Genomic DNA, 122,339 nt, shown 5'->3' on the forward strand with positions numbered 1-122,339 from the left:
CCGCATCTGCAGGTTCGGCCCATCCCAGCTCCCACTGACCGCGGTTCACTGCTCCAGGCCAATGGGGGCTGCGGGAAGCAGCTCGGGCTGAGGAATGTGCTGGCCACCCTTCCCGCAGCCCCCACTGGCCTGGAGCGGCGAACCGCAGCCAGTGGGAGCTGTGATGGGCTGAACCGGTGGATGCAGGAGGTAAACAAACCAGTCCGGTGCACCAGAGACTTTCCCTGAACAAGCGGTGGACCAGAGTTGAGAACCACTGCTTTAAATCAAGCTACAGAGTCAGTGCCTTTCAAGTAGAGAGTCCTAAAAATGCACCTCACCTTATTCTGCCAGCTCCTACAGAACATGTTATACTGGGGGAGGGGGGAGGAGTGGTAACAGTAACCACCACAATAAGGAAGTTACATTCCACTCATGGAGAAGGAGCAACAGTGATACTGTGCTTCAGGTTAGGGAAGAGTTACTCTCTCGCACCTATGCCCCTGCGCGGCTGCAGCTTGGCCAGTGGCCATGTCTCAACCCACACTGCAGATGGCTGAAGAAGAAGATATATGAAAGGAGATGGTCTTGGCAAATCATGGTTTTCCAACATTTCACAGACTTACTCTACCTAGCCCACAGATCTCTCTCTCTCTCGTTTAGGAAGGCTAATTTCATCCCACTCCAGATAATTCCTGCCTTGGCTAACGGACATCTACACAGCTGAGGGAGATGACAATATTTCCAGCACTTGCTCAGACAGTGTGCCTCCTTCGTAACCACGGCCTGTTATAAGTGGAATGAATGATGTCCAGATGCTCACCTTCTTGGTCTATAACGAATGCTTTCTAGCCCCTCTTCCAGTGTCGCAGGAGACACAGTAACTGTATTGCTTCAGACTGATGAAAATCAAGTTGCAGACATTTTGAAGGCATAAAATCAGAAGGCCCTGGGGAGGATGCTATTTCTAACTGTTGTCTTAGAGCACACGCTAGCGTAGCTGCACCCGAAATGAGCTCTTCTCCTAGAGCACCCAGACTAGAAATTGCCCTACAATTTTACTTCTCCTACACCAAGGTCTGAAAGAGTGCAGCAGTTTCTGCTTAGTCCAGCATCTAGTGTGGCAAGCAACCATGACACCGGCTTGCAATTTTCCAACACTAATGGTTAATTTTTCATGCATGTGATTATGAGCCCTGGCAAAGCTCACAGCCCATAACAAACAAGGCTTCTCACTCACATTGCCAGCAGCAGAACTCTGTGCTGAATCTGCACCAGTCTGCTATCTGCCAAAGAAATGTCAGGGCACATCCCTAGAAGATGGTATTATGGTCTTAACTCAATCTTGCTATTCATCTGTTCTACATTTTCCAAGAAAACATTACAGCTACATGATGGTACTGACGCTTGACTAGAGCAATGTAATATTATTGACCAGATACTGCTACAAACAGAACATTAATCCTGCAATGTGGGGGAGGGGGAAGAGGGTTTCAAGGAAAAGACCCAGAGCCTTTCATTTCTAGCTCCTGCTGTACATCCAACCCATGTACATAGTGACCGAAGGTAGCTACCACTCATCAGCCTATTTGAAATGAGTTAATGGTCTCAGTCCAGCTCCTTGTGTCAAGGAATCCACATGGTGCATCTCCACAACAATTAACATCCCTCTTTGCACAAGCAGTCTGGAAGCTCAGGGTTAAATCGGCATGGAGACTACACTACTCTCCCACGCCCAGAGTGGAACTCTCAAAGGTCAGGCCCAACTACCCCAGCGAATTACAAACAGAATGATAAAACAAGCCAGGTTTCAAGAGACCTAGTGTCCTAATTATGGAAAACAAATTGTGCTCATCTGCAATTCTTAGTTTTATTGAGGGAATTCTGTTAGGAAAGGCTGCCTTACTAAAATTCCCCCTCAGATTCTGCAGACTCCTGCAAATTGGCAGTGAAGTAAGGTCATGCAGTACTTGGTAGCTTATCATAAACTACAGGATACACAGGTGTCTCCCTTTGTTGAGCTTTGTCTTTTATGGTAGCGAGCAAGCTGCATACAAGAGACAACCAAAAAAATTCTGAAAAATATGGGATATGAATTTATAAAGAAACTTTAACAGAAAGGAAATGAAGCATCTTAAATATTCCACTGGAAGTAAGTCACTCTTCTACCCCAAGATGTTGTGTAAATTAAGAATTTTTAGTGATAATCTGAATAAATTTTAAACATTCAAAAGTGTTTTTTTTAAAATTATTCAAATCAAATGTAGCAGAAGTCATGTTGCAGTTCCAGCTCATAATACCAAATCAACTTCCATTTATTATATTTTTCCTTTCAGCTCAAAACCTTTGCACGGTAAAAGAGCTGAATTCATTAAGCAAACCATACAAAAATGGCATGCATGAATCATTTGCATTAAACAATTAAATTAAAAAGGAACACATCTTGTAATGATATTGCCTTTGACTATACCCTCATCTGACCTCATTATTTTTATCCTGAACAATTCTTGCACAACTGTTTCTGAATACCAACAATATTGGAGGATGGAGATGGACAAGTTTTAGTCTTTTCATTTAAGAGATGAACCATGGACATGGAGTTGTTCAAACTCGCTAACTGCTGGTTTTAAAATATGGCCGTCTTGAAATTCTGCTCCAAATTGGTCAACAACACAGTTGGCCAAAAGTTGATGCTCCATTTTGTCCTAATACTTTTTCTACTATCTTTTCAAAGAAGAATAGTTAAGGAGGCACAACTCACTCCCCAAGGTATACAAAGCATGGCTAGCCTAGCCACTCCTCTGTCCTCGTGACCTTTTCAAATGATGGGCCAGGGAAGCTCTGCTGAATTCCTGTTGATTTAGTCACTTCATTTCCCCTCTTCACCAGCCAGTGAAAGACACTCAACCCCACCGCCCCACTCTTGCTCAAGGAGTTCAGCTATTTAAAGTATTTTTCTCACTCCTCTATTTTCAAAACTGCTTTTTGCCTCTAACAACAAACTTTGCTGAGAGAAGTAGATCAGAATGTCACAGTGCAGACTTGTGATCTTAAACCTCAAGGGCAATAGTATAAACCAGAGCACTGGGAGCAAGGCATTTAACTTTTCCTTAGTGCAGTACTCTGCTTAAGGTTTTTTTGTTTGTTTGGACACACAAACAGTTATATTAAAAAAGTCATTCTTTTCTGAAAAGATTTAATGGGAAAATACCCTTTAATTCTGATTAGGAGTTCACTAATGGAATGCCCATACCTATTTGTTCCAAAGCCCGCCTTCAGTGGTGCAATGTTTCATGTGTTATGCTGACAATAGGAAGTTATTAGCAAAGTAATATCTAATAGGTTCTTTTGTGAGGTTGCCTAACTATTGGGTTTGATTAGTAATAACATTCTGCAACAAAAGATCACTTACAATACTGTATCATTTAATGTTCTAAACTCTATTGGCCAAACACCATTTCCACTTATTCAGCTGAATGCAACTAGGCATCTGGTATACCCCTGATTTAGATCTTGACAGAAAGTAAGCTAATCTTTCACAGCAGTAAGAGTTTCTACCCTGAACATAAGCAGTTCTCTGCTTGGACCTTCTAAAAAGGAAGATTGCAGAGATGTTACGGAGGTACACCACAGCTCAGTAACACATCCAATGGGCTTCAAAAATAGGGTGATGTGTACAATAGGATGAAAATATGTATGGCATATTTCCCCTGGGTACCAGTCAACTTACCCAGAAAGTCAGTAGCAAGAGTTCATAAACTGTACTGTACATAAGCTATTTGCAGGCAAAGATCTATAAAAAGTTCCTGTAGCTCCATAGATTGTCCTGGTTTGAGTCCCGCACCGGAATCACCCAGAGTTCTCACATGTATTGAGACAAGGACATACGCGTTTAACAGGATTCTGGAGCAAACATATTTTTAAACTTGCTGGGTCCCACAGGAGCCAGCTAGCTTTTTGCATTTACCACGTGCAACTTCATCCAGCTAGACCATTCAGAAACTCTGTCCTCTGCATCATGGTCCTCTTGAGCTGGCTCCCGTTGAGGTATCCTACAGAAATAATATCCTACTACAGAAATGGTAGCCCAAGTTCTCCTCTCATAATGGGAACAGAAGGCCTAATTCTGTCCTCAAGCACATCACTGTAAATTTGGAGTAAATCTATTAAGTGACTGGAGTTATTCCAGGTTTACATAGGTAGAACTGTAATCAGTCACTCAAGATAGGACCAGATTCTGAAGGATGCACTCAAAGAACATATACCTCATTGAGGAGAATTAAGGTATTACATACATTAAGCAGCAGAGGAAATCTAGGTTTTTGTTTAGCAAAGGAAGTATTAGTCCAGAGCTTCATAAAAATTTGAAAAAAATCTTTATCCAATTATTCAAGACATACATTATAAAATGTAGCCAAAAGTGACAGCGTCTATTCACATCTGTAAAATGTGCTATTTTTTTTTCCACGCAAACAAACAGAAGATAAAGAAAGTACAAAGGAATCCAATTTGTAAAAGCTATAATCAGTTTGACTTTCCAATACAAAATTGATATAAAAATTGGCAGATTCTGAGGCCTGGAAAGAATCCTTATGCAAGTGAATAAACCCATGCTTTACCCAAGCTCTCAAAGAATAAGGGCAAGATCATAGCTTATCCTGCACAAGGAAGTAGGGGGATGCAAGCTGCCTCTTACTCCCTTGCACTGGAGTTCTGTACCAACACTTCCTGTGGGCCTGGGAAAGCAGGCAATACATTCCTCCCCACACCTGCAGATGGGCAGAAAGTGAAGGAGTGGCCAATCTTGACTTTACCTCACCAACATACTAGAACAGCAAGGCGTATGTGCGGCACCTGTATAGACTCACTGCAGCTTAATCCCTCCCCAGAGGAGACTGTCACTTCAATTCACAGTCCCCCAATCTCCCTCCCAGGCTGCTCCAGCACCCTACCCTTTTCTATGGGCTAGACTGCAAAATGACAATCTAGCCCTAAATACACAAGAGGCTGTGGCCTGAACTGTAGTTCTCAGGCTTTGGTACAGCAAGTTACTTTGATTTTCCTGACCCTTGTGTTGTCACAGTTACCATGTGTCTTGTCCCTTGGATGCTGCAAGATGGAGCAATTAAGAGTTGGCTGGTGAAAGGAAAAGAAGAGAGTTTCAGGTGCTGTCACAGTGAGGTGACAGGTAAGTCCTTGAAATCAGGATCTCTACATAAAAAGGACTGTTTTGCTGTGACATTTAGCACTGGGACATCTTACCTGAGTAGCCACAGGAACAAAAATGCAGGTCAGGAAATAATTTTTGACGGGTTCAGCTATTTAGCATAGAATTCTCATGTAACAAATACACTCTCCCCAGTGAAAGAGAGCTGATGAAGGATGGAAACAACTAAAACAACATACATGAGACATGACCAGTCACTTGTGAATTTAAATACACACGCCTTGATATCTCAAATAATACTGAATTTCTAACCAGCAATCTAGGAAGCATGGACTAACTACTTGAAAAAAATAATTTATGTATCAAATCCCAAATTTGAGGTTGAGTCACCAGTTTTTACCTCTGCAGATTAGTCACCTTCATAAGAGGTTTGTTGGAACCACCACATAGACACACACGCAGAGATCATCAGTAGCTTTGTGAATCTAAATTGGTGACCTGTTAGGCTCCTATCTGGCTTGTTTGAACTGGAATCTCATAAGAAAGGAGGTTTGTTGGAAAGAAGATGGATACTTGGAGGCACAAGTATATAAACCACTAATGCAAACTCTGGAAATCTGAACAGTGAAGAGCCAGCTCGATTCATTTTGCATTCTCCCATTTTTTTTTTTAATATTTAGTAAGAATATAATAAAAGAACTGGACCATACTTACATACACTGTTTGGCAAATCTTGGCATAAATCTTATATTCTCGTTGCTGAATAACTGACTTTAGCGACAGAACTGACTGTGTTAAGTGGCTAAAAGGACATCATCTTTTAAGGCCATAAAATTCTAAAAAGCATTTTAAAAGGCAAAAAAAACAACAGTAGAGGGGACACTGTTCCTGAGCTCCTGTGATGTATATACAAAAGTCTACCACGCCAGGTGAATTATGGGTTTTTTAATCATTAACGATTGCACCCAATACACATTGGACAAGATAATTTACATTTGCAAAGAACAGAGCTTACTATAGAGTTGTCGGTCCCATTTTACCAGTTCCAGAAAAAAAGCCTGCTGCCATATTTAGCAGGCTTCAAATCTCCTTCAATGGGCGGACTTGGCTCTGGTCTTGGTCTGGAATGATAGACATTCTCAGGGATAGGTCGGTCTGTCTGCACTTTTGTGACCTGGAAGGAAAAGTAGTACACTGGAATTTTTCTTGCAGTATTTAATAGACAAAACTACACTAAGCCAATAGCTTGGAGGAGAAACAATACATGTGGCTTTAATGCGTCATGCAGCAGAAAAAGAAACCATCCATTAGTAGAATTAATCAAATGCTTACTAATTCAGCACATATTGCTTGAAGACTCTGCAAGTATTTAGTAGGACACCTTATAGTTAAGTGAGCCAAATGATTCACAGTGATAGACTGCCACAGATACATAGGGTACATTAAGGAAAGGACTCGGACACATTTCTATAATCTAGATTAGGATAAGAAAAGCAGGAAGGAGTGAAATCAAAGCGTGGTCAGGGAAGAGTAAGATAAAGCAAAAACAGTACAATAATATGGTCACTTAGGAGAACAACACATGTGTCAAGGGTTACACAATTTTTTATTTTTTTTTAAACTCAATAGCTTAAGCACTTTCTTGAAGGAAAGCTTCTAATTTAAAGTCTAGCTCCCATTTACACCCAATACAACCCCCTTGACTTCAGTGGAGCTACATGCGTACGAGAGAAGAATTTTGTCTTGTCAACAGTAGGCCAAAACCTCAGCACCTTTGAAAGCTGTTACTTTGCAGATAAAGTCAAAGTATACACAAGTATGCACAAGAAGTTCCTGTTTTAGCTGTTTGAGGTTAAGCACCTGAACTGTCTCAAAAATCAAGCATAGAAAAAAAACCTAACAGATGCTCAATGCTGCCTAAACTTGTATTTTTACTTGTATAAGAAGGCAATTCTTAAAGGATTATCCACATAACAAAATTTGTATCAAATTTTTAGTGGAAGTGTCCATTTCAATCCCAGCACATCCTTTCCTGCAGTCCAAGGTCAAATATACAAAAGAACCAGCATAAGCAAATCAATGGAACAGTAGTGCATACATTAGAGAGAACCATCACTAGCCAGATATTTTTCCCCCGCACTTAGCATCTATGGTAGCAGGCATTTATTTTGTGCCATCCTTTTTTCTTTTAACATATTAAAAATTTAATTAATTGAAAATTTACTGAGTTCCACTGTAAGCATTTTTGTTTTTAAAAAAAACTTACAAGCACTCAAGTATTATTAGTAACAGATCAAGAAAAGAACCTCTCACCAAAGTAAGCACACACTGTAGGAAAAAGAGTTCATAATAAAAGATTCCCCACCCCAGAGTGTGCTTAAAAGGCCTCTACAATTCTGCCACAGGCTTCAACAGAAGGTTGAGAGTTCATCAATAACTTGCCACTTCCATTGCAGTAAAGTGGTAATTTAAAAGTAGTATAAGAGGGGAACGCTAATAAAACAGACAGAAGAATCTGGCCATCCAATTAAGGAAGAGCTGAAAGAGTGTCATGCAGTACACTGGAACATTTTTTCCATTATATTGAACTGACAAATGGAACACTGGTACATGAGAAAGGAAAGCTGAATTCAAGACAATATGAAAGCTACATAGGGATCTAGAACCGGAATTGTCCTCCTGGGTCGTCTAGTCCAGTCCCTTGCTACACCTATTAAACCAGAAATAAATCCACTGTTACAGTGGAGAAGTTATGAACTCTGCGCTATATTTATTGCGACACAACTTTCACACAGAATATCCTAAAATGCTTTACAGAACTAAACGTAACAGCTGATTAAAAATAGTAGATAGAAAGAGATGAGGCATACGCAACAGAAAGATGTTTTTCAGACTAGATCTGAAATGAGATGGAGAAATACAGGGGGGTTATCCCAGATCACAAGCATTGCAGAGGAGGTTCTTGTATCAAAAGTGCTGAGACTGTGTTCACCTGGAAATCTAGTCTGTTTAAAAACAGTTAAAAGTAGTTTAAAATATTATGCATGAAGAGTGGGAAGATGTGAAGCGAAGTGGAACAAGTACATAGAATACTTTCAAAATGTAGCAGCACAATTCTGAACTAGTTTCTCAAATAAATGAGAAGCAGTAGATACACTTCAAGATTACAGTAAAGGGGACCATATAGGACCTGGGTGGATAAGGTGATGAATCTGTGGGTCTCTGTAAACATCAGAACACCAGCAGCACTCTGCACACGCTGGGTAACAGGGACTTTAGGAGGTCAGAGAGAAGGGAGCTGAAATAACCAGTAAAAAAGGAGATGAAGACATGGAACAGGATTTCCTAATTACCTTAGACAGCTCTCCCAGATCAGGTCTCACCCAGCCCAAGTTCTCCAGCACACAATTATCAAATGCCAGCTGCTGTTTTCGGCAACGACGAAGCTCTTGAAGGTTGGTATAATCAATACAAGTCCAGTACTCAGTAAAAGGTTCTGCACAGTGTGCCTTAATCTTCCTATAAAACAAAGGAAACGACAAGGTGTTATTTTGGAAAAGACAAGGTAGCTTATAAGAGCTACATTTGCAAAGCTGGCACTCTCCCATTCACTCCAGCCCAAAATGCATGAACCAATTTCCATTTGGTTGCCATTCAGTAGTTATTTGCAAAGTTTAATTTCCAGATGGTATTCATAAAATTGTTAAAGCCTGGTAATTTTGAAAGAAAGAAAGATAAGCAATAAATAAAAAAATTATGACACATATGCATGGCATTTCACAGAATACTACTACGCCCTGTCAAGAAGAGCTTACAGTCTAAGCATATGAATTTATAATTCCACACTGATCTCAATACAGGTCTGTATTACCCTTTAAATAACTACAATACAATGATTAATATCAGGTTTCAGAGTAACAGCCGTGTTAGTCTGTATTCGCAAAAAGAAAAGGAGTACTTGTGGCACCTTAGTCATTAATATGACTGTTAAGCTCAGTCAGCTTTCAGACAACATTCTTACATCTCACTTAGTGCATGCTTATTTTAATAATATAATGTGAATGCTCTGTTTATGATACTTAACTGCTTCCAACTAGTTAGATTTTTTTTTTTTTTTTTTGAGCTTAGTAAGACACATCCGCTTAAGGTCTATTATTAAGGCTGCGGGTCTGTCATGGAGGTCACAGATTCCGTGACCGTCCATGACCTCCGTAACTTTTGCCATGGCTGGTGCTGGCTCAGGGGCTGCCCGAGCTCGGCAACCCCTGGGCCAGCAGCAGCAGTTTGGGTGGGTGGGAAGGGGCTTGGAGCAGGGGGTTGGGGAATGCCTGGGGACACTTACCTAGGGATGGGGAGCTCCCCGGATGGCTCCCACTGGCATGGCCCCCCTGCAGCTCATAGGCGGCAGATGGGGCTCTGCGTTGCACACGGCCCACGCCTGCAGGCCCCATCCACGCAGCTCCCATTGGCTTCAGTTACCAGCCAACGGAAGCTGTGGCAGCCGGCACTTGTGGCGGGAGCAGCAGAGCCCCTGCCTCTGCCACCTAGGAGCTGCAGGGACACTGAGCAGGATAGGAAGCCCCTGCCAGCCCACGTCCCCTCCAGTACCTGTGGGGGTCCCGGGCCACATCCCCCAGCACCCACGGACTACCCCCCTACCCCCCAGAATACCCGTGGCCCCCTGCCCAAATTTTAGTCAGGGCAGGTATTTTTAATAAAAGTCATGGACAGGTCACAATTCTGTGAATTTTTGTTTACAACCTGTGACCTATTCATGGTTTTTACTAAAAATACCCGTGACTAAAACATAGCCTTATCTATTATTAATATTTGTAGTGCAATAGCACCCGGGGGCCTCAATCAGGATCGAGCCTCACCTTGCTGGGTGCTATACAAACACATACAAAGAGGTGCTCTGCCTCTAAGACTATGATCCTCCAAACATTTCTACGCATATGATTTCAGTCATGTGAGGAAAGTTTTGTATTTATTTAAATGTTTGCATCATTGTGCCCCAAGATGACAAAGGATGGGGAAAGCAACTCACAAAACAAGTCTGACATTTTTAAAAGTATAGTCACAAGTTACTGAAGCCCAGATACTCCTGATCACCATCTTCAGACTTTCAAACAAAGCCAACTTGCCTTGAGGCTGAGCGCAAGCAAGAGAAGTCAATATAACAGAAAGAGTGTGGGTCACTGTTTTATGAACAACTGAAAACTATTGAATACTCTGCCTTCCAACTAGCAGAGGAAGTAGTCTCCACCACTGACACGCTCCACTGAGGAAGCACTGCCTCCAACCCTCAGGAGTTCAAGTCTAGGGAACAGCAACAGCACCTCAACAAAAGTTTAAGAATACCATGATCATCTTAGCTATAACTAAAGAAAGTTGTTATTGTAGTGCTTGTGTAAATGGTAGCACACAGGTAGAAGCTATGCCAGCTGACACTTCAGGACAGATTCTCTCCTCCTACGTAAATACCTTAAGCAGACAGGTAGCAACATACAGCACATGCTCACTTCATTACCATACTCTTTTGAAGCACTAATTAAAAATAAAAAGTGTGTGTATTGTGTCAAAGTGCTGAAGCATGAAATATATATTTAATTTTAATACTTTCATCTTGGTTTCGATAGGGACCATGTATGCTACAGGCTACACTCAAGTAAAAATCTCATTGACTTCAATGTGAGTTTTGCCTAAATAAGATCTGCAGCATCCAGCCCTAAAACTGAATTTGAAAAGCCACCTGAGACTCTTACCTGAAAAACTCCAGTGCACACTGATTGACTTGCTTTCCTTCCTTTAAGCATTTCCGGGGGTCCTTCTCCTCCCAGCGGCACAGCATGAACTCCTTGTTGGGCTTGTCACACTGCGAGCCATAGTGATGGGCTGCAGCTTTCAGCACGGAGGAGCTGACGCTTACCTGAGGCATTGGGGGAGGAACGCAAGAACAGCCACACTGGGTCAGACCAAAGGTCCATCCAGCCCAGCATCCTGTCTACCGACAGTGGCCAATGCCAGGTGCCCCAGAGGGAGTGAACCTAACAGGTAACGATCTAGTGATCTCTCTCCTACCATCCATCTCCACCCTCTGACAAGCAGAGGCGAGGGACACCATTCCTTACCCGTCCTGGCTAATAGCTATTAATGAAACTAACCTCCATGAATTTGTCCAGTTCCCTTCACAACCTCCTCAGGCCAGGAGTTCCACAGGTTGACTGTGCGCTGAGTGAAGAAGAACTTCCTTTTGTTTGTTTTAAGCCCTACTACCCATTAATTTCATTGGGTGGCCCCTCGTTCTTATATTACGGGAACAAGTAAATAACTTTTCCTTATTCACTTTCTCCAAGCCACCACTCGTGATTTTACAGACCTCTGTCATATCCCCCCCCCCCCCTTAGTCTCCTCTTTTCCAAGCTGAAAAGTCCCGGCCTCTTTAACCTCTCCTCCTAGGGGACCCGTCCCAAACCCCTCATCATTTTCGTTGCCCTTCTCTGACCCTTTCCCAATGCCCGTGTCTCTTTTCTGAGGCGAGGGGAGCACGTCGGTACGCGGCACTCAAGAGGCGGGCGTGCCGTGGCTGTAGCGAGGGGCAGCGAGACGGAGAGGAAGACGGAGGCTGCCCCTTGCCCCGTGTCAGGCCCAGGGTCGGGCCCCTCACGACGCACCCGGCCGCTGGGACTCGGGCCCAGATTTACGCGGCCGCGGAAGGGTTTCGGGTCCCCTGCGCGCTCGGCGTCCGCTCTAGGGCAAGTTCCGCCGCCGGGAACCCCCACAGCCTGGGCCCGTCCGGTGCTCGAGCCCCGGGGCGGGGGCGGCCAAGGGGTCCCCGGAGCGGGCACAGCTCTCACCTCCGGCACCTCGAGCTCCTCCAGCGAGGGCACCTCCAGCGAGCCCGGCATGGCGCCAGCCCGCGGCCCGGTCTCCTTGAGCTCCCCTTCGGCGCCCGCCCGCTACGGACGGCAGGCCCCACGCCACTGCGCGTGCGCCACCAGGTCTCACGGAACTCGTGCGCATGCGCCACCGGCGAGCGAGCGAGAAGCGGGTCAGCGGCGCGTCGACTACGCAGGGGGCGGGGCTTGTTCTCTGTCCCCGCCTGCTCCTGCTCCTCATGCCCCGCCTTCCGGCTTGTTACCATGGTGACAGTTTGCTGCCCAGCCCAGCCCAGGGCAGGACGCATCCCGGGCGGGCCCCATGGAGGTCACGGGCAGCACCTACCTCGGAGACTATGTGCATGGCAGGTGGGGGCTGGGGCTGAGGGGGGAGGGGCAGCCTTGGGGAACGGGGGGACAGGGCTGGGCCATCACCCCACAGTGCTGGGCCATTGCACTTGTGTGAAACGCAGGGTATGAAAATTCCCCAGCGTGAACAATCTTAGGCAGTGGAAATCTCTGGGTGTGAAAACCCCCAAGTGGGAAAGCTCCGAGATGCACTATCCTTGCACGCCCACTTGCTTGTGCCCACAGAATTGCAGGCGTGGAAGTACAAGACTGCGTTAGGACCTCTTTGGAAATTGGGACCTTTTAATGCGAGAGAGGCACAGCCCAGGATGGGGAGTGAAGCGTAGCTGCGGTCTCATCCTGCTCCTGAAACAGCTTCCAGTGGCCTTGGGCAAGTCACTTAGGGCCAGATTTCTAACGGTGTTTTGGCACCTAGAGGTGCACATAGGCCTAGTGGGATCTTCAAAAGTGCCCCATCGTCTGTCTCCCAACTCCCCTTGAGATCAATGGCAGTTAGGCATCTAGGTGTTTTTGAAGATCCCACTGGGCACCCGTGTGCATCTGTGGGAGCCTAAATATCTTTGAAAATCTGGGCCTTAACTTCTCTGCATCACTGTCTGTAAAATGGGGCTAAAGTTACCATGCTGAGGGATGTGAGGATAAACCGGCTTCATGTTATTCATCACTCAACCACACTGCCTCGCTGGAGACACTGGAGAGTGGGAGGAAGAGTCTAGGACATGTCCTATTACTAATTGTAAGTAGCGTACAAATGCTACAGGAAATGATGTTGGTGATTCAGTAGGTTGCACGCGTCCTTCCAAGGCCACAGCCTGCTGATAGAGGGTGCTTTGCTGCTGTCGTCGTCATCACCACATTTTGGATCAGATGTAAACCCGACATCTTATGGTTATTAAAGATCCCATGGCAGATGTTTTGTTTTTTTCAAAATTAGGGGTGTTTGCCCTATTGTCCTGGCCAAATTCTTAAAGGCTGATTCAGTTTTGTCTCCCTAGCATTCCACTTGTAGTTCCTGTTGCAAAAAGTGTTTTCACATCCTATCCTAAACTTTTGGGTGATGTTGCTATGGACTGTTAAGCCCCAGAAATGGCTGTGGTTAAATGGTGGGTACATTGATCCCTGTTTGTAAATCCAGTTTGAAATATATTTGGGGGGGGTTGTTGGATGAAAGCTGCCTTGTAAATAACAGCCATTATTATCCACCCTTTCTAAGGGTGCTTAAAGATGGTCATCAATTTTCTACAGTTCATAGCTTCTGATTTATATTAATTACTATCAATCTCCCCTTCCTTCAATTTGTTGATTTTTAAATTTATTTGTATAGCTCCCTTCACTTCCCCTCTAAACCAGGTCAATTTTTTAACCAGTAAGGCCTTCTTCGTCAGTTGTTTTGCCTTTTTGGACATCTGGTTAAGTGTTCTTAAACAATTCCTGATTATCATTCACAGGATTGAAGGGAAAGGCCGCTATACTCTCCCAACTGAAACCAAATATAATGGCAAAATGAAAGATGGAATGTTTCATGGCAAAGGAACCTTGTATTTTCCTAATAGAAGCAAATATGAAGGAATCTGGGACTGCGGAATATCGAAAGAGGTATTATATCACTAGTCCTTTAGATGTGATCCTGAAGGCTTAGAAACATAGGAATAGAACACGAGGAGGTTGGAAGTTCACCTATGCCAACCCCTGTGGCAGTCATAGGAAACTGATTGGGTGGGGGTATGCCCATCTTATCTAAAGTCTGATCTCTGCTCTGTACTCAAAAGCAAGTTAAAACGCCTTTGCTCCCAAAGGTTACTGCAAATATGCTTTAGGGGAAATTCTCCCTGGTTCAAAGACTGTACATTCAGAAATGTTTGTATCATGAAAGAAGTGGAAGCTATCAAACCAGCACCTTTCCCATTTTTCACTCTCAATTTTGGCTTCCCCTATTGCATGTACAATAGCTATTTCCCACTGAACAGGGAAATGATTTGGTTATGGAATGTGGTTCTCATGGATCTGCAGGCATCATTTTCATCTGCACTTAAATGTGGAACAAAACTACATATTATTTATTCTCAGATAACATGCATCCTTGATAATGGATATAAAAAATTGTTATTCTTCACTCCATTCATCACACTTATTAGTTCGGTACTTGAATTTGTTTTGCAGGGGAAATACACTTTTGCAGATGGTCTTGAATTCAAAGATAAAAAATGGCATTATTGTGATGGCTACGACAGAAGATTTTATACAGAAATCTGTTCCGGTCTAAAACCAGCAGGTACTGAGTTGCATTTGTGTCCGGAAGGATTTAAACCAACAACTATGTTTATTAAGAGAGACTAATTCACCTACATGAGTAACTTGGAGCAGGAACATTCTGGTTTATTTCAGAACTCCATCCACTTGACACTGACAAATGTGGTGAATAGTCTCTTCTTGAGTGATCATGTCATGAGGGCAGGACATTGTAACCTAGCAATTTCTGACATCTGATTAAGCCTTTTATGGGTTTCACATTCACTGCATTCTAGACATATTTTTATTACAGAAAGCTGGAACATAAAACAAAAGAAAATATATTATCTTGCACTCATAATTTTGCATAATGTTCTAAAGCACCTGAAAGAATAACAGAAATCCACAAACAGCATGGTACATGAGATGTGTGGCTTGAAAATGACAAATTTTCAGTGGATACGAAAACATATACTTACTTTATGTCCAGCCTATAAAATGTGTCTGTTAGACACATTTACTAGTTCATCTGTGACTAAAAGGTGAAAAAATTATGTGATAATCACTGAATAATATATTGGCATAGTGAACAATGACATGTCTCTTTAAGCCATGGCTAGGCTTTCTTGGACTCATTTTGGAGTTTTCAGTGCATGTTCATAGTATCAGTCTTATGGGCTAAATCACAGGACTGTCAGTAAGGGTAACCAAGATCTCTTCCTTTCTGTGCCAAACATTTTCTCGGTGGGCCACTCTGTGCTTCAGTTTCTCCATCTGCAAAATGGTCATAATAATTACCTGCCATAGGAGTGATGGAAATCTTAATTTAGTAAAATTTATTAAATGCTTTGAAATCTTGTGATGGAAAGTGTTACAGAGATGTAAAATAATATATATTTATTATCATTATTTATTTTGATAAAAGAGTACAATTGTAAAAAAAATGGGATTTTTTGTTTTTCTAATAAATTATACTGTGTCTTTTCAGGTATCTCTCAGCTTACAAACTTAGATCCTCCCAGAACGATTCCAACAGGCTGTTATGACTGTGGTGATGGATTCTATAATCCTAATACCAGAGTTGTCATTGATTACAAACTCAGGTTTTTGAGGAATGCAGGTATGTGTTTTTTTCATCTTGAAGTTCAGTGTAAGTTGACTTTGTTTCACATACATTCAATCGTGTATGATTATAGCTGACATTTAAAAACCTGTATTCAAGTTCTGCAGCTACTAAGCTAAAATATTTCAAACAACATGGATTGTTTGTATTAATTAGTTAATTCCAAGGAAAGTTGCATAAACCATCCTGCACATGGTTTACAAAATTCTAAGTGATGTTTTCACAGGCACATATGAATAAATGCATTTGATTCATATTTAATAGCTTTTAAACCCAGGAAGACTCATTCTCCATTATGATACCCAGCAAGACAGTGTTTTCAAGATATATATCTATCTTTTCAATGGGCTCAGTCCAGCAAGGTGTCAAGCTCTTTGCCCTGATCAGTTAAGTATATGTTTAACTTCAAGCACAGGGATAGTCCCTTTGATTGCAGTGAGACTGCTCACTTGCTTCAAATTAGGGACATATTTAAGTGCCTTGCTGGATTGTGTCAGTGCTCACACTTGCAAAATCATGTCCTGAGTGCGATTACAAATCTGGATATAGTGTTGGGGGAGGAGAGCAGGGAAGAGGAGAGACAAAAAGAACTGTAGGTATCATCTGCTACAAAATATGTCCTATAGTATTTAGCCTGTTTCATAAACCCTCAATACATACTGATTTAGATTATTACAAATGGCACTGATCCAAAATACTAGAGTGGGCCTACTGATGAGTAAGATAAGTAAAATGCTTTCCAAAAACACAGGAACCTGCACAGATTAGTACATGCGGGAACGCCTAGGAATTCAATTTATTGTTTTTTAAATGTATGCTTTGAACTCATTGTCCTTAGCTACATTTATTTCTGTAGCCTACAGATTGTATCAATCGATATTCACTAACATCACATCATAGAATGCAGTCTAACAAGATAATTGTAAGTAGAATATGCAGTACATTATTCTGATCTCTTTTATATTAACATTCCTTTGAGAATCCAATACTAGCGTAAAGTTAAATTTGTCAACATGGGTGTGAAGGAGGAATGTATCATGTAGGCCATACCCTTCCTCTAAGAACACGAACACAATTGAAAGATCCAGCACTTGTTCGACATCAGAGGAATGTTGACTTCCCCCAGAGAAATAATTCAGGGCACAAGGCCACTGCAGTTAAAAAAAAAACAGCTGTAGGAAGAAGAAACTGAGGAAAGAGGTTGGAATGACAGGGAACAGATCCAGAACTATTCCTTTATAGGTTGGTCAGGAAAAAGCAGGAAAACCTCCAGGCTTCTGTCCAAGTCTTGAAAGCATCAAAAGCAGATGGTAGGAAGCATTCAGGAAGCTCTTACAACAGCTTGACAGGTTTAGCTAAATGACACCATCTTCCTCAGGTCTGGGAGTGGGATTTGAGGATACTCCAGCCTTTCACCCTTGTTTGTTGCGAAGCTGCTTGCTTCATTGCTGGTGGAGCTAGCAGGGAAAGGAGGCACTCTGCCTTTGGCACTGACACTCCTGCCAAACAATCAATGAATCAAAACATCTTTCTAGCAAGAAACAGAGAAGGCTCCATTTGAATTTGTTGCAGGTTGCTTTTCTTTAATGCAATGTGTGTACACAGAGTATCATAGAGATTCCTGCCTCAGTTAGCAGGACTTCAGTTTCACAAATATCGAGGGCCTGACACTCATTTACATTAAGGCCCCTCACTGCCAAGTGGTGCAACGGAGTCCTAGTGTAATTGAGAGCAGGTCCCGTGTGCTTAATGAAAGCAATAGTTTCATTTCTCCTAGTGTTACTAGTCACAAGGATTTCAATTTTTTTAAAAAGATTTGAAATTATTTCTCAGTTTATAAACCTTCCTTGGTGATATACTGAAATTTCTGTAGTCTGTTCATGTGCTTTTTGGATCTTTTCTTTTTACCCCCCAATATCATCTAATACACAAAATTGCAGACATGAAAACACATGCAGAAATACCTATTTGTGAGAAGAAATGGTGTTCACATTTTTCAATCAGTCATTTTGGAGTTAGACCCCTCCTACTGCCCTAAAGGAGTATAGCCTTTGAGAACTCTTACTCATGACCCCATTTTTATTGACTGGCCAATACAAAGACCTGAAGATGAATATCTAGAGTTTTGCATCTTTCAATGAAAAGCATAAAATATGAGATTTTAGATTTGCTGTCAAATGGCGAGCAAATTCCAGGGTTAAAGGAGAGCTATGGCATTCTGGGAGTGTAGACACTAGATGCCATAGTTTTCAAAGAGAAATTACAGTTAGAAGTAGAAGTCATTCCCTGCTGAGGAGGTGGAGTGAAAGGGGATAACTGAGCGTTACTAGCAGTTCTGCCCCACTGATAACAAAACAAAGATGTTTGTGATGTAATATGCTTTCCTTCTGCTTCCGTCCTCCTGATGCTAACTTAACTGGTGCAACCCCTGCTCCTGCTTCTCCTAGTCTGAGATGGATTCTGCTTTGCTGCCTGTTCTCCTTGCCCATCCTCTGGGACTTAGATGGTGCATAAGCCTTGGGGTTGACCCTCTGCATGTGGAATTGTATCTGATGTACCTTTGTCTCTTTATAGAACATTAGAGAGGAGGGCAGAGAGGAGGCAGAGACAAATCCTTCTCTCACTTACACCAGTGTAAATCCAGGGTAGGTTCATTGAAACCAGTAGGTTAACTATGGATTCACACATGTGTAACTAAGAGCAGAATTTGGCCAAGAGACTCAAGACAGGTTGAGAGGAAAGGTTTTTTTAATGCTGGAGTCACAAAGCAGCTAATAAGCAAGTTATGATTTTGACAAGCCTAGCATCTTGTGACTTAAAAGAAAAGTCCCAGAGTGCTCAAATGCGGAGTTTCTGAGTAAATTATTACTATTAGAAGTCAGGAGTATTATTTTATTCTGTAGTTTAAACTGCTGTATTTTTAGAACATCAAGAGTTTATTTACATGTCACTAATATGACTATAGTGAAGGTTGAGATGACACTTTAATTCTAAACCTCAATAATTACATGCTTGCAGCTTCCTCCTAACATTACCCTTGGGACTGAAACTTCTCATGCTTGGTCTGAACGAACCTGGAAGTGAATCATCTTGAAAAATTTGAAGAAATTCCATTTATCCCTTCTGGATCATCCAAGGACAAAATCCATTCAATAATTGTGTAGATGTGTGTGGCTATCCTTCCCTGTCAGTATCTGAGGGAGGCCCCGCCCCCACATAGTTGGGCCTCTGTTCAGGCAAGGGTTACTGGAGAATTAGCAATCTCTGAGATGCTGGCCCTCTAAACAGGGCCAGACAGCAAGCCATCTGGGGCTCAGGCTCTCAGGTAAGGCAGGACCACAAACAGTCTTGGGGCTCAGGCCCTCAGGCAGGGGAGCACCAGTCTTGGGGGCTCAGGCCCTTGGGCAGAGTGGAGCACCAAATAGTCTGACATCCTAGCTCTGGCAGACAGCAGACAAACGCAGGCCTCTTGGCCTAAGGTAGGGAGGCTGTCACTCCAGGGGTGGGGTTGGCAGCAGGAGGTAGGGGGACCTGGGCCCACCCTACTCCACCTGGTGCCAGCCTAGGGCCCTAACAGTGGCAGATGGTTCCATCACTGAATCAGCGGGGATCCAGTCAAAACATGCTGACCTGGATTCAGACAACAACACAACTGGACTAAAGTCTGGTGTCTCTAGGCTATTTCCTACACTCCCGTCATTGTGTACCTGTTGCTCAGGGTTGTCCTCCATCTCCCCGGGGTATACAGCTAATGGCAGTCCCAAACAGCTCCTCGGTGTTCCTGTCAGCAGGTGGCTCTGGCAGAACCTCCAGGTCCTCGGCGCAGTGGAGGTCTCCATCAGGCTTATGTCCCAGCGACGGGCGGGAGACATCTGTGTCCTCCAGCGGCTCTCGCCCAACTGAGCTGCCTTTTATACTTCCTGTCCTGCCCCTCTGCTTCTGGCAGGGCAGGCATGGGTCTCGTGGCTCCACCCACCCAGGGGTAGGCGGGGGTTCTTCCCCATCAGTCTCTGAGGAATGCCGTGCACCCTTCCTGTCTTCAGGAGCTTTGTCTTACAATTTAGATGTGGTGTGTATAGAGTACTCAGTGAGGAATGTGGGCTTTGCTTTGTCTGAAGAAATGTAGTTGAGAAATAAAGCCATAACTATTTGAAAATCATGCGTTACTCATGCACAGTGTATTACTTTCCATACCGCTCTTAGCAAGTACCAAATGTGAGCAGGTTGTGTGCTCATTCTCGCAGCCAGGGACTCTAGATGACATCAGAATTGGTAGAGGGGCGAGGACTTGACAATCTTGCAGACCTAGGGAACTTTCTAGGTATGAGGCAGCAAGTTAAACTTAAAAACATTACTTGCTGAACATCATTCTCCTCTGCGCTCCTCTGATGTTGTCCATTCTATTGATGTAGGCAGTGGGTGAATGCTCTGATTCCAGGCTAGCCCCTAGTCATTGCCTGAGAATCTGAGAACTTTTTTGGCAGATGCCCTTTGCAAAGGTACAGGAAAAGAAAAGCCCTTCACCACAAAATATCTACATAAAGAGAATAATATTTTCATTCTTCGACTGAACTTAGCTTCCTAGTGATTTGAATGTCTACTTATAAGACAAATTATTTAGTAATTTATATATTTGTTTGTTGAAAATCTTAAAAGCTCTTCAAATAATTGTTCTATGGATACTTGTTAAGCTAAAGAAATCAGTTTTGATCGGCAATAAAAGTTCATGCTATTTCAAGTGCAATGCTACAGCTATTTGCTGTTGTATATTTAATCATTTTGAATTATATGTCATGTAAAAGATTTTAGCTCTGGGGCAATTGCCAGATGGCTGATTCTGCGTTTCACTACAACAAAAGAAATAATGTTTTTGTAAAGCTCTGAAAAATTGTTGGTAATCAGTATGTTCTTCAAGGACTGGGATCCAGACCTGTTTAGGAAAAAAAAAAAAAAGCTTTTGCAGAAATTAATTTGAAGTGCTTAGTCTTTACCTCTGGGCTCTGAACAAAACAAATTGTGTCTATTTTTGTGGATTTTTTTTTATCAATTTGACAAATCCAGTGAATTTTAAATTTTACATATTTTTGTGACAAATGCTGTTTGTTTGCAATTCATTGATCTCTCTGCTTGGGGCTGGCAAGCTTACTTCTCCTGAAAAACAAGCAAAGACAGGTGAAGAAAAAGTTGTGCTCAGGTCTGTACATACATATAGATACAAGCCTGTAACCCTTGCTCACACAAGTAGTCCTTATGAGCCTGAGTAGCCTATTGCTTTTTTTCCCAAACAGCTAAAACAGTTGTCCTCGTCATCTCCTGCCTTGCCTGCTGCTCACTCCTCTTTCTGAACTATCTGATATTACAGTCTAATCCCACCAAAATGCCATAGCAAAAAGTATCTTACTTGTCGGCCATCTGACCAAGTCGCTCCCCTTGCTTCCCTTGACCTCAAGGTGTTGCTCGATTTTACTCCAAACTGTGCCTTGGATCTTGTCTCCTATTATGTTCCCTGTTGTCCCCTTTCCCCACCCTTCTTCTATTCCCACCATTTATCTTCTTCTGTGCTGCCCCATATTCATGCTACTCCCCAATGTCCCACTCCCCCATCTTCCAAAACCCCCACTTCTGTGAAGCCCCCAGATAGAAAATATGGAAAATATTAGATCAACAAGAGGGACAGAATATTTGTTATTATAAACCCCTTCCTCTGGGTCTCCTAGTTCATCTTATCTTCCTGTGACTGTCTTCTAAACTGTAAGCTTTTGGGGGCAGGGCTTGTCTTAAAGTCTGTCTTGTGCAGTGCCTAGCTGATAGACAGCATTTAACAAATAATACAGATCAATTGACTTTCAATGGGATTCCTTACAGGAGTAAGGATTGAGGAATACCACAATCCCATCTTCTACAATACTAGCAAGAAACTTACCAAGTAACATCTTTATTTAACTCACTTATTTACCTTAGGAACAAACTGCTCTTTGGGTGGTGAGAAGGAACCCAAACATAAGAGAGCGGGGAGAAGATTGCTGGGATTGATACTGGGGACTGCTGTGGGGCCAAGTCAGGGGGGCTGAATGGGAAGACTGAGGGTGGGGAGGAATTCATTGTGTTTAATTTAAAGAGAAAATACCCTAATCTCATAGAATGAAGTGCTGTGTGACTGTCATCACCCTGATCACTTTGATTGTACCCTTTTCCCCACCCTTCACTGGCTGTTGTCTTTTTAGATTGTATTTTCTGTCGTACAGGGACTGTGTCTTCCCCGTGAAAGCATCTAGCACATTTTGGACATGACTGCAAAATACATACTTATGTCTTCCTCACAGCTAAAGGCTGTGCAAGCTACAGCTATAATTGAGAACTCTATGCTATGTAACCTAGAGAGCATTTTTAAAAATTGAATCTGGCTTCTAAGTTTTACTAGTCAATTTACCCCATTCAAAAAAGCAGTTTATTAACCAGTATGATTAGCCCTCTCTGCTGCAGCTAGCATGGCTAACATGGTGTTAATATTAATACATGCATCACATTACTAAATCACTGCAATCATGTAAACAACTGTAGCCTTTGCTGATATATTGTTCATTGTGGTTTCCTGAGCCTAATATAATTATCGCTTTGAAACCTGTGAAGGTTTAAATTCCAAATAGCAGCATGCCAAGAACAACAACTTTGTTTGTGTGTTAGCCATCCCATTGCGAATCCACTTAGAAAGTTTTGACCCAAACAGTATAGGGGTTTGTGTTCAGCTATACAGTACGTGTGAAAACAAGTTTTGTAGGAGATGGAAAGTTCATTTTGAGGCCATTTTGGATTTACGCAATTAAATGGAAATGGAACGGTGAGAGTTTGCTTGTGGAAGTAAAGGTTAATTGGATACATATTTTCCATTTTCTTGCCAGCACTGATGTTGTTGAAGTTAGGTGTGGTAAGGAAGGGGGTGCTGGAGATTTTGGGGAGAGGCAGTAGATGTGATGGCTGTGATGCTATCACAGATGGCTATAATTGTGGAATGGAAGAACATGATAAACTGCACCATGGATGATGGGAGGAGTCAGGTATGTGAGACAATGAACAGCTGTCGTTATTTACGAAGCACTGAGAATATGCTTGGCACTGACATAGATTAGAAGAAGACATAGTTTCTGTTCCAAGGAGCAGACAATGCAAAGGCCCTCTTTTGCAACCTTTGCTCAAGGCAAAGTAGCTCTTACTTATGCTAGTAGTCACATTAGCTTCAGTGAGACAGCTCTTGTGGGTAAGGATTGCAGGATCAGGCCCTAACACAGATGCAGACAATCACATTCTAACATACGGGATGTTTAAGGGGACAGTGCATGGTTTTCTCCTTGTGAGAGTCACCAAGTATTAATGCCGTGGGAGATTATAGAAAGATGCAAATACGGTTTAGCAGAGTGGTGGAGGCCTGTTGTTGGCTTGTAGCAGATTGGAAGGTAGAGTATCACAGTTTGGATGGAAACAAAAAGGCACAGAAATCATTCAAAAGAATCAGATGATGTATTCTAATGGCTCACCTAGCAAGTCCTCAGTTTGCCTCAAGACTTCAACTATATTTGTGCAAATTATTAGATTTCACTAACTTTAGAGTAAGTTATTAAGCAAACTTGGCCTCCTTGGATGTTATCAATGTTTTCATACAAAGCAATGTCCTTTATTTTCAAAATTTGAACATGAAAGTAGCCCATTTTAGCAGAATATATTTCATGAATGTATATTCTACTGATGCTGCTGAAGAAAATGGAGAAAGAATAAACTTTTAAAGATAAATGAGCTGAAATAAAATTCAACACACAATGTGAAGAACTACACACTACCTAATTCTGTCCAGGATGATAATGTACAGTTGATTAAAGAGTTTGTATTTTTTTTTTTTAAGAAAAATTACTTCTGAAGGTGAAGATGTGCTCAGACAATCATATTAACATATTCAGACAATCGCAATTTGTAAAAACGTAATTACAACAAGCTATCTGGTAGCATTAATCAAATGTCAAGGTTTAATTCCATTTTAAATATTGATGAAATGTGATTCTCCAGTCTAACCCTGGTGTTGCAGGGTTATGGAAGCCGCCAGCGACAGAAAAAGGGGAACGTGTAGTTAACAAGCAGCTGCCACAAAGAAGGATCGGCATCTGTGATTTAAATTGTTAGCTGCACAGTCAGGTAGAGTGTAAAAAGGGTAGTCAAGAGGCTGTTAAGTCCATTGCTGCCAATTATTAACAATCAGGGAGGAGCTTTAAGACTTGTTCAGTACAATAAACCCAGTTTGTCTTGTTTCAGGGGTTACTACTGAAGAGGTTGCAGCTGCACTGATTCAAATAGCCCTAAAACTACAGTAATTATCAACCAGTCTTCTTTAGCGTGGCAAAAGTACGTTTAACCATAGCTTAACTCTTTATGTTCTAATATTTCTCTGCCTCTTTACACATAGCTAATCCCTGGACCCCTTTGGATCTATATTTTTGTGGTTCCTCTAGCTATCCTGAATAGGATCCTTCATTTCCCTTACCTCAGTCTAAGGAATATTTCTGAGGTGCCACTAGTTGGATAACAGTCCTGGAGGTTCCAGATATTTTGGTCAAGGTCCTTCATTGTGGATATGGCGTCCCTGTTTCTTTTTGTGGCTCCCAGTGCATTTTACCTACCTTCCAGGGCTGCAGCCCCATCGAAGACAATGATTAGAAGTCAGTGGGACTGTGAGCGTGAGTGGAGGTTTGCAGACAGCGCCCTGCTCAGCTCACTTCCACTTTCTTTTCCACTTGAGTGAGTTCTCAGCTCCGTATGCCGTTTTCAGCCAGCTTCTCTTTTTAGTGCAGCTCAGCTGTGAATAAAATGTTAGGAGGCATAAGAAAGGGGATGGAAAATAATACTGAAAATATGCCAGCCTGTGACACACCCTCACCCTAAATAAAATGTTACGTTCTGGTCACCCACTTTCGGAAAAGAAAGAGGAGGTGTCCGCGGATGAGTGCTGAATGGGGTTAGAAATATAGAAAGGATACCATGGTTTTGTTTGGAGAGGAGACAAAGAAGAGAGGGACATGATAGAGGTATACAAAATAATGACGTATAGGTAAAGTAGATCAGTTGCGCCTATATATCCCTTTCCCGTAATGCAAAGCATGGAGACATGCAATGAAAATGAAAGGCCGCCAACTTAAACTATCCAAAGAAATGCTTTTCTATACCATGCCTACTTAACTGCGTGAACTTATTGCCACAAGATGTTATTGCAGTCAAAATCTTAGGAGGATTCTAGGTATAAGTCAATTGCTAAATGAGAGTGGGTAGGAAGATGCTTTCCTTGTGTACATATTATTGCAAATTCTTCACTATGAGGTTTCTTGCGTCTGCCTTGAAGCAGCTGATACAGGCCACTGTCAGAGACTAAAACCTGGATTTGTAGCTCTTTGGGGCATAGACCATCTTTTTGTTCTTTGTTTGTACAGCACCTTGAACAAAGGGGGTCCTGGGCCATGACTTGGGTTCCTAGACACCACAGTAATACAGATAATAATAAATGGATCACAGGTCAGATCCAGTGGGGTAATTGCTATATTCCTCTAAATGAAGCAGAGGGTGCCCTAAGGTAGGACAATGTGCTGTAGTCCCTTCACCAGACAAGCTCTTCTTTCTATTCAAAGTGTAAATTGGTAATAACTGACTCCATTGGGACATCTCCTTACAATTCAGTCTTTGTGAAAATTGTACGTAGTCTTTATCAATGCTTATTTGCTGATACTTACTGTGCACAGAATCAGATGGCTGCATGAGCTGAGCTATGGTGGTGCTGGGCCTGGATGAGAGACTAAAATCCTTAGAAGAAAAGACTTATGTGCATGTTGTCTATTGAAAAATAAGTTTCCTTCTGCATCAAGCTGGATGGACCAGGCTCCTGTTGAAAACTCATTAACTGAAGTCAAAAACGTTTTGGGCCTTTCATATTGGTCAGCTGAGCAGCAGAATTACATGACCAATGCAGATTCGTTACCAGGAAGGCAGTTTGCTCACTTCATGCAACTCTCCTAAACAATATGATCTTTATCAAAGGAAGCAATGGATACAGGTGGTGTTTAGCAAGTGGAGTTTTTGATTGATTTCCTCATTTTGACAGAAACAGACAATTTCATTTCTTGCAGTTATTACAAGTCCAGAGTAACAACTCTTACATTGAGGAGGTTCATAATCATATAGACACTAACAGTCTGCACACTATCTAGCTCATCTAGGTACTTCATGGCCTCCTCTCCATAATATTGGAGCATCTGGAGTGCAGAAATAGAACCTGACATGCAAAATAATCACAGCTTGCACATGATTTATTGATTACTCCCTGTCTTGGGCTCTGGAAGCCTCCCCCCTTGCAGGGTCTCACAGTTTTGAGTCCAGCATGAGCCCAAACATCTACACTGCAGTTTTATAGCCCCACGGTCCGAGCCCTGCCAACCCGAGTCAGCTGACCTGAGCTAGCCGGCGGTGTTTTATTGCAGTGTAGACATACCCATAGGGGCCAACTTTGCAGTCCTACCACAGATTTCAGTGGGATGTGTCCGCCTAAGGACTTCAGTGTCAGACCTTAAACAAATTCAGTGTTTTTTCTCTTCTTTTTAGTCATCCTTTTTAAAAAGTTATTCCGGTGGTGCTTATTTTCTCCTGGCTTATTTCCTTCAAGACAGAAAGAAAGAACACTATAATTGGGTGTTTTATTAATGATGTACTCATGCCAAGGAATAGAGCAAAAGATGCATCATATACTTGCTGAGGTGGACAGAGAAAGCAATGTATCCACTTGGGGTATGTTATGAAAATATCACTGTATCATGCGTTACAGTAGTTAAAGCACATCTACAGACTAAACTAATGAGAGAGATCATGAGCAATACAGCAGTCTTTTCCACAGCCCCCTTCATAGCAGAGTAAGCTTTTACAAAACATCATCCCTGAGTGTGGAATTGTGAGAGAGGTGACAAGCTCAAATAACTGCTGTGTGTATAAATTAGTAACTGTGTGCAGAAGAGTAACACACAGTAGTGTGCTCTTGGGGAAAACCTCCTCTGATTCACAAGCATTGCTGACTGCTGTTTGTAGAGGGTTTTGTGACAAGTGCCACCGTTTAGACTTGGGACAAAAGCTTGGGCATATGCTTTGGTTAAGTCTACATTCACTGGTGCTGTAGCAGGGCTCAGCATGAGCAGCACCCCCAGGCCATGAGTGCCTGCACTTGTTCCACTTGACCATGAATGAAAAAAGATGCTAAGATGGCAGGGAAAATAGGAAAGGGAAACAGAAAAAGGAAAAGACGAGCAGATAGGGTTTGATCTAAAGCCCACTGAAGGCAATGGGACTTAAGAACAAACTTAAGTTTTTAATAAAGGGGCACCTCTTTGCCATATACCCTTTGTTTGCTTCTCTCCTTGTTAGACCAGCACAGCTGCATTTATATGACTTTTTAAACTTAAAGGTTGCTATATAAACATAATAAAGGCCCAACGCATAAGCAGAAGTCTCCCTTCAGAAGTTGATTCCTCACTAGCATTGTGTTTCTTTTTTTAAAAATATCTGACAAGGTCAGTATGTTCTCTTTCAGGTAAGCATTGCTGATTACATTGCTACAAAATCCTTGACATTTGGAACTAGGTTGGTTAGAAGCACAAATTGCAAACATTGATCGGAATTTGTAAAGATGACAGTAAACAGAAGTAGCTCTGCTACAGTATGTTTCATTTGAATAAGAAAATAGATACTGGTACTCTTTAAAACGATATAATTAATATTTTTATCTGATCACCAACAAAAGTAAAAGCCTATCAAACAGGTTTTTCAGACAGGCTGTTTTTAGTCCCTTCAACTGACAGACCCTAACTACTTATGTTTATCAAGTTATACTTTTCTGTAATTATTCAAAATATTTCTATTCACACTTTGCTGGATAGGTGTTTTCTCCAAATTGCCTTTTGGGTTTTCACTTTTCACCTTGTCTCTCTCTGAGAGATAACAACATGACAGACATTGAATAATTTTGGGAGATGCAGAAGATTGTCTAAAGTACTTCCATCAGCTTGTTGCTATCTGTTGTAATGTGGCATTTTTGTATAATAATGTTGGAAGAAGAGCTGTAAAAAAAAAAAAATTCAAACAAACCGGGGCTTTGACTCTGGACTTTTCACCAACTGCAATTTTCATAAACTGACACCAACATTGATAAAGTTTTAGATCCTCATTATTGGTACTGGTATCACACTGTAAATGAGCATGAGACCAGAAATTATACTATATACAAGGAAGTGTTACAATTTTTTGCATGAGTTCCAAACAGTTAATTTGATCAGATAGCCTAATGATCAGATCTATTACCATAAAACCGGTGTTGCTTCCTTCTGTTATATATGTTTGAATCTTGGCAAATGCCAACAAAACTGTACCCAGGATCTGTTGGCTAAGCAAGAAGTATTTTAAAAATACATTTATTCCTCAAAGAAAATTGCCTGTCTGATCTGGACTCCTCTATGCAAAGAGCAGGTCTGAATCTGTAAGATTTGACAATTTCTTTTTCTCCCTTTCAGATGATGATGAACATGAATGGATCATTCGCACCTGCCGGAAAGGCTGGGATGAAATAACTGGATATAAACCTAAACACTGAACACAGCTTTAGCTTCTACCCTGATTTTGGAAAACATAATTTGATTCATCCTTAAGTCTGAATGTCTTTGTGGATTTAGATCAGTCCCTACCATTATGTGAATGTAGTTTTGTAGCCTTTGTTAGCATAATAAAATTGGAAGGATCATTTAATTAACTACGTTCACATGAAGCCATGGAAATAAGCTTGCTATACTTATCCTAATATTCCTGAGAGGTGTGCAGTGTAGTAGGATCAATATATACACATTATTAAGCCTCAACATACAAAACAATGTACTAAAGAGACTGCCTCAAATTCAGTGCTGAAGGCATTCAGCTCTAGCTTAGCATTATTTCCCCAAGGCCCAGTTAGCTGTCCTGGTGTATTTCTTTACCCTTCTTTTGCTCACTACTTTGATATTGACTGATCATTGTAATAACATACACCAGTTATTCTTTAACAACTGGTTTTCTAACTAGGAAATTATATCCATTTACCAGGAACATTTGTTGAACTCTCCTTTAACAAAATAATAAAAGAGAAAAACTGGGTGGGTTGCTGTTTGATTAGTAAGCCAGAAAATAATTTTAAAAATCAAATGGAATTACATCATTTTCTTGATGTAAGTGCCAGCACTTCTACTTGCATGAACTTTATTTATTACACAAATCAGACATTTACAAAGCACAACATTAAAAGTATGTAACAAAACAGACATTGGTTTTACAAAAAAGTGCTTACAATTTAGTTTTTGTTTTTTCAATAAATACTAGTCTTGACTGTCCACTCATTCAAAAGGATTTTTTTAACCATTGTAGCCAAGACATGTAATCGCAACATGCTACAACAAAATGATCTGCTTTTGAAATAAAATTATGAGAAGTGTGTATAGTTGGCCTCATATTACAAGGTCTGAATAGATCAGTGACAGCAGTAGTGCAGGATTTAGCCCCCACCCGAGTATTACGTTGTGCAAGCATCATTAGCTAGGGCACTGGGGTTAATCAACATGAGCCAAAAATCAACAACATGTTTTGGGAATTAAATTTTAACACACTCCATTTTCAGTCCCTCCTCCCATCAGATTTATTTATCGTATTAAATTCTAGTGGAAAGTTCATCTTTTACTGGCTAACCTCATTGGGTGGGTCTATAACATTTTTTGTAAATAGCCATTGGAATATTGTAATACACAGAGTCTGCAGCACTGCACCGTAACCCATTTGGCAATTACTGAATAACCTAAGTAAATGAGAAGGATTAAAAAAAAAAAATCTATAGACAGGAGATGAATGCGAATGACCTGAGATAAGGTTTTGTTCAATGGCAACAGTCAATGTGAAATGCATTGTGAAACAAAGTATTGAATAAATTAGAGTATTTCTTACATTCTTGGTACAGATGAGTATTTTCCATACACAATAGTTAGCTCTAAAACTGCACAAGCTGAATTGCTTCCAGTTCTTCCAAACAATTTGGGCTTAAAACGTCAGAGTCTGATTTCTGCAAAGCTGCTGTGGCTACTTACTGAAGAGATCTTCCTTGAGCATGAGTTGTACAGTGCAATACTCTCTACACAGCTAGTGGTGACTCCACTTACACAATATATATTTGGTCAGAAATGTCTACACATTAGCCCTGTGCTTTGCATTCTGATCCTGTCAGTGGTAACAGTTAAAAGAACTTTGATGTACAGTACATATTACAAGTCAAATTTGATCAGTAACTAAGTAGTTGTTTAGCAGACATATTCCGCAGTCTCCCGCTCGTAATGCTGCTGAGACAGAAGAGAAATGCACCAAACCTTTGTCTCCCTCAATAAAACCGTGTTGTGGAAATCTCAGTTACCATGGCATGTGGGGTCAAGTTACAGTCTGGAGTCTCACCTTCACCATCTTAAACTGAACATCTACCCATTACTGTATTACACTGGTTCCATAACAAAACATTCATTAGCATGAGCAAGCAGAGATGGGGGAGAAAGTGGCCCTTCCAAGCAGCATGTCACCATCAATGCCATTTCATGTGGATACAGACCAATTCACTGCAGCCTCGCTGTGACACATACCAACAATCTGAACGCTCAGCTGTTGCCGTTCTCTCGCTCGTTGTTAATACAAAAACAAAAATCTGGCTGATTGTTGACTGGTAGAAATTTGCATCTGTTTTCATTCACCTCCTCAAAGGGGCAATAATACTGAGTTCTGGAACACATTAACCAATCAGATCACAGATGCAGCTGGGTAGACACCAGTCTCATGATGGTTGAATTCAATGGAAACTATTATTAATCTTTCAGGAGGTGAATAATAGTATTTTATGGACTTCTAACTTCATCTGCCCTTTCAAATGTTAAAGTGTGGATACAACGTCTAGCTGTTGGGTACAGTTGGCCTAGCTGAATTATCATAACAATAAATATCTGCAATGAGACATATTGACTTGTAATTTCAGCAAATCTCAAGATGTGTTTTTGCTCAGTTACTTCTCCGATCAATAGATCTTGATATTCACCTCAACAGAAGTCCATATCTGCTCATTATGTAATTTACTTTACAAAGTTACTTTGGTGAACACCACCTCGCAATGAGCTAGACCCACATGCCAGAAAGCTTTGTTACAGTGAGATAACAGGGTACAACTAGGAAAGGTGCTGCAGTGCTGGAAATACTCATTGCCTAATGGTAGCGTGATGGCTGCCATCTTGACTGAAACTGGAAATTGAACCAGGGACCTCCAGAGCTAAAAGCAGGAGTCTCTGCAGCTTGAGCTATAAAGCCAGGTTGTATAGCTAGTGGACTCAGCCTCTGTGGATCAGGCACAGAGAGGGACAGGTCTCACACACTGATGGGTCACATTAGGACCTCACATTCTTGGAAAAGCTGCCTTCAAATCTCACCAGCAAGTTTGGCTGGAGCACTCACAGGAGAGAGATTTTGTTAGGGACCAACTACTAATTTCAAATATTGTTTACCTTTTATTATTACTATCTAGGAAGGATCTTTGCAGTGTTTCTTTCCTGGCTCGGGACCGGGTTGTTGAGCCCTTACTCAGTGGTTGCAATGCGACTGCTCGTGAGAGTAAGCACTCACCAGAATGGGGTGAGTGCTCTACAGCCTGGCCCTTTCTGAGCTGTCATTTTGAATTGTGGCCTAGTCAGAGCATTGTGCTCTCACCTCAATGAGCACTAGCCAGGAGTAGCCGTGAAACACCGGAAATGGGGTACAACAAAGACCGAGGTATTCATGAAAAAGAAGCTGCCAGATCTAGCAGCATGGCCCGTTTTAAAAAAAAAAACAACACGCTGTTCTTGCCTGCTGCATGAGCTCAGCCATCACTTGTTCCTACTGGCCCCCTGTGTGCAGTTTAAATTAGTTAGTGTCACTCTCACTATATTGAAAATGTAAAGCAAAAGATGTAAAGTGATCTCTTAGAAGTTACAGGCTTAATTCACGCACCACTGGGACAAGGGGGCAGGAACTGAACCTCTGGGGCCAGCAGAGGCTGATGAGCGCTGGGGGCTGATTCACGGGAATCCCGCCATCAGGAATTCCACCAAGTAGGGACAGCTTTAACTAGCTGCTGGGCCACCAGAGGAGTCCAGCTAGCAGAGGCTGCGTAAGGGATATGCTGAGTCCTACCCACTCTCCTGCAGGACAGTGCCCGTTTTTGTTTGGATGTAGGCTAGCTACAACATCTGTGGAGTACTGGTGTACAGAGCCCTTGTGACCATTCTCACTGGCTAAACTTTTGCTGCTAGGGTTCTTCTGCTGGGGTCTGTGTCAGAGTGAATTTAGCCCTGTGTATTTAAGACACAACTTTCATCTGGAATTTTAGTAGTGAAATGTATTGTTTCCTAACCCCAGTGAGCACAGTGGCCAGCAGTCTGGTGCAGATACACTCCTGGGATCACTCATTCAGGAGTGAGAAATGGCTCCAAGGAAAAGGCTGCCAGGAAACAAAAGATGTGGCTGATGGTCCTTGGGATGGATGTGTCTCTAATGCACTGAGAGCAGGAATGACAGTCAGGAACCTCTGAGCACTAATCATGGCCATGATACCCACTCCCTTTGTGAGCCTGGGGAAGTCATCAACCTCTGTCCCAGTTTTTCCACCTGTAAATTGGGGAGAAAGAGATTTACTTACCTACCTCGCAGGGAGAGTTAATGGATTAGTGGTTCTAAATCTCTTTGAAGATGAAGGGCCATATTTCTGGCTGGCATAATTCTATTAACTTCAGTAGAGTTGCAACCAGTGGTGAATTTGGCTCAAATGAGTGCTAAGTGGCTGAGCTAATGGGCCTGATCCAGATCTCATTTACAGTAATGTACATCAGGCGTAACCTAATGGAACCAACAGTGTTACACTGGGGCGAGTCAGAATCAGGCCCAAGTACTTTGCTCCCTCCTTTCTTTGTATTGTTAGGTAATAATCAATACCACCTCGGGCTCAGCATGTAATGATCTTTTCCTGTTCCAGGACGCTGGAAGCAACAGTGAAAGTGCAGTAGGGTCACTAACTTGGGCTGTGCATGGCAGTGCCTTTGGGGCTCATTGTCATTCTGCAGGTCCACAAGAAACAAGCAAAAACCATGACTGTTGGCAGTGCTGCTGGGAGGCAAGAACATTGGCTGTCAGATGCTGTCGGTGCGAACAGAATGCTGAATTGAGTTTCTCCTGCATGACTGATCAGAACTGCCTTCGATTGAACACCGTGTTTCAGCGGCTGAGGGTCAGCGGTGGTGGGAACGCTATGGACAGATGAGGAAGAGTTCGCGCCGTCAATATTGAAATAGGATGACCTAGCGGGAAAAACGTTAATGGAGAGTTAGCTACTTTCAAAGACAAGCCAACGCCTCAAGAGAAACATGTCTTCAGGGAGCAGTTGCAGGCATGTTTCCCAGCTGGAAACCAGAGGCTCATGCAATCAAGGATTTTCCCCCCATCAACCAACCTTTTTTAAAAACTAAAAACATGGTTTGAACTTAAGCTTTAGTGACCCTTTCTACAGAATAAAGCCACTTCCTGAAAGAAGAGTTGTCTTGTGTAGATCAGTAGTTAGGAACAGGAGATTATGGGAATATGTTAATAGCAGCCTTCATTTAAAATGAGCTTTACACCAAGGGCAGATCTTTAGCTTTTCAATCATAGTACACCTTATGCAAACTTCATGTCAGCAGTTATTTTGTTTGCTCTATGGTAGCCTCTCATACAGCCAGTCACTGAGGTGTTTTGTTTTATCATCTGATGAAGTGAGCTGTAGCTCACGAAAGCTCATGCTCAAATAAATTGGTTAGTCTCTAAGGTGCCACAAGTACTCCTTTTCTTTTTGCGAATACAGACTAACACGGCTGTTCCTCTGAAACCTGTTTTATTTTTGAAGAATAAGATCAAGACTTTAACCAATTTGTTTTTAGTCTATCTACTCACAATAACAGAGCAGCCTGGCCCAACAGTACAATCTGAGTGAGCGCACACATGCTTCTCTTCACTGCAAATGGAAACAGGGCCCTAGGTTTATTTGTGTAGGGTCCTCCCTCATTTCTAATTATCAGTTGAATCCTATTACAAATCACATGTTTGGAAAAAGACACCACTTTAAAGTGACACGGTGGGGGAGGTGACACGGTGGGGGAGGTAATAGCTTTTATTGAACCAACTAAAAAAATATTACCTCACCCACCTGGTCTTTCTAATATCCTGGGACCAACGGGGCTACATCACTTCAGAGTGACTGTTTTAAAACGGTGAGTAGCATTTGGGACAGCCCTGTACCCTCAGCATCTGATCCTGAGACATTTCTTAAGCAAGTAGTTTAAGTGGCAAGTCGTTTAATTGAAACCAGTTGCATGACCTGTACGAGTAGGGTTTGCGTGTGTAAGGCCATCAGAACTGTTTATCAAAGAGTTTGATAATCCAGGGCTGCCAAACAAAATACTGAATGCTTAGAAAGGACAGAGCTCAATGTCTTCAGAAATGGGTGCTGAAAGCTGAAACCAATGGGAGCTGAACACCTCAGGCTTTTGAAAATCAACCCACCATTGAATTGCCTAAATAAAGCTTAGGAGCCTAATTTTAGACGCATTTTTGAAAGTCTTGGCACGAGGTAAAATGTTTATTTGAACAGTAAGCCACACACCGGACATGGTCAGTGTTCAGTTGAACCACACTGGTTCATATCCACTAGTTTTCTGTTATTGTTTCGAGACACAGTAGCCTAGTATTTAGGGTTGGAGGGGTTTTTTTTAGTGATGCCAGAGAGTCTCCAGGAGCATTTCTCTTTCATGTTAACTCATGGAAAACTGAAAGGTCGTGGATGGCAAAGGCCTTCTCTACTCAGAGTTAATGTGAATGCCCATTCACCACAAACCACATGGAAAGCTGGGTAATGAAGCATGAGAAAATGCTCATTACTACACGGAAAGGGAAGAGACCAAACAAATGGGTGATGGTGGATCAGGCAGGACGAATCAAAATACTTCAATAAGTCTAAGTGCAACAGCCCAACACATCACAAGAACACCAGGGGCTGAAAGACATACAGACAAAGGACATTTTGTCAGTGGTTGGTGAGTAAATCAAGGGTCACCAGCCATGGGGACAGTAGGGATGAGCTGATAGCAGCTGGGGAGATATTTGGATGAAGGAGGGATGTTGGTGGCACCAGGAAATAGCTTTCATCTGACAACAGGCAGCACGAGGCTGTGGCAATTATATTATACACAACTTTACTACAATTAATGCTTGGACTCCACGCCTGGAACAGGGACTACATTTACCTTCTCACCCCTATTAGATAGTGGTCCTTCCATGTCTGCTTTGAGGTGCACTGGTGGAGCAGTGTAGGGAAGTCTACAGTGCACTTGCCCACACTGTACCTGACCTGTGAATGAGAAGAGGGCTTCAGCCTCTGTGACCTTCAATCAATTATTCTTTGTGCCAGAACTAAATTAGTTGCCATTATGCTATAAATAACACACACACACCCTCTAGGCTAGGCAGCCAGGATACTGAGCAAGACATTGATCCGGACTGAGTAGTAGGAGGAAAGTCCAGGAAGAGTAACTTGGACATCCTTGCTTTGTTTCCAGCATACTGATGCTTAACAAAAATTAGCTTCTATCAAGGTGCATATGGATCAAAAGAGAGGGGAGAAAACCTTCAGATTTTCTTAAAAGCAAAATGATCCAGGGTAGTCATTGTACCCACGTTAGCAGCCCATTAACGAAGTGGGTGTTCTGGGACCCACCATTCACAAATGATTAATCAGCACTTAGAAGGATAGGAAGAAAACTTCTGATCCCATTCATGGGAACAAGACCACTCCATCTCCAAATTAAGTAATAACTACAGGGTCATTAGCCATCGTCCGCAATTTACAAGGAAAATGGAAGGAGGAATAATGACCAACAACGTGAAGCCAATACAATGACCTCAGCTGAGGATGACTGATCCTATTGAAAGACCATAACTAGGACTTCTCCTTTATCCATTCCCTTCTCCACCTCTCTGATTCTCTCCACCACAGCTGGCATTAAGCTCTTTGGTCTGCTCAGCTGAATAGACCCTTCAGAAAGCTCCAAAGGTCAGAGAGTTTTTCCAGGGGCCTTTTCTCTATAGGGAATCAGGCGCTCCCCTGACCATGGTCCACAATTAATAAGACGTCAGACCCTGCAAAGAAGAGTATCTGCACCATTTGTGCACTGTACGTTCACAAGGAAGTTCTTGATGGCGGATATCTATGCAATGGCACCATTAACTTCTTTGAACAGACCTTCTCTTGCTACAAAGCCCTTACTTTCCCCAGTAGCAGGGTTGCCAACTTTCTACTTGACCAAAACCGAACCCTTGCCCCACCCCTCCTCCGAGGCCCCACCCCCACTCACTCCATTCCCCCTCACTCACTCACTTTTCACTGGGCTGGCCCAAGGGGTTGGGGAGGTGGTGAGGTCTCTAACTGGGGGCCAGAAATGGGGAGTTCAGGGTGCAAGAGGGGGCTCCGGGCTGAGGCAGGGGGTTGGGATGCAGGACAGGGTGAGGGCTCCGGCTGGGGGTGCGGGCTCTGGTGTGGAGCCAGAGATGAGGGGCTTGGGGTGCAGGAGGGTGCTCCACGCTGTGGCTGAGGGGTTTGGAGTGCGGGAGGAAGCTCCAGGCTGGGGTGTGTGGGGGAGTGCAGGCTCAAGCTGGGGATGCAGGCTCTGGGGTGTGAGGCTGGGGATGAGGGGTTTGGGGTGCAGGAGGGAGCACCGGGTTGGGGGCAGGACTCAGGGTTGGGACACAGGCTTACCTTGGGCGGCTCCCAGTCAGTGGCGCAGCAGGGCTAAGCCAGGTCCGGCTCCTAGGGGGATGTGGAGGTGTGGGGGGGGTGGCAGGAGGCTCCGCGTGCTGCTCTCACCTGCAGGCACCGCCCCCAGCTCCCATTGGCCATGGTTCCCGGCCAATGGGAGTGCAGAGCCGGTGCTCGGGGCAGGGGCAGCACGTGGAGCCCTGTGGACCCTGCCCCCCGCCTAGGAGCCAGACCTGCTGGCCACTTCCGGGGCGCAGCCCGGGGCTGGACATGTAGGGACTAGCCTGTCTTAGATCCGCAGGACCGCCAACCAGACTTGCAACAGCCTGATCAGAGGTGCTGACTGGCGCCACTAGGGTCCCTTTTCAACTGGGCGTTCTGGTCAAAAACTGGACACCTGGCAAGCCTACCCAGCGGGCCCATCTCCCTTTCTGCCCCCGCCACGTACACTACACCACGTGGTGTGGTTGACACTTACTCTCTATGTATCCGTGCAGGGTTACCATCCTGGCCCTCTCAGGGCTGCTAAAGGGAGAGTAGTGGATGTCATCAGAAAGCGACGAAGGGATCCGGGACTGGGGGGCTCCAGAAGGTGGCACCGTGTGCTGAGGTGTGTGCTTTTTATGGCGCGCTCTGCAGTTTTGAAACCAAACCTGCAACGCCAACAGAAACCAAACCATTTGGGTCAAGCGAGATCTGCACTGAGATTTGATCGATCACAGAGACCACAACAGACCTGGGGCTTCCTTAGAATTCTGTGCATGGGGAAATCTTCCCACCACCACGCTGTGCTGACCTCGCCGCCTTTATTTTATATGTTAGAGCAGAAGTTTCAACGCCGTGAAGCATGAGCGTCAGGGCTCCTTGGCTGCATTTTTACTATTAATTTGCCTTGGCTCATGAAATGACACAATCCAGCTTTAATGCAATGATGAACCTGTTGGGCTTGATGCTGGAATCACTGGATGAAATTTCATGGCCTGTGTTATACAGGAGGTCAGACTAGAGGACCATAAAAGGTCTCCTCCGGCCTTAAAATCTACCCATTTTTAATGGAGAGCTACCAACTGTTATCTTGGTCTTTCGGTGCTCAGAACCAAGCTCAGTGGAAGCACTTGGTAGCAATATTGTAACATCTTAGGAAGTTCCCCTACCATGTTCCTGACCAGGACTTTGGAACAATCAAATAAAAAGACATTCCCCTTTGCCAAGGGTCCACCCCGGGTTTCACACGGAGTCCAGTGCATGCTGAGACAGGACGTTGTGTGTGTCTCTTCACTGCAGAGTGAACGTGGGCGATTGGCACGAACATCTGAGCTCCCAGGTTAGCCTAGCCCTGCCTGAGTTTAGCGGCCTCCCTGGCGCTGCACTCACCTGTGTGTGTCCCTAGAACTTCTGGGGGCGCATCCCAGAGTCCTTTGTGCTGCAGCAAGCTGAGCCACTCTATGAATCCTCCCCAGTGAGTCGGGGGGAAACCTGTCTTCTTGTCTTTCTGGGCACACAGGGAGAATTGTGGGAAGGCTTTGGAGGACTATCATACTTAAGTGCTTCACTGCAAAGCGAGTGAGTTACCATTGTGACTGAAAGCCTCACTCAGACTCAAGGTTTGTACTCAGACTCAAGGTTTGTGTGTGTATGCGGGGCGGGGGGGTGGGGGGGGAGGAAGAGGCATTGGGGCAATGCCTGGGTTAACTCTGCAGTGGAGACAGACTCATACTGTACAGCCAGGCAGTACAGACCGGTCCAATGAAACCAATAGGTGTGTATCTCATTGCTTGGATTAAAACAACACCCAGTAACCTCTGGCTGTAGTTAGGATGCTGAATCCTGCTTTTTCTGCTACAGTAAGATACACGTGAATGGCCATTTTTTAAAAAGTGCTAAAGTATTAATTTTATTTCTTCCTTTTTAATTTTTTTCAGAGGTAGGTCAGAGTACAAATGTTCCATGACTCTGAGAAACCCTCTCTCTTTGGTGGAGAATGTGGATATTGGATCACAGAGAAGGAAACATAAGTGTTTCACACAGGATTATGCTTGACAAATTGTTTCCTGATGAAAGGTCCTTTTTTAGAAAAAAAAATCTGCACATGCAATTGCCCAATGTATAGTCCACTTGGTCAATAGAAACTTATTATTGGTCTTGGGGTTATTAAAGAGCCCTGTAACTGAGGTTTGAGCTAGATTTCATCCTACTAGATATTTAAATTTGCCTTTGGCCAGGCAAACATGGATGAAAGTCGCAGGTTTGTTTTAGACTTTCAGGTTTTTCTTACATGCAAAAATACGTCAGTAAAACATTAAAGCTGAGAATATAAATGCACAAGAGGGACAGGATGTTCAAGGTGAGATTCCTACAGGAACCGTACTTACTGCTTGCATAGGCAATGCTACTACTTAGCTGTTATATAGAGCTTTTCATCCGTAGATCTCAAAGTGCTTTATAAAGGACGTCAATGCCATCATCCCCATTTTACAGATGGGGAAACTGAGGCACATAGCAGTGAAGTGACTTGCTCAAGGTCACCCACCAGGCCAGTATCACAGCCAGGAACAGAATCCAGCTCCTGTGCTCTGCCCACTGGGCAGCATTTCTATCTTACTCTCTATCATTATTACCTTCACTGCCTTGCTGCACAATATATACAGTGCACCCTCACTGTGATGGCTTTTGCAATTTCCTTACATATTTTCCTCATGGCTGTTGAAGTCCCTCCCACGTTCATTTGAAAACCTCACCCTTAATGTTTTCCAATGTTTCACCTGGGCTGCTCCTTGCTATCATTCTATTCAATGAAATGCACTGAACAGCTAAAGTTTCTTCGTATTGAGGAGTGTTTGTTCTTGGTTGTCTGGACTGATTTTCAATGACAAGGTAAAGTGGTTGGTGCCAGTATTAAAAGCAGCTCCCCCCCCCTTTAATATATTTGCACTGGCTTGGAGCTAGACTTCTTTGATTATACAAATTTGAAAAGAAAAAAGAAGAGAAGGGAAAGGGGAGGAAAGAGTGGGAAAAGGGAGAGGGCGGGGGGGGGGAGAGAAGAACAGTGCTGGTACAATTAACGGACTCTGCAATCAAACACATGCACCTTGGAGCCAGCACTTGCTAGATCCAGCTAATCCAGCGTGGCAGTTCCTAGCAGTGACTCAGCGATGGTCACTCCTACCATGCGTAAGACGACTGTGGAGATTTAGGCTAGTGATTCCCATGAATCTCAATGTGGCAAAATCCCCAGTACAGCATGGCACTAAGTAACACTGCAAAGCATCAGAAGAGCAGAGCTTCTCCCCCGACCCTTACCTGAATGACTCTCCTACTAAGTCCTGTCATATCTGCCAATTTCTGAAGGGTCTGTGCATCTGGGTTGTTATCCTGAGCAAACTGGGCCTGCATGACCTAGGGCAGATGGACACAGGGAGAACAGTCACCTGGACTCATCCAGCAACGTAACCCTACTCCAGGCAGAACCCCACGCCAAGGCCACTTTACCTGCAGCTGCTCCGCGGTGAAGGATGTCCGCGCTCTCTTTGCTGGTTTGGGTTGGCTGTCTTGCTCAGACGGGACCGCTCCTTCTAGTGTGATCCCATTGCCTGCAGGGAGAGAGGACAGTTCTGAGCACACATCTCTATGGTTTGTGGCTCAGTCTGTTTGCACATGCGGTTGCTGTATATGGTGGAATGCCAGTTAGAGCCCACTTACAGGAACCCAGAACCAGTCGTCTAAGAGAAGGGGATTTTCTCATACAGCCGGAGCAGAATTAACCCCCTCCCCATATGACTGTCTGGGGAGGTCACTGAAAACAGGAGCTTGCCCAGTAAGGGAGAGTTCTGGGTTGACGGGATTTGGGCTACTAGTTATTTTAGGTCATGCAAAGTGATTCAACTCCCCGGGACCTGACGCAGTGCCCCATTATTCAAGTCAGCTCCCATTGCAGAGCATAGGAGCTTGGCCCGACTGCAGGATCAGGCCCTGACCTCGATGCACAGCCCAAGCTGGGGAATTCAGGAGGAGCGTGGGAAAGAGAAAGAATCAGGGCTGGAGCAGTCACTGCACCTCTAGATCTGCCCCAAGCAACACAAACCCTGTTGCCCAGCCTCGCGCCGGAAGCCCCCGCAGAGCTGGGTTCCCTGGCATACCAGGGCTGTGCACTTCCTGCCTGCTCCCACGTCCCCCACCCTGGGTTTTGGCTCCCCTGCAAGGCCTCACAAGGGGACAGGATTCCCCCACCCCCGGGTGTTTAACATGTGCAGAAATCATGCGCTTGCAAAGCTGAGTCCTGCGTTAGCTACTGATCGTGGCTGGCAATTAGCACAAGCACCAGCTGCAATCTACAGCCAGGGGGAGACATTTCCCTTCCAGCAGGTGCCGAGTGTTTCCTTTTGAGGAATATGAAGTTCTGTGGTTCAAACAGGTCTCGAAGCAGCATCCTGCCAGGGACGTTAGCAAGGCAGGTCCTCTCCTCCTTGATTAACATCTCTCTGAAACGTGGCCCCTATTGCCAAGCACCTCACAAGATTTATCCTCCCAACAACCTGCCAGGGCTGTTATCCCCACCGTACAGAGGGGGATGGAGGGCACAGAGACACGAAGTTACTTGCCCAAGGTCACACGCAATCTGTGGAGGAGCAGGGAACTGAACCTCAGTCCCCTAATGTAAGAGCGGACATTCTGAGTCAGACCAATGGTCCATCTAGACCAGGATCCTGTCTTCCCACAGTGGCCAATGCCAGGTGCCCCAGAGGAAATGAACAGAACAGGGCAATAATCCCCTGTTATCCGGTCCCAGCATCTGGCAGTCAGAGTCTTAAGGACACCCAGAGCATGGGGTTGTGTCCCTGTCCATCTAGGCTAATAGCCATTGATAGATCTATCCTCCATGAACTTACCTAGTTCCTTTTTGAACCCGGTTATATTTTTGGCCTTCAAAACAACCCCTGGCAATGAGTTCCACAGGTTGTGCATCATGTGAAGAAATACTTCCTTATGTTTGTTTGAAACCTGCTGCCTATTAATTTTATCAGGTGACCACCTGGTTCTTGTGTTAAGTGCAGAGGTAAATAACACTTCCTTGTTCACTTTCTCCATACTACCCATGATTTTATATACCTCTGTCATGTCCCGTCACGTAGTCAGCCTGCAACATTAATGTTGGCACTAAATAGTTTGAATAACCCCTGCACCAGCTTTGTATGGGCTGGCAAGTTCCCAACAGAGCGACACCACTTAGCACTGATGATCTCAACTTGGCACCAGCAGGTGTCTTTGCACCGTCTCCTCCAGCCCCAGGAACAGTTCTGATTTATTTAAGGCTAGTGCCTAAGAACCCCAATCAGGATCTGTTGTGCTAGGCGCTGTACAAACAATATAAAAAGCAGTCCCTGCCCTAAAGAGATCCCAGTCTGATTAAGACGCAGCACAAGTAGGTGTATCAGGTAACTGGGAGGAAGGGGGCACAGTAACAAGGACAAGCATTTAGATACCATACCAGCCGGTATCGGTAGGCACAGCAGAAGCAGGTCTCTACATTCCGAAGCTCTTGACTCTGAGCACCGAATCCAGGCCACATGGAAGTCATTCGGGATTAGCCTGGCCCTGGATGTTTTGCTTCCTTGCGGTACCTATAGCTCCTGTGCCAGCCTGGCCCAGGTGCTGGCACTAACTATGGGTGGCTCAAAGTCAGAACCAAGCCCCAGACGCTTGCCCAGTGGTGACCCTGCAGTGCCGTACTGGAGAAGTGCTGCCCGGCTACAGCTGCTGTCCTTCAGCTGAGACACTCCAGCAAGGGCCATGCCGCTCCTCTTTGCTGACTGTCCAGCGGGAGGATAAAGGTCTCATGGCACTTTCAGAAGGATAAACCCTGAATCCTGGGCAACATCCCCTCCGTCAGTGAGCAGGTTCTAGTGCTCCTGGCTGTTGCTTCAGGTATAATCATTACCCCACTGCAATCCACGGGCAGCATCTACTGTAACTTTTCAGTTTGCAAAGTCCTTTGGAATCTCTTTGGTAGTTCTGCTCTGCTGATTAAGGTGGGACCCACCACAACAAGAAGGCTCAGTGGGGAGAAAAAAAATTGGGGTCGGAAAAGTCCTCTTTGTTAGCTCTCCTGGAAACCTGAACATTGTAATGAGTTAAGCAAGTGCGGAGAAACACTTGGGGCGTGTCTCGTGAAGGAGATGTGGCTTTACTGACAGATAGCCAAGTCCCCAGCTACACAGCAGAGGAGTCCCTGTTTGGGGGTCTCAGGGTGAAATTCCCCAGCAAAAAACTTACACACCACTCAAGTCCCACTGAAGTGTAAAGTGGGGTGGGAGTGGAGGACATTCACGCTGCCAGCACGCAGGAATCGCACCATCCATTGCCCCTGCCCTGCACTAGCTCTCTGACTAAAACTAGTCGTTTCCATGGCTAAAAGACTATTTCTGCCATGTAAGTAGTTTGTGGGTGGGTCTTTCCAGCTACTTCTGCGCCCCAAATCCTCCTCCCATGCGAAGAATGTAAACCCCTCAGTTCTAAAGTCTGGATCTAGGACTCCTACAGTGAGCAGTGAATAAGACCTGTGGTGTTGGTCATCTGGGTTCCCTGCCCTCCCCGGCCATTGTGGGGTGCTTTTCTGTGGGGTATTTCCCAGGACATATGCAGCTAAACCACTGCAATGAGGAAAACAGGAGAGGAAAAGGATATTGTGCGTTTGATTCATGCACGTTCAGCCAGAATCAGTTTGCGTCTGAAATACAGAACCAGGCCGTGCCTTGCCAGGGCCCACCCGGACACAAAGAGCTTTAGGGAGTGGGCCTAGGGCATGAGGTCACGTCAGGCCCCTAGGGAATATTAGAACCTTCATCTTCCACAAAGTCCTGGAAACGGCACCCACTATAAGACCTGCTTCTACGAAGTGATTCCTGAGTGCAGTGCTCCCTCCAGGGTCCTCAGGCACACTAGGGCTGGCCGTGCTCAGACTGGGTGGGTGCCTGAAGCGAGGTTCAGCAGCTCCCCCTTCCCTGCACCAGGAGTGGTTTGCTTTGTAGGCTGCACCAGGCTGTGATTGTCTTGGCCCACACTGAAGGGCTTTCTCAGCCAGTTTGACTTGTTCCTATAGGATGATGAATGGGATTCAGGCTTCAGCAACATCTGTTTATTTTTCTTATACATAAAACCTCATGTGCAGAAGAAATTGCTTTGTAATTACTGGAGTGGGGGAAATGTGTGGCCCTCTGCAATTCTCCAGACGTTGCTCCTCTCCACACCTTTCCCATCCTCTCCTCAGGGTTTCCTTGTTTGGTTCCAGTGCAGGAAACACTGGCTTTAAGCTGCAGAATCATGCGGCATAGCCGCTCCGCCCAGCTGCCACTGGGCTTCCTCCTGCTGCTTGCCCTGCATGGCTGGTGTGATCTCCCTTTGGGAGCAACCACCCTGTGCCTCACCGGCAGGAGAGAGACAGCATCTCAATTGGTGTAAACTGGGGAAGCTCCAACCACTCCAACAGAGTAATGGCCATTTACACTAGCCAGAGAGCCAACCCATTCATACCGGCTGTGGATCACAACATTCAATATCCCCATGGCATCTTCCCCTGCAGTCCCCTTCCCACCAAGAGCTAATCCTAACAGACACAGCAACACACCCGCATTGTTAAGAGCAGCACCGTACCCCAGGCATCGGTCTGCCATGTGGACTGACGTCCCGCAAACAAGCATCCCAGAGTCAGGACCCTCCCAGGCGGATTTGACATTTTGTTTTCATCTCGTTGCTTAAACCTTGTAAACACACTCTGATTGTTTTCATGTCATTCTGGGTAATCGTTTCCACATGCAGCCGAGGATGGTGCACCACATTCACATCTCTCAACAGCGCATCCGCCCGAGTTAAACACACACCGGCCTCCCCAGCAAACAAAAATAAGAACAGTACTTAGCACTTCGGCAGTGCTTTCATCTGCAGAGAGCTCTGATGTTAATTAGAGGGTAATAAATGGCAGGGGAAGGCACTGGGGACAAGACTAGCTCTCCCATGTGCAATTCTCTTATTTAAACTTCTCTTCCCTCCTCCCCCTTTCTCCTCAGCCTCTTCTGTGCTCCAAGAGTTTGGTGGAAAGATATGAGAGTCCATGATCTAGGCAAGAAACAAGCACCCTGTGAGCTCTCCTGATCACTCCTAGTCCAGTCTAGTAACGATCCTTGCACACAGCTCTCCCACACAGTCTCTTTGTTAGCATTAGCCCTTTGGTCTCCTGCCTAACTGCAGCCCACAGAATAGCCTTAGTTTCTGCAGCACTAGGGAGGCCCCAAGGTTCTGCCCAGGCCAGGAGAAATTGTCACCCTAGGAGAAAATTAAGCTTCATTGAAAACCACTGTAGCACAATGCAGTTTGAATCACGTAATTGAGCTAAATGAATCTGCTTTGATAAGCAGGCAAGAACTCCAACACCATCCCTCAGAAAAACAGGCCAGCTGCATGAGGCCACGTGTGGAAACAGGAGCAAGGGTAGGCCATGATTCCCGACTCACCCACCTGCACTGTACCATGGGAAGCGTTCCTCCCAAAAGGGTCTATTAAACCTTTACCTTTGCAGAAAGACCCAAGTGCGTCTCTTTCCGTCTCAGTACAGAGATAGCAGCCAGGGCTGGAGGAGACCTACCAGACTGAGCCACACAGAACTCGACAGATAAGATACATGGGGCCAGATCCTCTGCGGAGTCAGTCCCACTGAAGTCAAGGGGCTGCGCCATTTACACAGCTGGGGTCTGGCCATTGCTCGCCAGAAGGCGAAACAGAAGTGCTCTCAAGGCGTCTCAGTTCAGAGTCAGACACTCTGCAAGCACCGGCCACAGGCCTGCTGCTGTGCCCTGTGAGACTGACCAACCTGCTTTCACAGCCTGCTTTTATCACAACCTGTCTGTGTCCAGTGGCACCCTGGAAGGGTGCAAGCAGGGTTTCGAAAACCTTCATGTGACTCCCTGCACCCGACAGCACCTCCTCTGAGCCATTCGTATGGGAATAATGTTCTGTCAGCCTCATGACAGGGGTTTAGCTTCAAATGAGCATTTAGATCACAAAGCAATTCCTGCACCCTGCTGATTCCTGGGACCGTTCCTTCTCCCCTTTCAGAAGGCCACCTTCACAGGTGGTAGGTCTTCTCCAGTAACAATTTCACTGGCAGCACAATGACTCTGCAGGCATCTACACCTCACTCCACTCAAGCAATCAAATAACAAAAGCAAACATTCAGCAGGCACCAGGCCACGCCGCAGTTTGCAGGGACAGACACTCGGCTCTCATGCTGGGGCAAGAGGAGAGGACAGTCCCAGATTCAGCATCAGGAGAGGCAGTTGCTGGGATTGGCCAGGGCTCCCTGCGGGCACTAGGGCCCTGGTAGAGATGCTGCCACTGACCCCTGCCGTCTTCGTCTTGACTAATGATAAATCCCCTGTAATGGCATAAGCACTCGTTCACCTCCACCCATTCTATTGGCCAGGGACACTGTGATGCTCACGTTATGGGCCTCACATCTAGCTAGCTTTCCCAGAGCATTTCCACCGGCCTTTCTGCATCCAGACCATTGCGTTACACATGGCTTCTGGCTGTGAGAATACTACTGGCTTATTTGTGATAACTGCAATGTGCAGCACCACCTGAAGACAATGCTGTGGGCAATTCTCCCCAGCCACCCGAGAGGGACGGTGTTCTTTGTCTCACTGTATAAATGCTAACTATTATATGCCCGTATTTTCTCACATAGCTGCGTTATCGCCTAACCCTCAATATGCCACATAGATACAGAATGTCTGAGACTGGTTTTTTGCACACGTAATCGTACATGTCTGTCAGCTGGGCACTAACAAAGCACAGCTCGGCCCCTCCCACTCCGAAATGCCCGGCCAAGGAACAGTGCATCATCTCTTACTGAGTTGAGAAGCTGAGGAAAAAAGCAGGACAGTGCTAGGCTATCTCTGGCGTTGTGAGCTTGCGTCCTCTCCAAAGCGTTCTAGAGCCTTCACCAAAAACTTTGGCGCGAAAGCAGTTTAGATGGCTCAATCAACACCAGGTTTACTGGCAATAACCTGTGAAATTGCTACAGGTTCAGGGACACAGACGGTGTCCCTGACCTGACACTCGGCTCACGCCCATGACACAGTCACAATGAAGCTTAAAACCCAGGATATGCCACCTCAGCAGCTCGCCCCATGGCACAGTTACAATGCAGCGTCTCACAAGACTTGCTGACTTCAAGGGACCCAAATCCTAAAGCTGAATGTCATCAGACTCCAAACATCCCAAGTCACCCACCGACCAGCTGTGCGTAATGCACGAGACCTAGGGACAGTGCTCAAACAATCCAACTTTTCAACCCTTGGGCCTTTCATTTGACTCCCCACATGGCCAGCTCCTCCACATCATCCATGCCGAACTTCGCCATTCCCACGAGAGCCTCTTCCACCCCAGCCCCCGGCATCTCACAGTCCAGCTGCCTTGTTCATTTCCAGCAGCCAGTTCTTACTGTATTTTATTGGTATAAAATATAAACACCAGCACTCTCCAGCCCTGAGTGCAGTCCAGCCCCGCACTGCCCTGTGTTCGATTAGCTCAGCCAGTTGGGTTCTTTCTGTGTCCATTTGAATGTTGCCACTCAGGAAGAGGGAGCTGGAATTAGTTCAAGGGGAAGGGAGCTGCTCCGTTTTGCATTTGACCTCTGCTGCTCCCTGAGAGGTGTGGGACTTGATTGAGAAACCAGATCCTTGCTGTCTCGCTCTCCAATTGTGCTTACAGTAAGGGGAAGGTCAGCGCGCAGTCCAGCACAACTGGGAAGTGGCAGGATCCGTGGGAGGGCAGGGCCAGTGGAAAATGAGGGGAATGTTTGGTCTGACTGCCAGGTTTCCCATCTTCTAGATTTATGACTCACCGACTCAAAATCCCTACTGCTTCCTGCCCCGCGTGCTACAACGGGAGACCAGCAAACCCAAGCAACAACGCATCCAATCAAAGCCAAGAGTGGGGCCTCCATTTCCTTGAGAGAGAACTCTCGGCGCCCAGGCCCTCCCGTGCGTTTGGGGGCAGCAGAGCTGAGAGAATGACAGCACCACCCCGCCCCCCTGCCTAGTGCTACCACGAAATCTTTGCCAGATTAGGCCCCTCAAGGCTCTTCCAGGACCTCAGTCACCACTTTGGATCCTGCTGGGCTCCTGGTAGCCTAGGGAAACGTCTGCCTCGGGCCTCCTATTGGAAGGCCAGGGAGGAGGAGAACAAAGGGCTTGTTTTGCTCCCGGGTGGCACCTAGACATGTCACCTACACACAGATAGAGCCCCAGGGCAGTTGGGAAAAGCGGCAGCAGTGGGAGGCTCCAAGGCAGGAGAAGAGGCAGCAGAGAGCATGGGGCGGCTGTTCGCAAGGGGCGGCCACTTCTCACCCAGAGCAGCAGCAGCTGCATGGAGCTCAGCGCTGCCGGGGGTACAGAGACTAGCAAGGCTAGTGGGAAACAAATAGGTTAAATTGGCCATGCTACCCCAGTGGGAGGTTTAACCCTGTGGAGACTGTGGGCACGTCTCTGCAGAATCTGGAAAACACCAGGGCTCTAAAGCAAAGGCTCAAACTCTGCCCTGGGGCACACACAGGCCCCCGTCCATTCCGGACGCATCTGAGGGTGGAATTTTGCCCACAGAGAACTTGCCCACCAGGGATGATGAGGTTGGTGTTTGCTGCCATCTGGACTGCCCAGCTTTCTAGGTAAGCCTCATCCAGCCAGGGTTGCTGGAACAATTTGTATAGTGGGGGTGCTGAGAGCCAATGAACCAAACTGCAAAGCCTGTATATGAGGGAAACCACTTCAAGCCAGGGGGTCCAGCAGCACCCCCCGCTCCCAGGGGGTCCAGCAGTGGGCTGTTTGAACTGGCCCTAGCATCAATGCACACAGAGATGGGCTAGCACCATGGCTTAGTTACCTAGTAAAGGAACAGGAGGGGAAGGCGGGGAAAATCCGCTTATTCGGCCATTCTACTAACATGGAGGGTGACATTCTCAGGAGAGAGCAGTGCCAGCGGGTATCCCGGAGGGTCTGCATACCATTTTCAGCTGCTCGCTTGAGGTTCTCTATCATTGTGTCATAGTGAATCCGGCACAGCACTTTCTCTTCCACCAGGCCAAACTCCTCGCCAGTAGACAGCTGCCTTTTACAGGAGAAGCAGGCAAAGCAGGCAAGATGGTAGGCATTGCCGCGGGCTCTCCTTACCCAGTCGCTGGCATAGATCTGCCTGCCGCAGCGGGCACACTTTGTACCAAATCGACTGGAAAAAAAAAACAAACACAGAGAGAAAGGGTGAGAACTAAGACAGGCTGCCGCACCGTGATTGTCATTCATCTGTATGACGCCCCACCAGCATCAGTGGGGCACGCCACACAGACACAGGCTCAGAGACAGTCCTTCCCTCAGAGAGCTCGTGCTCTAAACAAACCAGAGGAAGGGTGGGAGCGGAAAGCGATGCCCAGAGAGGCCAGCTGACTTGCACACAGGAGGTTAGCGGCATGGCTCTTGACTCCTGGTCAGTGTCTTACTGCCTCCCTGGATTGTTGCGAAGGGATGGCTCTAAATACAGGCCAGCTGCACACGGACTGGAGTGAACACCACTTACCTAGCTGTGTGCAGCGTTATTGTCACCGTGACAGTCCCAGGACAAGGTGGGGAGAGGTGCAATACCTTTTATTGGGCCAACTTCTGTGGGGGAGAGAGACAAGCCTGAGAGCTTACCCAGGCCAGACCTGAAGAAGAACTCTGTGTAGCTCGAAGGCTTGTCTCTCTCCCCTACAGAAGTTGGTCCAATGAAAGATATTCCCTCCCCCACATTGTCTCACCGCTGACATAGGCCTTATCACTCAGCACTGTGCCACAGGCGTGCCCAGACGCCACGGGCAACAGGGTCAGAGAAATCCTTGAGCTAATAACCGTTCATGCTGCATTAAGCCAACCAACCAAAGCAAAGGTCCAGGAGATAGATTTGTTTTGGGGTCCCACAGCCATTAGTAGAGATGAGAGAACCCCACGTGTATTCATCTGTTAAGAATTCACGAGAAATCTCAGCCCCCTCCCCAGGAGAAGAGGTCCACCACGGACACTGGCCATCTCAGCTGAGAGGCCAGGGATGAGCCACGGAGAATGAATTCTCCTCCCCGGTCAGGGTTAGGTGCACTGCCAGTGAGGGGCAGCATTTATGGTACTACCTGGGCCACCCCTGTTCTGGGGGCGAGTCCTTTATCCCCCAGGTGCCAAGCCAGCACCTTTCAGCACATTCACTGCAAAGAACCCGAGAAGGAGCCCAGAAGCTAGAGAAGGTGGAATGTTGGAGGCTTTGAGAGCCCTGTCCCGGGGGATCGAGTAGGGCAAATGCATCTGGCATTCAGAATAGGCTGTACCACCTACTGGGAGCAGGGGATTCCCAAAGCATTCGGTGTTGGCCCAACTCTGCTCTCATTTAAATAAATGGGAATGAAGCAGAGTGTTTTGGAAAATATCTTCCCCCCACCACCACCACGGTGAAATGCTGACCCCATGGAAGTCACAGGGGGTTGCCCACGGCTCCAGTCGGGCCCGGATGTCACCCATCCTGCACACTATCACACAGGCTCCGGTGAGAGTCAGTCTCAGGAAACACTTCAAATTATTAGATCCAAACAGTTTAGTGAGATTTAGAAAGTTCCAGCCCTGAGAAAGCCAAGCAAAAGGGCCAGGCAAGGTAGTGACCTCAATAGGTTTCTTGGGGTCAGAGACTCAGAGGCAGAATCATAGGACTGGAAAGGACCTCAAGAGGTCATCTAGTCCAGTCCCCTGCATTCATGGCAGGAATAAGTATTATCTAGACCATCCCTGACAAGCATTTGTCTAACCTGCTCTTTAAAATCTCCAACAATGGAGATTCCACAACCTCCGTAGGCAATTTATTCCAGTGCTTAACCACCCTGACAGTTAGGAAGTTTTTCCTAATGTCCAACCTAAACCCCCCTTGCTGCAATTTAAGCCCATTGCTTCTTGTCCTATCCTCAGAGGTTAAGAAGAACAATTTTTCTCAGAAGAGAAATAGCATTAAAGGTCTGATCGAAAGCCCACTGAAATCAACTGAAAGATCCACCTCTGGTTTTGGATCAGGCATTTGGATAAGAGTTGAAAGTCCGTCTGTGGCAATTGCCTAACAGATGATAAATTCATAAACAAGCAGTTGAGGTAACGTGGTTAAATGAATCATCTTTCAAGTCTGTGGGCTTTTTATTTTGGTCTTTGTCAATGTGACATTAGGATGGGAAATGTGTAAAGCTGGTCAAAAAAATAGTTGACAACTTTTTTCCTTCTAAATAAGCCGGTTTTATTGAAACTGAAATGTTTCAAAAAAATTTATCCGTTTGGGCTAAAGTTTCCTTGGGAAGGTTTCCCAGGCCCAAGATGGAATTCCTGTGGTGGGGAGGGGGAGAAAGAGAGCCCAGATTAGTCATATTGCCTAGTGGTCGTGACACTCATCTGGGGTGTGGGAGACTTAACCCTGGGTCTCCCACATCCCAGTTGAGTGCTCCAACTACTGGCTTTTCTGGAGTCTGTCTCTCTTGAAAAATTTCAGAAGGTCTGAACTGAAACAACAACATTTTGAAATCTCAAAAATTGTAGCTACATGGAATTATTATATTCCAGCCAGCCCTAGATATTTATTAGAGCCGTTTTCCCCATTCCAGTGAACGGAACCATTTTTTTTCAAATATTATATACATCATTTGCTTTTTTTTAATTTATAAATAAAAGTCTTTTCACTGATAGAGGAAGAAAGTCGGTTGATTAACGTATGCCAAAAATGTCATTTCATGTGATGTCCTTGAAAAGGCAACAAAAGTTCCCCAAGTGCCCTGTGTTCTGGGCTGTACGTCTAGGACTATTCTTCGGTTTATGCAGAACCCAGAACGTCCATTGACATCCATAATGCCTGAGGGGTGCAAGTCTCTGTTGCTTGCAAAGGGTTCTATAGTTTACAAGAAAGAATCAATGTGAAATCCTTAATATACAAATGTCCCATTCAACTCCCCAGAGAACAGGAGACTGTTGGGGGACCATTAAATCCAGCTCGGTGAAGTCCAGTTTGCATTTTCCTTCTGATTTTTTTCTTTTAAATGCATGTTTATAGTTCTTTAACAAAGTGCAAAAACCAAAAACAAAAAAACAAAAAAAACAAAAAAACCCAGCAGCAGTGAAATGATGGAACAGACTATTCTTTGTGACAACAGAGTTAATGTCAGTCCTGAAATTATTCTCATATCAGATAATGTTTCCTTCATATACAGTCTAGAGATATTATTGGGGTGAGTTTTGTTGCCTTTGCCTAAAGCATCAGCAGGAGACAAAGGATACAAGACTAGATGGGCCATCTAAATCCCTGCATTATAACCCCAGTGGAGATCTGGCATCAAATGAACTGCTTGTGTGTTCTGCTATTGCGGTTCCCATTTTTCAATATTTAAATGTGGCAGGTTAGCCATGCCCGAGCCGAGCCAAGCGCTTTTGCTACCAGTCTACCAGCTACAAAGGGCCAAGAAGGTGCAGAATACATTGCTTTGTGTGTATGTCAATTCTCAGTCTCATACATCTGCATAGCTCAAACTTCTTTTCAGTTTTGTTCAACAATCTGAAAACATCTGCTCAGTGTGTAGCGGCAGTCAAAAAAGCAAACTGAATGTTAGGAACAATTAGGAAAGGGACAGATAATAAACCAGAAAATATCCACATGAGGAGAGATTAAAACAACTGGGACCGTTCAGCTTAGAAAAGAGACGACTCGGGGGGAATACGATAGCAGCCTCTAAAATCATGACTGGGATGGGGAAAGTGAACAGGGAAGTGTTATTTACCCCTTCACATAATACAAGAACCAGGGGTCACCCGATGAAATTCACAGGCAGCAGGTTTCAAACAAACATAAGGAAGTATTTCTTCACACACATTTCTTCACAGATAAATTCCTGGAGGACAGGTCCATCAATGGCTAATAGCAAGGTGGTCAGGGATCCAACCTCATGTTTTGGGTGTCCCTAAACTTTTGACTGCCAGAGGCTGGGTCTGGACAACAGGGGATGGATCATTCAAAATTGCCCTGTTCTGTTCATTCTCTCTGAAGCATCTGGCACTGCCCAAAGTTGGAAGACGGGCTACTGGGCTAGATGGACCATTGGTCTGAACCAGTCTGGCCGCTCTTCTGGTCTTAATCTGGGATCTGTTTTATTATTGGATCAATTTTTATTCCCAAAGATTTTTGGGAAACAAAAAACCATAAGACACTTGCAAACCCTTCATGTTTCCAGACTCATCTCATGGCTCAGAGCAATTTCAACCATTTCAGCCGTATGATATAAACCGATTGTTAATTTAACTACAACCCTCACAGAGCTACCCCAGACTCACCACCCATCACCTGCACATTGCAAATCCAACCCTGCCCAAACAACCTTTCACACTCTGTGCTGGCTAACGCATTATTTCCAAGTATTCTAATGGCCCACAAGCTCATCGCACTCCCTGGAGCGACTCCACCCACTGTGGTGGAGTTCGTTCCAATTTACACCGGCGTTAGTAAAAGCAGACGCAGGTTCTCAGTGCATGAATACCTGCAGAGCTAGGGTAGAGACACTGGGCTAGTTAGATGGGACAAGACTAGCATCTATTCAAATTACTAATTACGAAACTATATGGGAGGAATAGAAATGTCTAAATTTCCGAGTCTGACCATAGCTGACCAGAAAAAAAAACAAGTAGGCTGCCAAGAGAGGACACTTTACGCTGAAGTTGCACAGAGATCTAGCTCATGTACTTCAGCTGGGAACATTGGCTGGCAAGAAGTCAGTTTACAGTTTATATAAAAGCACAAACAAAAGAACTGTGTTAATTTTTTTCTATTCAGAACTACAGATCATTCCTGCAACTTGGATTACTTGGAACAATGTGCTACGTAAACAAGCTTACACACTAAACTGTCGAGAAATAAGGGGAAGGGTCAAGCTTAAGCCAATTAATAACACTCTGTAATGCCAAAAGTCTTAGCCCATCTAATCACACTTCTCCTCCAGAGCGCACAAAGCACTTCATAAAGCCAGGAGAGTTTCATTATCCCATTTCACACATGGGAAACTGAGACAAGGGGTGCTAAAGGAACTTGCTCCAGGCCAGTGACAGAGCCTGAATTCCCTATGCACTGGGAGGCATTACCATTTGAAATTCAGGCAACTATCCAATCAGTTACCTCCCCTGCTCTGCCCAGCTGCTGAAGCTTAAAGACCACCTGGTGTAATGGTGCAACTCCGGGAAACTGCAGCTCAGAGAAGAAAACCAAAGGCTCAACCCTGCACCCACTAAACTCAAGGAGAGTTTGCCACCGATTTCAGTAGCAACAGGATCGGGCCCCTTGGACTTTTCCACAGATCTGCTGGCTTTTTCTGACCCCCAGCTGAAATTTAGGAGAGGTTTGATTGTGACATTCCTTGCTCACCAGAGCCCTGCTTCTCCCCATCCCACCTTAATACTAACTTGACAAAAGCAGACTTGATACTGGGTACAAATATGGGGTACAGAAATGTCTGGCTGTTATTTACCGACGAGGCTCATGCAATCTTTCAATGATTTAATGCAGTCTGTAGGCCCAATCCTGTTGCCACCAAGACTGACGGTGTAGCATATCAGAATAGGGTAGTATCCCTTTGTATAGTTTGAGAGCCCTCAGTGGTGCTCACTGTGTTCTAGGTTTGTTTAGAAGCCTGCCAGAGCTCCCATGTGTATTCGCAGCCAGGCTTCACATGCTGTGTACAGCTAGTAGCCATGATTATTTGGAGCCCACAGAGCCCATGCATTCATTCCCTCATGTTGTTTGTCATGTAAAGTGACAACAGATGGCAAAACTCTCAGGCACTTCCGTGGTGAGGGAACAGGGTTTAGAAGTTTAAATGAACTTTCCATACTGGACTCCAGCGCTCTGCCAGGCACTCAGCTATTGGGGAGTGACGGGGACTGCTCAACAGATTGACAGACCCTCACACCTTCAAAGGGCTGGCTAGTTACAGTCCCTTCTTCCCATGCACTTACGTCAAGGAGGGCCAAATCCATACACCAGCATACCCCTCTGCAAAGGCCATGCAGCTACATTTCTAAACCAAATCAGAGCCTTTAAAAAAAAAAAAGTCCCCCCCTCCCCCCCAAAATACTGAGAGGGGGAAGTTTACAGTGCATCAAAGCACCTGTAAAAATCCCTAACCTTGGAGAAGCTGCATTCCGGAACAATAGGAAAAACTGTTTGGGCTTTTTTTGTCTGCTATTAGAAATCCAGCACCCTTGGGATCTGAATGGTTCTGGAAATTAGTAATGGAATAGGAGGCCTTTCCCCTCCAGGTCACCCGTCATGGCTGTGGTCAGAAGTAACCAGAAATGACTGGCGTTCAGTCGCCTACGTGGAATGAGTTGGCGGTTTCAGTCTAGCTCCCAACAAATGAGCCCACATCACCCAGCACATTCCCGTGGGGCAGCCCCAGCAGGAAGGGGCAGAATGGAGAGGGCCATGGAGGCTGTACTCCCCTCCTCCGCCTTGAGCGGGGTTGCCTGAGAACAGGGCTGTTGCATGATGGCAGGAGAGGAAACTCGCTCTGTCACTCTCTGTGCTGAACCTGGTCTCTGGATACCGGGCTGTGAGTCTGACACCAGCACTAAGTCGTGTGTGTAAAAAACCCCTTGCTGGGGCCGAGGCCAAATCACCAACTCTCACGCGGCGTGGACGTTGCCAGCCAGCCAAACAGGCTGCTACGGGAAATGCCATAGCAAATGCGCTGCGGCAGCCCCAAGGACAAGGTGCTTTCTGATCTTCTTTACCAGATCCTTGCTGTAAACAGTGGAATGAAAATAAAATAGAACAAAATCCTCTGGGCATTGTCCTGTTACCGCCTGGGCTCTGGGAGAGCCAGAAAAGGGGACTTGGCTGTAATCGCTGCTCCAGGAACGTCCCGTACAGCATGTGCCGTAAGGCGGAGAATGCCAAGCATTATATAACCACGGCTGCATGGGATTCGTGCCAGCCCCTTGGAGAGGAGATGGGCAGCCATGGACATGCTAGAAGAGGAGGTGAAAGATACAAAGCCGGAGGCTTTCCCAGGCAAAAGCTCATATCCTCCTGATTACAGTCTCAGTCCTGTGTCTCCTCACCCCCTGCCATGTAGCAGCACTGGCTCGGATGGTCTCTTATTGTGTGTAAGAGCTGCTGGGTTGGGTCCAGCAGCACGTGGTTTGTGGCTGGCTGACCACCACAGCTAACAGGAGCTAGACAGCAGTGATGTTCGCAAAGCTCATCTTGGGCTTTGCAAAGGTGGATGTAACATCTGGCAATAGGAAAGTGCAAACTCCATGTAGAGCCTCCTTTTCCCAGCCGGCTCTCCGCACTCTATTACACAACCCTGCCACGGCGCTTTAAGATGTCTGGGCCAGTTTCTCCCAACACCGTCTTGTTTACTAATTCTCACAGCCCCCTGGGAGGCCGGCAAGATTGTTACCCCATTGTGCAGACAGGGAAAGGAGATTAAAGAGAGCTGCCCAGGCCTCAGTGTGCAGAGCCATCAGTAGAACACGGCATTCCTGGCTGCCGTGATCCATTCTGGGACCTTTCCCTCACCCTGCTGCTGTCTGCTGAAGGTGCCTCAGTCCTGGCCTCCAGAAGCTCTGGTGCAACCCAGCCATTTGCCTCAGACAGGGCATTTCTAGACCAACCTACAGTTTAAGACCAGTCCTCCCTGACTGGCAAAGCACCTGAATCCTGCATCTCGTTCGGGGACCCTCACATGCCCTAGAGACTCTGAACTGTGCCAAACATTGTGATGGCAACAGCGACTGTAGGGATTAGGCTGAGACCACCTCATGCATTTTACACGTGACCGAAGTCCGAAGATTGCTAGCCGTGGCTCCGCTGCGGGGTGTGGGGCCAACCTCCCAGGGCTTGCTCCGCAGCACAAACAATATGCAGCAGGCTCCATCTGAACCGCCTTCTTAGTCCAACTTCTACCCCAAATCACAGAAGAAAACCTCATTTTTCTTGGCTGCAGGGGCCTGCTTCTATTCTCTGAGCGATTCCACCTCAAGGCCCGAGTCACAGGGATGGGAGCCCTTAACTCCTGGCCGGGAAGAACAAATGGTTACCAGTTATACCCGCACATTGCCCTTCCCTGGAGGGGCTCCCAGCTCTTCGCAGCCATTCATTCAACACTCCGGAGAGGCAGGAAGGAGAGTTAGCCCCCCTTGCTAGAGAAGATGCCCCCAGGTCTGCCTAGGAGCTGGAACCAGCGCTCCTGACTCCATGTTCCCCCTCTCCTGACAGCCATTTTGCTTTCTCAGCTTGGAATGGCCCTCAGAGACCCGCATCAGATGCTCATGGACGAGCTCCTGACCCCTCTGTTCCTGCTGGCTGTCGCATGGCACCATGCTCCTTGGGAAGGCAGGCTGCCAGCTGCAGCGGGGACCGTCCAGCACAGCTGGGTGTGTATAAAATCATGGCCAATGGACTCAGGCCCATGCAGAGGCATCATGCCCTCAGAACAGAGCATTCTGCTCAATGCTGTAACGTCCAGTTTTGATCCTGAAGAATTAGCCCCCGGGTCACTACATGCAATCAATTGACAAGACACAGGAAAAGGGAACAATTTTGCAGGGAAATGCCGATGAGGCAGCCGGTGCATTGCTCACAGGGAGGAAATGGGCTGTCTTGCCACGTGTCCTCACCTAAGTGAGGCAAGCGGAGGCTGGGGGTGACCAGAACACGTCATCTTAACGTGATCTCTGTTTACTGTAACAGGGACGTCCCAAGCAGAAGAGAAGCTCTTGTCCCCTCTCTCGCTAGGTATTTACAGGCCACACTCAACAACGTAGCAGCATCTCTCCAAGTGTTTACACTGCACCTATCACCATTAGCTGAGGGCCTGCTTAGCTCCCTGCTTTTGGGCAAAGGGATGCAATTCTCTGCAGGGCTGAGAATTATCAGCTGGCATTTCTGCAGGTGCCTGTTTGCCATTATTCCAACAGCTGGGCTGGCCACACAAAGGGCAGGCCAGGTTCAAATCAATGTGTGCCGTTGAAATGATACATTCAGCCTGTGGGGAGGGGGAGGCACATCCTTCCACCCTAGCAGAAGGGAGCTGCATCCAGCCGGGAGCCAGAGACTGAACATGGCTAAACCAACAAACAAGGCTGGTTTCTGTCTCCCTCCACTTCGCTCCTATGGGAATTTCTTCTAGTCTGATAAAGACAAACGTGTGCTACATTCGGAAATGCATTCCCCAGTCCCTTGCTCATCTATCATGGCTTTAAAAAAAAATGCTTCCCCTGGAGCAAATGAGGAAAATATGAAATGCAAAGACCTGTGTTTAAAGGAGACAGCTGTAGATACAGCAACGTGCAATGTGGTGATCCCCCTGTCCTGAGCTCACACACCCAGGTACAGAGGTGGCTGCAGACCAACGTGCAATCTGACATGTCATCTCTGCGGGGAGCCGCCCCGGAGCAGGGCTGCCCCCAGCCAGCTAAGCCATTTTAAAGGGTGGCAACCACCGGGGTGCAAAATGGGGTTTAAACATGGGATTTTAAATGTGCTGGCTGAGCCGTTTTAACACCACCACGTATTTTCCTAGTCTAGAAAAACCCAGAATAGATCATTTGCCCTCCTTTGCCGGGTACCATACAGTCAGGAAAAATCAAAACTATTGAAATTAAATGTTTTTAAAAGGCTAATAATAAAGTTATTTTGCTTAGTGAAAGACTCAGACTCCCCAGAGTTACTGGTAAAAATGTAACAAAGAGATTTGTCTGTTAATGAGGCGTTGGGCTGCTATGTTCCCAGCAAGTCACCCCAAACCTGGTTCTTTGCTAAGAATGTATTTATTATCTAATTCAAATCAATTATATATTTGCGGATGTTTCGGCTTCTGGGGACACTAGTGCTCTTTGCTTTGAAGAAGTGGCTGCCAGTGGACGCACACACCATTTGCCAAAACACACGAATAGTGAAGAAACACAGAATTAAACTGCTAACCCCCTGGGAATCACTATTTGTGTGTGAAAACCTCACCAACAGAAAACTCCTGTTTAATAAGGTAATTCTCGCCTCTGGTAAAAGATCGCAGATTATTATTTATCTGGGCGTTTAAAATAACCGCGGAGCCGCCTATCCAAAACCCTAGGCAACCTCACACACATTCACAAGACAATTTACATCTCAGCAGCGTTAAAACGATTAATTCAGCAGGTGCTCAGCCGCCTACAGAAACCCTTTTCCGCCCCTTCCTGGCGTACGAAGCCCGGCCCCAGCCCTCTCCAGCACCCTGACGAACAGACCGGGAGAGCTCCCCACTCGGATCCTTCCCTTTCGTTTGCACCGCCGGTTCCGGGCCGTCTGTGCAATGAAACCGGATCGGATTTGCTCACTTTCGTTTTTGGGGCCTTTTCATTTTCTGGTTCCCGGGCCTGTGGCTGGTGGGGGTCGTAACGGTACCGTGAACTGGCTACGTAAAAAGGAGAGAACTTTGCCTTCCTTACAAACCCAACCCAACCCCTTCCACTAGCCTTGCGCCTTGTAGAGCCAGCAAACCCGGTCGCTGGAGCCCGCTGAAATCGTGCGACTGGCGATCCGCGGAGTGTTTTCAATCGAGAACCATTTTATTGTGAAAAAATTATTTTCTGCCAAAATATTCTGGTTCTTGTAAAAACAAAACAAACAAACAATTGGGTTTTTTTGTTTTTGTTTTGTTTTCTGTTTTGTTTTCAACAGCTGGAAACCGAACTTGTTCATTAAAAAAAATTCAAAGCTTTTGGTTTTAAAAATTAAAAAACGTTTCCGTTTTCGGTCGCCAACCAACAGAGGTTTCAAAAAAAATCCAACCTTGGGCCAAAGCTTTTTTAAAAATGAAACGGACACGTTTAAATCAAACCCCACCTTCGGAAAGCACCTTCAATGCCCTCCGCCCGCTGAGCGCCTCGGTTGTTAACCAGAAAGCTGGACGACACGCTTGGCCTGAACCAGGGTCCTCTTGATTTTCTTCTTCTAACTCAAGGAAGAGGAGGTGGGAGCTGTAAGGAACCCTAATGACCCCTGAAGTGACGCCTGCTCGGCTACTGGGCACCTGCTTGTGAACAAGCGTGTGATCACCAAAGTGCACCAGCTCGCACGCCCGTGCCTAAGCCCTGCTGAATGCCCTGCGCGGAACACCGCAGAGCCCCCCAGAAACTCGGATCCTCAAGTCTCGGAGCCACCTTCTCGCACCTGAAACAAGCCGCGGGACGCCAGGAATCGGATCTCCACCGTTGTCCAGTTCCACTTCGCTTTACTGTCACTTTAATCCCGCAGAGCCCGTATTGCCATTGACTTCCCATTGGGATTGAGAGCAATGTCCATGAGTCACAGGGCTGAGAGAAATCACCGAGCGGAGTTACCACCTCCGGGGAGGGGGAGGCCGGCTCTCCCAGCGCGGTGTGAACGGGCGCAGCAATCTGGCGCTGTAGACAACGATGCTGCTCCGAACTAAACTCCTCATTCCCCTCAAATCCCTGGGAGAGCGCGGGGGGGGGGGGGGTAACACACCAGCTACAGCTGCACTTGCAGGAGGCATGTCCGACCAGGGGCAAACTAAAAACGCGTCTCTTGTCAAGTCATTGGCACTGGGTTTTGCAATAGGAATCTCTGGCACAATCGAAGTCCGGTGCGTGGCCGGCCAGACACACTCCGTTGCTCCTGGGAGGGACCGGGAAACGGGCTGTCTGTTAAAGGTGTTTCCCAGCACCCGATGTGACCTGCCTTAGCCCGGCTAGCCCCTGGCCAGGGGCGCTGCCCGCTCTCGGGTTGTGTCTAGACCAGCAACACCGACACCAGCCCCGCAGGCTCTAACGCTGAATTCCAGCGGGGGGGGGGGGGGGGGAGCCGCTTCTCCCCCAGGGAAGGGACCCAGAGGTGCGGCTGGCTCGATGGGGTGCCCCATCTCGGCCCAGCCCGGACAAGACCCCACTGATCTCACGGACACGAGAAACCAGCCAGGCTGGCAGCTGCCCCGGGCACCCTGGCTGGAGCCCTGGCCCGCGGGATGTTTGTCTTCCAATGGAGCCAAGATTGCCCTGTCTGCTGGGCCAGGCTGGCATAGGGGCTGCGCTTCGCGGCCTGGCAGCGGGTCGGAGCCGGGATCAGAGCAGCCGGGCGGGCCGAGAAGGGCAGGTCCCAGCGGCAAGGCTGGGCAGTGTCCGGGGCGCTGTCGGCGGAGCTCAGGTGCGTTGGGATGGACGCTGCGTCCGGCGCTGCACGGCCAGGGCTGGGTGCGGAGCGGCCGGGAGAGATTCGCAGCTTGGTGCCCTGCGGGGGGTGGGGGAGGAATTGCTTTGGGGGGGGGGGGTGATTCGACCTGGCTCTAATTGCTGCCACGTTTGCAGCTGGCCCGGGGATGTGCGGGGAGCAGCCGGGAAGCGCAGGCACCTGCTGAGCAGTATTTTAAAACGCAGTGACTGCGCGAAACTCCGGCCCGGCCGGCTTCGCGCTCCAGCTCGGCTCCCTGTCCACACGGCAAAGAATCCGGCGCAGGGAACCCAGCGCGGAGCAGCGGCCCTACAGACACCCCCGGCTCTATGCACACCTTCCGCCCTCCCTGTGTATAGACACACACGGACGGGGGGGGGGGGGCGGGGGCTCTGATTGCTGCCACACTATCAACACACACACCGGTCATGGCACATAACACGCCGGTGTGAGGTGTGCGTGTGTCTCGCACAAATATACACAGCACGTGTGCAGAACGAATGTGGGTGAGGGACACACTCACCCCCCGATTAAAACGCAAACGTGTTAGGAGATCTCTGAGTAATCACACGCCCCCAATTTATATTTAATGTTAATTATACAATTAATTTCTACGTAGATCGGTTGGGTGTGTGAAATAACATGGGCGCGTTTACATTAAATCCAGGTAAATGGCACATACCACACGCACATATGAAACTCGTTACACACGCGCTGCATCCTTACTGACAGGAATATTTATTCCATTAATAGCGCCAGGGTCCCCCCAAGACCATACCCGCCTCCCACTCCCCACTATTCGCCGTTAATCGCCTCCTGCTGGGGCCAACGCAGCTTGAGGGAAACCAACTTCCTGCAAAGCCCCAGCCCGGCTGCAGGAGCGAAAAACGAGATTGAGCCCCCCAGCCCAGCCCAGCGGCTCTGGGGCCTGGGGGGTCGACGTGACTGGGCGCAGTAACGAACTCAGCCAGGCAACCGCGCCACGACCCCCCCCCCGGGCACGGGCTGGCACCAACCTGCTCCCCCAGCTCGCCTGGGTTTTCGGTCTGTCCAGCGAGCCCCCCCGGGACCCTCTAAAGCGCCTTGGCCGGAGGCAAGAGCCGGCCCCACACGCCACAGCCCCTCTCCCATGGCGCTGCGGCCGCGCAGCTCCGGGGCTTCGCAGTTTGCGCAAAACCCATCCCTCCGCTCCCGGAGTCCTACTCCCGCAGCAACCCGCCCTCCCAAGCCGGCGGGGCCCCCATCGCTAGCGAGCCAAGGCGAGCCCCAGGTGAGGAACTCCATTATTCCCCCGCTGGCTAACCAGCGAGCCAGAGCAACGGAGCCTGGCCCCGGGGCCGATTGCCGCTAGGCTGCGGAGCTGCGAGACTGTGGACAGCAGGTTTGCGCGTTTTATTCAAAGCAATGACAGCGAGTGCGGCTCTGCTGTTCGCAGGCGACTGTGCAAACGGCCCCGACTCGCTCCCCCGGCTCGGGGCTTAGTCATGGTCCCTTCTGCTCACTGGAGAAGAAACTTTAGTCCTGCGGGCATTGAATTGTCCCTAGAACCGGGAGCTAGAGCCTCAGGCTGGAAAACACGGCCATGCTCAGACCAGAAAGGACCCAGATTTCGCAGGCCCGGCAGGCCCAAAAACCAACCGCGCCCTATCATTGAAATGGTAAAGTGAGCGAAGCATTCACACCGCACAGTGACCGGGGCAGGCGGAAAGGGAGTGACTACGGCGTCACCTGAGCAGTGGCTTGTTTAGTCCACCCCCTTTTCACCATGGCACCCAAACTGCCAAACAATCAAACAACAAAATCATGGCACCAGCAGGCGGTTTGCCCGCAATTTGCAGCAGGACTGTTCCGTCCGCTTCCCTGCGACTTCCTCGCCCCTTTGTCTGTCTGGTCTAGTCACACTGTAAACTCTTCGGGACAGAAATTAGATCTCTGAGTGTCCGTACAGCGCCTGGCACACTGGGGCCCTGATCTGGGTGGGGGTGGCTAGGCTGCACCCTGACTCTGTGTGTGTGAGAGAGTCTCACACACACACACACTAAAGCTGCAAGACGTGTCACTACAAATTCGGTCGCCGAAGCAGCAAAGCGGCAGCCCACGCGGGAATCTCGGGTCCCTCCGACAGCCCCAGCCAGGGTCCCTGGTTGCGGACTAGCGCTGCCTCTGAACGCCCAATACTCGCTCCCCGCGCTGGTACCACAAGGCCGTAACATCCCCAGAGGAACTAACAAGGTCTGACTGCAAGAATCAGCCGATCTCCTGGAGTTAAGCGCTTCCTCCCCACCCGCTCACCCCGGCTTAGGCCCCGTCTAGTTTGGATGGCAAGTTCTGGTTAACTGATTGGCCTGCGCAGCGCCGTGCACACGACTCGTGCCCGCCTCCGGCTCCTGCACAGTCCCGCAACCCCCCCCCCTTCTGCTCTCAGCCCCTCACGGAAGGTCATGAAGCCAGGCACCCCAAGTGTCAACAAACCGTGCCACCGGCTGCGATCAAGCCCATGGTCTGGGTATCGGAGCCGCCCTCCCCTGGCCCCCTGGGACAGCCCATTTCAAAGAGCTGTCCCTGCTGCTGCTGCCCGCTCAATACCCAACTGGCCCTGCCAGCCAATGCCCGTTGTAACCTGGCCCTGCCCGTGCGCCAGAAGCTAGATCCAGTGCGCGTCCCCTGCGCCGCTCCGGCCACCAAGGGGACCTTCCCCTCCTCAGATCTCAGACAACCTCTCCGCAGCGGGATACCCTGCATTCCGCCTGGGGGACGGGTAATATCCGGCAGCTCTCTAGCGCTCACCCCCCGCCAGCCAAGGATCCCAAAGCGCGCCACAGCCCGCCAGCCACCCGCGCCACGCAAAGGGCAGGGATGCGGAGGGGGCAGGCTCGGGCGTGTGACAGCACGTAGCGACACGCCCGGCAGTCAGGGGCAGAGGGATGAACTCCGCATCCAGCGGCGGGGGGAATCGAGGCACAAGGGCTGCAGCTATGCGAGCGGGAATGTGGCCAGGACGCACCAAACAGAATTCCTGCCCCCGGGCTGACTCCGAGCGCCCAGGGCCTGGGCTTGGCAGCTCCCACACGCTCGCCGCAGGCCGGGGCATGGACCCTCTGCTGACGCGGGGGGAGAAGCCAGCACCTCCCGCTCACCCAAGCAAGGGTCTGGTGTGAACCCGCAGGAGCCCCCGAGCTGGCTGCCAAAGCCGGCGGACAGGCGCGGGAGAGAGGCCGAGCAGCGTTACGCTCAGGCTAGTGGGGCAGTCTTTGAAAACGGGGTGACTCCACGTGTCAAGCCTGGGCGGAGAGCCCTTCTGGGGGAGCCGTGCAAAGCAGCACATGGCCCACCTCCCTCTGAGGTGCCTCGCTCGGTCCTGACTCGGAGCCGAAGGGATCCCCCAGCACTTTACAATCTTGAACGGATATAAATTAGCCATAGGCGGGAGTCACTTTCTTCCCCACTGAAATGCAGCTACCTCCGAGCAGGACGCAGCAGCTGCTTCCCAGCTGCACGGAATTAAACACCCGTCCCGACAGGAAAGGGAGAAGAATGCCTGATCCACTTGACACTTGCGGGGCGGGGGGGTTGGGGCGGTGAAATGTAATTCTCAGAGCCGGGGCTTGGCCGGGACACCACGGTTAATACTCCCTGTTACACAGCCACTCCTGGAGAGACCCCAGCTCAGCTGCATCCATGAGCCCGGGGAACAGATTTCAGGGGACAGCACGAGAATAGGCCTTCTTAGAAACCCCTCCTGGACAGGTAACCCCCGGCAGAGATTCGCCTCGGGCAGTAGGGGTTACTTGGGAAACAGGCCCAGGGGAGGCTCTGCAGTTTGATTGCACCTTCCGCGTGGGATGTCCCCAAGTACTCCTTGGGGACCTCAATCAGCCCCCACTGAAGGCAAGGGGAGCTTTGCCATTGCCTTTCAGCGGAGCGCAGTCAGGCCAATGCTGAGCCCCCTTCGAAAATCCCTCTCTCCATCCCGCCCCTCCTGCAGCGTGTGGCCCAGGGCTCAAACGATACACAGGGTTTACAAGGGACACGCTTCGAGCCAGGGAGCACTGGGGCCTTGCGACGCACCGCACTGTCTCCCCCGCCCCGCATGGCTCTGTACAAGTTCCGAGTCCCCTCCCCACGGTTAGAATAGCGCTAGTTCTCCGCAAAACTCTCAGTCCCGGAGCTGCAACCCCCCGTGCAACAGAGGCCCAGATGGATTCTTTGTACATGAACCCTCTGGAATGGTCTGCGTTAAACAAAGCGCATCGGAACATTAGTTCATCAGAAACAGCGGAGCGGATCCTCCTCACAGGGCCCTAAGTGTTCCCCGGGGGCTGGGAGGCATTTCAGCCCAGTTCCCTGCCTCGGGAGGGCCGGGAATGAAGGGGCCCTCAGGATCAGCCCAGGGTAAAGCCACAAACACGTGAAGCCGGAGTGTCCAGACTAGCCTGCACAAGCGTGCTAACTGCCTCCACTAAACTTTCAAACCAAGGAGCTGAAGGGGAAAACCCTCTAGCTGCAGTCAAACCCTCAGCCATAACTTGCTGCCGCAGCGCTCGGAGGCTGAACGAAACCAGACTGACGATAGACATGCACAAAATTTAAGTTCTTGAATATTCATGGTTAAAGCTCTCACACATCTCTGGAGTCCCCTGCCTTCTACCCAGAGAGCGTCCCACTCCTGCAGCTCTGGCTCACACGAGTCAGGCCGCCCTGAGGAAGGGGTTCCGAATCAGAGCCCCAATATTTCCAAGGGGAACAAACACCACACGCTGCACTGTGCCAGACACGGTCGCTGCTGACTTCTCTGTCCCGTGTAAGTCACACAAAGGCAGAGGCGGCTTCCAGCGCTGCCTAGCCGCAGCTCTACCAGAATCCGAGAAACAATCAGCCGCAGGTGAGGCCAGGCACCCCGGGGCCGCCAACACTCCTCAGTGGTCCATAGAATCATGGTAGGGAAGTAAATGAAAAACACAGATGCCAAAATAACTTGTTTTCTACACACCATCTACCCCCGGACACCTTTCAGAGGAGACCTGACAAATTATGTCTGTCTGGATTAAATAGCCCAGGCACTCATCACAAGAGAAGGATCTCGCTCAGGTCTCTGACCAAAACTTCTCCTCCCACCGTTGTCATTCAGCACGTTGGTTATCACCTGGCTGCCAAGCTAGCCGGCTCCCCAGAGGTGGCTGCGTTTGAGAGGAGCCGTGCGCATGTAGGTCAGTAACCCCACCGATTTCAAAGGGACGAGTAAAGTTCATCCCACACACGAGAGTTGGCGGGACCGGGGCCACAGTTTACGACTTTCTTGGAGACCACTGGAATAAAAAGCACTTTCGGCATGTACAATACCACCACGTTTCATTGTTTCCCCCAGAGCCAGCCCAGTTACAAGGCTCTTCCCCGCTGCAAGATCGCTTTGTAAAAGACAAACAGCCCCAGTTATACGCCATCCCAGCTCCTAGCTGCCACCGCTAAGGCACACATCGCCGGCCCCTCTCCCAACACCGCCAGGACGCTATGATTTTGTGTGCGGCTCTTGTACAAGGTCATTCTCATTTCCTGCCTTGGATTTCCCCGTCCCCCTGGGGCAAACAACTTTGGGCTGGCCAAGCTGAAAGGGGGGGAAATGCAGAGCGAGGCGCTTGCATCAACTCCAAACCCAGCTGAGGGTCTGGACATGCTCACTGATCGGAGGACCCTCGTCCTCACTCCCCCACTTGCTGGGCTGCCTTCAATCGCTGGTGCACTTCGATTCGATTTTAGTGTAAAAACGCCGCTCTCCCAGTTGGGGATCTCACTCCTTGTAAGCGGAGTCTGCGAGCAGAGAGTGTTTTCCTAAAACGGGTCTGGCTTTAAACCCCGATCCGCCGGCTGTGGGCTTGTTTGGGTGTTTAACGTAACATCAAAGTTGTTCTAGGATGTTTGAGGACTGTAACACAGAAGTTAGGATTGCCCTAAAATGGAGTCTATTTAAATATTGCAATTAATCTTCTTTTGCAAAGGCGGGGACAATAAATACTATCCTAACCCCTTTCAACCCCCCCCCCCGCCAACAGAGACAAGAGGCGGCATGAATCGAGCTAACCCCTTTAATGGTTTTTTTTTTTTTAAATTCTGGCCCTATGCAACTTCAGTTCATACAATGAGAGAAATAGAAGCCAGTAACAATCAACCCGCGCAAATATCGGGGGGCGGGTGGGGGGTGTTCTCTCTCTGATTCCTTGTGACTGGTACAGCTAAGGAACCTGGCCAGTGGGCCTCCGAGAGCCAGGATTATGCACGAGAATTTCTTCATAATTTAGAAGTTTGGGTTTCTGATGATTTGCTGCTAGCAAGGCCCTGAACGATAAACAAGGGGGAGAGAGAGATCCGGAGTGTGTCCCGGGATAAGGGCAGCTCCTTCAAGGCTGCCAGGAAAGGCTGCAAAGACAACCCCCCAAACAGAAGAAGTGGGATGGGAATGAGAGAGGTGCACAGGTTGCAAAGGCTGGGGAAGGCCCTTAGAGAGACAGAAAGAGGTCCGCTTAGCAGGGACAGGAGATCCATGCACCCCAACCCCCAGTCATAGAATCATAGACTACCAGGGTTGGAAGGGACCTCAGGAGGTCGTCTAGTCCAACCCCCTGCTCAAAGCAGGACCAATCCCCCACTAAATCATCCCAGCCAGGGCTTTGGCAAGTCTGGCCTTAGAAACCTCTAAGGAAGGAGATTCCATCACCTCCCTAGGTAACGCATTCCAGTGCTTCACCACCCTCCTAGTGAAATAGTGTTTCCTAATATCCAACTTAGACCTCCCCCACTGCAACTTGAGACCATTGCTTGAGTCAGTTGATCGCATTGCAGTCTTAAGTTCAGGAGCTCCAGCTAAAGTCCTCCCCAGCCAGACCCCCCCATCCCTCCCCCCTGCAGCCAGCCTGGAGTAGTTTTAAACAAATCTGAATCAGCTCCCGACGCGGGAGGGTTGCAGAACAAAAGAGGGGCTGGGTGCCTGGTGTTCGCCTCTGGCGCCGGAGCCCGCGGGGGGACATTGCCGAACTTCCCGCCACAACCGCGAGGCTGGAAACTTCCTTTTAAAACGGAGACACGCCTCTAATCCCCAGCCTCCCGGAGCCGGGGCTTTAAGGACAGCACGGCGTGTGTATCCAACACAGGCGTCAGGCAACTGCAGCTCAGCCCAGCGCTGTGGGGCTCCGCCCAGGTCCTTCCCACCCGGGCCTTTGGGCACCTCTTCTCCCCCTTCATCTCCTGTAGCGACTGCACGGAGCCGCTGAAGCAGAGCCAGGGCCGGGGGCTGCCCCGGAGGGCACCCTGCCCAGGGAGCGGCCAGACCCCTATGCGCTGCAGGGCAGAAAGGCCGCGCCGCCCGCCTGGCCCGGGATGAGCAGAGCAGCCCGGGTCTCTGGCTGGGTCTGGCCCCCGGTGAGCCGGCACCGCTGTACAGCGAGCTCCTCGGGGCTCGGGCCTGGTCTCTCTGCCTGCCTGCAGCGCGCCTAGTTCTGGGGCTACACTCCGGTCGGTAAATACACCCGGTACCTGCCCAGGGACGCGCCGCTGACCTTGCGGGTGGCTGCAGCTTGACCCGGAGCCGAGCGCGAGCGAGGCGGGCTGGCTCCTGCTCTTATTAACACCAGCCCGTCGCTGCGCTCCGCGCCCCAAGGTCCCGGGGCGCTGAGCTACCGGGGCCAGCACAGGGGACCCGCGCCTGGCTGGGGAGCTCTCCCGGCGCCCCTGCACCAGGAGCCCCGCGCGCTTTCACGGGGCCGGCTCCCGCCCCGGCTCTCCCCGCAGGGAGCATTGTCCGGGCCGGGTACATCCTGCTCCGAATTTACCCCTTGTCTGCCCTGCAGCCGGGGGCGCAGGGGGCTAGAGCCGGTGCAGATCCTCGCCGCATTCCTGCGATCTCGTAGGTCTGCCGGGGAGAGAAGGCGGCGGCATGAAACCATCGACAAACCCAGCCCGCCGGGGAGCGACCCCGGGGCAATCACACGAATTAAGAGTCGGGAGACTCCAGCCCTGAGCTAGCGCGAGCAGGGCCGCCAGCATGGCCGGGCCTCTACCCCAGCCCGGCAGATGCGATCCCCTACCTGGCTTCCTAAGGAGCCCGGTCCGGCCGGCCCCGCGAAGGGGACCCGGCCCCAACGCCGGGCTCATCCCTGCCGCCAGGGCCAGCCCAGGGGCTCTCCCGCTGGCTGCAGGGCCAAGGGGCGCCGGGCAACGTCCCCCAGACGGAGGAAGGCACCAGCTTTGGAGAGGCTGGTTCTAACCAAGCGACGGTGCCTCTCCCCGCAGCGGGGATGGGTTCCCTGCAGGGGGCAGATCCCCTCGACAGCTCGGCTACCCGCTGCCCTGTCTCCTCCCCCGGGTTTAGTCTGGCATCTGGGCTAGGAGAGCGGGATGCTCTTGGCGGACCGCTCCGGTTCTGTACCGGATTCACCTGCCCGGGGCCGGGAGGCCTAGCTCTGCCTCGGCCCAGGACACCCGGCTTTTTGCTGCGGCTGGTCTGTAACTCGCCTGACCTTGGGATCTCCTCGCGCTTCGATCGCACAGCGAGGCAGCGTTTACACTGGTCGGGTGGTGGCGGTCGTGGCGGGGGAGGAGGGGTCGGCCTGTCCTTATACACCCTCCTCGTCCTTCCCTTCCTGGGACACTCAGGAAGCGGCCTCTGCCAGGCGGCTGGGCGCTTCGCCCTGCTGCGAACCCGCCGAACCGCCCCGCGGGGACTAGAGGGGCCAGCCTGGAGCCAGGACAGCGGGCCGGGACACACCCGCCAGCATTTAGTCCAAGGAAGCCGACGACCTGGTCTCTTCCTTAGCGGAGACTTGTGCCGCTCCCTTGGGGTTTTGCAGTAATTAGCGCAGGCCCCTCCTTGCGGCAGGAGAAAAATCCCCTTCCGGACAAGGTCCGGAGTCTGGAGGGAGTTCGGGAGAAGTTTCTAATTTCCACGGCCTGGCAGGAGAGGGGGCCACGGGGACACTCCCCACCCGGCCCAGTGTCTCTGGGAGCTGCAGGTGCCTCGGGCCCACTGGCTGCCCCTGCAGTCATAGGTTTGGGTTGCAGGTGAAACTGTCCCAACAGGACCACGCCCCTGGAGCCAGTCCTGCAGCTAAAGCATTGAGAGCAGAATCCCGGGCTCGTTCACACGAGGGGGAATCCGGAGTCACTGGAGCGACTTTAGCAGAGTCACTCCGGATTTACTCAGGTGGCACTAGCAGAATCTGCCGCTTCTCCCTCTAGCTCCTGCGCTCCTGACAGTGGGCCGCACACCCTACAACTCCAGACTCAAGCGGGCTTGTCCCAGGCAAGTCCTCATCCTCCCCCTAGGCCTGGTCCTGGTCGCCTCGCCTAGACCCTGGGCTGCAGCGCCCTTTAAATCGAGCCGTCATGACAGATCAGGAAAAGGTCCTCGCTTACCTAGGGACCAGACCTGGGCCCGAGGGAGGGAGCCCAGCGCTGACCAGCCTGCTTTCCAGGGAAACGACCACCAATCCCGGACTGGGCCCTTTGCTACTCCGGCTAAGGACGAACCGGCCCTACGCACCAGGCCCCGTTTACACAGCGAGTCCGCAAACCGAATCTGCCCTGTAAAGGCACAAACTGCCGAAGGGCGCCAGATGCCCGGATTCAGAGCTGGACCCGGAGTGCCGCACCCAGCGGTCCCGGCCAGCCGGGCTCGGCGGCGGAGCAGGTCTCCTACCTGAAATAGTCCATCTTACAGAAGATCTCCTTGTTCTTGATGTAGCAGCTGCTCTGCAGGCGCAGGGGGGCCCGGCACACCGAGCACTCCAGGCAGCGTACGTGCCAGATCAGGTTGTTCACCTGGGACAGACAAAGGGCCTGTGTGAGCTGGGCTTGGGGCCAGGCATGGACCCCCGGCAAGTCCCTTCGGCCGCCCAACTGGTCCCCGCTCCCAAGGCAGGGCCCCCAAACCGGCCCGTCCTAGCTGGGCCCCATTCTGCCCTGCCCGGCGCTCACCTTGAGGAGGTACCGGTCCAGGATCTCCAGGCCGCAGCTGGAGCAGACGTTCTTGCCGGCGGAGGGGATGGAGGAAGAGGAGGAGGAGGAAGGCGGGGAGCAGACGGACGGGGTGGATGGGGTGCTGGGAGCCGAGCGGACATCTTCCTTATCCAGGGTGCTGGGCAGCGTCTCTCCGTCAGACTGGGACTGCGGAGAAAGCACCCCAAAGCAGTCAGCCAGGGAGTCCCCAGCGCCCCTCGGGGGTCCCATTCCTCCGCTGCGTGGGGCTTCTGCTGGGATCTAACGGGACCGAGCAGCAGAACCCCGGAGCCACACCCTGCCCTGTGATTAATACCCCCAAAGCCTGGCTCTGGAAGAGGGATCCTCCCCTAAGCGCCTTGCCATTGCGCTGCCCCATCTTCCTGCTCTCCGCCGGGCCAGTCCCATGGGGCCAGGGTTAAAACGCAGGGCACGGGCCAAAGGAGTGGGAACAGCGCGCACCAGAGCCCGCTCCTCTGGAAGCCAGCGACAAAGCTTCCGTGGGAGCAGGCTGAAGCCCTACGTGTCACTGGGGAGCTGGGGCAGCGGATTGGCCGGTGCGCCACGGCCGCGCTCAGACCTTCGCCAGGTCCTGGGGCGCCCAGGAGGTTCTGCGGAGCCCGGCTCTGACCCCTCGCTCCCCTTGAGAGAGTTGCCGTCTGCTGCATGCGGAGCCCCAGCTCCCATGGGGACAAACTCCCCAGCTGCCCCATGACTGGGGCAGGTGCCTGCGCGCCCCCAGCTCTCCTGGGTCCCAGCAGCTCGCTACCTCCCACCCAGCTGCCCCTGCAGCCTTACCATAATCTGGGGGTGCTTGCTGTCCAGGCAGCGGGAGCTTCCCTTGGAGAGGGGGCCGTCCTGGGCCATCACCTTGAAGAAGAGAGCGGGAGAGGTTGGCTGGGGTTCTACCCGGCTGGGCTCTACCGCCTTGGCTTCATGGCACCCTATATAAACCAGCTCAAAACAATAAATAAGAACTTTCTAGTGGCCATTTAAATCCTTTGCAACAAAAGCTGCGTCTCTTTAATGAAGCAATTTGAATGTGGATTGAATTCTCTCCCTGCCTGCACTTAACCCGGGCCTCTTGAAGTAATCGCTCGGTTCCCATGCGAGCCAAGGCGCTGAAAAAACACAAACTACCTGCAATTAGAAATTGCCGTAAATGCCCAAGATAAGAGGTATCCAGAGTGTCAATTCCAGCTGTCAATCAAGGAATCCATCAGGCCACCCAAAGAATTGCAAATTTGATTTTTTTAATGGTAGTAATTAAAAATCGAAAGTCTTCCCCCCGCGCTCTGAAACGCAGAATGCAGCAGAAAGCGCCTGGATTGAAAATCCTCCCCATTCAAGTGAAGGGGAAAAAAACAAACACACTTTCTGCTTCCAGGTCTGGGCTTTAAAAACCAGCCCGTCTGCAGCTGATATTTAAAGCGTACAGAGGGCAGCAATTTTTGGATTCCTCGCCTCTCATCTCCCCCCCAAGCCCGGCCCATTTGCGGTTATTAAGCCCCTATTCAGGCAGACAATGCCCAGCGCTTCCTCCTGATTTGCCTCTGTCTTTGCTAAATCGCTTTTTTTGAAATTCCTGAGCCATTTGCATAAACGTGCGGGGCTCGGCGGGTCTGGGCAGGCTCCGTCTCCTCGCCCGGCGCGCACCTTCCAGCCCCCCGGGCACGGAGCCGTTCGCAGCTCCACCGAGCCGGGCAGGGAGAGCAAACGAACAGAAGCCAGGATCAGCACCCCGGGCGCCCGGCTCCCCTGCCCCGCTCACCTTCCTCGCTGGGGCGCCGGCGGCCAGGGGCTGGCTGCCCTGGCGGAGCGGGGCCACGGGCTCATTCTTCCAGTACATGAACAGGGCGGCGCGCCCAGAGAGACGCGTCCCGCTCCGAGCAGGGACTCGGCGGGTCCAGCACGCGGCTCTTCCTCCTCCCGCTGCGCTGGCCCCGGGGGCTCAGGGGGTCCAGGGCCCTGCCCGGCCACGGAAGGCCGGAGGCGGGCGCAGGGCTGGAGGCGGCGGCGCTGGCTGGGCTGGAGCTGCCGGGAGAAGTTTCTCCAAATTCTTCCTTCCACTGGCCCCGGCGGGCAGGACGCGCGGCCGGGCGAGGGCAGGGTCCGCCCCGCGCCTTCTCCAGGGCAGCCCGGCGGGGGGCGAGCGGGACCCCAGCGCCGGGGCAGGAGGCCGCGGACAGCGCTAGGCAGCCGGGGAGTCTTGACCCCCAAGGCCCGTTAGGCTCTCCCCGGCCAGGCAGCGCTGCGAGCCGGCTGGAGCTCCCGGCAGGCCGCCGGGGGGCCGCAGAGCCGGGCGCTCGCCCCACCGTCGCTCGCCCTGGGCCGGGCAGCCACCTGCAGGGGCAGCGGGCCGGGCACAGACACGTGGCGCGGGGACTGGCCTTGGCGGGAGCAGGGGGCTGCTCGCTGAGCCTTGGTCCCCTAGGAGCTGCCGCCCGGACGGGCTCCAGCCCGGGGCCCGCTCAGCCAGCAGCCAGCCGGCGGGCACTGCCGCCCTTGGGAGACCGGAGAGGACTGCGCGCTCCCGCGCGTCTCCCCAGCATTATAGGAGGCGAGGGCTGGAGGTGACGGGGAGGGGCCCGGCGGGTTCTGCTCCTCTCTCCTCCTAGCTCGTAGGGAGCCAGCGCAGAGGCGGGGGAGTGACCTTACCTCTGTTCCCAGGGCCTGGGGTCTGCCGCCGCCCCCTTCTGGGGCCTTGCGCTAGGCCCTGCGCTCCTAGCAGCCAGCCCGGCCCTGCGGGGAGCCCTTTCATTTCCAGGGAGCTACACCCGGGAGGAATTTGGCTCTTCGGGACCGACCCCACTCCTCTCCCGATAAAAGCGGTGAGCGGCCCGCTAAAGAGAAAGGTGCAGCGCTGATACCTGGCCAAGGGGCGGAAATAGCCCCGAAGGGAGTTGGACAAAGAGAGATTAATTCCACCCCCCATGTCAGTGGTTCTGTTTCACTAGGCTCCCAAAGCGCCCTGGGGCGCGGGCTTTAAAGCGGCAGCGGCAGGAGAGACTGTGCGATGGCTGGAACTGTGCGGGAAACAGCTCCCTGTACCGCCAGCCTGCAGCGAGGTTCCCGTGGGCCTGGCTGAGGATCCTGGGGTACTACCGATTATCCCTTCTTTAAAGCCAACTGGCTCGCTCATGAGGCATGCTGGTGCGGAAGCAGTCGGTCTGTTCATCAGAGGGGGCTAAATAAGCGAGCAACAGCCTCTCGCCCTCTTCATTACACTGAGGCCTTAGTTTCCAACAAGCAGCTGTAGCCTTCCCTGTACGCAACAGTGTCACCAGCTTAACTACAACATTGATCTACAATGTGATTCAGTTTAACCAGTGCAAATCCCCGCTGTGAGTTCGCTTAAAATCAATTGACCAGATACAACTAAATGAGTTTGCGGCCCCCTCAGACCAAAGGAAGCGCATCTAGGTGAAGGTGGCTGCATCAATGTAAGGGTGAATCCCCACACCTTTTAATGACAGTGGTAGAATTCTCCTGTGTAGACAAGGCCCCACCAGTTCCTCATTTAACCCAGCCTTTCCAAACGTGGGGGCTGGAGGGCTACGGTCAGACACCTGCAGCTTAATTAGGGACTGAGCTCCACAAGAAAGGCACACCACTGACCTGAAAGGGTTTGGAAACCAATTTGGTGAAACAGGTGCTAGCCCGTGTGCACGCACTCATTTTGGTTTAAATGGTTTACTGCAGCTTAATTTAAACCAATTCCTTTGTACAGTGATGGGAAAGGGCAATAAGCCTGGTTTAAATCAAAAGAAGAGGGGGCAGGCAGGGGCTTGCAGCAGTGTAATGACATTGGTTTAAAATCACACCTTAGCTAACCTACTGAAACTTTCTTGTGTAGACAATGCCCACAACTCCCAAAGAAGGGGCCTGCTTTTCAAAGGCACTGAACTTTTCACTGAACTTTTCGAGACTTTTCTAATAATAGGCTAATAGCATGTCTCCATATCTGTTTCAATGGCAGCTCCCCTCTGAACAAATATGGGGACATAGGCCCCACTCCTTCAAAACACTTAATCTTGCATTTTTATAACGTTGAGCATTAAAGCAGCACCATTGACCTACTTTACTGCTTTGTGGAGAGGGCTTATTTTGCTACTTTACTCTCTGCTTAGTTACCTAACTTCAGGCACCCCTGTTTGAAGATTGTGGATGTTGTTGATTTCTGCTAGGAGAACACTCAGGTTGGAAATGAGACAGCCCGCGCTTGGCTGCACACCAGTTAGCTTTTCCATTGCAGTTGTATCTAGCAATCTTGGTTTAAAAGGGTTTCATTAGTAACATGATAATTCTAGAGCAGAGAACCAGCAGCAGTTCCACCATGAAGTAATTCTAGGAAAGTAACATGAGATGATGAAAGCTAGAGATGGATACTCGTGGATATTAATTTTGACAGCTAAATTGGTAAGCAAGAGGGAAATCAGATGAAAGTCATTTTAGAGTAAATACAAGACATTACATTTAAACATTCGGGTTGTGACAAAAACTGAGGGGAACCAAGAAAATTCAAACAGGAGATTAATAGTCCACCCTTCGGGCCTCTCCACAGTGACCTGACAGAAGGATAAAGTGGCAGCAGGAACAGAGGCAAGTGCAAAGGAACCGATGCTGGAAAGAACAACTTAAGTCACTTCTCCATGCTTATGGGTTCTGAACTAGCTGGGAATTCTTCAGAAAAGGAATGAGAACATGTGGAGAAAATAAAGGAGCAGTCTGCTCAGTACACAGCAATGCTGAGTTGTATTAAGGAGATAAAGAATGATGCAGTATTAGAATGGCCATAGCATAAAAACTATGTCTAACTAGTGTTTTTCTGCATTCTCTGTTGCTGTCTATGGAAATCAGGAGTGGACTCAGCACAGAGATAGGAGCTCTCCAATTTAAGCCTAGTTTATACTACAAAGTCAGGTCAATGTAAATCACCATGCATCAACCTATTTAGGCACATGTCTACACTCAGCTGTGTCTCCCACTGTTGTAAGTGTCCCATTTCGGCAACACAGTAACACTACATCCCTGAATGGCGTTGAACCATAGTCAATGTGCTGTGGTCAATGCAGTGCAAGTGTAGATACCACGTGACCTACGTCAATCCCAACGGGCCTCCTGCAGCTGTCCCACAATGCCTGATAGCAGTTGCTCTGTGACAGTGACAATTGTGAACTCCACTGCCCAGGGGTCATGGAAACCAGGCACCACCTTCCTCCCCAGAAACTTCCCCATGTATTTTTTGAAATACCTTTTCCTGATTGTCCACCGTGGTGAGCACACCTAGCAGCTCTCCTTTATTGTGTACAACTGCCCAACCAACCAGGCCAGCTGCATGCTCTGAACGGGCTCCTGCCTGGAATAGACATGAGATATTGGATCTCCTGGGCCTGTGGACAGAAGAGTCTTTGCAGGCACAGCTACAGACCAGCTCTACAAATGTGGGATATTCACAGATTTTATGCAGGACGCAACAGACAGCTGTAACTAGTGGGATATTTTTCTCACTAAGATCTAATCTAGTTAGTAAACTCCCCCAGCATCCCTTTAATCTACCAAAAATGCATTCAACCGTCATGCTGCACCTGCTGAGCTGGGAGTTGAATCTTTCCCTGGAGCCATCAAGGTATATGTATACCAGCATACAGCTTCATGCTCCAGGAAAGCAAGGGGTAGACTACCCACCCACCCATCACTATTGGTTTTGCAACATCGCCAACAGTAATCCACCCATCAGGGAAAAAAGGCCTCGCTTGCAAGTTTCCTAACAGTCCTGGGTTCTTAAAGATGCAAGCATCATGCACCTTCCCTGACCAGCCCACACTGATATCAGTGCAACATCCCCAGTGATCCACCAAAGGTTGCATCCTATAGAAAATTAGCCCTTTCTATTGGTGTATGCTATGGCGAGTTGGGTCAGGGCTAAAACAGGGATGTGTATGCTGCCTATCAGGAACCCCATAGCTGCAAATCCATCCATAATGCCCTGCACAGTGCCAAGAGTCACAATCCCAGGTTTCAGAGTAGCAGCTGTGTTAGTCTGTATTCGCAAAAAGAAAAGGAGGACTTGTGGCACCTTAGAGACTAACCAATTTATTTGAGCATAAATCCCACAATCCTATGACAACAGCCCCCACTGGATTTTCCAACTCCGAAATGATTTCCCACTGATCACCAGTTTGCTACTGTTGCAAGCTTCCACGAAGCAATCATCACTCGCTTCTCCACTGTCAGTGCAGCTCTCATTTTGGTGATAATGCGCTGAAGAGCCGGCATGAACTCATCGCACCAATCCAGGAATGTGGCCTTTCAAATTTGAATGTTCTGCAGCCACCACTCATTGTCCCAAACCTGATCCCAGCAGTCAGGGCTCATTTCTTAGGCCCAGAAGAGGCACACCATCATCTGCAGCTGGTCTGTGCCAACCACCACCTTGAATTATTTTTCACGTCCCTTAGCAATCTATCCTCAAATAAATCATATCCCCCATTGTTGCGGTACTTCCTGCGGCTCCGCAAACACTCGAGGATCGTTTGACCTGTGTTTGTAACATTCATGACAACAGTGCAGAGCTGTGCATGCGCCAAGCTTGTCAGAGATGGCAGACAGTGACAAGTGCTGCGCATCTTTGTGAGATTTTTAAAAACATGAAAATTATGGAATAGGGGAAAATTGCATGATGGGAACTTGACCCCTCAGTCCCAGCCCCCACAAAACATTGTAAAAATTCCCCAAAGGTATCGTGCCAGAGGGTGGCATGTTGCACAGTGGGATACCTACCCATAGTGCACCACACTTTGTGTCAATAAAAGCACTCCTGAACACGAAGCACTGACACAAGCAGCCAAACACATAGGCAGACAAGCAATATACTAGCCCTGGTGACTTTACACTGACTAACTTGTATCGACCAATGGCCTAAGTCTCTATCACTACCTTCACCTGTGGCCTTGAGACCAAACCTTCATTCCTTTGACACCCAAACTCCAGCTGTTGCTTAATCAAATGCAACCCAGGATCAGGGAGTGGATCTCCTCTGAAGTCTGAGTTACACACATGTACCAAAAAGTGGCACTATTTACCTATGGCTGGTGAGGAATAATAAATGTTTGCCCAGTGCTTTGGGAATGCAAAATATTAATTGTCAAGTATTAGTAACTTTACTTCCTTTCTTCCATGCACCAAAAAAATCAAAGTTGGATCATCTGTGATGGCAGTAAGAGCTGATTGTGTCAATCAGCATAGTAGCTAATATTGCGTGAGATTTCTCAGTAACAAGGTATGTGAGATAATATCCTTTATTGGACCAACACCTGTTGGTGAGAGAGACAAGCTTTTGAGCCACAGAGAGCTTTTCTTCAGGTCTGGCAAAGGAACTCCCAGCATCACAGCAAAATGCAAGGTGGAGATGTAGTAACTGAAGTAAGGTGTTTTGTGCAATCTCGATTCTCTTCCACAAAAGGATAGTGGTGCATGAGTGATGTTTATATATATAACCTTTCATATAAGTATGCAGGGTCATGAGTAGGTACTCTTACTTGTTCGAAATATAGCAACAAATAAAAATTCTGAGAGTTGAAAGACAACAAAAGTTAAATCCCAGCCCCTTTGCATATGGCATTCATTCTTGGTCACCCCACCTCTAAAAGGGCAACCCAGAAGCAGTGCATTGATGCAGGATGAGATCCCTGAAGAGGCAAGATGAAAAAATAATGACACTAGCTTCACTGATTTCAGAACAAAGTGTAAAACTCAGTCCTTTTCTTAGCGATACCATCAGTGCCATGGATTCAACCCTCCAAGTCTCTAAGGTTATGTCTGCAGGGTACAAAATGGATTTTTTTTTTTTTAACATCATGATAGCTAACTACATAAAATCCTAATGGAGACAACAGGTTGACCTCACCACCAAAGGAGAACTATTATCTTCAGTATAAAGCGTGCTTATGACACTATATGATCCATAAAGTTCTGTAGTGCTCACTTTGATAGAGAAGATTTACTTAACACTTTCTATCTCCTTACCATCCAGTGCCACTAGAATAGTAGCAATCCCTTGTCTGAAAAAAAAACCCAAATACTAACTTGAAATAGTTTAAGTATGAGGTAAAAACATTCAAACTTACATTATTTTTGCTTTTGTAGAGTTTATAAACTCCTTGATATTCTATTCCAAATGGCAGGCGAGGGCCAGTATCTCAGAATTAGAAATCCACTAAAATAACTGTAATGGAAGCACACACACACTCTTACCAGTATATTCTTCTATAAGCCTTTAATTGTGGCAGAGAATAAAAATATCCATGGACATTGTGAAAGGTGTCACATTTATCATTTAAAAATAAATGTTAGTTGGAGATTTGTTAGTCTGAAAGCGACTATATTAGTCTGATTAACTGTTGAAGCGTAAATCTATAAATGCTGAGAGCCAACTTCCCTTCAGCTTCCAGGGGAAGGGATTTGTTGCAAACAAAGCACTCAATCCTAACAAGATGCACTACCAGGAGTCCTACTGAAGTCTATTGAGGCTACTCCTGGTCGTAAGCCCTATTCCAAGTAGGATTTGTCCCTAAAAAGCTAGTTAGAAGTCAGACACCTGTCATTCTTCCCCTTATGCTATCATCTAGAGTTGGGTCGTCATACTAGCAGCCATCATCTTCATCTGCGAGTCAAAACTAAGGTAAGGTAAGAGTCCTGGCATACTGAAGGATGGCAATCAATAACTGAATTATCATACAAAGTTTTTTTCTAACAATAGTGCAAACAGTTTCATTTACAACATAGGCAGAGCCCACCAACTGAAAGGTCCATTTACTCCAGTCATTCACCCTCCTAGGTTCTAGTAAAGAACAAATACACAGGTTAGACTTCTATTTATTCACACAGAGCTGTAAGAGCCTCAGCAAACGATCATATTTTAAATACAAATAAATATCACAGTAGCTTTCGAAAGGGAACACAACAGCATGCCTGATTCAAATGTAGCTATTTCTAAATTCATATTAAAAATAGAATTGACCATTTTGTTTTAAATAATTAATCTAAATCCTCTGAGGATTGCAAGTGTGAGACCATATCACATAAGTGTAAAAACCTAAAACAAAACGAAGACCCTGTCTGCAAAAAGTTTTAGCAGACAGCAGTGTGATTCATAGGGGTGCTAAACCTAAAAGGAGGCTCACTTTCTTCAGATACCTGGGTAACAAGAAAAGTTAGAAATCAAACAATCGCTAAAGACCTACTTTTAAACAATGATCCATTCCAGGCTTTGAAAACAGTCCATCTCTCATACAAGTGAGAAACTATGCTCTAGACAGATAGTAGAGAAGCTTTAAGGACATTTTATCAGAACTGTCATTATAATTTCACTGTAAAATAGGTGAACAGTTTTAAGCATACAAACCTTAGTTTGCCATAAAAATGAGAAACATTTGGTCTAGAGAGAAACCCTGGGCAGTTTAGAGGTATAATTATCTCTTGTTTGGAAATGTAATGGTTATCAGTCTGGGTAAAACATTCAGGCCTGACTGGCAAGGCAGAAAACTATATTATGGTTATAAGAACCTGCAGGGAGAGATTGGACACCGTGACAAAATAGAAGTACATCTCCTGTAACAGTACATGAAGCTGTCTCCATCATAACTTCCACTTGTCACGCATATCCAACACTATATTGTACACATAAAGGAACTAAACATTTGCAGTTTTATGGATCTTTTCTCAGATCTTTTGGTGTTGCAGAGAATGTTTAGGGAACAGGATGCGCTGTGTGCTATTTTAAGTGAAATGCCAGCCCATTAGAGATAAATTGAACACTTTCTAAAGCAAAGATAATCCCTACCATACAGTCGCACCACTATGCCACAGATCCCGGTCACCCATATTTTCCTAACAGTCATAACCAAGCATCTTTGCTAACCAATCAAAAAAAGGAATTAACCTAGTTTGGGTGGATTTTTGAGGTAGTCTTTCTGACAGATGTCTCTGGGGCAGCAACATTACAGTGTCACACTGTCACATCTGGTTTATGGAGAATAACTTCTAAGGGGGATTACATTTATGCATGCTAGATATGCTACTGTAAAAACTTTAAACAGCATTTTCACACCATAAAATTCTAGTGTTTTGCACATGATATTTCAAGATCCATATTTTAAGTATTGTCATTTTAGAAGCACAGAGTAAATTCAATTATGTATAATAATTTAATAATTCCAATGCATTGAAAGACACTTGGATTTCTACAACTGTTCTGAAATATTAACATTTAAAATCCTTTTGCTGTCCCATGGTTAGATCTGGCTTTAATTTATTAAATTGAGGTGTAAAACAGATTTTCTGTCTTGTGTATAAATACTGCATTTTTATTTGCTAAAAGACATTGCAAAACCCATTTTAAGTTTGTTGTATGGAAGATGAAAAGGATTTTTTATGGTAACTAGTGAATGTTTATCAAAACTTAGTGTTTTCCCTCTGCTTAAAAAATATTTAAACCAAGTGGAACACTTTCTACGTTTGGGGGGAAAAAAAAGATACTTTCTTAAATTTAACATTCAGAATTAAAATAGAACATTCCTTGTGTTTTCTTTTCTAACTGCATACTGGCTAATGTTTCTGGTCTTACTAATGAAACCAGACTAGCAACATGGATTGTCTAAATGTTAGTCACAAGTTTTGGATGGAACCTTATTTTTTCTGGACAGCACTGAATTCTGTACATACACAGACAGTACGGCGCAGTTATCAGAAAATTTAAAATGTTATGTTACAAAACACTGTAGCATATGCAGTGAGATTGGGAAGGAAGGTGCCAGCTGAGCACAAAGGACAAGAGCACTGGAGGTGTATAAAACAGTCTTTCTTGCTACCATTATCCATTCATAATCATCATCTTCTAGATTTCCAGGCAGTTCTGGAGTAAGGAGTAGTCCTTTTTTTATCGGGTGGTTTGAAGTAGGAATAAGCTGGTGGTGTTGGATATTCCGCATCTGGATTCTCTGCCATCATTTTCAGCTTGGCTTCAATGGCTTTTATTTTTGCACTGACACTGGAAAGGGGAAAAAAGTGGAAGAGAGAAGTCTAGTTTGTCTTTTACTAAAGACTGAACAATGTTCTCAAATAAACCAATGTCTCTTGCATCAGAATATTCAGATATGTCAGGAGTAGTTAGAAGGTGGCTAATGTTACCTTCATAAAGTAAAGGTGGTAACCAAGAATCTACCAGCATAAAGATTGATGTACACTTGCATTTTCAATGCTTTGTACATTTTGGCTAGTGGGAGATCTGACCTGCATTACTGCACAACAAAATAAGGATCCCCTCCCACCACACACACACAAATAGATGTTCTCTTGTTCGCTTTGAACCAGGAAAGCATGCCTAAAGTCTTCTCACTACATGCAAGTAATGCTACTTTACAACTAGTCTGAGCAAGTTGTGATACCATGCAGGAGTCAGCCTCATACAAAGCCACTAGAAGTTGCAGGGAAAAATGCAAGCCAGGCACTTCCTTCAAGCTCAGAGTCAATGGAATTTTCCAGTCCTGGGGTCGAGTACAACTATGCTGCCATTAATATAGAGAGACCGTTTTTCCAGTTTTGTCAGAGCTCCTTGCAAAAGAAGAAACTCCTCCTCTGCCCCATCCCAAACTCCCAGAGCCCTCTGTCACCAACACCCTCCTACTAGGTAGGGACAGGACGGCACTCCCTTCTTCAGCTCACATCAATGTACTCCTCAGTCAGAGCACTGGGTGTTTACTACTACAACTCCTATGTTCATCCAGTGAAAACAGTCCCAAATGACAGTGACCAGTGGAAATTGGCTAGTACTAGTGCAAATTTCTATAAATTTCAGCCTAGTTTTCTTTATTTACTGGTAATTCAGTTATACTCAGTCCTATCCCCATATAATGCTTCATTTATAGGCTACAGAATAATTAGACATATTTATATAAAACATTTAATTCAAGGATCACAAAGTGCTTTAAAAATATTAAACGTCACAGCTTCCCTGTGTGATAGGTAAATAGTTTCAATTATATGGTTTCTCTTAGTGGACTACAGAGTGATCTCTTCTCACTTTTTTATATGGAGTCTTTCCTCTTGAATCTGCTCTTTTAGATCCAACCTTTTGCAACCATGATTCAGAACTGTTATCTGATGAACAGAGCATAAAGTTATCTGCTAGTTTATTCCTTTGGAGATATTTAACTTGTAAATCATCAAGGAAACTCATCTTAAGAGATCAGGCTAAAACAAAATTAAGTAAGGAAGCATCTAGGCTTGTAGTTTTCCCATTGGTGTAACAAAGGGACGTTCAACGGGATTAATTATCTTTCCTGACTTCCAATCAAGTAAAACATGCACAAATCTAAAAGGACAAGCTCTACATTGAGAATGAATTCCCCACCCATCCGTTTATTTCTAAGATCCGTAACAGCCCCACCCCCCCATACTTTCTGGCATTGAATGTGATGCGCAGTCCTCTGCTCCTGCAGGTCTCTCTCACTGCATTTCTCTTCAAGTCCAGGGTTCGATCATAATGAGAAGTGTTCAGTATTTTTCTACACCAGCATTTTCACTTTCATTTTGGAGATAACAGGGAAACTGGAACATGTTTTTCTCAACTAGAATGTTCTTCTAGAGTCGTAAGTGTGAGAGGTTGAAACAGTTTCTTGGGCAGCTAAAATTGCAGTATTCAGAATATTGCATGGTGCACACACTAATAAAACAGTGATCCCAGTGTGGCTACCAGAAACTGATAGAGACAAATGGCTATTACTGAAATACATCTGAAAAATGTGGGCATCTTTGGCCAGGTGTGGTCATGGGACCTGGTCATGGTGATGCATTACACTTAAAAAAACCAAAAGACCAAAAACTATCAGGGGTTTCATGTATCAATAAAGATAAAAGTTAAGTGTCAAAATTGTTCTGCATTAGATCAGTTATTTTGCAGCCTGACCCACATTCAATAAGATACAGTAGTTAAAGTGACTGTTTTAGTTAGGATCCAGAAAACAAAACACAAAACCAAAAAACCCTAATTGTGGGCCCATTTCTGCTTCCACTGAAGTCAAAGGGAGTTTTGCCCCTGGGCTGACTGATCTGGCCACATTTTAATTATGTGGGTTCCTACCTTAGGTTAGACTGGGTTGGCTCAGTGCTGGAAGACGGTTCAAGACTGATTGGAAGAATTTTTTCGTTTTTATTATGATCATATCTCTGCAGGTGAGAAAAGAGACTTTTAGTAATGATATTGCTTAAGTGAACTTGAATTGAAGACAAAGGCTCAGAAACACCAGGTTCGCCAACAGATACACTTCCAGCCTGGATTAATCTCACTTTATATTCTGCTGGCAAGCAAGAGTCTGTACAACTTTTGCCAAAAAGCCTTGAGGTTAAGCTACACAGTAAAATGTAATGGCCCTTACAAATGTATTTGTTTTATTTGAAAATGCCTCAATTTGGAGTTCACATATGGCTAGAATGCTATATGATTACCATGTGCACTTTATTTTGGATCATTAAGGTTTATTGTACCACCATTTAACATGTTTAAAGATGCTTCTTAGGAGTATGATGTGTGGTGGTGGGGAAATATTCCAAATAGAACATATAACATATGTTCCCAGAGCTCCCATTGGCCGGGAACGGCGAACCGCAGCCACTGGGAGCTGAGAGCGGCCGTACCTGCAGACGCTGAGGTAAACAAAGCGTCTCGCGGCACGCCAGGGGCTTACCCTGAACAAGCCGCGAACCAAGTTTGGGAACCCCTGGCCCAAGGTAAGCCTACCATAGGGTACTAATAGATATGACCTTTGTAGAAGCACACCGCAGAACCAGAAGGGAACACTTGTTTCCTGTTCGAATGCAGTCATATGGAATTCCGCTGTGGAAAAGTAACGCATTCGACAACAGTTCAGAACCAGCTCCAGTCATCAGAAGGCAGTTTGTGAGCCTCTTTTTTCTGACTGCAATGGGCCTCCTGACATATTTTCAGTGTGTTCTACTTCCATGTTTCACTTGGCACAAATTCAGGTTTGTTTTTCTGTAGAACTGCTCAAAATGACAGCATCTAGTAAGGTTTTTTTCTTTTTAAAGCCTTGGCTGTTCATCTTAAAACTATTAGCGTGGTGCTGGTATTGCCTAAAATAAACACTTGTCACAATAGGCAAAAGCCTCCTGCAGTTAAATCTTTCCATTCAGAGAATTGCAAATGCTGTTGCAAACTGAACTAAGGTATTTTGCACATTATTTGCGATACTCCCACACTGCCTGTGCATTAGGTTTTTCTGCAGAATTCCTCTCTAAGCAAACATTTGCTGTACTGACTGAAATCCCATTTATGATCTGACCATTTTCCATGCATAGAGAAGCGGGTAACATTCTACGAGAGCGCTACAGAATTTAGAGTTAATCAAAAGTGGAGACTGGGTTGCCAAGAATTTGTATGTACGTTAAAAAGTACTGAGCCCTTGGAGCTTGATAATTAAAAAAACACGGTGGCCCTTAACAAGGCTACCTGTTTCCTTAGCTTTCAACACAAATACATGTGTGTATTTCACAGCACAAAGGCTGGGGGAATTCCATAGGTAACATTCCACATTGGGTAATTTGCTTTTAAAAGCAGCAAGTCACTCCCAAAAACCTAATTTTCCCCAAAGAAAATAATGAAAGATAGTTGTTAAGTACAACTTGGTAACCCAATGGCAGGGAAAAGACCACATATAGAAGAAATTAAAAGATAGGAATATGAGAACGACCATACTGGGTCAGACCAATGGTCCATCGAGCCCAGTATCCTGTCTTCTGACAGTGGCCAATGCCAGGTGCTTCAGAGGGAATGAACAGAACATGGCAGTTATTGAGAGATCCATCCCTTGTCATCCACTCCCAGCTTCTGGCAGTCAGAGGCTAGGCCGTGGTTCTCATCTGCGGGCTGCGTGCGACCCAATCAGTACAGAGCTGTGGCCCATGTGACATCCTTGGGACCATACAGGTAGTACTGGATGTGGCCCACAGTGGTAAATAGGTTGAGACCCATTGGACTAGGGATACCCAAAGCATGGTGTTACACCCCTGGCCATCTTGGTTAATAACCATTGATGGACGTATCCTTCATGAACTTATCTAATTCATTTTTTAACCCAGTTATACTTTTGACCTTCACAACATCCTCTAACAAAGAGTTCCACAGATTCGTTGTGCATTATGTGAAGTGCTTCCTTTGGCTTGTTTTAAGCCTGCTATTAATTTAATTGGGTAACCCCTGGTTCTTGTGTTATGTGAAGGGGTAAATAACACTCCCTGATTCACTTTTCTGAGACCACTCATGATTTCAATAGACCTCTATCATATCCCCCCTTAGTCATCTCTTTTCCAAGCTGAAAAGTCCCTGTCTTTTTAATCTCTCCTCATGTGGAAGTTGTTCCATACCCTTCATCATCTTTGTTGCCCTTTTCTGTACCTTTTCCAATTCTAATATATATTTTTTTTGAGATGGGGGGACCAGAACTGAATCCAGTATTCAAGGTGTGGGCGTACCATGGATTTATATAGTGGCATTTACCGTCTTCTTATACAGAGGCACCGACTTCCACAGTTCCCGGGGGATGCTTGACCCCCGCTCTGCCCCAGACCCTACCCCCACTCCACTCCTTCCCCCAAACTCCCACTCCCTCCCCGCACCTCTTCCTGCCACCACTCCTCCCCCTCCACCCAGCGCATCCTGAATGCTGCTGAACAGCTGATCTCTGGCGGGGCAGGAGGTGCTGGGAGGGAGGGGGTTGAGCTGATCAGCGGGACTGCCAGCGGGTGCTGAGCACCCACTATTTTTTCCCAGGGGTGCTCCAGCCCCGGAGCACCCACGGAATGGTTCCTAATATTCTGTTCGCTTTTTTGACTGCTGCTGTACATTGAACAGATGTTTTCAGAGATCAACTATGACTCCAAGATCTCTTTCTTGAGTGGTAACTGCTAATTTAGATCCCATCATTTTGTATGTATAGTTGGGATTACATTTTCCAGTGTGCATTACTTCGCATTTATCAGTACTGATCAATCAAAATTTGTTAGTCCTTACTACAGTGCCTCTCAGAGCAAAATCAACATGTGTTAAAATGAAAGGTAAAGGTGATTTGTTTTTAATAAGAAATGTGTTGTTTTATAAATCAGAAGTAAAAGAATCTACCACCTGCAGCGCTTTAGGAAGCAGAACAGAAAAACTAGGAAATGCAGAATCAGTGACACACCCTGTCCAAAAAACAGTACTGGGGAGAAAAAGTGATCTATAACCTCAGCTTCAGGACATAAGCCCATCACTAGCTGATCTCTTGTGGGCAAATTATTATGGAGATTCTAAGATCTTCTAAAGTACCTGGCCAGTGTTGTAGACAGGATGCTGGCCTTGATGGATCACTGGTGTATTCTTGTGTGACAGTTCCCATGTTCCTAAATTTTACTGGGATTATATCAATACAATTGATAAAAATCTGATTCTTAATATTTATCACGTACAACTGATTATGATAAAAGACAAGCAGTCAGTCTGCAGAAAACATTCAGTACACAATTTCTAAAGGGTGAAAATATGTAAGGAATAAGATGGGCAGCAACATTCGTATACCAGGATGTGAACAAAATAAAAGCTGAAAATAAGATCACACAAGAAGCTTACACAAGTTCTGAATGCTGAAGTGAAAAGTTAAGAGTATAGAGAAGGACAATTATGCAACTCTCCCTGCTTTTTATCTAGCACAGAGAGAAGATTTTTGTTTCAAATTATGCATCCTCATAAGGCAGTCGAGGTTTGCAGTCAAAAGCTTACCTTTACTTGTGCATGTGCCCATCGCACCACCAGTTTCTTGGAGAGGGCCAGCTTACCATTGAGACACTGGATTGCTTGTTCTGCTTCCTGCACCGGAAGACAGTTCAATAAATAAACCAACTTAATTTTCTACCAAAATCTGTCCAAGGACCTTTTTTTCCATGTACAAGACTGATTTACAGGGACAACTGACTAACATCATAGAATCAATCTATGATGCTGTTCAGTTAGTGTTTCTGGGAACCCTAAGCACACATGCAAGCTACAATGCCCTTATAAACCATTTCAGAGATTACTCACAAGGAAAACTTTTACTCAAGGCAGAATAAAAGCATCACAGAAACTTCCAATGAACCTGATGTAAGGAACATTGGAACAGTGTTTCAAGGAGGTTTAAAATTGCTCGGTTTCCTATGGTAAACACCTGCAATTCACTATTTGTATTTCTCTCAGTATTGCTTGCCTAAACTATTGACTTTACACCTGGACTCTGTTAAATAATCAGTGTTAGAAAGATCTGAGAATGAGACAAAGAGACAGAATATGAAGGTCAGCCACAGACCACACAATACATCATGGATTTCCTGAATCCTTAATATTAACTGGCTGATCCGGACCAGGCCCTACTGGATCCTGCTATTTCTTCCTATCCAGCTTATTTGTCTGTAGCTGCATCTGAAAAATGAGCTTCAAAAGGTTCCATTAAAGTCATCCTGGCTTGCTAAAAAATTGCAGAAGATGGGGGTAAGGGGGAAGACTATAGTCATTAGTATGTTGTTTGCTTTAACTTTGAGTTAATTTCTTGCTCATTACTTTAAAAAGCATTAAAGTTAGAATTACAACAGCATCTTTCACTTACTCTGCTGCCCCACAGTGCTTCTATGCAGTGATCCCACTACTGTTAGCAACCTTCATTGCGGTATTATTTTCCCCAGTTCCTCCCTTCCATGCATCAGTGCTCCAATGTTACTTCCTGAGCCACAAGGGAGTGATACTAAGCGGTATGTTGTGGCTTTACCCCACCTCCTTATTGGTGATACAGCAACAAAGGAGGAAGGCTGCACAAAACAAACTCACTTTACCTGTGTAGCTCCTCACAGCTACACCCAATCCTAGTTGAACTGTGACAACATTTGTGACTATGATACTACAGGTAACTGAAATTTCAACCCATGCTTTATAATATAAGATAAACCCCACAGGGATCAGAAGGAAATATTTCTTCCCCACACTCCCAACAGATGCACAGCATTACACAGGTGGAGAATTGTATGAGGGTGGGGGTTTGTGTCTTCCTGAAGCATCAGGGTCTGGAAGAGTAAAATATAGGGAGAAAACAGCAGCAGTAGTCCTAGGTTTAGTATGCTACACAATATGAAACTAAGAATGTATATGGGTTGTCAACAAGCACTTTAGTACCCTACTAGACTACCATCCAGTAAATCTAATGGCTTGCCTACTAGAGTTAGCGTCAAAAAGCTTTAACAAAACAGCCCCCGGGAGGTGGTGGGGGGAAGCACCACTGTTACTTCTAGGGACTGCACCATATGGGTGGGATGGGTATGCAGAGGGGTTTATGTACTGCAAGGCACCTGGGCACCTCCTTTTCCCCTTCATTATTGTCTTCCATCTCATCTTTCAGTTGATGAAGTCAATTTAGAGAGTAAAGGTAATCAGCCAGTCACAAGGATCAAATGTTAAGAGAAAAAAAGCCAACATACTTGCTTGGTTTCAAAATTCACAAAACAGTATCCTCTGGGCTGCCCCTCCAATGCGCCCGACTTATGGAAGAGAAAGTCAAATTGCTTTACTTTGCCAAATTTCTGAAGGAGTTTGAGGAGGTGGTATCTGAAAAGAAAGAACACAACACAGACATTTATAGGCAACCTTGCACATGAAGTTACAACAATGAAATTTTAAAAGGGTGAAGAAGTCACCACATATAATTCAGTGACTTAAATCCGGTCTCAAATATGTTCTCTTAAGAGTATGCACCCACTTCCATATATTTGCCAACCAGTCTAGTACACAACATCCCTCTGTGAATATCATCAGTGGCTGTTTTGTCAACTCACAGCACAAAAGCCTTAGAACATAATCCATCCCCAGCAGTGCCATCTAAAGGGTTTGCAGTCTGGGCTAAATTGCGAGTTAGTGACATTTGCCTGACATCAAAATCAGAGAATCAGCCAGATACTGGAGGACAAAACTCCATAAAGTGACTGAGAAGTGACAGAAGACGAGAAAGAAGCTGGTCAAATTTTGCTTTTATGTCAGCCCAGTGAGACCTAGTGATATGTTTCTGGTTGAGGCACATAACCATTGACATGCGCTAACCGTTTAATTTCAGCTATGGACATGAAGATTACAGGCACATCAATTTAACATTATTTTGCACTATTAAATGTTTTGTTAAACAAAGGATAAAAACCAGCCACACAACTGCACATACTACTAAGATTTTGCACTTGATTTGTCTGCTTTGCAGGCTAGTGCACTAGACACACAATAAGGACTAATTTTGTTGGTTGAGTTAAAGAGATTTCTGCAAGTTCTCTGAACTTTTGTTAAAACAACGAGGAGTCCTTGGGGCACCTTAGAGACTCACAAATTTATTTGGGCATACGCTTTTGTGGGCTAGAACCCACTTCATCAGATGCATGGAGTGGAAAATACAGGAGCAGGCATAAATACATGAAAAGATGGGAGTTGCCTTACCAAGTGTGAGGTCGGTCTAATGAGACAATTCAATTAACAGTAGAATACCAAGGGAGGAAAAATAACTTTTGTAGTGGTAAAGAGAGTGGGCCATTTCACAGTTGACAAGAAGGTGTGAGTAATAGTAGGGGGAAATTAGTATTGGGGATATTAGGTTTTGTAATGACCCAATCACTCCCAGTATTTATTCAGACCTAATGTGATGGTGTCCAGCTTGAAAATTAATTCCAGTTCTGCAGTTTCACGTTGGAGTCTGTTTTTGAAGTTTTTTTGTTGAAGAATTGCCACTTTTAGGTCTGCTATTGAGTGACCACGGAGACTGAAGTGTTCTCCTACTGGTTTTTGAATGTTATAATTCCCGATATCAGATCTGTGTCCATTTATTCTACCACAGTCTCTGGATGATGGCAGCTGATTTGAGAAGAAAATAACTGGACCATACTTCACCTGGCTAGACTTCTTCCTCCATAACAGGAAATATTACCTAGGAGTTACAGCAGGGAACTGAATCAGGTCTCTTAGGAGCCAATGCCCAGGTCTAACAGTGACTTGCTGTACAGGTTTAGCAAGTCACCTGACCTCTCTGTGCCTATTTTCCACTATATTAAATGGGTAGAATACTTGCCTCTCTACCTCACACTTAATGTTTGCAAAACTCTGAGATTCTTGAATGAAAGAAAGAAAAAAAAAACCCCAGCATATGCACAAACTCATAAATTCAGTGGTTGATCCACAACTGCCAGCGTGTCAAGGACCTTCAGAAAGACACATGAATAGCAAGGGTGCACAAATATTTTCCCTAATTAAAACCTGTTTCAAACATCTTTTCAGGCTACCGGCAAGAAAGTTCCAGGAATCTGAGTAAGCTTCCGGGACTGGCCAAAGTGGACATGCAGGATGTGTGGTGTTAGAGGGTAAAGGTGCAACAAACCTTCAGGCCAGTGGTGGATGTGGAAGTTGTTTCAGAGTGGATTAAGCAGATTTTAACTGATTACCAGAAAAGCCTTCCACCTCTTACAAGCACAGATGAAATACTGATGTGGTATTTCCTACACTATGTTCTTTCAAAAGACCTGTAAACACTCAGTCGCTGCTCAGGGGAATATGAACAAACTAGACATCAGAAAATATATTGAAAACTTCTAAGCAAAATGGAGGAATTAACTAGATGCTGGCAAACTTCACCACTCCCTCCCTTCCTGTTGCATCCAATGCTACCCAATCAACAAATTCAGACACAACTGAACATCCATTTCTAGAATGTGCACTCCTGAGATGCTAAATTCCTCAAGATATGGAGACCATTCCTTGTTGCATCCTCCAGAGCCAAGAAACATGTTGAAATTCCAGGGCCTTTTGAAAGCCATTTTCACATAATTAAGTAATGTTTTATTAGCTATTTTTAGGAGTATGAAAATAGAGCCCTGACCAAACTGTTCTTTCCCCAAATATTGTTTCAAAGTAGAAGGAAACAATGTTTCTGACCATATTTTGTTCAGAAACAAAAATACCCCTAACTTATATAGCTACCTTGCCAAAGGGAACAGAGTTTGTTTTTCTTGTGAGAGCCCACACATCCAAATAGTGACTATTTATTTTTACTTTCTTGGCAGCGGAGTGGTAGTTTGTAAATGTCCTAAAAATACAATAATCTAGAAGATATCTCCAGCAGATTATATTTAGGTCACATTTGACACAAACACCCTTTATCATCAAGCCACAATTAGCTAAATTTATACAAATGCTGGCTAATTCTATTCTGGATGAACCAACCAGAATTGCAGTCTTGTATGAGTAAAAAAATGGCAGGCTCTGTATATGCCTTTTAGCTATTGATACTTTTAGATCATTAATAATAATCAGAAGTTTAACCAATGGGGTTTACAAGCAAAATGAAATTTAGAAGTGAAGGAAGACCTGCCAAGGAAGTATGTAGTCTGAAAAAAGTGGTCTGTTGTAAAAACTCCATGCATGAAAACTTTATTAGACCAACCACTTGGGCTACTTGGAGCTTTGAGCTATTCACACAGATGTGGCCCCCTCAGATTGCTGTAGCCAACCTCAATTTCCACTTCCTGTCATCTGATGTAAATGTGAGACAAACCAGCAGCTCTCCCATTTCCTTTTCCTTTGGCCTTCCTCCTGGCACCCTGAGCGCTATTCAAACACACTCAAGGCTTCCTCTGAACAATGCTATCCCAAGGATACCGAAAAGGTACCGGGCCACATGCTAAATCTATCATTACTAGGAATTTTCCCCCATAGGGAGCCAGTAAATGTCTGTAACAACAACTTATGTACACATTATTTTCTAGATAGAACTCATCAGGTTAGAATCTTAGACAAGTAGCTGCACAGTGGAGGAAGGAGAAAAACATACTGTAGAAGCTTACACACATTCGATGGCTAAGAAAATGGAAGTCAAAACGTGTGTAAGTGGGTAACAAAGTGTAACACTGTCAATACAATATTTGCCTTTCCAAAATACTCTTCAAGTAATGACCTCAGAATGTTTTGCAGACAATAAGCCTCAACGGCTGTGAGGAAGGCAATTGTTACACTCATTGTACAGGTGAGTAAACTAAGGCACAGCAAGATTAAGTATCACATCGTAACAGGTTAGTGGCAGAGAGCAGAATCCAGATGTCTTAACATCCAGAACTTCACTCTAACTCCTAGAATAAAAGTTCACAAACTGTGGACTGTGAACAATCGGTGGTCTCCGGAAGAATTGCTGATAGTCATAGACAGATGTCTGGTCACATGACAGGGTGGAGAAAAAAAGGATTTTTTAAAAATCAGATTTGTTTTAAATTAAATACATTTTTCTTTTAAAAATAAACTAATTTAAAATTAATGTTGAAGTTATGACAGCCTGTATTAAAGGCCTAAATTTACTATAATCTATTACAATCATTTAAATAAAAATAACGTTCAAGCAGTCTGTTTGTTGCCAAAGTTTAAAGAAAGTCAAACCACTAACTGGTGCAAGTCACTGGCTAAGCACCTACAACCAGAGTTTGTTGAAGTGCTAAACCTGCTTTTGACAGCAGTATACTGCTCTACAGGTGCAGAATATTTGTTTAATTTCAGTTTATTTTACTATTTCACTGCAATGACTAGGCAATTTAAAGTTGAGAAACTGATTGTGAGCTGAAAAAGCAGGAAAGCTGGTTTTCCTCTTCCACTCTACGAATAAAAATGAGGTGAGAGGATGAGAGCTACTAGTTCTAACATCTTAAAGGACATGGTGACTAGAAACAATCAGCTCAGTTCATTAACTACAGATACTTCCTTTGTTTAATAAATCACTTAGTTTTAAAACAAAATGTGTTTTGATTAATTTTTTCTTATGTATTGATCAAAATTGAGATAGTTTTAACTAAAAAAATCATTTTAAAATGCTCTTTCTGGGTATTTTAACTGAATTCCAATTTCCATCCAAATTTAGCTTGATACAAATCATAAGTAAAAAAATCATACTCTAGTAAACAAAAACTATGTCATTCTCCATTTTCTAAAAAACGTTGTTGAGAATTCAGAATCTGAATAAATGTATGTGAAAATATATAATTGCTTAAATAAATGTGCATCATTATCGTGTATCCTCCTGGTTAGAAAACAGAATCACCAAATTTGGCACAAAGACTACATTTAACTGCAAGTCAACATGATTTTATGGTTACCAACCAGTGAGAATCAACCTCTCTTTAGGAACAATCAACCCACTCTACCCCATGATATCAGGGTGGATTTGATTTAAATCAATTGATTTAAATCACTAATCAGGAAGACTCAATTTAATCATGGATTTCTACATTAAAAAATGTAGCATTCTTGTTGGCAGTTATAACCTTAATACATATTCTTCACAACTGGGTCTCTTTTATGGCCTGCTGCCATCATAGGTTTTCCCTTCTAGTGAGAGAATGGTATAGTAGATCTCAAATCAATGAAGGCTACACTCAGGAAGACCTCAAGACTTCTGGAATATGCTGCTCAAACAGTTTCACTTTTGTTTTTACTGCCTGTCCCTCCCTTCTTACATTTATCTCCAGACTTCTTTTCCTTGTCGAGATCTATTCTGCCCCCAGCAATCTTCTTTTCATTGAACTTTTTGAAACTTGCACTTTTAGAGAGAGGTAAGAGATTGACTCTGTGTACACAAATTTGCAGAGGGACAATAGGGTTGAGAGCTGTTATTTCTCACCTCTATATATTATTTATTTAAAACATTTTTGCTGTTAACAAGCATGTTATCCTTGGAGACAAAAATCCACAGTTTGAGAACTGCAAAACTAAGCATCTCTGATGGTATCTTCTAGACTGAGAATTGAGTCCCATTGAGTAGATAGAAAGATTAACCTAAATAATCTATACAGAAGCCCCTGGAACCCCATAAAATTGGGTCCCTAATCCATGAACTACTGGAACTCATTTACAAAACTTTTCTTAAACATTACATGAATATATTGTCTCATACTATATAATTCGAATTTATAATCCCTATTCCATGATGAGATATCTTTGAGCTATAATGTATCTTAATTAAAAGTACCTTTAGATAGGTTTTTTTCCTCAAAAAGCATTTTATCAAAAAAAATCTGATTTAAATAAAAAAAGCGGATTTAAAAAAAAAAAAATCATTGATTTTTATCCACCCTGGTTGCCACTGAGATATTATGTAATTACAAAGGAAAGGAGACTAGGTCTGTGCAAGTATGACTGGGAGAGGAGACGTCCATGGGAATCTCACTATTAAGACACAGTACATACCATGAAAAGAAGAAATCCTGTGCTAGTCCCATAATAGAATCATGGCCATTGTATCTGCCACACGATTCATTTTTGCATAGCCAATAGTCTCCTTAATTTCACATACTGGTGGTTAGTAATCTGTGGGAAGCAACACTCCCTATGCTTAATTTATAACTTTTTAATATTCATAATTGTACTGTGAGATTTGAGCTCAAACATGTATATTTTCTACTGTCTTTACAGCACCCAATTTGTGGCTATGGGTTGCTCTTTAAAGGGCTTCATGACTGTAAATACTCAGAGTTGGGACCTCCATTTAAATAAATAAATTTAAACCCAGTTCTTCTTGAAGGAAGAACACCAGCTATTGGCATCAAGATGGTTTTACTCAATTATAAAAAGATGCTACATACAAATTCCAGTGGGCAATTCCCTGAAAAAACAGGGATCTGCTGCAAACAAGGACTGACATTTAGTTTTCACATGTACTTGTCCTCCTGATTGGTAAGCACAACTAGGATCCCTATGAAGGGCAGGTAAAAAGCACATGTCAAACTCAGAAGTGATCATGAAAAGAGATCTCTTCTTGTATGTAAACTTTTACTGACGTGACATGAAAGATTCAGTTTCTTTACTCAGCACTGATAGTTCAAAGTGAAAAAGGGAGCTGCACGGAAGTAAACTCAAAGGCTGTTTAATCCCTGTAAATGGTGTCCTCTGCTGAAATGATTTTTAACTGTATAGTACTACTCAGCAAAAGAAGAACAGAATACTCTCACAAAACTGTGACTCAGACCTTTGTTATGCTAACACTAGAATACCCATAGGTCTTAACCCAGAATTACAAAACTTTAAATGAATACAATTCATTTAAAAACAGATATTGCCAATAATGTGCAATTTTTTTTAGTGACTGTTTTAGTGCTGGGAAAAAACTCCTCAGCACAGGTACAGAATGAGTAGCAGCTGGGCAAGAGTCACCCACATCTATTCACCAATATGTTTCAATCCTGTTATAGAGGGACCACCTCCGAGGGTGAAAGTGGAATTCAGCCCTCTGCCTTAGCGGAGACTACCAACAAGTGGACCAATTAATGCAAAATAACAGTGGTTTTTTTTTGGTAATGAACATCTGATCACCAGAAGGAAGTGGTCTGAGACACACCAAACTAATTTCACACAGATCACCTAAGAGCTGCCAGATGGTAACAACGTTCAGCCATTATTGATCTGGGCTGGATTTGAAGTGATGATCTACAGTAAGAGGCTCTAACAAAAGGTCTTAAAACAAGATGTAAGAACATCGCAGGAAGGAATGTCAGAGGAAGTTATACAGCCAATCTATTTAACAAGCATATTATACTCCTTCCCTCACACTGACCCTGCATCCTGAATCCCCAAGGACTTCACAAACAAATATTTCCAAGAGGCCATATATCTAATCATGTCATCTTGTGCAATTATTGAATGCAGGCAAACCAAAGAAATACAAATGTGGGGCAAAAAATGGTAATTAATGCAAAAGAGGTGGCCGTAGCCCAGAGCTGAACGATTGAAGAGGACATTACATTAATGATGGACTCCACTTAGAGACACGATTAGAACACTGCTCCCTGAAAAGGAACTGCACTTAGAACAAAAATGTAGCACTTGCAAAAACATAAGGAGCAGAACAAAAATTGGTTCCATGACTGAGACACATAAAATAGTCTAGGGGAAAAAAACCTATTTACTTGAAGTGTGTAAACCCTTGATTGTTCTATAAAAACTCCTAAGATTTTTAGTGTACCACACAACTAGCGTCTAATATTTTTACAGCAATCCACCTACCTCCCTGAGATTTTAAATGTACACTTGTGTTACCACAACATTTAATTTGCATTTAATCATTCCAAGGCCAGGGAAGTGTGATGCTTACACATTTATTGTAGACAGAAAATCTTAAGAGATTAGGGTCATGTTATATTCTGTATAGCAGCTGTTCAGTTACTAAGTTAGTTAATTCCCTGTTTAGTCCACACCCAACTGCTGACAAGGACAAGATAGCAAAATAACCACCTGGATCTTCCCGCAAAGTGTCGCAACAAGTCTAAAGTTCCTGAACACATTTTTAGAAAAATAAAAGGATTCTTTTCATCTCCAGATTTCCAGTCGGAGAATTGGCTCTGGGAAATGTCACATCAAATGCACTGGCAGTGTAGCTACATGAACTCTCTCACAGGAGAGCTGTGCAGCAGGAGCTGTACTCTATATCTGCTGTCTATCTCTGGAGCCCTTTCCTACTATTTCATGCCTCTCTTTAGGAGGTACTGAATCATGGTGGTACCCAAGTACTACCCTGGCACCCAGTGAGATCCAAATGAAAACAAGTCAGCAATTCAGGCTAAGCACTCTGTTGCTCTAACTCAATGGTTTTCAAACTGGGATCCGCAGACCATGTCTAAGATTTCCAAAGAGGGTCACGCTTTTACTTGAAACTTTTTAGGGATCCGCAAATGAAAAAGGTTGAAAACCACTACTCTAACTTATTAACATTAACTTCTAGATCGGTATGTTATTGAATCAGAAAATAGAGAAGGGCGCTATTACACTATTTAAGATACCGTCTTGATGGGATGTCATAAATGTCAACACTTTAGTATCCTTCTCTCCCCCAAAAGGGCCAGCATGTCTCACCCACTGTACACTTGTAAATCTTCAATATTGTTTTCAGATATTGCAGTTACTTCTTTTAATGTCACTTGGGACTAAGTTTAACACTTCAGTATACAGTGGGTAGTGCTGGGTAAAAACAACTGGGAGTCAAATCAATACTAGCCAGCCCTTTCACTGGATGGTCTGTCTCTGATTTGCATTAGTCACTAGATACTACCCAAAAAGAAAAGGAGTACTTGTGGCACCTTAGAGACTAAGGAATTTATTTGAGCATAAGCTTTTGTGAGCTACAGCTTTCTTCATCAGATACAGCATCCCAAGGGAAGCAGAATGAGCACTTGTTTGGGAGCAATTAAATTAGGACTGGGCAAAGCATACAAAACTGCTAAACTCTGATGGCAAGAAAAGTCTGACTTCATACGTTAGGCGCTTTAGAGCTGGTTTCTAAAGTATCCTTAAGCAAATCTTCAGCAGCAGCTGGAAACTTCTAATCTAACTTGTAGCAATACAGTGGGAATGGAGGAAAGAATCAAGGGTCAGGAAACAGGCAATGTTTTAAGCAAGTATATTAACCTCTTTATCCACTAACTCTTTGCCAAGGTACCACACAAGGCTCTGAGGCTTAACAGCTAAATATTCCAGACATCTCCAGAAATACTTAATCTGCCATACATTATTGAATGCTGCTGATTTTAATGGATAGCAGAGGCACAGGTGCTGTGGAGGAGCAGCAGTCAGAGCTGAGAACTTCAAAAGTCAACAAATTAAGACCTAACGTGCCTCCAGGTTACCAGCACTGCGATTTGCGGAAGTTAAAGCAGTTCAGACTTACTCGGTTATCTTCGGATCCAAGTTCCCAATCCACAGCCGATGGCCCTCCTGCAGAGAGCCCTCAGAGAGGATGGACGCGTTCTCCAAAGGCAGGGTTTTGATTTCCGCCGCCATCAATCTCTGCGTATGAGAAATGAAATCCTGACACACTGAGTGACAGCTGCGAGACAGCCCGGGGGGAGCAGAGCCGCCGCTTCCCTCCCACCTTCGCCCGGGCCGGGGCGGGCGGGGTTAGCGACCCCAGGACGGGGGCTGTTTATTTAAGCGGGGACACAGAAAGCCAAGGGGGGGTTCTGGGGAGAAAGGAGCCCGGGCAGGGGACACGGTGACCCCACCGCAGGAAACCAGAGACGGGCCCGGACTCGCACAGGGGCACGGGTGTGCGAGGGACGGGGTGGGGGAGGGCACAGAGAAAGGCCAGGTCGGGGGGGGGTCAGGAGGCCGGGGGGGGCTAGACACTGTGCTGGGGGGGGACATGAGCCTGGGGGGGGCAGCAGGGGGAGGCGGGGCGAGGCCGGGGGCTGTTGCCATGGTGAGGCCGGGGGCGACGCTGGCAGGAGTAGGCCGGGCCGGGCTCACAGGGCCCGGGCGGGGGCGACGGGCCGGCCCGGCCCGGGCCAGGCCCCAGGGCCGGCGGCCGCACTCACCATGGGTCCGGCACCCCAGACCGGCGCTGCCAGCGGCGGCGGCCTTCACTCCCCTAGGCCCCGCCCCCTCCCTGAGAGGAGGGGCACGCCACGCCAACGTCTGACGTAAGGACGTGTCGCAGGTGGGTGACGTTGGCGCAGCGCGCGGCGCGGGGCTGAGCGGCGAGTGGGAGCGCGGGGCCGCGCTGCGGGGACCGGGAGACCGAGCAACGGCAACCAGAGCAGTGGGCGGGGCTTAAGGTCCGGGGCGGGGCTGAGCGAGCATGGGGGCGGCCTGAGAGTGGGGGCGGGACTGTGCAGGCAGCGTGAGCGCAGGGCACCTGGGGGCGGGGCGGGGCGGGGCTCGGTGGAGCCGTGTTCCATGGGGGCGGGGCTGGAGAACAGGGGCGGGGCTACACGCTATGGGGCGGGGCTGTGTACCACCGGGGCGGGGCTGGGGAACAGTGGGTGGGGCTATTCACCATGGGGGAGAGCTCCGGAGCAGGGGGTGGTTCTAGGATAAGGGGCGGGGCTTGCATTATGGGGCAGGGCTGGTAGTGGTTGGGGCTATGCACCATGGGGCAGAACGCCAGGAGCAGGGGGTGGGCGAAGGGGCGGGGCTTGTACCGGGGGCGGGGCTTGGAGTGCGGGGGGGTGGGGCAGGGTTAAGTGGTGGGCAGGGGAGGTGCTCCTGAGGCCAGGTGCCCCCTTGGCCTAGGTTTCTGACATAGGGCTTCATAAGGGGTGTGTAAGGATCAGGGAGGTGGGGGAGTCTGTTAAGCATGAGGTGCCTGGGGTGATCTGTAAAACCCAGCCCCTGGCATCTTGTGGCTGGTAAAGATCCCCAGGCATTGATATCACTGTGTGAACTCCTCCCCAGAGCCCAAAACAGGAAAGTATCTTCTGCCTGCCTAATTTCCTATTGCTGTTTTTGGCTGGGTGTGGTATTCCTCACTTCCTGTCCTAAACTGCAGGGCAGCATTGCTGTGTGGCTACTAACCTGCCACCACATTCTTCTCTGTCTTTCCGTCTTCAGTTGTTGCCAATTCTCCCAATTGTTCGGTCTCGCACTAGGCGTTATTTTTACGTAAGTCTCAGCTCCTGGATTCATGTGAATACAGGAGAATCCCAACTGTCATTTAATTTTTTTACAAAGGTTCGTGGCTGACCTGGTCGCAGAAAAATGCTTGAAAATGTGACCTATCTGTACCCTAGAGGTTCAAAAGCAAGAAGGCAAAATAAAAGAACCCCACATTTATTATTTATTAAAAAATCGTATTTTTAAGTCAATCTCATAGTATTCAAACGGTTGGGGTTGGCAGTAGTGTATTATTATTGTTATTTACTTGTTTTGTGGGAGCATTTTGGAAGCTCGGACAAACGGTCCCTGTTGTATTGTGTGTGGTAAAGAAAAGACGACAAGTAACAGAGAAAACAGTCCTGCTCCCAGAGAACTTAAAATCCAAGTGTCACAGAGGAAGCAGAAGTTGGACAAAACAGACAAAAGAAACATAAAAACAGCCATAGTGGGTCAGACCAATGGTAGCCCAGTATCCTGTCTCTGACAGTGGCCAGTGCCAGAGCTTCAGGGGGAAGTGTACAGAACAGGGCAATTATAGAATGATCCACTCCCAGCTTCTGTCAGTCAGAGGTTTAGTGTTGCCCTGAGTGTGGGTTTGCATCCCTGACCAACATGGCTAATAGCCACTGATGGACGTACCTTCCCCAGGGTCTTGTTCTGTTTGTACAGTGCCTAGCACAATAGGGTCCTGGCCTAAGTACTACTGCCATACAAATAATATATAGTCATCATTATTTTAAAAACAGGAAGGGGATTGAGGGATTCTAGAGTCTCAAATTTTGTGCCACCGAATTTTGTGTTTAAATCTGTATGCGACTGACATATTTAAAAGCATCTTGTCAAAAATGTGGTCATACCTGTGTTTCGAGTTTCCATCTTAATGCAGCCTCCACATCTCCTTGGCAGATGTCAATATTAATGCTATATGAGTATATTGGATCCAGTCATCCTGCCATTGAAATCAGCAGCAAAACTGCATTGATTCATTAGGACCAGAAGCAGGCCTGATGTCCTCTGATCATTATCATGGACTGACAGTTTGATATTAAACTTGAAACCATTTTTACACGACGATTGTAGAAGACTGTTCTCGTATCTCCCATTTTTTGCTTTTCCAGGTGAACGAAAGAGTAGTTGTATGCCATGGCCATGGCATTAAGGTGTCTCCGTCAGCTGCCTCCCCTGTTTCATAATTCTCTCTCAGGACTAGTAAGGCCACCCCTGCAAGTACCTTTGAGGCATACAGCCCTGATGCTGAATGGCTGCAGGCAGTGTGTGGTCCACCAGACAATACTGACCAGACATCTAGCTACCAAGAAAGCCAAAGGTAAAGAAAGAAGCCTCTTCACTAGAATTTGCCATTTCTAATTATGTATCCATACTTTGCTGATAGTAGGATTTCCGTCCTGATGTCACTTACACCTTAATGAACATTCCCCTTCCACCTTTTTTTCTCTGGGAAGTACCTTTATTTTGGTGACCAGAACATTTTATTTTCTTCAAAACGCTCTAATATTTTTAGTCCTTGCGCAGCTGAAATTTAATTTTAAAATGCTCACTTAGCACTCTTGTTGCCATCAAGGTGACTATTTGCATGAGTAAGGCCATTAATCCCTGATCTGGAAAGGAATCTCGCAAGAGTCCACACCTGTAGAGATCTTTGCAGGATCAGGTCATTAATTAGCAATCTTCACATTCCACATTGAAATTAGTGTTGCAAAACACACAGCGCATGATGTGCAAATACATTTTGGATCACAGGCTTATCATTTACCATCTTAAAAATATATACTTCAATTTATGCTAACCTCCAGTTACTAATCTGAAAGTAGTTGCCATGGCTCCTTTTTGTTTTCTAATGTGATAGCTCAGTAAGAGACCATGGTGTTGTCAGTGGTACAGAAATTAATTGTGTGTGCAATTTTCAGCTAAAGGTAAAGGGCAGACCCAAGCTAGAGTGAATATTAATGCTGCCTTAGTTGAAGATATTATCAGTCTCGGGGAAGTAAATGGCGAAATGAAGGCAGTGATGGAAGCCCTTAAGGAAGAATTCGGGAAAAATCTCAATATAAGAACCTCACCAGGTCAGTAACTTGCTTATATAATTCTCTACTGTCTATAAATAAATCCGCTGAGCCTTTCCAGCCCAGATCTGTGTCTTTCATTTTCTGTAAATTGATTTTCTTTTTATTGAGTTACTCACTGGGTTCCCAATTACTGCAACCTTGAGATCCCCAACTAAAGACTTTCTTCACCCTGAGCTTGACCAGGAAGAATCCATTTTTGTTAATAACTTCCTGAAAATGGCTTTTGTAAGTGGGAGATGTCAAAAATGTCTAACTGAACTGTTTGCAGATGTGATGAAGAAGCAAGTTGTCAGCTAATGGTGCAGTAGGGCAGGAAAAATCCAATTGCCATTAAATTAGCCTTTTGGAAATTGCCATCAGCCTGGTGTCTGGCATATGCAGACTTCTTCTACAATGCATATTTGTGGTTAGTGACCTTTACAAACCCTGTTCAGTGAATTTTGTGTTCATAAAGAAACGTGAATATATTTGACCAAGCTACAGTTACTCTAGCACACTGAATACACACATTTGTAATGCGTATCCAGTTTCAGGGAGAAAACTTAAACAATGGCCAAATATGGATCATTCACAACCCCAACTCAGTCTCTAATGGAGTTAGAATGGGCAGCTCAATTGCTTAACGATTTATTTTAACCTCAGTTATTTTTTTTTTTAAATCATACTGATAAAGTGCCCCGTCTCCCCTGTGCTTTCTGGCCTGTTAACATTTTGCAGCAGAAACTACAAAGCAGATTAAGGGGATCTTAGAGTGAAATAAAATACTTTAAATTAGACAGTGAACTGCACCTCCTGTGGGGACTTAGGAAAGAATCTGGGGGCACAGAGGAACACCGTCAGCTTAAAAATCATATAAATCTCCTGTACCTGTGTTATAAGAGGTTAGATCATTTATACTGCAAGAATTTTAAATACTTAATTTCCACCTTACTATTTATGTTCTTCGTTTACCATTTTCATTCTGTCAGTTTATTAGTCAGTTTCACTTTCTGGTTTTCATGCGCTAGCATAATCCTGTGAAGTTTGGATTGCAAAAACCATAGGGGGATATATAAATACAAACTAGGACTGCTTGTTCTGCAAGGGAAGAACAGACCTATTTTAAAAATATATTGTTTTTTCTTCTAATGTCTGAATGCATAATATGAAGAAGTAGGAGTATGAATGCATATTATAATTGCAATGCTGTTCAGTTTTTTTAAACATAAAAGTGCTGTGTAATATTGACATGCCATTGTTATTTCGGTTTATTTTTCAGGAACTCTTGATCATATAACTGTGACAACAAACGATGGAAAGTTTCCATTAAACCAGCTTGGACAAATCTCGCTGAAATCTCCTCAGCTCATTCTAGTAAATATGGCTAGTTTTCCAGAGGTACGTGGACATGATTGAAGGGTTATGAAAATCCAAATGGAAGGAAAAGGGGACTGAGCAGCTCAGAGGCACAAGCGTTTTATCTCCTTTCAAAACCAAAAGGAGTATAATTACTGTAGGAATAATGGGATGAAACTGAGCAAAGGAAAATTTAGACTGAATGGGGCACATTCCACCCCAGTAGAATTAGCACACTTCTTATTGACTTCATTCTGGATCAGTATCACTTCCTGATCTTACAGTCACAGAATGAAATGTTTCACTACTGAATGTACGTGTTCACTTTCCTGTGTTTTGGGTACCTCACCTTTGAAGCAGCGCTGGAATGTCGCCATTGCTACATGATGCACCCACTATATCAAGATTGAATTTGGCACAGTATCGTGGGGAAAGTCCTGAGAGAGCTCTTTTAGCCTTGTGGAATAATTTCCTATCACTTGAGTCATTTAAAACTGGCCTGAATAAAGCTAGAGATAATATAGAGGAAAATTCTGCTTTGGCAGAATTTTGCTTTGCCATGGCCTAAAAGGTGTTTCCCTCTCCAGTATCTGTGTCACATACAGCGCACTTTGCACACACACGACCTCCCATTGACTCATCAGGAATTATGCATACAGTAAGAATGCTAGATCTGTCCTGCTATTTATGCCAGCCCACCTCCTGATGAAGACTAGTCTATATCATGAAACCATTACTTGGTGGTAGAGGACTGAAGCTCCTATGAAAGTTATTTGTCTTTCACTTGTGTCGATGGCAGCCTCTGAAAGTTTGTGGCAAAAATAGCATATCCACTTCTGAATAGATTGTGCCACTCCCATAGTGGAGCAAAGTTGGGCATTTAATTTCCACCATTATCAGTCCCACAGAGAGGGCTTTTGCTCAGAAAAGTGACTGTAAAGTGTCCCATTGGGCTCTATAGATCCTAGTTAGTATTAGTGGGCACAGGGTCAGCCATTGCCCCAGCTCTAGAACTGGATGTTAGCCAACATTTATTTATCTTTATTTTTCAAAGGCTTCTCCCAATTAATTAAGCCAGCAAAATCTCCAAGGAGGTCGTTACAGGGCACTTCATGCCACAAGGCTTCTTAAAACATATCCAGTGCATGATAACTTTTAAGAATTATGGGCCCAATCCTATGAGCTGTTCAGATCTAGGTTCCACTAGAGCTGAACCTCCAAAGTTTACAGGTGAGAAGGTTGGAATAAGTCATTGTGGGACTCAGCCCATCCACAGTGAGGAAGTGAGAATGGCTTTGAACCAAATGCTTAGAAATGGAATATGGTTCTCTGTATCATCACCCCAAATCTAGTTATTCCCCAAACCAGGTACCACTTCCGATAAAGTGAGCTGTAGCTCACGAAAGCTTACGTTCAAATAAATTTGTTAGTCTCTAAGGTGCCACAAGTCCTCCTTTTCTTTTTGTGAATACAGACTAACACAGCTGCTACTCTGAAACCTGTCACTTAACCCTTGACCACCAGCTCTACACTTCTCTAGCTGAGGTAGTTATGTAATCTCTTTGACGGAAATAACCTGGGGCTACTGCTTGGATGTATGAGGATAGGTTAATGCCTAGATAACTTCATGCACGTATTGACCTGGATGTGTTGTTTATAGCATCTGTCTCGTGCTTGCATTGTATCAAACAAAGAATAAACATTCATAGAATATCAGGATTGGAAGGGACCTCAGGAGGTCATCTAGTCCAACCCCCTGCTCAAAGCAGGACCAATTCCCAATTTTTGGCCTGGATCCCTAAATGGCCCCCTTGAGGATTGAACTCACAACCCTGTGTTTAGCAGGCCAATGCTAAAACCGCTGAGCTATCACTTCCCCCAATAACATTATGTCAAAAGAGCATGTGAGAGAAAAGCACAGTGGAAGTGGACCCCCTGGGCCAAACCCCGTTTGCCTTAGTAATGTGCAAGGTTTAGAAAAAACAATTAGATGTTTTGTGAGTTTTTTGTTTTTCTAACAGGAACAGTTCATTTGCTGGAACAGGGTGGGGGTAATGTTGTAGTATTTTTCCCCTTCCTCTGTCTCAGCCAATGTATATGTTAAACAATATTGCTTTAACTGAGCGTTTCCTTCCCAAAGCCCAGACACTGGTTTATAACATCACATGTTTATGGCTTTAAAATGCTGAGCTAATCCACTAGAGGTTTTCTCTGTTCTCAATGTCTTTAGCATTTCTTAACTTTTAAGTCCACGTAAATGCTCGCAATTGTGTTTTACACCACATTGACACAATGCTCGTTTGCATGCACGTGCAACGCAGTGCCCGGGAGTGCCTGGGCAGAGGAATGGTGCATGCCGTAGCTGTCCAGCTATTGTAGCAGTCTGCAGCTAAAGTTAATGGTACGAAAAGAAGAGCAGAAACAGCAGTGCTACTTTAAGGAAACTTAATACTGTTGGAAAAAAACCCTAGGCTAGTTTTCTTCTGTTATTGCCCATGTTAAAGAATGAAATAAATGGACAGGGCATGATGGAAATTTGCTACCAGAGTGTCTGATAAAATGACATTTTAGCTATAACGTGACCACAGTGTTTGACTATTTGATCAGAAATCACTCAACAGTGGAACCCAACAAAAGTCCAGTTTGGGATTGATCGAGGTTGCTTTCAAATGGGCCGGTTAATGCTTGCTGTTTCTGAATATGATGCACACTCTTTGCATCCTTCCCCGAAACATCAGATCTCCAAATGCTGTACTAAACAAGAACTGATTACGTGCTTTCCAAGATGCCACACCACATCTCATGGGATAGAGAGGATTGTAACCAAACCTTGCATTTGGAAGGGATAATTTTTGTTAAAGAGGCAGGTTTGTCTTTCATGGATCATACAGAGATAAAATGAAGCAAAAGATGTATGCATTTGAGACTAACTTGTGTAGAAAGGGATCTGTGCTCTGATGAAGCAGGGCAGCTCCCTCTAACATTATAGTGGGTCCCTCAAGAAGTTCTCTTACAGGTGAATTTTAATATGGGAGATGGCTATTAAATATCGTGTCTAAAGCCCTGATTCAGCAGAGCATTTAAGCACATGCTTAGCTTCAAGCACCTGAATGCTTGGGTCCATTCTCAGTGTTTTTCTCTCGTGCTCTTTTGACTTGACTTTATTTTGCATTTGAGACAATACAAGTACCAAATAGATGCTGTAAAACAACGCAAACAGGTCAGTGAATCCACAGCACTTAAATGCTTAAGTACTCTGCTGAATCAGGGTCTAAATAGATTGTCAAGCCCTGTGTACCAAATTCATCTCTGGCGTTGAACCGTTGAAGATGACTGGATTCATCCCCATCAGCCCGGTTCCTTTAGGTAACATTGTAACCCTGTTTGTCTTTACTCCAATAATATGTGACATGGAAGCTGTTGGATAGGTTTGGATCACTTCACTGTTTACCAAGCATACCTGTTGTGTTGGGCCAAGTGACTTTCCAGCGCTGTCCTGTGTACAGGTACCTTGCCTTCAGCGAAGTACTGGACTGCTGGCATTGCCACATTATGCTGGCATGCAGCAGCCACCGGGGAAAGAGTTATAATAAGTAAATAATAAATTATGAGACACTTAAATAAATACAACTGAGCCTGGTTGTAAAAGCACTGGTTGCATTCCTCAGCCACAAACTAATGTCTGGATTTAACCCAACTTGATTGTAGTGCCGCATGAGTTAAATTAGTAACTTTTCTAAATTGGCACTGTGCAATTTCTAGTGTAAAACATTCAACTAGAATTTTTAAAGGCAGAGAATCTTTCATCTCCCTTTTCCCCAGTCCAGGTTCTCCTATGGGGATTTATTGTGGTTTTGATCTGCATTGCCTCAAAGCATTCAAATAGTTTCAAAGAAGCAAAACTGTTTTCTTTTGTTGTTGCTTTCTCCCCCTCCCCACTCCCTAATACTCTGGTACCAAGAATGGACGTAGTTTGCAATTCCATTTGATCAAAGCACTCTGCACCAATGTAACTTCCTGATCGTACTGGTAACAGAACTAAATGTTTCCATGTTCTGGTGAGATGGATTGCCAGCTATCAACAGAGTTCTGGCATCTGGTAATAATTATTTACTAATTCCTTTTACCTTTTGATCTGGTTTACAGAGTACAGCTGCAGCTATCAAGGCTATAAGGGAGAGTGGAATGAACCTGAACCCGGAAGTAGATGGGATAATAATTCGGGTGCCAGTTCCTAAGTAAGTAATTATAATGACTGTCTGTCTAAATTCATGGTTATGTGAGATGATGTAATGGGCTGCAGTGGATTTCATTTGTGATCCTGGTGCATATTCTCCGGAGGATAAGAATGCATGGTTACTGTAAGGTCTTGACACAGTCGCTTTGCGTATTGCTACATCTGGGGTTTAAAAAAACCCAAGCCTTTAAGAAATATCTGATGGAACCTCTTCCAAGTGTCAAGCCAGTGGTTCCTGCGAATTCTCCAGCATTGCAGTATCCATTCTTTTGATACATGGGGCTCTGCCTCGCTGTTTTCCAGTTTCCCCCCTGCGCAGAAGGGAGTTGGGCAGTGGGTGGCTGCTGCATTTAACAAGGCATCAGAGGCAATGGCCAGGCACCTTAAAGTCAAACTCTCCTAAGAGAGCTGAATCGAGTACCCAGTTCAAGGCCTGATTCACCACTGCCTTTCTGTAAATAGCTGGAGTTACGCCAGCATATAACCACACTGATGCAATGATGAATCAGTAACATGGAGATGAACCGTCATCCAGCCACCAAAGGAGTGGCAGGAGGGAGTGATGGCCAAGCAGGGAACTTGTAATTTTCTGCTTCTTTCACTATTTCCATTTAACTGCTATGCAGGATTGCTGTACAGCTGTTAAACAGCTGTCAAGTTCTACCCCAGAGGCAGCTGCATTACAGTGGTGCCTGAAACAGTTCCTGTATTTATAGCAGTACGAATCCAGAGTAAGTCCATTCACTTCTGTATACAAACCAATGTACTGGAGTGCAGAACATAAGAACAGCCATACTGGGTCAGATCAAAGGTCCACCTAGCTCAGCATCCTGTCTGCGGACAGTGGCCAATGCCAGGTGCCCCAGAGGGAATGAACAGAACAGGTAATCAGCAAGTGATCCATCCCCTGTTGCCCATTCCCAGCTTCTGGCAAAATATCTGTCATAGTTATGGGCAGATATCTGTTGTGTACCTGAGATGAATTAGGGTCTGATCCATCTCCCACTGAAGTCCACAGTCACAGAAGAGCTGATGCTGGGAGGGGCGGACATCAGTGTATGTTACAGCCTCAGCCCATCAGGATGCTCTGAAGATTTGTGATGTATCTCCGTTTTATTGGGAATTTAATTATGCAGATTACACCACAAAAAAAAACCCAACAGGCCAATCAGAGCATGGCTTTATTTTTATTCATTCTGACTTCCATAAATGCTTATCCACAGATCTAGACACATGGTTAGGGCACTAACCTAATACTTGGGAGACCTGGGTTCAAATTTCTGCTCTGCCACAAACTTCCTGGGACCTTGGGCAAGTCCTTCAGCCTCTCTGTGTCCTCATCTGTACAATGGGGATAACAGCCGTGTCCTGCCTTACAAGAGTGCAGTGAGGATTATAAATTAAAGATTGTGAGGCACTACTGTCCTATGGAATGAGGGCCAGATAGGTACCTAAGATAGACATAAACGTTGCAAAAATACAGACAATTGGCATTCCAAGCCCAGTGAATTAGGGCCCGCATCTCTGAGAATGGTCTGGAACAACTTGCATAAGGGCCCCTGATAGAGTCTTACCATATATTTTGTATATTTCCAAGTAGGTGACTTTGGATAAGAATAGACAAATTAAAGTTTGCTTGTATTACAGATCTGCTTAAAGAAATTACATTACGTTTCAAGTATTTCAATCAGAGAAGTCTCTAATTGCTGTTGTCTGTTGCTTTGAGGGAAGCTGAGTGGAATTTTCATTCCATTTGCTGGTTTTCTTTCTTTCATATGCTCTCTCCCCTTCCCTGTTTCCTAAGGAGTGGCAGGACGGAAGAGGAGGGCGCTATTATCTTCATAATTGCCTAGGATCTTGGGTTGCCACACAGTATTGTTAATGGGCACTCAGTGAATATGAATTACAGGGGAGAAGAAATCCAGAAGTCAGTAAATCCTTTAAAAACAAAAAAGTGTTGTCAAACAAGTGTGTATGTTCTGTCACTTTCTTTTGTGGTGCTGCAGATGAGGCGGAGTTCCAGTCATGTTGCCTGTCTACCCATACGGTCAGCACTAGGAAATCTGTCCGGCTTATTTCATCGTCCCCTCTGGGGTATCACTGCTGTCATTCCTAGTTTCATTTTTCCTGGGTGTTTGGCAGGTCAGGGAGTCCCAGTTTAGCAGAACATAGTCTCTCTCTCTCTCTCTCTCAGTCTCAGTTCTGACTGAGGACAGATGACCAGCAGGTTGCCACATAAGTTCAGATTCAACACCGCTTCCCACGTGTTCTCTTGTGACAAGACTAAATATTAACAGGTTCGACTAGCCTTTAAAAAGGGACAGTGTTAACTTGATTAGTTTCAAAACAATTACTTATAAAAAAATCCAGTTTTTGATAAAGGTACCTTTTTAAATAGTATGCCCTGGATTTTTTAAAATTCTTTAAGTTTTTATAATTTTTTTTCTGCTTCCTGATATTTACAAAGGAAAAACTCACTGACAAGTCAAGAGAATCAGTGAAATTGACTATGCAAAAGTGATGTCAAATGTGCATAGTAAAAAACCCGAGATGTTTTCCTTTTATCTTTCTTCAGAAAGTGTTATTTTAGGTGTTTTTTGTACTTCCAGTAAATCCAATACTTTCCACACAGAAATGTGATTGATCATGTTTGACAGTGTCCCTTTAAAGTGACGTTATTGGACTACAAATCATTTTTAAAAAAAATCCAACTATTGTACTCTCAAATGTCAGGTGGTGTTGATAACACAGGTAATTTCTGTCCTGATCCAGCAACCAGATACATGTGGTCAAATTTGCATCCACATCGATCCAGTTGCATGATCACAGCCTGCGATTATTATAACGGAAAAATTTCACAATCTAATTTACTTTTCTCTGTCTATTCTATTTGTTTTGTTTTTGCATTTCCCTCAGCTTAGACAACAAATAGAGACTAGTCACCTTTATTTTTGTCTACTTTCACTTTCATGTCAATTTCCCTTTTAGGGCCTCTGGCACAAACCTGCTTCAGTGTTTGTGTCGCAAACACTGCATGGGCAATGTTTATTTGTATTAAAAAAAGTTTCTGTTCCAGTTTAAAAAATAAAACTTGAGAAAATTTCTATCAGTTTGATTTCTCAGCCAAATCTGAGAATCTGACGTTGTGCCCTTTGTGGTATTGCCTCCTGGCTACAGCCATCTCTTTTTAGATCTATTGTGAGAGACTGGATGTTGTTTATAAATTAGTAATATTTTTACACACACTTGACTGAAAGTCCAGTGAGTCATTTGAAAGTTCAGTGACTCTGCTTTAATTCTTTTATTTAAGAAGTACCCACAGTCCCCAGTATGGGGCAAACAGGCTCATGAAATATCATTTGAAAAAACAAAGTGTTTTGGAACCTTGTACTCCAATTCTTTCATCATAACAAAAATATGTCATTCTCACCTAGTACTGGGTAATTCATCTTGCACATTAACTTTCAACATGTATCTCAAATCATACAAGCAGAGTATCCAGTTGCGCCTATGTACCTCTATCTGATCCCTCTCACTCACAGGAAATTCCTATCATTTATGATACAAAACCATTCTTACCAATGTAAACGTCTTTCAGCAGAGACCAGAAGTGGCCCGCATTGTTTTCCCTCTGTGTTTATGCATGTGCCCCATGCTCATAAGAGAGCATCGAAATGTGGCCGTGTTTGGATAACTGGCGACTGACTGAAAGAAACAAAGAGGAGACATCACTAGCAATCTGAGCCCTACACACTTTTTAAAATATTGGGTTTAAATAGCGAGGGTTCGGCCCTGGTTATCTGCTCGCAGCTCTATGTTGGGGGTGATGTGAAGCGGCACCACCCCAGTAGGAGCCTCCTGGAGTTCCAAGGGTGGGGAGTGTCCACGCCCCAGCACAGAGCCAGTTCTATGGGCTGGTGTGAAAGGGAGGCGGAGAAGGGGCAAGCACCTTGCCCCTTTTCGTCACTTCTGATTAGACATCTCAGGCTTCTCTTACAGCAGTTCCCTTTAAAGAGGAGATAGGGACAACAGTTCCTACATCCAAAACGAAATGTGCCCAGATCACCTGTGAGGTTAGCAGATCTGGTGCCAGAATCGCCACGTTCAAGGGAATGGATGGCCTTTGAAACCAGCAGCCTCGCATTGAAGAATTCCTTAGCAGGAGCAGCAGCTGCCTGAAAGAAATAGACGTTTTTGTAGCATTATTGGTGGTAGGAGCTCAGAACCTATATATAATCTCAGTGGAATGTAAAACCCACAAAGAAAGCTCTATGTCACTACACATTGTTAAACAGAAATGGGCATTAATAAAGACAGACAAGGAGATGTGTGACCCTGTGCCAAGCAGCATAGGAAATCTGGCAGCACTGCATAAACAAACATTTCCTTAAAGGTTCAGCACCCCTGAGCAGCTGAGTGATACCCTCAGCACAATCCACAAAACATTTACACATGTGGGGAGGTGAGCAGCAAATCACAAAGTGGATCTACCGCACGTGGGGAGCTCTTGCCACAGACCAACACACCCTCTGCCTAGCAGGGAAGTAAGTGAAAAGAGTCATGTAGAAATTTCCAATGTCCAGAGTAGCAGACAGAGATGCTCCCCTGAAACACTGTCTGGGAATCTGACCTCTTTTACCCCTATTTCTGAACAGTATAACTAGATAAATTCATGGAGAAGAGGTCCATTAATGGCTATTAGCTAAGATGGTCAGGGATGCAACCGCAGACTCTAGGTGTCCCTAAACCTCCAACTGCAAGAAGCTGGGACTGAACAACCGAGGATGGATCACTTGATAATTGCCCTGTTCTGTTCATTCCCTCTGAAGCACCTGGCATTGGCCACTGTTGGAGGACAGGATCTTGGACTAGATGGACATTGATCAGACCCATATGGCCGTTCTTATGAACAGACTGTGCTGTTTTGGTATGTGGCTGTTTTCTGGTTCATAACTTTCAGAAGAGAAGCCCTGAAAGGATTGGTGTTCTGATTCATAGTTTCTCCCTCCTAGGTCAATGGCTCAAATGCAGGCTCAGGTCTAAGATGACAGATGTTTGCCCTGTGTGAAATAAACTGGTCACCTTCATCCAGGCATCTCCATCACCAGACTTATGGGCACAGTCACTCTTCCCGTGGCCACAGCTCAGCAGAGGAAACAAAGGGCTAGGGAGGCAAACTGCCTGCCTCCAGACCTCAGCTGCAGCACGTTAACAGAGCAGTGCAGTCGTGAAGCGGATCTGTCCTGGACTACGGTCTGTGGGTCTGTCAAATGCTGCACTTTTTACAGACACTAAATTCATTCCTAATAATAATTTAATAATCAGCTCTGGAAATAAATGAATGAGCCTGTGATTGGTCAGGGCCTCTGCAAACATCTGCCTTGAGCAACTTGGCTGTGGAGCGAAGAAACCAAAGGGAATGTGGCTTATCAGGCTGTGAGTGAGCTAGGAAAGGGTTCAGAAACTGCTCGGGTAATGAAAGACTCTTTGTAATTAATACCCGCAAAGAGGCAGAGCTAACATTGCTATGGGAACCCTAACTCCCCATTTCCTGATTTCCGCGCAGGAAGAGCCTTGTCTTTAATGTTGCAGTGACCTAGTCTGTTGCAGTCAATTTCTAAATACTCCTGTGAAATGTTTATTCTGCAATATCTCCCACTAGCAGACAGGCATTCTCTTGCTAATGATATGTAGCACTTGCAACAGGCTTTTCATCTTCAAGGCACTTTGAAAACATTTACTAAATAATTAATCCTCACAATAGGTGCTGTCAGAGCCCCATTTTCCACACTGGGAGAGTGAGGTATCAAGAGATTAAATGACTTGACCAGGGCCTCTGAGGGTGACAGGGTCTCTGCAGCTCCAGTGCCCCGTTCTTATGCTCAGGATCCTAGATGCCTCTCCTTTCTGATCTAGAAACTGAAGCAACCGGGGAATCATGGGAGTTTTCCCTGTGTTTGTCTGCAGCTCCTGACCCACTGTGAGGAGCTGAGTGTCTGAATTACAAGTCTGGTTTGAAACCTCAGTCTGCTAGAGTTGGATACAAATAAATTGAAATCATTATTTTAGAAAATTTTGCAATATTGGTCTCTTCTCAAACAGCGTGTTAAATACGATCACAGTGGAAATACCAGTCTGGTTCCCGCATGCTTGTGAAGAACTGGAAAATGGCTGAATAAAGAGATTCACCCTGTAAGCTGTATAACTCCCAGATATAGTTTTCAGACTATTCCAGTTGCAAGGAGAGGTTAAGGGGTTTCCTCCTGCCCCTTCACAGCTTTACAGCAGGATTAAACTTTTCAGCTCAGCATCTCAAGTTTTGAGGTTGATATTCCCTCTTCACTCTTGCAGATGCCTTGGCAGCACAAAAAAGAAAAGCCTAAACATTTCAGCATGGTTTTCAGGCACTGCACAGAAAACCATAAACGTAATAAGATCTGATCCAAATCCCTAAGCTACTGCCATGCTTGTTGCCTTCCACTCCAGTCCTGAGACTTACATGACTTAGTTTGAAAGGTGTCGGTCCCAGACCCAGGAGGAACTGTTTGAAAGAGGCCAGTGTGGACAGGATCAGTGGATTGTACTTCCTCAGCTTGCCAGTTTATCCTGCACACACATAATATCACAATGAACAGATCAGTTACGTGCTACGCCTAACGCCCTTTACTTCTCCCTGATTAGGGTAACAAGAGAACACCGTGAAAGCCTGGCTAAACTCGCCAAACAGCTTACGAACAAGGGTAAGGACTCTTTGCGAAAGGTCCGGAGTAACGCTGTGAACCAAGTGAAGAAGGCCAAGAGCACAGTGTCTGAAGACACCATTAAGCTGGTAGAAAAGCAGGTATTTTTTCTCCCCAGCAGTGCGTTGCATATGTTTCCTGACTCCCTTGGGACAGGGCCATGAGGGAGAAGATCCAGCTGTGCTAGACTTTGGTAACAAAAACGCAGATTTCAGGAAACACTTGTTAGGAGCTGGGTTTGAGGGGGGGCTGAGGTGGGCCTGGCCCTTTTTTGTGTTTTTTTTTTAAATAAGTCATAACTGCTGCTCCATCTGCCTTCCGCAGAGCGATTTTGGCTTTGTTCAAACCTGAAACTTAGAGTCAACTTTGGGGCATGAACCTGTGCAAATTGAAGGGGGGAGGGTAGTAAAGGTTCCCACAAACCTTCAGTAGCCTGACAAGCCTATTGTAGCAGCATGTGCCAAATACGCAGGCCAGCAGGGTGGCCAGAGTCCAGCCCTGCTGCTTGAATCTTCACTGGCAGTTTTATCACCATCATTTATGCAATGCCGTAAGTGCACATAGACTTTGCAAGCACATAGGGCCAGATCATCAGCTGGTGGGAGTCGACAATGCTCCATTGACTGCAATGAAATTAACACTAATCAAACATTAGTAACCTTGCACTATGCTATGGCTTTGTGGCTAGATTCAGCAAGATACTAAAGCACATACCTAACTTTAAGCAGATGGGCAGTCTCACTGAAGTCAGTTACTCATGCTTAAGATTAGGCACATGCCTAAGTACCCTGCTGAATAAAGGCCTCTAACTGCAAGATATTATTCGTTAGCAGTAAACCCTAGGAATATAGCAGAGAGCACTCCTTTGCATGCTCGCTGCTGGTAGAAGTTAACTTTAGCTACGTCTACACTATGAGCTAGGGGTGGGATTTTCCTGCTTGGGCTAGCGCGAGAATAAACAGCAGTGCAGTCGTGGTAACACGGGCAGTGGTACTGGAAGCACGGCTGAGCTATTACATTTACTCTGCTATCTCTACTCGCACTGGTTCCGTGAGAGCTAGTGAGAGCACGTGGAATCCCAGCCCTAGCTCATGGGATAGACAAAGCCATAGTAGCATTAGCTGTTGCCGTGATGGGGATGTTTTGGTGTTAAACAGGAATTATCTTCTGAATGTGTCAGTGTGCCCAAAAGCTGGTGCTGTGGACGCCTTTGATAAACACTTCCTGGCATAAAAGTTTGTGCAAGCGAAAAGAGGAGCTCTTCCAGAGCAGTCAGATGGCTTCTTGTATTTGTGGGGTCAGTGTCTCAGCTCAGATTTTGCTTGTGCCAGGGATTTTCAACATGAGGCAAGCTCACCTCCCACATACCTGGAATCCTAGGAAACTGGGGACCAAATTGATATTAGACCCTTCTACATAGGCCCTGTAAGATTGGAGCAGGCAGAACCTAAATTTGCACACAAATAGCGATGGTATGTGCCCAATAGTCACCTCTGCCTGTATTGCACATGCAAATTCCCATCGCACACTTACACATGGCTTTTGCACCCAAATAGGTGCATGCACAACTCTGGCCACCACAATTTAGGAGGTTCCTTTGAAATTTTGGCCTGTCTCCACTCTTATTACCATGATCCTGGAGCACCAGGTTGGACTTTTGGAATAGTGCTGCGTTCCCCATGACAGAGGGGAGTAAATCAGTCTGGTACTCGATTTGCAAATAAAAGCAAAAGCTTCTACTAGCAGACTGCGGCTGCTGCTGTGCAATTCATTACAACAGCAGGAAGGCTACGACGAGTAAGGAGATGAGTCCTTTACGTTCTGGCTCTGACATCTGGTGGCCTCCAGTTTCACCGACAGACTGTCCCACCACGTTAGGTCTATTAAATAAGGACTTGGCAGAGCAACTGGTCAGTCTCAGCCAAGAGCTTTTCACTAGGAGCCTTTCAGAGACCGGCAGGGATTGTACGGAGAGTAGGTTAAATGTTGGGTGTGTGTGGGTGTGAGAGAGTCAGCCACTGACGGGATCTGGCTAAAGGAGAACTGGATGCTGATGGAGGAGTCAGACAGGTCACTGGACATACCGCGTGGCAATGCTCAAACCCAATCAGCCATAACTATACCACTGAGAACTCCTGTGCTGAGTTCCATTTCTGTGCCCTTTACCAAACATTAATTACAACACGCCTGTGCTGTGAAGAGGTGCTATCATTTTACAGCTGGGGAAATGGAGGCACAGAGAAGTGACTTGCCCAAGGCTGCAGCAGGAAATAGTGTCAGAGCTAGGATTAGAAATCAGGAGATCCCGTTTCCGAGACATGTGTGCTCAGACCATTCCTCGTGCACCTGTTATTGTGTTGGTGGGAAGATGCATCTGTCGGGGTTTTGACAGCTTGTGAAATGTATTTGTGATCTTCCACATACAGTCAGTTGGCTTCTAGTCTCAGTTACTCCAAGAACAAGAACATTCCACTGACCTCAGAGGAGTGACTGGATATACACCGAGAACGGAATTTAGCCTGCTGGCTTGCTTTGGAGCTTGGGCTTTGTGTTAGGAATTGCCTGTGTCCCATCTTTACAAGGATCTAACTTAAGGCCATGTTATGTTGCTACAGATCCAGCAAATGACAGATGACACTGCAGCAGAGATGGACAAGCTCCTGGCAGGGAAGACCAAGGAGCTCCTCGGCTGAGTGCAGCTTGGACAGACACAGTCAGCAGTGACTATGGCCTGCAGAGAACCACAGACCAAATGCTCCATGCTTGGTCGTAGCAGCTTAGTGTGACTGGCAGGACGGACTGGGTCGTACCTCATGAACAGAATTATGCTGTGATTACTCAGGGGATTGGCCCATAATCATTGTTGGGGGTGGGTGAATCTAGTCTGTATTTCATTGATTCAAACAATGACAACTGAATTTGGATAAAATAAGGTTAAGAGGAACTGAGGTATACTGGGCGCAATGGCTCTTAGTTGTCAGCCTTCACCATGGCAGCAGCTTCTCTCTGCCACTGGCATTAAAGCACTGAGGGGTGGGGTTGTCAGATTAATGAATGTTTGTCCCCTTTGCAGATCTCTTTCTTACACTTCCTACCATGAAATTCCCACTTAGAGCCTGTCTACACTAGGGTCAATTGCTCTGTGTTGTATCAGTGTTGCTACCGGATACAGACAGGGCCTTAAAGTCAATAGCAGCAAGCAGGGCCACCTGGCCCTAAAGCCTGCCATTCTGCAGGTGTTTCCCCCAGGGGCTTGGCTGAAACTCATGCATTGGACAAGGGCACTGCATAGATTTGTCCCAGCGGAACAGGAGTGCTCAAAAACCACGGCTTTCACTAGCTAGAGTCCAGCCACACTGAGCAGAAGGTTGGTCTCGCAGGATCCTCCTTTCAGAGAAGGCCCCATGTACCTCACAATTCTGAAGGCTCTGCCTGGAGCCTTCCCAGGCTCCTTTGGGTTCCAGCTGCCCCTAACCATAATGCTGGGGGAAGAAAGGGAAGCGATTAAGGGAAACCCACATGTTCATTGCCCTGCTGTGAACAAGGTCGTTTGTTTTCAGCTAAAATAAAATCAAAAGGAGACGTTAAAATCCAGACCAGGCAGTTCTCTGTCACTCCATCCCCTTCCCTTTGCAGGAGAGTTTACGTTTCGCTCACCTGTGGCCTGGCCCCTGTTTACGCAAAGGCTCCCAGCTCGATGTGTTGGACGGGTTGCACACACCTGGCAGAGCAGCCCAAATCTCTTAGTGGCTGAATGAGGCTGCAGTTACATCTAGCAAAACCACAAAGCTCAATGGCTTGTGTGATGCACGTTGATGGGCTCAGGCCAGTCCGCAATGGACCAGTGTGCACGTCAGGGGTAGGTTGCGGGGGAACAGTGCAGTGAGCCTCACGTCTGTTGGCACCCTTAGCAGAGAAGCCAAGGAGACTGGATGACTCTGTACCCGTTGAGGTGTAGAGAGAGGCACGCTGGGAGGGGTGGGGCAGGGAGGGTGGTATTTCTGTTCCCCAGGCTGTAGCAGTTTCATGGATACAGAGAAGATTTGAAACTCCCAAGCTGTCAATCCAGCAGCTTTGGCCAGCACTAAGCTCACCTAACGAGAACTCGAAAGCACCGTGCTAGATGCCTCCTGAAAGCCACATTCCGGCCCCCACTCTGACTGCAGGGTCTCAGTTTCCAATGGGAATCATGTGCACGGTTTGAGGCATGGGGGGAGCAGAACTTGCTCTAAGTGCTGGATGCTTTGTAGCAGCTTCCTGCCCCTCATTATCGGCAGGTACGTCCCAAGAACACAGTTTATCTTCATAAACAGAGGAAATGATGAATTATGGAGTAACCCTGCTCCAAAGGCCGTTTGGTTCTGAGCAGCGCCGAGTTCTCTGTAGTCTTTAAATAAACAACCAAAAAAAAAAAAAAAGAAAGTTATTTTGTCCACAGAGCAGGGGGCGGGGGCTGGAATGAAAGATTTTCTATACTTGGGCCCCACATGTCAACAATTTCTCTGCTTTGTGTATTTTGGCCGAAAGCGTCTATCATGATAAATGAATAAAGGAAAATGGTAAGCCCAAGGCGGTTACACGGCTCAGCAAATTGCTTTCAGCTGATTACTTTATTTCTTTTGACATTTATCAAATAGTTTTTTGGTTTGGGCTTTTTTTTTAACCCGTCGCCAAGGCTGCTGGGCTGCACCAACAGAAGAGCTCCCCTCGTACCTACATAAAGGTGACTGTGGGGAACAATGCCCGTGCTCCTAGATCCACCTTTATGTGGAGCAGACATGAGAGTTCAGAAGCACTTCCACTAATTGCAGCACGATCGAACCCGGCCTGACATTCCAACCACTCTCACCTATTCCAGGGCTGGCTGTGCACACCTCATCTACTGTCATGCTTAGAGGAAACCTGTGGGGAGAGAAAGGCATCGTGGGGGTTGGTCATGGGCTCCTGCTGCTGCCCGCCACATACCTCCCAAAGCCGTTGATGGAGCTCCAGACAGTGCCTGTTGTTTCTGGGAGCCATTAGGTGGAGAGGTTTCAGAGTAACAGCCGTGTTAGTCTGTATTCGCAAAAAGAAAAGGAGGACTTGTGGCACCTTAGAGACTAACCAATTTATTTGAGCATAAGCTTTCGTGAGCTACAGCTCACTTCATCGTGCGCTGTAGCTCACGAAAGCTCATGCTCAAATAAATTGGTTAGTCTCTAAGGTGCCACAAGTACTCCTTTTCTTATTAGGTGGAGAAATTCCCTGGAACATTTACAGATGTACCAGCCCTGTTACCATAGCATCTGGCTCCACCTCATTAACTAAACCCATAACACCAAACAATGCCAGACAGGCTAGGCATGGTTCGTGCAATGGCCAATGCATCTTGAACCACTTGAAGAGTGAATCCCTGAGCCCATGCACCTTGTGGTGGGTCCTGCAGGCTGCCAGCCTCTGGCCAAGAATAGAGGAAATTGGTTCCATCAGCAAGGGTGTAGACATGCCCAACCTCCACTGGATGGAGTCTCTTCCATCAAACGGGACATTTAGGCAGAGTCAGTCAGCTAATGAATTTACTAAGCTACAGGCAGTTATTTTCAGAAGATCAAGGCAAAGCAGGGTGCCAGAGAGGGTGCGAAGGGAGTGGAAAGCAGATGTGGGGGCTGATCTTTAAAAACTGGAAAAAAAGAGCAATGGCTATGCAAGTTAGGGTAACCCGTCCTTCGTAAAACAATGGCACCAGTAGTAAGAGAAGAAACCGATAAGCACTGAGAGCTAAAATCTGCTTGAATTCTCCTCACATAACTGCCTGGCAGTCACTGCAATTTGTGCCCATCAGAATGGTAACAGCAGGACAAGTGTAAACAACATGTACCTATAAGGAACACATCATGCCAGGCTATGTGGATCACCTTCCGTTCACACATAGTTAGCCAACAAGAGGAACACCAATTGGCGTTACCCCTTCGGACTGCAGGAAAGCCTCTGACTCAGCACTTCGCAGGCAGCCCTGGAAACGTGGATTCTCACAGGCACTGGTGTGGAGAACTGGCTGAAGGGGGTAAATGAGTGGAAAAGATCAGTGGCAAGCTGTCGACTTGTGAAGAGAAAGCCTTGGAGGTGCCACAGAAATCACTGTTCTGGCTGGTTTTCCGAACCATATTAATCATGTGGCAGAGGCAATAAAGAGCAAGTTAATTACACGCGCTGCAATACGGAATTTGGGCAGAACTGTGAGGGCCTCAGTTGGGCTGGATCTGCTTTTCCCTTTCCCGGGTGTAAATCCAGAGTAACTCCAGGGGAGAATGGAGATCACAGTCAGATCCTCAGGGCCTGATCCTCCATGGCCCTACATGTTATGTGGTCGTTTGCATTAGTGCAAAGTGAACGTGAGATGCTACCCTTGTGATATGGCAGCATTCTATGCCCATTTCTATGGGAATGACTGCACAAGGCACAGGGCAATACCCGGTCTGGCCCCCAGCTTTTAATTCAGTTCCTCCTCAGGATTAGGCTCTTAGTGACGTGCTGCAAGTAGCAGCAAAGACAGAAATAATAGAGGGTGCTGGAAATTCAGGGGGAAATCCTGGCTCCATTAAAGTTAATGGGAAGTCTCCCATTGACTTCCCTGGAGCCAGGATTTCACCCCCAGTCAGGCAATAAACAAAAGGCAACTGAGAACATGCAAATGCCAGCAGATAAATTTTGGGAAAAGATCATCCCAGCCACGGTAGGAGAACTGGGAAATCAGCAATGCCATGAGAGTCGTAGGGCCAAACTGAGACTGAGTGTAAGAGAACATGACAATGTTGACTGCATTGGGCTGCCATGGCTGTCTCCAGGGTCTGATTTGTCATTTAGTCACAAATGACAGTGGGCAGCCAGCTAGCTACGAGATTGCAATAGAAAATAGCATGTAAAAGAAGAAAGGAGCTGCCTGTTTATCTTAGAAAGCCCAAAATCTCCAACAGCCCAACGTTGCACTATTCAAACCCTATTTTGTTGTGTTCCCATCCTGGCCACTGACCTGTCTGATCCCTTTCCCTTATCTGCCTGTCTGACTTTTAGGGCATAAACTCAGAGGCAAGGTTGTGCCTTCCTTTCTGCTTGGAAAGCACCAATATTGGGCTCCTCCAGAAACAGCTCCGAGATCACTTGAATGCCATTGTGCAGAGGCTGCCCAGCACTGAGAGATGGGACCTGCTCCGGCTTGGCTTGGCTGCGGAAAGGAAAGCTGGGGCATTGATTTTAAATAACCTGGGAGGGAGCTTTCTGATTCAAGTTAATAAAGAAAAGACTAAAGGTAAAATTCACCCCCCTATAGAGGGCCAGCTGGGGGTTCACATTGCTCAGCAATGGGTGCAATATAAGATCCTCACTAGAAGGACAGGAGTGCCCTCCATTCAGAACCTCACAAGAGAACGAGGACTGAGGGGGGACATATGAGTGAAGCAGAGGCCTCATGTTGTGTCCACGCGTGAAGGGATTTCA

General features: G+C 46.3%; 5 protein-coding genes across 11 annotated transcripts; 2 read left to right on the forward strand and 3 right to left on the reverse strand.

The window, feature by feature from the left end:
• Positions 1-6,076: 6,076 nt before the first annotated feature.
• NDUFA8 (NADH:ubiquinone oxidoreductase subunit A8) lies at positions 6,077-12,166 on the reverse strand. The gene is made up of 4 exons (XM_048822757.2): positions 12,004-12,166; positions 10,912-11,075; positions 8,500-8,665; positions 6,077-6,320 (listed from the first exon to the last, which is right to left on the reverse strand). The coding sequence occupies exons 1-4, from the start codon at positions 12,052-12,054 to the stop codon at positions 6,183-6,185; spliced, it is 519 nt and encodes a 172-aa protein (XP_048678714.2). The 5' UTR covers positions 12,055-12,166; the 3' UTR covers positions 6,077-6,182.
• A 26-nt stretch (positions 12,167-12,192) lies between these two features.
• MORN5 (MORN repeat containing 5) lies at positions 12,193-29,775 on the forward strand. 3 transcript variants are annotated; one of them, XM_048822759.2, is made up of 6 exons: positions 12,193-12,393; positions 13,842-13,989; positions 14,554-14,665; positions 15,611-15,742; positions 16,602-16,667; positions 18,764-19,904. In XM_048822759.2, the coding sequence occupies exons 1-5, from the start codon at positions 12,347-12,349 to the stop codon at positions 16,643-16,645; spliced, it is 483 nt and encodes a 160-aa protein (XP_048678716.1). In that variant the 5' UTR covers positions 12,193-12,346; the 3' UTR covers positions 16,646-16,667; positions 18,764-19,904. The 3 variants fall into 3 exon arrangements, with proteins under 3 accessions (XP_048678716.1, XP_048678715.1, XP_048678717.1); XM_048822758.2 differs by lacking the exons at positions 16,602-16,667; positions 18,764-19,904 and adding an exon at positions 28,327-29,775; XM_048822760.2 differs by lacking the exon at positions 16,602-16,667.
• LHX6 (LIM homeobox 6) lies at positions 29,025-73,481 on the reverse strand. 5 transcript variants are annotated; one of them, XM_048822752.2, is made up of 10 exons: positions 72,739-73,481; positions 71,766-71,837; positions 70,947-71,135; positions 70,669-70,790; positions 48,730-48,950; positions 40,164-40,264; positions 39,975-40,070; positions 37,153-37,327; positions 35,175-35,270; positions 29,025-33,189 (listed from the first exon to the last, which is right to left on the reverse strand). In XM_048822752.2, exons 1-10 carry the CDS (start codon positions 72,814-72,816, stop codon positions 33,107-33,109), a joined length of 1,233 nt encoding a protein of 410 aa, XP_048678709.1. In that variant the 5' UTR covers positions 72,817-73,481; the 3' UTR covers positions 29,025-33,106. The 5 variants fall into 5 exon arrangements, with proteins under 5 accessions (XP_048678709.1, XP_048678711.1, XP_048678712.1 ...); XM_048822754.2 differs by having other exon boundaries at positions 35,167-35,270; positions 72,739-73,480; XM_048822755.2 differs by having other exon boundaries at positions 71,766-71,911; positions 72,739-73,480.
• Positions 73,482-79,219: 5,738 nt separating this feature from the next.
• On the reverse strand, positions 79,220-99,526 carry RBM18 (RNA binding motif protein 18). The gene is made up of 6 exons (XM_048822340.2): positions 99,408-99,526; positions 98,762-98,880; positions 89,520-89,646; positions 87,799-87,885; positions 84,109-84,194; positions 79,220-82,017 (listed from the first exon to the last, which is right to left on the reverse strand). The coding sequence occupies exons 1-6, from the start codon at positions 99,408-99,410 to the stop codon at positions 81,858-81,860; spliced, it is 582 nt and encodes a 193-aa protein (XP_048678297.1). The 5' UTR covers positions 99,411-99,526; the 3' UTR covers positions 79,220-81,857.
• Positions 99,527-99,536: 10 nt separating this feature from the next.
• MRRF (mitochondrial ribosome recycling factor) lies at positions 99,537-119,457 on the forward strand. Its single transcript, XM_048822338.2, has 7 exons — positions 99,537-99,647; positions 101,586-101,794; positions 102,396-102,551; positions 103,813-103,931; positions 108,036-108,127; positions 114,808-114,967; positions 117,482-119,457. Exons 2-7 carry the CDS (start codon positions 101,611-101,613, stop codon positions 117,557-117,559), a joined length of 789 nt encoding a protein of 262 aa, XP_048678295.1. The 5' UTR covers positions 99,537-99,647; positions 101,586-101,610; the 3' UTR covers positions 117,560-119,457.
• Positions 119,458-122,339: the final 2,882 nt, after the last annotated feature.

The sequence above is a fragment of the Caretta caretta genome, chromosome 16 (assembly GCF_965140235.1).
Source record: "Caretta caretta isolate rCarCar2 chromosome 16, rCarCar1.hap1, whole genome shotgun sequence".
In the NCBI taxonomy this organism is placed as follows: Eukaryota; Metazoa; Chordata; order Testudines; family Cheloniidae; genus Caretta; species Caretta caretta.

Excerpts from the sequence above, each read along its gene's own strand:
- RBM18 (XM_048822340.2), bottom strand. Across the intron at positions 89,647-98,761 it reads TTGGATCCGAAGATAACCGA|ATACCACCTCCTCAAACTCC; the intron begins GTAAGTCTGAAC and ends CTTTCTTTTCAG. Across the intron at positions 82,018-84,108 it reads CCAACCCAGTCTAACCTAAG|TGTCAGTGCAAAAATAAAAG; the intron begins GTAGGAACCCAC and ends TCCCCTTTCCAG.
- MRRF (XM_048822338.2), top strand. The coding sequence starts at position 101,611 with ATGGCCATGGCATTAAGGTGTCTCCGTCAGCTGCCTCCCCTGTTTCAT. Across the intron at positions 102,552-103,812 it reads CAATATAAGAACCTCACCAG|GAACTCTTGATCATATAACT; the intron begins GTCAGTAACTTG and ends TTTATTTTTCAG. Across the intron at positions 108,128-114,807 it reads ATTCGGGTGCCAGTTCCTAA|GGTAACAAGAGAACACCGTG; the intron begins GTAAGTAATTAT and ends CTCCCTGATTAG.
- LHX6 (XM_048822752.2), bottom strand. The coding sequence starts at position 72,816 with ATGTACTGGAAGAATGAGCCCGTGGCCCCGCTCCGCCAGGGCAGCCAG. Across the intron at positions 70,791-70,946 it reads TGGACCGGTACCTCCTCAAG|GTGAACAACCTGATCTGGCA; the intron begins GTGAGCGCCGGG and ends TGTCTGTCCCAG. Across the intron at positions 48,951-70,668 it reads TGTAAGATGGACTATTTCAG|TCGATTTGGTACAAAGTGTG; the intron begins GTAGGAGACCTG and ends TTTTTTTTCCAG.
- MORN5 (XM_048822758.2), top strand. The coding sequence starts at position 12,347 with ATGGAGGTCACGGGCAGCACCTACCTCGGAGACTATGTGCATGGCAG. Across the intron at positions 13,990-14,553 it reads ACTGCGGAATATCGAAAGAG|GGGAAATACACTTTTGCAGA; the intron begins GTATTATATCAC and ends TTTGTTTTGCAG. Across the intron at positions 15,743-28,326 it reads CAGGTTTTTGAGGAATGCAG|ATGATGATGAACATGAATGG; the intron begins GTATGTGTTTTT and ends TCTCCCTTTCAG.
- NDUFA8 (XM_048822757.2), bottom strand. The coding sequence starts at position 12,054 with ATGCCGGGCTCGCTGGAGGTGCCCTCGCTGGAGGAGCTCGAGGTGCCG. Across the intron at positions 8,666-10,911 it reads TGTGCACTGGAGTTTTTCAG|GAAGATTAAGGCACACTGTG; the intron begins GTAAGAGTCTCA and ends TTTGTTTTATAG. Across the intron at positions 6,321-8,499 it reads ATCTGGGAGAGCTGTCTAAG|GTCACAAAAGTGCAGACAGA; the intron begins GTAATTAGGAAA and ends TTTTCCTTCCAG.